The following is a 144,179-nucleotide window of genomic DNA, read 5'->3' as shown; positions in this document are numbered from 1 at the left end:
AACTGACACACACACGTCTGATCATCTCTACAGAACAGCTCCAGAGCTCTCTCATGTTTCTGGCATATGTAGTCCTCCAGGTTCTCCACCGGGTTTATTAGCTTGTGTTTCTTAAATTTGGAAACATGATTATGAGGCTCTAGATGAATTTTACAGAAAGTTGCACAACAATCCAGACAGGATTTCAGGGCCTTCAGCTTCTCTCCACTGCAGGCATCACAAAGAACCTCAGGTTTGTCAGAACCACTTTTCTTCTTGAAGTGATCTGCAACCTCTCTCAGTGTTATATTAATTTTCAGTTCAGGTCTCTTGGTGAATTTCTCTTTACATAATGGACAGTGACAGTGTTGACTCTTGTACCAGCACTGTGTAAGGCAGCTGTTACAGAAGTTGTGTCCACATGGAGTGGTGACTGGATCAGTGAACACATCCAGACAGATTGAACACAGCAGCTGATCTTCAGACAAGAGACTGCTGGAGCCATGAGAAACTAGAAAAGAAAATGTTAAACATTGTTGATAAATGGTGTAAAAGGAGTAAACTGCATCTGTAGTTTAGGTGTGAAAATCACAAACCAGAATGTAGGCACTACATTCCAGGCACTTGTTGGGGTGTCAGTTACTGTTAGTGTAAAAATGTTATTTTTGTAGAATAGATTCATGAATTTTTCAGTGAAAAATGGTTGGCATCTGACATCACTGATTGAACATCAGCTCTGTTTGGACGATGAGAGGATGCAGAGTGTATTTAAACAGCATTGTCCTGCTAGAAGTGTGTGTGTGGTTGGGTGGGTGCTGGTGTGGTTGTGTGAGAGAGTGAGCTGTTTATGGGAGGCTTTATAAATCTCGCCCAGAAGTTTGTATTTATTGTTTAGTGATTGTACTTTGATTGAGCTTTGTTTGATATTTTATCAAGTTTTTCTTTTAATTGTAATTTAATATTTGTTACACTTTTTCATTCTTTATTTGTTGAGTTCTATTGTTTATTTGGAAAGAGGTTACTAGGGAATGGGTGCCATTTCCTTTTGATCTTGTTTTCTCCTGTTTATGTTAGTAATGGAGTTAGTGTATTGTGTATTGTGTTGTAATCTTTGTTGTTTTTCTTTTGTAGCTTATTTAGTTTCTCCCTAAATTAGTTAGATGGGTTCTGTTTATTGTTTTGTCCTGATCCCCCTCTTGAAGTCTTCAAACCCTCCTGCACTTCATGTTTGTGAATAAATGAGCTTTGTTTATTTTGACTTGGTTGTATAGTGACATTCTTTTTTGTTTTGGGTTGAGTTGTTGATCCTCACAGTTGACACACACCACCTTTTATTCTGTTACTCATCCCTCCATCCCCAGACTCCTTTTGTTCCCTGGGAACCTAAGGAAGTATCACTGCCGAGCTCCAACAATTCCTAGATTATTAATCTTTTATAAGTATTATATTTTTTAGACATCAATGTGTATTAAATTGTTGTATTATATGTTGTTTGGTGTTAAATTATACATTTTGAAGTTATTTAGTTATGTATAAAGTTTAAGTCTTGCAAGGTTTTGTTAAATGAAGTTATATTCAATATTCAAGATAAATATTACGTATAACACATTATCGTTATATCGTACTATTTTACTAAGAATACTATCTGGCCTTCTATGCACGTGACTAGAAGTTATTTGTGACTAGAAATTGTTATTACCAGAAATAATTTTGGTAAGATCCTGATCAGGAGACGTTCAAGCATTGTGCATCTAGCCAATGATTGGTGATGTTTTCCTTTCTTCTGTTTTCTGCCTATAAATCATGCCTATATAACCTCAGTGTAATGAATGTTCTAGGCCCTTCCTCTCTCATTATACACGAGGAGCGCTGGGTCCTGCTGTGCAGCAGCACAAATACATTGTGAACCTTTTTACTCTTGCTCGTTCTGAACAGTGTGCTATTTTTATTTTCTCAAAAACTTCCACAACAATAATCAGTCACAGATTTTACTAAATATATTATTTGGTAACTATTTTACATCTTTCTTTAACAGTTTCTATGTATTTGTTATTATTTGTATATTTTTTTTTAGTTTCTACAGAAATTTAGCTCAGTTACATAGAGACAGTTTTAGGGAGTTTTTCATGATGCTTATTTTCAAGGTTTATTTTTTTAATCATTTAAATTTTAATCAATCACCCTGATTAACAACTCACCATATTTACATATTTACATATATTTACACCACATTTATACATATCCGTGTATGTTACACACACTACTGCTGCTGCGTATTGCACAAAAGCAAAATATTACACAATATTTTTAATAGCACTACCATGCACTTCTCACACTTTATGTACATAACTGACTAGTCATATATTCTGTATTCATATTTAATACTCACACTGTTTATACTGTCTCACATCGTCTGCATTTTCTTGTATAGTCTGTATTGTCTTGTCTTGTATAGTATAATGTTATTTATGTCTGTACTTTTGGGAGTCACAAACAGCTGGAACCAAATTAATAAATTTCATTACATATTTAATTATTGCATTATATATTGAAATATGTAACTAATAAAGTAATATAAATCCTCCATAGTTACAGGATCAGTGTAAATAAATGTCTTTCTAAGATGTTTGTGTATTATAACACAACTCTTATTCAAGTTACATAAGGCGGTTAAGACAATTAAGCCATTCACTGAGATCATTTTTATAATAATATAGATCATAATAGTGACAGTCCTTCATTAAAACATGTAGAATATCTATAATTACTAAACATACAGAAAGCTAATCATGCATAAACTGTATAACTTACATAATTCTGGTTCATCCATGCTGCTCCCTCTTCTGCCTTTTGTTTGTGATAAAGATTCAGCCATTTACTTCCTCTTGTGTTTTTAACCTTTACAGTAAGAAATCACATCATTCAGTCCACACATGTAACAGTATGAGGTTTTACTGATTAGTCTGTTTAACTCAGTTATGTCTGTCTGCAGTGTCAAACCTAATGAATGACACAAAAAGCATTTAGTCTGTGATTTAAAACACATGTAAACATTCTCATCATGATGAGATGATGTAATAAACACAGTATCATTAACTGTATCATTCACAGTTTCTCACATCCAGATAAGTTTGTAAGTGTTTGTTTCACCCAGTGCTCACTGCTGTACATCTACCACACACACACACACACACACACACACACACACACACACACACACACACACACACACACACACACACACACACACACACACACACACGCACGCACACACACACGCACACACACAAACAGTTAATTCAGAGTAGCTTACACATTTTGTCAAATTTAGTCTTTAGGCATAAGATATAATTGTAATTTAACTTTTATTTAAAAGTTCATGCTGTAATCAGTTCAAATCTCTGAACAGTTAATAAAATACTGCAACCTTTGGCCCTGTTTTTCAGTCTCAGTTGATCACTGATCAGTAAAGGCAAAGATTTTGTATTCTGTATTCATATTTAATACTCACACTGTCTTTGTTGTATCACATGGTCTTGTATAGTCTGTATTGTCCTGTCTTGTATAGTATAATGTTATTTATGTCTTTTGAGAGTCACAAACAGCTGGAACCAAATTCCTTGTGTGTGTCAACATCAACACACTTGGCCAATAAACCTGATTCTGTTTCTGATTCTGATTCATTTTTCTGCCATTCAGTGTCAGTGAAATAAATTAATATACAAATATTAAAATAGCAAACAAAACATTTGACTTTTATATATATATATATATATATATATATATATATATATATATATATATATATATATATATATATATATATATATATATGCAAATAAATACAGATTAAAAAGAAAGAAATAAAACAATAATAAATACTATAATTCTAATGAGGTATTATTTATTTCTTACATTTCATTACATATTTAATTATTGAATTATATATTGAAATATGTAACTAATAAAGTAATATAAATCCTCCATAGTTACAGAATCAGTGTAAATAAATGTCTTTCTATCATGATTGTGTATTATAACACAACTCTTATTCATACTGAACAGTTAATAAAATACTGCAACCTTTGGCCCTGTTTTTCAGTCTCAGTTTATCACTGATCAATTAAAGGCAAAGATTATTGTTATTTATTTTTTTTTTTAATAATCAGCTTCTATTTCAGTGTCACAGTGTGTTAGAGACTGACATTGTTAAGGTGTGCAGTTTATTCTGATAAATCACACACAGAAAAAACTTCTGAACTACATATACATATGTATATGTACATAACTTTATTTTACTTGCCTCTTTTCAGGGAGTCAGAATTCACTGCAATAATAATACTTTCAGATTCAGTGAATATCCCGTAGATAATTTTAGAAATTCATGAAAAATAAGATTACAAGATTTCTTCTTGACTAGAGAGCTAACTGCTTTTCACTTCAGTCACTTCCTTGTTCACTTCATAGTGGTTGATAAAGGGGCAGTTACACATATGATCACTAAGCAGTTAGTCTTCATCTCACTAGCTTCACTTCTACTCATGTGTATTATACAGTCATTCAAACTGCACATGTAATAAGAGTTATGTGGTTTATTTATCCTGCAGATTATCCTGATTACTGGATAAGATTTTTTCAACAAACCACATCATTTTAAATAATTTCATCTTTCTACCAACAGATTGCAGCATTTGGTGATCCAGGCAAACATGGCAGCGGGAGAAGGTGAACATTTATAAGCGGTTTTGAAGTTTACAGCTTTTACACTTCTAAAAAATATTGTTTAATATAATCTGACAACAACAATATTTTTATGTAGTTTGGTCAGAAGAATATTAAAGATAGAAGTCCATAAAGTAAAAAAAATAGCAGTTTCCTCTGATGGATCGGTTACTAAGAAGTCTGACAGAAGCTGTTTGAAAATATGGTGCTTGGTGCACATCTGAGAAGGAAAAAGGACTACGTTTACAATGATGTGTAAGACTACGTCTTACAATATAAGGTCTGAGAGCAAAGGATTGCAAATTTAGGAGAGAAGTTGTCTCACGAGCAGTGTTATGAAAAGAGGTGGAAGCCTTAACTTTATGGTCTGCTGAAGAGCAATAAAGATGATTTTTAGACCAGGTTGATTGAGGTGTGTCATCGTACCAAAATTCAACACAGGCGCTGATCATGTGGCTTATTCACTTGGCAGGCTCAACATTGGTAGCCAGCGAGCTAGATTCACCCAGTTTCATTTCACAAAAGCAAAAAGGTCAATCTTTGTGGAATCTCTGTGACCAAATCTCTGTAAAATGTACTAATTTAAAGCCAGAGGAGGTTGTTCTATATTGAGAAACTACATGCTGCTAGATTAGCCAAGCGGTCATCTGTCCTCATCCTCTTTCACCTTTCAGCAGCATTTGACACAGTCAACCACAAGACACTTTTATCAATCCTAAGGAGTCTTGAAGCTTGTGAAGAAACCTGGAAGGTTGCTTAAATCAGGTAACATGGGATTGAGATCTGCTCCATGCAGCTTTAGTGTACACTTAGCAATCAACTGAAGAAAGGCACTTGGACACTGGCTTATCATCTCAACTCACTCCTTCACTCTTCTTTTCATTTTTCTTATACACAACATCTGAACAGGGGGGCACGGTGGCTTAGTGGTTAGCACGTTCGCCTCACACCTCCAGGGTTGGGGGTTCGATTCCTGCCTCTGCCTTGTGTGTGTGGAGTTTGCATGTTCTCCCCATGCCTCGGGGGTTTCCTCCGGGTACTCCGGTTTCCTCCCCGGTCCAAAGACATGCATGGTAGGTTGATTGGCATCTCTGGAAAATTGTCCGTAGTTTGTGATTGTGTGAGTGAATGAGAGTGTGTGTGTGTGTGTGCCCTGCGATGGGTTGGCACTCCGTCCAGGGTGTATCCTGCCTTGATGCCCGATGACGCCTGACGTAGGCACAGGCTCCCCGTGACCCAAGGTAGTTCGGATAAGCGGTAGAAGATGAATGAATGAACATCTGAACAACCTACAATGCCATCTGGTGGACACAACATATTCCCCCCTTTGTATGAAAGAAATGTTATAACTTTAACTTTCCATTTTACATTAGCTACATAGTCCTTCATCCATGTCGGACACTTCTTCATCCTAACACTCCTTGGACGTTTAGATCTGATTGAATCCCCTTCATGTTCCCAGCACACTTGCAGAAACGGACTGCATCCAATAGTCTCCCATCACTGAGAAGGTAAGTACCTGCTCGTGGTTGTTTGTTTGTGAACTGTGAGAGGTTGTGAGAATCTTGAGTCTGTTTTCTGGACAAGGAATGGTTTTCTCACCCGCACTTCATCTCCTGGTCGAAAAAAAATGAATTCTTGCACTTCATTGGGCAGCCTGGTAAGCCTTAATTGGCTTTAACATAGTCCCTAATGGCAGAATCTTGTGAGATCTGTGCATGAAGGATGTGCAGATTTGTGTGCATTTGTTGCCCTCTCATCATTTAGAAAGTGTTTTGATAGTAGTTGCATGTGGTGTTGAACTTTAGACATGTAGAAATGCAGTCTGTTCCTAGTCTGTTCTAGTGCAGCTGCATAGCAGTTTGTATGAAGTTCCTGAGGATCCTGAGCAATTGAGGGTTAAGTGCCTTGCTCAGGGACCCTGCAGTGGCAACTTGGTGGACCTGGGATTCAAACCAGTGACCTTCCGATCAGTAGTCGAACACCTTAACCACTGAGCTACCACATCTCCTAACTCTTATATATGTCTCTGCCACACCTGACATCCTCATACAGTACCATAGCTCCTCTCTAGGCACCCTGTCGTACGCTTTCTCTAAATCCACAAAGACGCAGTGAAGCTCCTTCTGACTATCTCTGTACTTCTCCATTAACATTCTCAGAGCAAAACTTGCATCATTAATGCACTTTTTGGGTATGAAGCCATACTGCTGCTCACAAATATCCACTTCCTTTCTTAGCCTAGCTTCCACTACTCTTTCTGAGTTTTCTTTATACACTGCTCAAAAAAATAAAGGGAACAACCCAAATTCCGGAAATGTTGGGACATTTAAATTTTTGTAAACGTATTGTGTTCACTGTCTTATTAATTACTTTGTTCTTTACATAGTTGAATGTGCTGACAACAAAATCACACAAAAATTATCAATTAAAATCAAATTTATTAACCCATGGAGGTCTGGATTTGGACTCACACTCAAAATTGAAGTGTAAAAACACACTACAGGCTGATCCAACTTTGATATAATGTCCTTAAAACAAGTCAAAATGAGGCTCAGTAGAGTGTGTGGACTCCACGTGCCTGTATGACCTCCCTACAATGCCTGGGCATGCTCCTGATAAGGTGGCGGATGGTCTCCTGTGGGATCTCCTCCCAGACTTGGACTAAAGCATCCGCCAACTCCTGGACAGTCTGTGGTGCAACGTGGCGTTGGTGGATGGAGAGAGACATGATGTCCCAGATGTGCTCAATTGGATTCAGGTCTGGGGAATGGGGACGGGCCAGTCGATAGCATCAATGCCTTCATCTTGCAGGAACTGCTGACACACTCCAGACACATGAGGTCTAGCATTGTCTTGCATTAGGAGGAACCCAGGGCCAACCGCACCGGCATATGGTCTCACAAGGGGTCTGAGGATCTCATCTCGGGAACCGAATGGCAGTCAGGCTACCTCTGGCGAGCACGTGGAGGGCTGTGCGGCCCTCCAAAGAAATGCCACCCCACACCATTACTGACCCACTGCCAAACCGGTCATGCTGGAGGATGTTGCAGGCAGCAGAACCTTCTCCACGGCGTCTCCAGACTCTGTCACGTCTGTCACATGTGCTCAGTGTGAACCTGCTTTCACCTGTGAAGAGCACAGGGCGCCAGTGGTGAATTGTCCAATCTTGGTGTTCTCTGGCAAATGCCAACCTCCTGCCCGGTGTTGGAAATTTTGCAGGGCTCTGGCTGTGCTCCTCCTGTTCCTCCTTGCACAAAGGCGGAGGTAGTGGTCCTGCTGCTGGGTTGTTGCCCTCCTACGGCCTCCTCCACGTCTCCTGATGTACTGGCCTGTCTCCTGGTAGCGCCTCCATGCTCTGGACACTACGCTGACAGACACAGCAAACCTTCTTGCCACAGCTTGCATTGATTTGCCATCCTGGATGAGCTGCACTTCCTTGAGCCACTTGTGTGGGTTGTAGACTCCGTCTCATGCCACCACTAGAGTCAAAGCACCGGCGGTATTCAAAAGTGACCAAAACTTCAGCCAGACGTGGTCTGTGGTCACCACCTGCAGAACCACTCCTTTATTGGGGGTGTCTTGCTAATTGCCTATAATTTCCACCTGTTGTCTATTCCATTTGTACAACAGCATGTGAAATTGATTGTCAATCAGTGTTGCTTCCTAAGTGGGCAGTTTGATTTCACAGAAGTGTGATTGACTTGGAGTTACATTGTGTTGTTTTAGTGTTCCCTTTATTTTTTTGAGCAGTGTATATTACAGAATATTACACCTGATGTGGCTTTGAAGTACAACCGGATGATGGTAATTTTTATCCATATGCTTTGATGTTTAAGAATACAGGAAAAACAAATTTCACTGACAGTCCTGGAAAGTAGATCAGAATTAATATACAACAGCGATGCTAATGTATTTGTGTTTTATCAACTTATCTTATCACACTTCACGCAGTGGTAAAGCTGTGGGGAGACGAATGGGATCGTCACGACCCAGCTATTTGTTGGAATGACTCATGTAAAAATCCACAGTGAGTGATTGCCACTAGTGCACTTAATTCAGTATAATATTATGGAATGTATGATAAATACATAAGGATACAAATGCTTGGTGCAAAGCAAGAAATGTCTTGGTAGAATTTAGTAGTAGGCGTTGATTCCATGTTTGAATGCTCATCAGCACTGCATTTTATACTGCTGCATTTAATGCTGAGACTTCACCAGGAGTGACTGTGGTTATAAGAAATCTGATGGTGAATGAGCTACACCTTTACATTTACTGCTGAGCTACATGTACATGATGGTCTTCAGCAATATTTTTACCTAATATATTGTTGAGTGTAAACTGACTACAGTTTATGAGCATTGTTTTAGTTGATAGCTTACATTTGCTGTTTTGACTTACTTTCTTCAATTAAAGTACTCAATCTATGACATCTATGAAACAATCAACAAACTCCAACCTACAGACAGATAATTAAAATCTTATTTATCTTAAAATCTTAAAACAGTGAGAGTTCAGTGATGTGTTCACCCTGAATAAATGTAATCACAACAATATCTGGAGGTTTGTTAGGTTGTTTAGGCTGCTGTAGTGATTTGGGTTTTAAACCAAGTGTCTGAAAAAGGATTAAAAACTGTTATCTGTTTACTGAAATTGTCCATATTGGTGTGCGTGTGCGTTTGTGTGATAGAAGTAAATACAAATAAATGACTCAGATAGAATATCTTTACAGATGAACATATTGTTGAACTATCTATAATCTAGTGAACAGATTAATTCACCACATTAATAAATCTTTGAATCTAAATCTACAGACATTGTCATCATCCAAAAACACCAAATGCAGATATAATACTCCAATTGTAGTAGTAAATGGTAGTGAAAGCATAAATAAATGCTGCTACACGTAATTCACTACTGAAACAAATCAGATCTACTTGGAAAACAATAATTCACGCATCATTTTAACAACATTAGACAATACAGTAATGTCAGTGGGAGGGGTAATTGATTTAAAGGAGTAATAACTGTAATAAAGGTAAGCAATGTGTGAAACAGCACAATTGTACTGTGTTACTGTTTACATCAATGTAGGGAAGAAAAGTTAGATATACATAATACAAGTCAACAAACAATTTTTGAATAGAAAATAATTTATTAAACAGTTTCCTACAAGCAGAGTCTCTAAAATCAATATTTCTCTTTTCAGAACTGCAGAGATTGAGTGTGTATTATGGTCATTACACCTGTAAAGTTTCTGTGACTTTCTGTGATTTTAATATATACAGATTTTAATATAATACATATATACTCCAATACATCTCTCTGAATGTATTGTATTGTAAGGTCAATTCTATTTTGCTCTACTCTTTAGTTTGAGATCAAAAGATAAAGATGCAGCAACAGATCAGTCAGATTTTCAGCCTCCCTTAGTTGTTTGCCTAGTAGTCTCAAACGGTCCCATCTCCAACATCCAATATAACCGTCTCCCTCCTCTGTACATGTCCAAACATCTCCCACTATCCTCCCTGACCTTGTCCCCAAAACAGCCAACCCGAGCTGTCCCTCTGATGTGCTCCTTCCTAATCCTGTCCATCCTCGTCACTCCTAAAGTGAACCTTGACATCCTCATCTCTGCTACCTCCATGTCTGCCTCATGTCTTTTCCTCACTGCTACGTCTCTAACCCATACAGCATAGCTGCTCTCACTACTGTCTTGTACACCTTTTCTTTGATTCTTGCTGACACTCTTCTCACACACAACACTCTAAAAAATTAAAAAATTAATTAAAAAAATAAATAAATAAAACTTTGACACTTTTTCATTGTAACCCTGAACAATGTTTTAAACTCATGTTATCTTAAGTATGTAACCTAGTGAACCAGAATTAATGTATCCAATGTTAGAGATTTAGGCACTTACAGTACAGTATGTACGTCGCTCTGGATAAGGGCGTCTGCCAAATGCTGTAAATGTAAATGTAATGGATGGACAGCAGATGGAGCTTCATTAATATTCATAGTGTAAGTACTACCTGATTGGTCAGTGAAAATTTTCATCTGTATGTAACTGTGTTTTTAAATTCTTCTTTAACCGTATGATTATAAATCTCTCAGCCTTCTTTGTCCAGCAAAACAACAACATTCCCCTCTGATAGACAGAGTTTTATACTCATCACTTTTCCACATGCATGGTGTAACAAATCATTATTTCAGAATCATTCATTATTTCCACACAATGTTTTATTAACATCTAGAATCTTTCATTTCTACAAGTGAAGCTGAACTCAATCAAATCATAAAGCTGAACAGTGAAGGGGAAAGAACAGTGATTTACTCCAAGTCATGGAATTTAAACATTGTGGGGGTGTATTTAATGTCAGGAGACACAAAACGATAAAACATGCTTCAGGCTCAATTGTCTTTGCCTAGCAATAAGTAACATGAACAATAAACTTGACTTTTCTATGTTTAACTTGAGCACTTTTTTCTGAATATCTGAAAACTAAAATATTGAATCTGAATTTTTTTTTGAAAATCTTGATATGAATCTCTGAACATCTAGAAAATTTTAAATGTAAATTAAATCTTAAATCTAAATTTTAACTCCTGTACACAGATTTAAATAACTTCTCATTCCATATAAACATTTTGATATGAAAAGTAAAATTAAAAGTATGTAGTGTAACGTTTACTTACAGTTAGCTCTAATCAACAATAACGTCTCTGCACTAGAGCTTCTACCAGTTACTTTATAAAAAAAATAATTTCTCCTGTGTTTATGTTATTTACAATGTTGGGCAATAACGTGATACTGTAACGCAGTTACTTTTTCCAGTAAGTAATACTCTAATACATTACTTTTTAAATAAAGTAGCTCCGTTACCGTTACCATATGGTGCGTTTGTCCATTACTTTTTTAATTAATTCATTTTGGCTGAAGTGTAGCCTACTGCCTAACCTGTTAACAGCAGCGACGCATTGTAGGATTGGTGGATGCCAACCACTGTAAGCATGAAGACGCCGCACTGTTGGGCGTGTTTCCATTTATTCAAGTACGTGCGGCAGTAATGGCGAGTGGAGGCGAGAGCAAGATGAGTTTCTAAGTGGAAATATGCTCATTATTTTACTTTAGTTGAGCATAAAGACAAAAACCTTTTAGTCAAATGTAAGCTGTGTCTTTCTGGTTCAAAGGTCCTATCCATTAATGGGAACATTTAAAGAACAGTTTTTGAAAAAAGTAACTAAAAAGTTACTTTTAACAGTAACATGTTACTTTTTGGTGTAAGTAATCAACCAAGTAATTGAGTTACTTTTTGAATGAAATAACTAGTAACTGTAACTAGTTACTATTTCTTAGTAACTAGCAAAACCCTGGTTATTTATTTGTTTCCTCTCAAGTTTTTTAGTTGTTTTTTTACTTGTTTGTTTTGTAATATATTAGATGTAGTCTAGTCAAAGAATACTAAATATGGATGAGTAGACCATAAAGTAAATTAAAGCAGTTTTCTGTGATGGACTTGTATCACTTTATTGTGAAGTCTTACAAGTTTCTGAATACAAGCTGATAATTTATTTCACAACAGCCAAAAGGACAAAAATGTGCTAATTTAAAGCCAGGCTGGTTTGGATCTTGGAGGTTGTTCTTTACTGGGAAACTACATGCTGCTGGATCGACCACGCTGTCATCTGTCCTCATCCCTCTTGACCTTTCAGCAGCATTTGTCACAGTCAACAAGACTCTCTTATCAACCCTCAGGAGTCTTGAAATTTGTGCAGCAGCATGACAATGGTTTGCTTCCTACATGGAAGGCTTCTTATATCGGGTAACATGGAGGGGATTGACATCTGCTCCATGCAACTTTAGTGTACACTTAGCAATCAACTGAAGAATAGCACTTTCTACAGGTTTATCTAATCTCAACAAAATTTACTGCCATTGTCAGTGACAATGCATTCAGGGTTGCCTTCATGAGCAAACACTGTAGTTAGAAATATCGATAATATATCAGTGGTGACAGATGAGGTGAAAGCCACCTCAGGACATTTAACGTAGTAGTCTAGTAGTGTAATGGCATAGTGACAGTAATGCATAGCAGTCTCGAATGGTCCCATGACATCGACATTGTCATTGACGCAGCATCAATACAGTGTCAGTAATGTCACTGATCTTAGCTACACTCTAGGATTTACTCTGAGAATTAGTGAAACTTGAAAAGTGGTTTTGTGGAGTATTTTGAACTACATTACATGTATATTTTACTGTTATGTTACAGATGTTTGATTCAGTAGTTTGATTCAGTAAGTTTCATATGTAACTCATTTTTCAACACTAGAATGGGTTACCTGATACTGGTGGAAAGGGAGTTTTCTCCATACATTACAGTACATTATACCTGATATGGCACTTTAATGTTTAAAAATACAGGAAAGACAAATTTCACTGACAATCCTGGAAAGTTATTTGCGAAAGAACTGTCAGCCCTCCAAGCTAACCAAGCCCTCTCCAAAAGTAGTCACTCAGTCCAATCATAGAGAGCAATTTCATTTGTGTTGGAGGATGACTAAAGTACTCTGAGCTTGCAATTGCAGAAAAGAAACCAACAATTCTCCCCAAAGATAGCCACATACCCCTACTGCTCAATCGACATCACCATGAGCAAGTGAGACATCTAGGCCGTCACCTGACAGAAGAAGCTATCAGGGCAGCAGGACTGTGGATCCTGGGAGGCAAGTGAATAATCAATTCAGTACTTCACAAATGCATAACCTGTCGCAAGCTGCGTGGAAAGTTTTAAGAACAACACGTCAAACCTGCCATGTAAACATCTAAATGTCTGCCCTCCTTTTACTAACCTAACACTTTCCTGTTAATGGACTGTGATGCAAGTATGCAGGTAAATCCAAGTAAAACCAATTAATCACCACAAGAGAGGATTTTTTTTTAAATTAGGATAAAACAGAAATAACACCCTATTTTAATTATAATTTGAGAAATAACTCATGTACACACTAATGCAAAGAGCTTGTCAAAAAATTAAAGATTATTTAATCATGCTGACATTTCACAAGGAACTAACAAATGTTATTTATCAGGTTAAAATCAAGAGCTAAAAATCACAGAATGATCAACATATACAGTATACTCTATCAGATGAACATAAAACTAATCAAATCATGGTTTATTATTTATTATCCAGGGAACTGTCAGTTTTAATCACTCCTGTGCTGATGCCCCTTCTGCTTTAGAGATGCGCAGACACTGCAGCTCCTGCCCAAACTTTTTCTCCATCAGAAGTTGTCTGCGCTGCTTCTGTAGGAGATGATGGTGGCGGCACAGAATTTGAGCTCTTTGCTTAAGCTGCTGCAGTTCCTCATCTAGACGAAGGTTCTCTTCAGACTCCTGCTGCATGTGAGACAGCAGAGAGACAGATGCTTCCTGAAAGAGAGAGAGAGAGAGAGAGAGAGAGATGCATTAAGCAGTTAATCTATCTATCTATCTATCTATCTATCTATCTATCTATCTATCTATCTATCTATCTATCTATCTATCTATCTATCTACTGTATGCACTCTTTCACAGATTTCACTATCTTTTTGCCTCTCTAAGACATCCCTTTTATAGCTAATCATGTTATAGACCTGATATCAATGAACCTAATTAGTTGCTAGATGTTCTCCCAGCTAAATCTTTTCAAAATTAATTGCTTTTGCAGCCATATATATATATATATATATATATATATATATATATATATATATATATATATATATATATATATATACGTATATACATATACGTATATGTATATACGTATATATATACATATACGTATATATATATATATATATATATATATATATATATATATATATATATATATATATATATATATATTAGTCTGAGACTATATATATATACAGTGCTTAGCGTGAATGAGTACACCCCCTTTAAAAAGTAACATTTTAAACAATATCTCAATGAACACAAAACAATTGTTCAAAATGTTGACAAGACTAAGTTTAATATAACATCTTTTTAACTTATAACATGAAAGTAAAGTTAATAATTAAATTTAAAATACACATTTTTCAATTTAACTCAAATTAGGGTGATGCAAAAATGAGTACATCCCATTGAAAGTGTCTGGAGCAAAGCAAAATTTTAGAATACAAATGTCTAATTTAACAAGAATTCAACCACAGATGAGACTAATTATTTATTACACAGGTGTCCAGCAGACAGTTGACTATAAAAGGGTGTTAGGCTACATCCCATTTTTATGCTGTCAGCAATGGCACCACATGGAAGAGAAATGTCACAAGACCTGAGAAAGAAAAAATATTTCTCTACACCAGAAAGGTGAAGGTGTCAGGCCCCCGGATACGGAAGGATGGAGACAGACCCGTAGGCAGGATAGCTTCAAATGACAGGGGTTTAATACATGAGGGAAACAAACAAACATATCCACATGACACGGGGAACTAACGTAACTAAACTAATGAATCCGCGCTGCCATCGGCAACGCGGCTCACATATATACATACACACGTCAATCACCCGATGGGGAACAGGTGAGGAGACAGGGAGGAGCAGACGAAGGCGGGGCAGACACGTGACAATAACAAAAACATTCGCAAGTGTCCAAAGGTCCGCGCTGATCCCTGACAGAAGGCTACAAGAAGATCAGCAAAGCTTTACTTATCAGTCAGAATACTGTAGCAAAAGTGGTACAAAAATTTTAAAAAGATGGAACTGCAACCATCTCACAGAGACGTCCAGGTCGCCCACGGAAGTTAACACTTCGAGAGGAGCGTCTTCTGATGAGAAGGGTTGAAGAAAATCGGCATGCAAGTTCACTGCAGTTGTCTAAAGAAGTAGAAAGCCAAACTGGGTGATTTGCCGTCACAAAATTTCCCGTGACACAATACGGCGTACACTGCACAGGAATGCCATGCATGGGTTCCGTCCACGAAAGAAACCTCTCCTAAAGGCCAGGCACAAAATAGCCCGCCTACAGTTTGCCAAGGCCCATGCTGACAAAGATGAAGACTACTGGGACTCTATGCTCTGGAGTGATGAGACCAAGATAAATGTTTTTTGGAACTGATGGCTTGAAAACTGTATGGCGTCGCAAAGGTGAGGAATACAAAGAAAAATGCATGGTGCCTACAGTGAAACATGGTGGTGGCAGTATCCTTATGTGGGGCTGCATGAGTGCTGCTGGTGTCAGGGAGCTGCATTTCATTGATGGCATCATGAATTCACAGATGTACTGCTCTATACTGAAAAAGAAGATGCTACCATCAATCCGTGCCCTTGGTCGTCATACACTTTTCCAGCATGACAATGATACTAAACACACATCTAAGGCCACTGTTGGATTTCTGAAGAAGAACAGGGTAAAAGTGATTCAGTGGCCAAGTATGTCTCCTGATCTAAACCCAATTGAACACCTATGGGGAATTCTGAAGAGAAAAGTTGAGCATCACTCTCCACCCAGCATCCAATCTCTATAAGAGGTCATTCTTGAAGAATGGAAAAAGATGGATGTTGCAAAATGTCGCCAGCTTGTCCATCCCATGCCTATAAGACTTGGTGCTGTCATTAACAATCATGGAGGCCATACAAAGTACTAGATGTAGTCTACTTGTTGTGGGGTGTACTCATTTTTGCATCACCCTAATTTGAGTTAAACTGAAAAATGTGTATTTTAAATTAAATTATTAACTTTACTTTCATGTTATAAGTTAAAAAGATGTTATATTAAACTGTCTTGTCAACATTTTGGACAATTGTTTTGTGTTCATTGAGATATTGTTTAAAATGTTACTTTTTAAAGGGGGTGTACTCATTTACGCTAAGCACTGTATATATATATATATATATATATATATATATATATATATATATATATATATATATATATATATATTTTTTTTTTTTTCACCCACCCTTGTAGCTTTGAGTGCGAATTCCCGCACTGTAACTTTGGACGCTGCCTTGTGCTGCTCCTTCTTTCTGAAGCTGTTCGCTTTCAAAGCATTAAGAATTTCAGAGTAACGACAGTGTTCAGATACCATCTCCTGCTTCAACTCAGCTATACGATCCAACAGACTCTACAACACACACACACACACACACACACACACACACAATAGCCTTTGAATAAACAAAAAAAAGTTTTTTGCAATAGAAATTTCTGTAAAATCATAAAATTTGTTATGTTCACTAGTAACTGTGAGAAGTTTATTTACATTTATTTATTTATTACATTTTACAGTGACACACAACCTACAAAAATAAATCATAAAATCATATGAAGTTAAACAGACACAAAGTTAACTATTAATGGCCAACACAGTTTTTTAAAAGTAACTTTTAAATGTCACACAAAAGGGATTTCATAGCTACTTTAATATCTCCAAGCTCAGCTGATTCAAGTTTCAGCTGACCCAACTCATTCTCCTTCTCCAAAATCTTCTTCTTCAGGGCTTAATACAGACAAACACAGACACGTAAACAATATTTAAATACACTTGTTTTTCTTTTTGAAGAAAATATATATTACATGTTAACTGAAATTAGTTAAATATAACATCAAAATAAAAACATACAATTCATTCCTTGTGTTCTTTTCAAAAGCATGTCACTAAAATGTTAGATGTGGGCTTGAATGTCTGAAAGTTGGTATTAGACAGTGAGGAGTTCTCATATGGCAACAAGATTGGTAGTCATGTAAAGATCCCTCATTAACTGGATGTTGGTGATTCATATCATATTGTACTATAGCAATAGGATATTTATTCTGAAAGCTGCCAGGCTAAAACCACAACATTATAACAAAACTCCAAATTTCATAAATGGTCTGAATTCTTCAGAAATGTGCAGAGTAAGCCCTCAATAAACTGTTTATGATCTCAGAAGAGATTGGTTTGACATCAACTTTATAAATTACTTCATTTGCTCATGCTTGTGTGAGAGGGTGGAGGGGTGAGAGTTTTACAGTTTTACTGTGTTTGTGAAATCTTATCACTCTGTATGTTGCCACTATATGCTCTAGCACTAGAAGTAGATAGCACATCTATCTATCTATCTATCTATCTATCTATCTATCTATCTATCTATCTATCTATCTATCTATCTATCTATCTATCTATGATTAATGATCCATTTTAGAATGTAATCTTCCTCCTTATTACACACACATGCATACACCTATGACCACACACACACAAACTAATACACACCATTGACCTGCTCGTTATGTTTCTCCACCATCTCCTCTCTCCTTTTATTGAGCTCATCCAGCTTCTGCTGCCTCAGATCACTCAGAGCAACACTCTTATTGTGGCGCTTCTGCATTAGCTTTGACATATATGTTTTGAACTCTTCCTGCAGAGAAGAGACAGGGAGGAGAGAGAGAGAGAGAGAGAGAGAGAGAGAGAGAGAGAGAGAGAGAGAGAGAGAGAGAGGTGTCAATAGTTGCACGATTACAATACTATAATTACTAAACACAGTGACATGGGTCTTTCTCAATGGATTTGATCTAACACAGATTTGATCTAACACACATTTCTTAAATAAAACAGAATCTTTACAAATCCTGTTTATGTGGTGTAGCCTGCTGAAACATATAATATTTAATACTAAAACATATAATATTTAATAAACTACATTAAATCAGTGTTGTACTGCCTTAAGAATATATTCAGATTTTCATCTTAAAAGCACATATCAAAAAGCTGGTCCACCTGTAAACTTTTAAAGTTTTTTTTTTTTTTTTTTTAACATTTTACATTCAAAGACTTGTAAACTTTTTTTTAGTAAACTTTTACTTCTTTGTATTCCTGTCTGCCTTCTTTCTTTAAAAATGTGACATTAAGTGTTATATTTATATACTTAAACACTGCGATTAATCTTTTATTTTCAAGTACTCACACTTTGTTTTTTTTTCCTCTTAAATAAAATAGTCTGAAATAGAATTTTCGATAAAAATGCCAACAGAAATATTATCTTACCAACTAATACATTCAACATGGATCCCAGGTCATGAAAAGCAATTTTGTTTGTGACTCTGATGCTTTTTCAGTGAAGAAAACAAACAAACAAAACACCAAACAAACTAAACAACAACAAAAAATACACTATTTAGTAGAACAAACTATTCCAGCTGGTCAGATGGACAGTAATTATATTTGCTGTAAGCTCTCTGCTTCCCTCTAGCGCACAAGTAGTGAACACGTGAACGTGCTGATCTCAAAATACACTTTTTTATTAGAAAGTCTTTCAAAATTGAGTTTATATTCATTTAGTTTATATAAAAAATTTAAATTGCATTTGACAAAAGAAAAACGTATTAAACTCATTCTCATGTGTGTATCATGATCCAGCAGTCACTGTTACCAGGGTGTGATGGACTTTAACAGGAAACATGGCATCCACATCTCATAAGACACTGATGCCAAATACCATATTATCCAATATATCCAGTATTTATAGACACTTTTGGGACACCCTGTAAACCGTGAACAGGTGTTAGTTTTTCTTTTAGTATTTTACTGAAACGACAATCTACATGCGCTTCACACATTCCCTTCAAGATGGTCACACTTTCCCTCTGACCCCTGAAATTTCTTCAATCAACAACAATAGCACGTTTCATTTTCAAAGCAGTTGCTGATCCTTTACTGCTCTAAGCAACAACCTCATGTGATCCTCTTCATTTCAACTTCCCTATAATTACTTTACCACACTGTTCCTCAATATACTCTACACCATTCCCTACAACACACACTCAATCATACACTAAAGTATGTGAATACATGTTACATGCTACATGCTACATGTGACACTATAGCAGCATGCCTTACTTGCATTTTGGCCAGTCCTGTAGATGTAAGCTTGTGTCCTGTGTTCTGCACTACAAAATATCTTACTTTCATATTAATACCACAGCCAGAAAAAGTTTCATTTTCATCAACTTGAAATTAAAAGCAACAAAAAAATTTTACAATTATCTGTAATAAATTGTAATACAAATTGATATAAGAACCTTTTTTGTGGTCCTCAAAGGTCCGTGTGTCACCAAACCATTAAAGTACCACTCTGTATTTATTTGGTAGCAACAAAGTGCTTATTATGTTGGCTTTGTAGAAGCCAACATTCTGTTTTCCTATTTAAGCTTAGACAAAAATTTATCAAGAGTAACTCCTCCTAGGGCTTTCAAGCCACATGCACCAAATTCAGATATGTTGTAGACCCTGGTCTGAGGTTTGTTGCTATTACTTTTCTAAGCAATCCGAGTACCGGTACTTCCGGTACCGGGTCTCAAATTGGCCTTTTTTCCCCATAGACTCCCATTATAAACTTTGGAGGTTTATAACTCGGCAAGCTTTCTGACTGTCTACACCAAACTCGGCCAGCTCCTTTAGGGTGATACTCTGAACAAAGTTTTAAATTGGTGTATCAACTGGCCTTTTGGTTGTGCCGCAGCCCTGTCCCCAAAATATGCAAAATCAAAAAACTTTTACAACATGGTCATGTGACATATCAAAACACTCAGAACAATGAGGGGAACTTCCTCACGTGTATTCTGATGACGTCACGTGAAAATAAAAGATTTTGCGCAACATGGGCATGTGATATATCAAAACACTCAGCACAATGAGGGGAACTGTCTCGCGGGTATTCTGATGACGTCACGTGCTTGTCTCCACTTACCTCCAAATGTTTTGGCACCCTAGCTTTCTGTCCACTTGCCTCCAAAAGTAACACTAACCCTTATGTCCACTTGCCTCCAAAAAGCACCGGCCTTTGCAAACACTTGCATCGTCAAAGCCAACATCAAAGTTTGTTGCGACGAACTTTACAAATCTAGTTAAGGTTTTATTTTTGTAACACAAGATGCATTTTGTGTGTCACATGAATTTTTTTTAACATGAATTTTGCTTTCTTTTCTTTTTTTTTTTTTGAAATGTGTTAAGTAACACAAACATTACTTACAATTCAATTCTGCATGTACTATAAGGTAGAGTGTGTGTGTGTGTGTGTGTGTGTGTGTGTGTGTGTGCGTGTGCGTGCGTGCGTGCGTGTGCTCACAGTCTCCATGCGTATCTGGTCGACTTCAATTCGAAGTAGCACATTATCACTTCGTCTGGAGTTGACTTGAGTTAAATTTCCAAAAACCCCATAAAGCATTATTTAATTTGTAGGGAGAGAGAGAGAGAGAGAGAGAGAGAGAGAGAGAGAGAGAGAGAGAGAGAGAGAGAGTTTTCAGTAAGGATACAGTTGTTGTACCGTCCTCCTTAGATTATTGCGTGTTTCGGTCAGAGAATCTAACCTGGGAATCACAAAACAAACCAGATGCTGTTAGACATATAAAAACATATATGTTTAACAATATATGGGACGCGACACTCCTCTTACTGTGTCTGTAACTGCGCTTCTCTTTCTGCTCTCTTTTCCATGTCTTTTTCTTTCTCAGAGCCTCCCGGCTCTTTGCTTTGTTTCTTCTTTTTCGGAGCCATTTTGGACAAGTAGTTACGAGATCAGGACAATTCATGTACAGAACAGAACAAGCTCTCGTTCTCCTCTGATACTTTGTTGCCTAGCAACACATGGCTCGGGGAAACACAGGGCTCGTGAGTAAATATTCATATCTGTGGATATCAAACTTGTAGCAAACTTTCTTTGCTGCAAATTATTCATAAAAAGCTGCAATTTATTTTCCTTTCTCCTCTCTACCTCTTTTTTTGTTTACTTTTCTACCAGATTTCGCTAAATTTGTATTTGTAGGACAATTCGTGCATGGTATTTTACTCCATCATATAAGTTTTAATACGGAAAACAGCATTATTGTATATTTACTGAATAAGGAAGGATACTGTACTTCGTCTAAAAGATCCGAGTCATTTGAATCGATTCCTTAGTGTTTCATAAGGAAATGTACCACAACAGCTACAGTGAGCTTCATAAACTCATAAAACTGAACCTTTCTACTATATTTAGTATGGCCATCTTCCCAAAACACAAACAACACTTGTGATAAATAGAATTTATGATATGAATGAAGCATTTGGCTTATAAACAACAGTAAAACCATAACTTATATTTAAGCCGCCATGTATAGTTTTACCTTTCATGCTATATATCTTTCTGCTCTTATGAAATTAGGCTATTTTCAAAGTTTAATACAACTAGCCCAGTCATGTTAACAGTAGTAGAAATACTTCAAGTATTTACACTCTATAAAAATCTGTTTTTATGTTTCACAAAAAAAAAAAACATAAAGAAGGAAAAAGAGAAGGAAGAGAAACGAGAAGAGAAACGAACCGAATCTTTTTTTTTCACGTGGAAGAGTCGATTCGATTCGTTTAACCAAAAGATTTGTTTGTAAGAATGATTCGCAAGCGACACATACAGTAGTTACAGTCAGAGAAATCTTCACTTTACTCACATTGTAGGAGCTATTTGTCTATATTTGTTTGTGTAATGTTGACTTTTACTTTATTTGTTAAGTAGTTTTTTTTTGTTCTTGTGTGTCAATTTATGTTAATTAGAATGTGTTTACTTTTCTTAGTATTCTTCTAATTGGATTGGTTAGTATTTATTTTCTATTGGGTTAGGCCATGTGCACCTAGGGGATAAAAGGGGTTCGGTTGTGGCAGCACAGAATGCACCTGGATGCTGTTTTTTTACGTTTGTCAAGCTATTTGGGCACAAGGAGCAGGAGATGCAAAATTGCTTGTTTGCCTGCAAACCCTTTAATAAAGCTCACCATTCCTAGTGTATCGTAGTGATTGTTTGAGTTATTTTGGGGTTATGTTTGATTCATTTTTTTTTTTATTTCATTTAATTTGAAATGGCCACTACACACATCTTTTCCCCCAGTGATCTATATATGAAGACTCAGGAACAGAGTTCAGTATTTCTCAGACTCTTTGGACACTGAGAGTTTAAACTGGGCTTCACTACTTTATTCTAAAATAATTTATACAAAGAGAGTAATTTATTCTACAAAAAGAATAATGTATTTAATGTATAATAAATTATTGATTTATTATAACATAAATGAAATAATGTATTCTTTTTGCAAGGGAGATATGCAAAGTAAGAATTTCAAGCCATTGTGTTTTCACTGTGCACAGGAAAATAAACCTCTTGAATCTTAATGCTTTTGTAAAATAAAGTGGCCGTGTTGTAATATTGTAATTTCCCAGTAGGTGTCACCAGTAGCTTAACCACAATTAACAGTTGTAACATGAAGGATTGTACTGATGTGGAAGTAAAACACATCATATACTAGAGAGAAAAATTCATTTGGCTTTTTAGGATCATGTATAAACAGCTTTCAAGCTCTTCATATTAAAACAATCTTTACAAACATTAGGTGGAAGATCTCATTACTTTCTTAAAGTACTTGGAAATTAACACTGATCATAGGGACAAGTTTAGCTTTTTTGCAGAACACAGGGATCAGCACAAACTTACACTGATTCTCATTTCTCAGAGCAACAATCCAGAATCCATTGTGAGAAATCTGTGTAATTAACACTTTCCTGTAAATGGACTGTGATGTAAATTCAAGTGAAACCATTGTTTATTAAGGTCTGATCCATATTTACTAGCAGTTGTAAGATGATTTATGAAATATTAATTGTTTTTAGACAAAGTAACTAATTCTTACAAAAATTCTGATCAAAAGTCAGATTTAACACATGAAGTGCATCTCACTTTATTCTGAAATGTGTGATCCTTGAACTAGGACTGAATTTTGTACTGAATTAAATGAGCTGATCATTTCTCAATCACCATTCTACTGCAACTGACCACATGGTTATCCTTCCCGAATAACATCAACTCTGTGTCCCACGTACCTGTTAACATGACCAATCAATGTGTGGGATTTTGATTTCAGAAATTATACATACCTGCAAACTCTCAAGAGGTGAAAAAGGAGACAAGGTTCGAAATCCCCCCCCCCCCCCCCGAAGAAAAATTGAGAACTTAAAATGAAGCACTCTGACAAGAACATAAAGGGAAAAGACAACATTTGCTTCAAGTGAAAAAAGCACTTTTATTAATCCTATTTCTACCAAAATGTCTTGGAAATAATTTTTCTCTGTACAATTTGAGTGCCTTGGAACCTTAATAAATTGATGAACACAAATATTGCTATTTCTTTTGTTTTTTGGCCGCCACAAGCCTTTCAAGTGCCCGTTTTCATTGTTTAGCAATGTGTCTATTGCTTTTTGTTCGTCCTCAGCGGCTTGAAGTCGTTTTTCTGCAGCACTTGTGGTTGGCTGGCAGTCAAACTCCAACCTTCTCTCTTTGACTCCCATCAAATTCCTTTCTCGCTGGGCCTTGTCTCTTCCACCCGCAGAACAGATGTTCATGCATAGCTTCTTATCCACTAGCCCAAACTTGACATCATCCCTCCTGAACATCTCTATGGCACTCTGATTCCTAGACATCAAACTGTACTTCACAGTCTGGATGGAACTGAAGGTAGTGATGCTCATGCTGGTGCGTCTATGATGTCACCCATCAGATTGAAGGACGATTCCACCAAGGGACCATGGAAAATGGACAAGGCAGCTTTTACAGCTTGGCTCAGGCCTGGATATTTGCCTGTTTCAAAGACTGAGGCCCACCATGACACAATATCATCTCCGTCTGTAAAAGTGGGCAGGGCCTGGTCCACACTATAATGAAGAATCTCCTGGTGAGTGTCAGCATCAAGTGGCAGCATGTGACTCAACATTTGAGTGAGCTTCTTTAATTCAAACCCAGTTTGAGAGTGCCCTCTCACAACTGGATCAATGGCAGACAAACACTGCAGGGTCTTGCTCTGCAGAGGCAGCTTTTTCTGAAGGTACAGTATTTGGCACTTGTAATGTATGCCCTGGAGACTTGGTGAAGGAATGGCCTCAGCAACTGAAATGGATCAACAACAAGCACACATACATTAGTGTACATATAATCATACAAATGCAGCAGAGGCTCTAAATGATTAATTCCAGTTACTTACAGGGTGTTGTGGATGAGCCACTCTGAATCGATCCGCGTCCCGACCAACATACATCTCTCTCACAGGTAGCAGTTTACTATCAAAGTCCAGAGTAGTCAGAAGATTTAGGGATTGGGTTCAGGTGTTCAGACTGAACAAAGCAGGCAAGAAAGTTTGTGAAAACTTGCAGCTGTTTGTCATGGAGTTTATGGACAAGTGTCTGACTGCCCTGTGAGGAAAATAAAGTGTGGTTATGAAAGAAATGCATAGAAGCAAATGCAGAAAATAACATGTCAAAGGACCTACAAAGAAAGTGTTCTCAGTAATTATTAAACATTGCTACAATTTATTTTTTGAAACGAGCCACAACAGAATTCAGTTACATTTTTATTATTATAATGCAAATGTCATAATTTGGGATTGTAAAACTTTTTCTCATTCTGAATAGATAAAAAAACTTCATGGGAAATGTAAAATTAATTTGAGTAACACTGTCAGTGAAGGACTAAATCTTTAACTCACCTGAAAGACCATGACATATTCTTTAAGGATTGGCAACACTCCTGTATAAACACTGAGGTGCAGCTCAGTTGTGGTGGCTTCAAACCACACCTTCTGAACCACCCTCTTCTTCCGCTCTTTTCCCAGCTGCGTCATTCCTGAAGAAGAATTTGAAAAAATTATAACAAAAAAGTGTCTCTTTAACAAAATATACAATAGAGCAGTTACTGATCAAATGAAATCAACAAAATGAATCTTTGCAATGCAGTGGAAACACAGAAACTGCATCTAAACTTTACACACACTGTTTGATGTACTTCAGAGCTGACAAGTGCATTCACACTGCAGTTACAAATGCATAAATAATATTTTAAACATAAAACACTGAATATTAATATTTTAAAATAAAAAAAAATTTAGAAGATACTTTAAATGTGAAATTAAAGCAAGTCAATGTCATTGGCAAAAGAGCGAAAAAAGGCAATATTGTATCTAAAATGTAAGTCACTAAATATTAAATTCTTTTTTTTTTAACTGTTGTATAAAATTTGTAATCATTAAGCCTGGTGCGATAGTCGGTGTTAACGGTGATACACGGTGGTCAGCTGATACACTGTAGTCAGCTGCTTACCTAATAAATCACGTGTCCGCCTCACAACCGTTGTTTTTATTTTTTTTAATTACGGACAGCACCTTTAACAAAACAAAATCAGAACCAAAGAGAAACAACTGTGAGTTACCTTTTTTGCTCAGGTCTTCGTGAAAGAACCGAATCCGTGCCTGTGCCTTTTTGCTTACGTTTTAATCAGCAAACAGTTGCTGCAGGGAGTCCTTGTAGAGACCCTTGTCCTCCCTGTTTATGAAGCCATAGTAAAGGATCTTGTAGGCAGGAAGTAGCCTCTGGGTGCTAATGGCAACATCATAAGCCGATAGCCAGCGGTGCTGAACAAACCTTTTGGGAGCTGAACCAGGAATGCTCATGAACTCACATATCTCTCTTAGGTATGTCAGCTGATAAAAAGAGACAATGGAACACATTGTCTCCCAACTAAAAACTCTTCGGATCTAAACGATTCACACAAATAGCATATTTTGCCGAAAAGCGACTAGTTTGCAGGTATGATTATATATGGTATATGGGATGGATTTTTTTGTTTATTTTATATATTTATTTACATAGCTAATGGTTTATTTATACAAGATGGCCATCATTAGATATGACAGAGCCATGCTGGCCGAGCGAGATCCTGAGGAAGAACAAAGGACGTGACCCACACCAGCATCCGTGAGAGAAACAAGCTGGCTTCAGGAACAGGCTGAGGGCACGTGCACATCGCGCTTCCTTACCTAGTATCCTGTTAGCCAATGTCCAGTCTCTGGAAAACAAGCCCGATGACCTCAGGGCAAGGGTCAAGCTCCAGAGGGTCATTCGGGACTGCAACCTTCTGTGCTTCACCGAAACATGGCTGAATCCACCGTTTGGGAAATTGGACCATGCCGCCATCTTCCTCATGCCTGTATACAAACAAAGTCTAAAACAGGAAGCTCCAGTTCAGAGGGAGGTTGGGCACTGGAATGACCAATCGGTGGCCACTCTTCAGGATGCTTTAGATGACGCAGACTGGGACATGTTCGGGTGCAGCTCTGATGACGTCAACATGTTTAGCGGTTGTGGGATTCATCGGGAAACTAGTGAATGATACGGTGCAGAAAACCACCATCAGAACATTTCCCAATCAGAAGCCGTGGGTGGATAAAAGCATCCGCGATTCTCTGAGATCCTGCTCTGCTGCCTACAACACGGGGCTTACCACCAGGGACATGGACGAGGCTGTGTGTTACAGTGTACGCAGAGCGGTGAAGAAAGCAAAGCAACGCTACGGAAGGAAACTAGAGTCACAGTTCAACATGGTGGCTCTAGGAGCCTGTGGCAGGGACTAAGGAACATCACGGACTATAGAACACCAGCGTCTAGAACGGGGAATGCAGACGCTTCTCTGGCAGATGAGCTAAACATCTTTTACGCTCGTTCGAGGCTGCAGCTAACCACGCTAGTGGCACAGACAGCATGCACGCTGAGAGAGCTGGTGAGGTAAACACGTTCACCATCTCGGAGCTTGACGTGAAGAGGGCATTCAAGGGAGTAAATACCAGGAAGGCAGCAGGACCAGATGGCATCACAGATTGGGTTCTGAAAGCCTGTGCTGACCAGCTAGCACCGGTGTTCACTGAGATATTCAACCTGTCACTGGAACCTGTCACCATTGTTCCCGTCCTGAAGAAACCCCAGCCCGCCTGCCTCAACGATTATTGCCCTGTAGCCCTGACCTCAGTACTGATGAAGTTCAACTTCAAAAGACTGGTCAGAAACGTCATCACTGCATCACTATCAGACAAACTGGATCCACTACAGTTCGCGTCCCAACAGAACCGCTCTACTGAGTACGCCAGTGTTCAACACCATAATTCCCTCCACGTTCACCTCTAAGTTGGAGGTCCTGGGACTCCAGCCTGCCGCTGTGTCAATGGGTCTCCAGCTTCCTGACAGATAGACCACAAGCCGTACGGGTGGGCAAACACACCTCATCCACCCTCACCCTCAGCACTGGAGCTCCCCAGGGTTGTGTTCTGAGCCCCCTGCTTTCTTTGTTGCGTTCAGGGAAACGCTTCCGCTTCTTGAAAGCAAACACGGAGAGAATGAGGAGAAGCTTCTTCCTGCAGGCCATTCTGAGTTTAAACCAGGAAACACCCAGGATCTAGTACTGGACCTCTCCCTCCATCTTCACTTTTTTCTGCACAACCTTTTTTTGCACTATGACACTTTAACTCTGGACTGTCACTTTAACTCTGGACTGTCACTTTAACTCTGGACTTGCACAGCACAGTGACACTTTATACCACACCATATTGCACATGGACACTTTAAGGACAATCACAAAATCATTTTAATTTGTACTGCCAATACAATGCATTTATGTATATACATATATTTTCACATATATTTTCATATATTTTATATAGTTTATACTTTTTATTTATCTACCTCCTTTTGGTTATATTTTTATCCTTAATTCCATTCCTTTTTATGCTAGAATAATATCGGACAGACATAAAAAGCATTTCACTGCATGTCGTACTCTGTATGTATGTGTATGTGACAAATTAAAATTTGATTTGATTTGGACTGTATGTATGATTGGTTCTAGCTATGATTTGTTGCATTGTAAAATTGCAACACAGATTGGGAACATACAGACCCTTCTGTCCAATTCTGTCCTTTTTTTTTTTGCCTAAATCACCACAAGAGAGGAATATTTTTTTTTTTGCCATAGGATGAAATAATTTGAGAAATAACACCCTATTTTAATTATGATTTCTGATATAACTCCTTATGTACACACTAATGAAAAGAGCTTGTCAAAAAAAATTTACGATGATGTAATTTATGCTGAAATTTGAAATGGAACAAACATATGTTATTTATCAGGTTAAAATCAAGAGCTAAAATTACAGCATGATCAACATATACAGTATACTCTATCTGATGAACATAAAATTAATCAAATCATGGTTTATTATTTATTATCCAGGGAACTGTCAGTTTTAATCAGCGACTCCTGTGCTGATGCCCCCTTGTGCTTTAGAGATGCGTAGACACTGTAGCTCCTGCCCAAACTTTTTCTCTATTAGAAGTTGTCTGCGCTGCTTCTGCAGGAGCTGATCGTGGTGGCGCAGAGTTTGAGCTCTTTGGATGAGCTGCTGCAGTTCCTCATGCAGACGATGGTTTTCCACAAACACCTGCTGTATGTAAGACAGCAGAGAGACAGATGCTTCCTGAAAGAGAGAGAGATTTATTATCTATCTATCTATCTATCTATCTATCTATCTATCTATCTATCTATCTATCTATCTATCTATCTCAAGTCAAGTCAAGTCAAGTAACTTTTATTGTCATTTCAACCATATATAGCTGTTGCAGTACACAGTGAAATGTGAAAACGTTTCTTCAGGATGATGGTGCTACTTAAAAAAAAAGACAGAGCTAAGGACTTAGTAAGTAATCCTAGCCACGTAAAGTGCATCTGTGCAACCTGGTGCAAACAGTGCAAGACAAAGAAAAAAAAGTCAGTACAGGACAAAAGACAATGCAAACAAAAAATACAAGCAAATACACAAAAGACAATACACAAAAACAGCGCCCACCGGTGTATATACTGTATATTTAATCAATATTATGTGTGCAGAAATACTAGAATGAACACATTAGTATTATAGCAGCAGTTACATGAGGTATTGTAAAATATTTTGCAAAACAGTAATCGACTGCAAAGGACTGCTCAGAATGCTCTCAATGGTCCCTCTGTAGAGTGTAGTCAGGATGGGGGGAGGACTGTAAAGGGCTTTTCTCAGCCTTCATAAGAAGTAGAGACACTACTGAGCTTTCTTGCTGATGGAGCTGGTGTTGAGTGACCAGGTGAAGTTCTCTGCTAGATGAACACCAAGAAATTTGGTGCTAAGCATGATCTCTACAGATGATCCATTGATGTTCAGCGGAGAGTGGTCACTCTAAAGTCAACAAATATCTCTTTAGTTTTATCAACATTTAGAGACAGGTTGTTGGCTCTACACCAGGCAGCTAGCTGTTGCACCTCCTCTCTGTATGCTGACTCATCGTTCCTGCTGATGAGACCCACCACGGTCGTGTCATCGGCAAACTTGATATGATTTGATGATTGTTTTGAACTAAAGTCTATGAACAGCATTCGTACAGTACATAAGTGTCTTTATTGTCCGGGTGCTAGGGCTAAATGAAGGGCCGTGGCAATGGTATCATCTGTGGAGCGATTTGGACGATACACAAACTGCAGGGGGTCCAGTGAGGGTGGTAACTAGGTTTTGCTGTGCCTCATGACAAACTTCTCGAAGCACTTTATTACAATGGATGTGAGTCCAACGGGACAATAGTCATTGAGGCAGGACACTGTACGCTTCTTTGGGATGGGGATGATGGTGGTTGTCTTGAGGCGCATAGGATCAACAGCACTGCTCAGGGAAATGTTGAAGATGACCGTGAAGACATCCGCTAGCTGTTCTGCGCATTCTCTGAGCACCCTGCCGGAATGTTGTCTGGTCCAGCAGCCTTCTGTAGGTTAACTCTGCATATAGTTCTCCTCACATCGGCCGTGGATAGACAGAGTACCTGATCATTGGGGGGAGGGATGGTCTTCCTTTCCACTACATTGTTTTGCACCTCAAACCGAGCATAGAAGTCATTCAGCGCATCTGGGATGGAGGCATCACTATCACAGGCAGGTGAAGCTGTCTTGTAGCCTGTATTCCCTGCCACATGTGCCGGGTATCTCCACTGTACTGGAAGTGGCTGTGGATTGCCTGGGCATGTGCATGCTTTGCTTCTCTGATGGTTCGGGCAGTTTTGACCTTCCTCTTCTTAGGGATGCCCTGTCCCCAGTGCTCACACTTTAGCAGTCATCCACAGCTTCTGGTTGGAGCGTGTGGTAATGGTCTTGTAGGTGGTAACATCATCAATGCACTTGCTGATGTAGCTGGTCACTGATGCCGTGTAGTCACCTTTGGTTGCAGCCTCTCTGAAGATGTTCCAGTCTAGTGCACTCAAAGCAGTCCTTAAGAGCAGAGGTGGCTCCTGTTGGCCAGGTTTTCACCTGCCTCAGAACCGGTTTAGAGCGTCTGATGAGTGGTCTGAATTAGCATAACAGAGATGTGGTCTGAGTAGCCGAGGTGGGGACTCCACACGATACGCCCCAGGAATGTTTTTGTAAACAAGATCCAGCTTGTTTTCCCCTCTTGTTGCAAAGTCCACATACTGATGGAATTTAGGCAGCACTGATTTGAGATTTGCATGATAGAAATCTCTTCCAATTATAAACAGTCCGTCGGGGTAAACATTCTGCAGATCGCTAATAGCCCCATGGAGTTCACCTAGAGCCTCTTTAGCATTAGCGCTGGGGGAAGGTACAATCCAGCAATGAAAATCATGGTAAATTCCTGTGGTAAATGAAATGACCTGCCTTTAACAGTCACAAACTCCACTAACGATGAGCAGTAGCTAGAAACAAGCACAGAGTTCTTGCAGCATTTCGTGTTGATGCAAACACACACCATCTAGGTGAATGGCGGGCATCCAGAGCTCTGCACTGAGCCACGTCTCCGTGAAAACAAAGAAGCAGCAGTTTCTAAACTCTCGCTGTGTAGTGCAATCGAGTCGGATGTATTGAAGATCATTTTCTGTATATATTTATTACTATACATATTGTACACACTAAGGGTGTCCCTGCCATTTCTTCTTTCTGGGGGTTGGTTCTTTGGTTCTGGTTCTGTTTTGTGTGTTATTCAAGTGTGACTGTTTTTTTTTTTTTTTGTTGTTGATTTTCCAAAAATATTAACTTGTTTTATTATTTTGTCCTTGGTCTGCCCTGATGTCACCCTGTTGTACAGTTGTGTATATTGCTTGTTTTACAATATACCAATACTTTTTTGTGGTAACACTTGTGTGCCTGACCCTAGACTGGCTCTTAAAAATATATAGGTTTACACCCACCTTGTTAGCTTTGAGTGTGAACTCCCGCACTTTAACTTTAGACACTGCCTTGTGCTGCTCCTTCTCTATGAAGCTGTTCGCTTTCAGAGTATTAAGTGTTTCAGAGTAACGGCAGTGTGTAGATACCACCTCCTGCTCCAACTCAGCTATACGATCCAACTGCTGCTGCTGCAGACTCTACAACACACACACATACACACACACACACACACACACACACAAAATAGTGTTTGCATAGACAAAAAAAATATTCGTTTTTTTGCAACAGACTTTTCTATAAAATTTGTCAGTAAAATCATAAAATCAGTTATGTTCACTAGTAACTGTGAGAAGTTTATTTACATTTATTTATTTATTACATTTTACAATAACACAAGAAGTGTGTGAAGTTAATCAGACACAAAGTTAACTATTAATGGCTAACACATTTTTTAAAAGTAACTTTTAAATGTCACACAAAAGGGATTTCATAGCTACCTTAATATCCCCAAGCTCAGCTGATTCAAGTTTCAGCTGAGACAACTAATTCTCCTTACCCTTTTTCTTTAGGGCTTAATACAGACAAACACACACGTAAACATTATATCAATACTATTGTTTTCCTTTTTGAAGCAAAATATATATTACATGTTAACTGAAATTAGTTAAATATAACATCAAAATAAAAACATACAATTCATTCCTTGTGTTCTTTTCAAAAGCATGTCACTAAAATTTTAGATGTGGGCTTGAATGTCTGAAAGTTGGTATTAGATAGTGAGGAGTTCTCATATGGCAACAAGATTGGTAGTCATGTAAAGATCCCTCATTAACTGGATGTTGGTGATTCATATCATACTGTACTATAGCAATAGGATATTTATTCTGAAAGCTGCCAGGCTAAAACCACAACATTATAACAAAACTCCAAATTTCATAAATGGTCTGAATTCTTCAGAAATGTGCAGAGTAAGCCCTCAATAAACTGTTTATGATCTCAGAAGAGATTGGTTTGACATCAACTTTATAAATTACTTCATTTGCTCATGCTTGTGTGAGAGGGTGGAGGGGTGAGAGTTTTACAGTTTTACTGTGTTTGTGAAATCTTATCACTCTGTATATCTATCTATCTATGATTAGTATGGTATCATCCTTGCAGTCATTTTAGAATGTAATGTTCCTCCTTATTATACACACATGCATACACCTATGACCACACACACACAAACTAATACACACCATTGACCTGCTCGTTATGTTTCTCCACCATCTCCTCTCTCTTTTTATTGAGCTCTTCCAGCTTCTCTTGCCTCAGATCACTCAGAGCAACACTCCCATCTTGGTGCTTCTGTGTTAGCTTTGACATATATGATAAGAACTCTTGCTTCAGTGAAGAGGCGGGGGTGAGAGAGAGGGGAAGAGAGAGAGGTCAATCGTTGCACTAATACAATACTATAATAACTAAACACAGTGACATGGATCTTTCTCAATGGATTTGATCTAACACAGCAAAGATTCAAGTTTCTTTAACAATAAGTAAAACAATCTTACCAAATCCTGTGGTTTAGCTTTCTAAAGAAAATATATTTATGGAATATTTATTGAATACTGAAATTAATATTTAATAAAGCTTAATACCTCAAAGCATTGTGTTGTACTGCCTTAAAAATATATTCAGATGATTTTTCCAAACACATCTTAAAATCACATGTTAAAAAGCTGTTCCACCTGTAAAATCTTTAAAAGCTTTCAAAGTTTGTTTTGAAACATTTTAGATTTAGACTTACAGGCAAAATGAAAACAAAAAAAAACAAAACCTGTCTTTTTAGGCCTGTCTGCCTTCTTTCTTTAATATTCTGATATTAAATATTATATTATATACTTAAACTTTGTCTTTTACTTTCGAGTTTTCCCATTAGGGGAAATCTCTGTTTCTGTTTCCACCTAGCTCTATTCTCAGCATCCTCTACTCTCGCACCAATTAACTTCATGTCCTCTTTCAACACATCCATATATCTCCTCTTTGGCCTTCCTTTTGACCTCTTACCTGGCAGCTCCATCTCCAACATCTTTCTAGCAATATAACCATCTCCCTCCTCTGTACATGTCCAAACCATCTCAATCCAGCCTCTCTGACCTTGTCCTCAAAACAGCCAACCTGAGCTGTCCCTCTGATGTGCTCATTCCTAATCCTGTCCATCCTCTTCACTCCTAAAGAGAACCTCAACATCCTCATCTCTGCTACTTCCATCTCTGCCTCTAGTCTTTTCCTCACTGCTAAAGTCTCTAACCCACACAACATAGCTGGCCTCACTACTGTCTTGTACACCTTTTCTTTGATTCTTGCTGACACTCTTCTGTCACACAACACTCCTGACATTTTTCTCCACTCACTCCAACCTGCCTGTACTCCCCTCTTCAACTCTTGTCCACACTCCCGATCACACTGGATGGTTAACCCCAAATACTTAAACTCATGCATGTCTTGACCTCAGCCACTGTAACCTCACTGTTCTACGTCCCTTCCTCTCATTCTACAACTGATATTCATTCCTCTTCTTTCCAAAGCAGGCCTCCACCTTTCCAGGTGTTCCTCCACCTGCTCCCTACAGATCACATTGTCCACAGCTATTCCTGATTTATATACTTAATCACTGGTATTAAACTCACTCACTCACTCACGCACTCATTTTCTACCGCTTATCCGAACTACCTCGGGTCACAGGGAGCCTGTGCCTATCTCAGGCATCATCGGGCATCAAGGCAGGATACACCCTGGACAGAGTGCCAAGCCATTGCAGGGCACACACACACTCTCATTCCATCACACACTACGGACAATTTTCCAGAGATGCCAATCAGCCTACCCTGCATGTCTTTGGACCGGGGGAGGAAACCGGAGTACCCGGAGGAAACCCCCGAGGCACGGGGAGAACATGCAAACTCCACACACACAAGGCGGAGGTGGGAATCGAACCCCCACAACCCTGGAGGTGTGAGGCGAACGTGCTAACCACTAAGCCACTGTGCCCCTCTGGTATTAAACTTTTATTTTTAAACATTTTTAAACTTCCACATTTTTAAACTTTGTCTCTTAAACCTTATGTCTGAAATAGAATTTCAAGTTTTAATAATTGTGTATACAAGAATACAGTGGTGTGAAAAAGTCTTGGCCCGCTTCCTGATTTTATTTTTTTTGCATGTTTGTCACACTTTAAAGTTTCAGATCATCAAACAAATTTAAATATTAGTCAAAGATAACATGTAAACACATCATGCAATGAAGTTTTTTTATTATTAAGGGAAAACAAAATCCAAACCCACATGGCCCTGTGTGAAAACGTGCTTGCCCCCTAAACCTAATAACTGGTTGGGCCACCATTTGCAGCAAGAACTGCAATCAAGCCTTTGCGATAACTTGCAATGAGTTTGTTACAGCACTGCGGAGGAACTTTGGTTCACTCATCTTTGCAGAATTGTTGTTATTCAGCCACATTGGAAGGTTTTCGAACATGAGTCACCTTTTTAAGGTCATGCCACAGCATCTCAATAGGATTCAGGTCAGGACATTGACTAGGCCATTCCAAAAAGTCTTCATTTTGTTTTTCTTCAGCCATTCAGAGGTGGACTTGCTGGTGTATTTTGGATCATTGTCCTGCTGCAGAACAAGTTTGCTTCAGCCTGAGGTCAGGAACAGATGGCTGAACATTGTCCGCATATTTTTTGGCAGGCCTCAGAATTCATGGTTCCATTTATCACAGCAAGTCTTTCAGGTACTGAAGCAGGGACGGTTCACCACTGTTCCATGTTTTCAACATTTGGGATAATGGCTCTCACTGTGGTTCACTGGAGTCCCAAAGCTTTAAAAATGGCATTATAACCTTTTCCAGACTAGTAGATCTCAATTACTTTCTTTCTCATTTGTTCCTGAATTTCTATGGATCTTGGCATGATGTGTAGCCTTTGAGGATATTCTGGTCTACTTCACTTCTTCTTCTTCTTCTTGTGGTGTTTTATGGCGGTTTGGCAGCCCAACGAAAAGGTGCATTACCACCACCTACTGATCTGGAGTGTGGAGCGAACACAGAAAGGAAAAAAAAAAAAAATTAAACCTAAATCCTATCTATCGTTCCTGTATCTTTTAGATATTTAAGTAACAATTCTTGAGTTCTCGATTGCCCATACTCACTTCCCAGCAGTACCTTTAGAGAAATATTGTCCACTCCTATCCACCCTAATTGCTGAAATAACTGAAATATGTCCCTTTCATATGCAGGACACTTATCTAGTATGTGCCTCACTGTTTCCAATTCCCCACACTTCTCACATTCACCCGATTCAGGCTTTCCTATTCTAAAGAGATTATGGTTTAGTGCATTATGTCCAATTCTTAATCTCGTGATGACAACATCCTTCTTTCTATTTCCCTTTTCTTTTCCTCTTTATTCCAACATTCTCCTGTATCTGGAAGAGATGTCTTCCTTTAGTCCCACTATTCCACACTTTCTGCCATCTTTTACATACTTCTGATGAAATCACTTCCTTGAATTCAGCTCTACTCAAAGCTACCTTAATGTCTATCTGAGAATGATTCAAAGCTTTCTTCGCTAGCAGGTCCACCGTTTCATTTCCATCCACACCACTATGAGCAGGTACCCAAAGAAAGTTTACCCCCACCTTCAGCTGCCTAGTTCTAAACAGACTCTGAAAGATTTCTAATATTAAGTCTTGCCTTGATTCGGACTAGTGAGGGCTTCCCTTGAGTCTTAGACTACTTCTTAGACTAGTGAGGGCTGCCATTGAGTCACTACTAATCATCGTTCTTTTTGGTTGGACTTCTATCCACTGTAGGGCTAGTATGATAGCTAAGAGTTTGGAGGCAAAAACTGACACTTGATCTGAAAGTTGTTTTGCAATCTTTGTCTCAAGAGCAGGGATATATACTGCTGCTGCAGTCCTTCCAGATTCTGGATCCTTAGAACCGTCAGTAAATACCTGTGGCGCATCGTAATACTCTCGTTTAATGTACTGTTGAACTACTATCTCAATTGGCATATTCATCCCCGGATTACTCAATATTTTCGTAACTTGTAAATCTATTACAGGGTTATGAAACAACCATGGTGGGATTGCTTGTAAAGCAACAGAAGGGGCAATTTCACGATTTTTTTTTTGCTCCAACTTGTTCATCTCCTTCCTTACTATCCAACCAAGGCGTGTTATTTCCCTGTACTCATGTTCCCAACTTTCTTTCAAAATCAATCTGAAACCATGTGAAAGCAGCGTCCTTGTATAGTGCCTAACACCTAAAATGGCCGCTGCTCTGGAAGTGAAAATCCAAGATGGCTGCCGAAATAGAAGTAGTGTAGCAAACCAGGAAGTGTGGATAGAGTGCTGACAAACAGATACAATTGCATTAGTATTGTTGTTAAGACAATTTTAGATTATGTGCCAGCCCAAAGAGATACAGTAATAGGCAATTTCAAAAGTGCAGCAATAACTTTATCCCTAACGTCCAGAGTTGGGCTTTGTGCTTTATGGATGACAGCCAATGATATACATTTACATTTAAAGCATTTGGCAGACGCCCTTATCCAGAACAATGTACATAAATGCTTAAATCTCTATCATTGGATACATCAATGCTGGTTCACTAGGTTACATACTTAAGATACCATGAGTTTAAAACATTGTTCAAAGTTACAATGAAAAAATTTCAAAGATTTTTTTTAATTATTATAAATGCAAAAGATAGGGAAAGAAGTGCTAATCGAAGTGTTTCCTGAATAAGTAGTTCTTCAATCGCTATATAACCGAAAATAGCCAGTGACTCAGCTGTCCGGACCCCTAGGAGAAGTTCATTCCACCACCTTGGTGCCAGAACAGAGAAGAGTCTTGTAGTATACTTGTCTCTTACCCTGAGAGATGGTGGAACCAGTCGAGCAGTGCTTGTAGATCAGAGGGTGCGGGGTGCAGTGCGAGAAGTGATAAGGGCTTTGAGGTAAGAGGTAAGAACTTTGACAGGTTGAACACAAGCTGTGCAGCTGCATTTTGGATCATTTGCAGAGGACGGATAGCGTTCATAGGTAGACCTGCCAGCAGTGCGTTGCAGTAATCCAGTCTTGAAATGACAAGCGACTGAACAAGTACCTGAGCAGCCTGTGTGGACAAAAATGGCCGAATGCTTCTAATGTTGTAGAGAAAAAAGCGACATGAGCAAGTCACATTAGCAACATGAGAGGAAAAGGACAGTTGATTGTCCATGGTTACCCCAAGGTTGCAAGCTGTGGCTGAAGGGGAGATCAGATCATTGTGCAGGGATATAACAAGATCATGACCTGGGGATGAATCACCTGGGATGAACAGCAGTGCAGTTTTGCTAGGATTGAGCTTTAACTGATTAGCAGTCATCCATGATGATATTTCTGCCAGACATGCTGAGATCCGATCAGAAGCTGTGGTATCTGAGGGTGGGAAAGAGAAGATATGTTGTGTATCATCAGCATAGCAGTGGTAAGAGTTCCATGTGAGGAAATAACTTCACCAAGAGAGTGACTATACAGGGAGAAAAGAAAAGGACCAAGTACAGAGCCCTGTGGGACACCAGTGGAGAGTCTGCGTGGAGCAGATGTCACTCCCCTCCTTGTTACCTGATATGAGCGTCCTTCCAGGTAGGAAGCGAACCATTCCCAAGCTGATCCGCAAATCCCAAGACTCCTGAGGGTGGACAAGAGAGTCTTGTGGTTGACCGTTTCAAACGCTGCAGAAAGGTCAAGGAGGATAAGGACAGATGACAGTTTGGCTGATCTAGCAGCATGTAGTTTCTCAGAGACATCCAAAAGGGCTGTCTCTGTGGAGTGAGCTGCTTTGAAGCCAGACTGGTTGGGATCTTGTAGGTTGTTCTGTGAGAGATAGACAGAAAGTTGATTAACTTAATTTTAGCAGCTAGAAGCCTGCTTAAACTTTCACTTTGACAATGGTAAGTCACTCTAGTACAGTAAATTGAAAATTCTTCTTTACATTTTAATAGGTTGTTTAATTCAATGCTAAGAGAGATGCCGGTTTTTAATCAGAGAACCGATGCTTTTAATTTGATTCCAATACCTGAACAGTAAGATGGTGGCGTGTGCACACGCAGCGGCTTCTCTCGCTCCCGTGTTTTCATGTTTTTCACCTTGTGAGTCGCAGTGTTTTTGGACGTCTACATCACGTCCACCTGTCCTTAAGCACGCATACAGCCGTGAGTTTCTGCTGCATGTCGGCAGAACCACATTTTTGGAGTTAAACTCCGTGCACGCAGAAGAGCTGCGGGACATTGGTCTGCTCCGGAGGCCTACACCATCACCGACCCCCACTACTCACCTGCAGTGGAAGCACCACAAGAGGCATGAGAGAAAGCAGAAGAGGGGTAAGGGCGGAGGTATCCAGGCCAGGCTAACGGCTAACCCACACAAGCCAGCTATCCCCACCATCGTACTGGCTAACATACGCTCTTTGGACAATAAAATGGATTACATCTGACTACTACGCTCGGCTCGGAGGACTGTAAGAGACTGTTATGTTTTTGTGTTCACGGAAACATGGCTTAGCAACAGCATTCCAGGATGACGCTATTCAGCTCGATCAGCTTACATGCTATGGAGCGGACAGAGCTGAAAAACTTGCGGCGGCGGGCTTTGTGTTTACATCAATGATGCGTGGTGCAGCAATGCTGTTGTGGTCTGCAAACACTGCTCAGCCCTGGTGGAGTTTATGAGTATTAAGTGCTGGCTGTTCTATCTGCCGAGGGAATATACAGCCATTCTGCTCATTACTGTATACATTCGCCCAAACTTCAACAACAGCAACAGGAATGATGCACTACATGAACTGTACCAGCACATCAGTGAGCAGCATACAGCACACCCTGATGCTTTTCTCATCATAGCTGGGGATTTCAATCATGCAGACTTAAAGAGTGTGTTTCCAAAAATACACCAACACATTAACTTTCCAACACGTGGTAATAACATTTTGGACTTTGTTTACACCACAGAGAGAGGAGCCTACAAAGCCCTCCCCCTCCTCCATCTTGGCGCATCAGACCACATCACAGTCATGCTCATGCCTGCATACAGACCACTCATTAAAGTCACCAAACCGGTTCAGAAACAAATCCGAGTGTGGCCTAAGGGGTAGTCGGAGGCTCTTCAAGACTGTTTTGACACCACCGACTGGAATATGTTTAAGCAGGCTGCCACATACAATAACACCACAGACCTCCAAGAGTACTCAGAAACTGTCACTGCCTACATCACCAAGTGCATTGATGATGTAACAGTCACAAAGACCATCACTGTCCGGACCAACCAGAAGCCGTGGATTACAGGGGAGGTCTACAGACTCCTGAAGATGCGGAACGCCGCCTTCAGAGCTGGAGACGAGGTGGGCCTGAGGACAGCCAGGGCCAACCTATCCCGCAGCATCAGAAAGGCTAAGAGGCAGTACTCCAGGAGGATAGCTCATCAATTCAGTGACAGCAGAGACACGGAGCCTGTGGCAGGGGATACAGACCATTACGGACTACAAGCCCCCACCACGGACCTGTGACAGCAACATCTCTCTGCTGACCGAGCTGAACGCCTTCTTTGCTCGCTTTGAGAAGCAAAACAGCACCACTGCTCAGAAAACTCCACCTCCTCCCAGTGACCAGGTGATGATGCTGACCCCGGATAGCGTGAGGAGATCCTTCAGCAGGATCAATGTACGCAAAGCTCCGGGTCCTGACAACATTCCTGGGCGTGTACAGAGAGACTGTGCAGTGGAACTCACTGATGTCTTCACAGACATTTTTAACATCTCACTCAGTCAAGTTGTTGTCCCCACATGCTTCAAAGCTACCACCATCATTTCAGTCCCGAAAAAGCCGTCTCCATCATGCTTCAATGACTACCATCCTGTTGCACTTACTCCTATCATCATGAAGTGCTTTGAACGGCTAGTCATGCACCATATCAAGTCTGCCCTACCCCCCTCTCTGGACCCGTTCCAGTTTGCATATCGGCCCAACCGCTCGACTGATGATGCCATCTCAACTGCCCTCCATTCAGCACTCACTCCTGTGGACAAAAAGGACTCATATGTTAGAATGCTTTTCATAGACTTTAGTTCAGCATTCAACAATATCATCCCTCAACAGCTCAGTAACAAACTGCTTCAGCTAGGGCTCAGCACTTCACTGTGCAACTGGCTATTGGACTTTCTGACTGGAAGACCTCAGGCAGTACGGACCGGCAGCAACACATCCAGCACCATCACACTGAACACTGGGGACCCCAAGGATATGTGCTGAGCTCCCTTCTCTTCACCCTGCTGACCAATGACTGCACACCATCACACAACTCCAACCTCTTTATCAAGTTTGCGGATGACATGACTGTAGTGGGTCTCATTAAAAACAAAGATGAGACAAACTACAGGAACGAGGTGAGACGCCTGGCCGGGTGGTGCAGTGACAACAATCTCTCTCTGAACGTAGAGAAGACGAAGGAGATTGTTGTCAACTTCAGGAGAGTGCACACTCAGCATGCTCCTCTGACCATCAACGGTGCCACTGTGGAGAGAGTGAGTAGCACCAAGTTCTTGGGTGTGCACATCACAGAGGACCTCTCCTGGACTGAAAACGCAGCAGCACTGGCCAAGAAATCACAGCAGCGTCTCTACTTCCTACGCAAACTCAGAAGAGCCAGAGCCACGCCACCCATCATGCACACCTTCTACAGGGGCACCTTCGAGAGCATACTATCGAGCTGCATCACTGTGTGGTACGGTGCTTGCAACGCATCCTGCCGGAAGACGCTACGGCGCATAGTGAGAGCAGCTGAGAAGATTATTGGTGTCTCTCTCCCCTCCCTCCAGGACATTTACGAGACAAGTCTCACCTGCAAAACCCTCTGCATTGCAGGTGATCCCACCCACCCATTACACAGCTTCTTCAGTCTGCTGCCATCAGGGAGGAGACTGCGGAGTCTCCGGGCCAGGACCAACAGATTGAAGGACGGCTTCATTCATCAGGCTGTCAGGAAGCTGAACTCGCTCTCGAACTTGCCTCCACTTCCCTTTTCTGCCCCAGGCACCACAGATCTATGAACCCAAGACACCCCTCCAGATCCCACATCCCCAGGTCCTTCCACTCCCCCCTCCCACTAACATACGACAACATGCACCAGTCACTTTGTGCAGCATTGGTCTGCTCATTTTTCACTTTATCTGCATATGCCTTTCACTACTTTATTTAAATTCCATTGTTAATATTATACACCTTGGGACTGAGAGAAATACAATTTCAATTCTCTATGTATGTACTGTACATGTGGAAGAGTTGACAATAAAGAAAACTTGAACTTCACTTTCTAATTGTGTAATTCTCTAGTTTTTTTTTTTCATATGAGAAGCAAATAAAATAGATTCCTCCATAATAAAGCATTTGGTTGTTTCCCAAAGCATTTAGGGGGAAGATGATAACTCTAAATTAATTTCTAGAAAAGATTTGAGATTGCGATTCAATTGCTTCAGGAACTCTGAGTTCTGAAGTAACTTTGTATTAAAGCGCCATCTATGTGTGCGTTTGCCAGTATTCTGTGCAATCTCAAAAGTGTACATCAAAGGAGCATGATTTGAAATAATAATAGGACGAATGTCTACAAATGTGATTAAATAATTTATTTAAGGCTGGAATATGTCTCGTGTAAAAAAAAATCCAGTTCACTAATTCACTTAAAAATAAGTCATTTTTTGTGTATTTTATGCAAATTAGTGATGTCACTAAATAAATTGGTAATTAAAATTAAATTGGTAATTACATTTTTATTAGTAACAAAATTTTTAAAGTAACTAATATTTAGTTTTCATTAGAACCGAGGTTGATTAACAGATTTATGCAAAAAAAAAAAAAAATCTGATATTTTTATATAAAATTTATTTAATTAAAGTAATGGACATTTTGGGTCTTGTGGTGCACGTGAGGGTGTAAAATTTGAATTGAAAAAAATTATACACCTGGTCAAAAATTTTTAAGGTTTGTCCCAAAAAATAATTTCTTTTGCTGAAATACAGAAAAAGATCGCCAAAAAATGGGGAAACTAAGCCAGCCAGAGCTGATCGGCCATATACACTCACTACACAAGTTGCGTAAGGCCCCGCAAATTACGCAAAGCCCTGCCTCCCCCTGTCTCATTTTACAGCGCGTGTTAATGTTTACTGTGTAGATGACAATATGAAGCAGAGCTATCCATCTGGCCATGAAAAGAGAAAAAAGAAACAAAATGAGAGTGAAATGCAAGAAGAGCAATCAGGTAAACTTGTGTTCTCTTCAAGGTTGATGTCAGCAAGAGCAAATAACAGTAAAGTTAAGTTTATGTGATTCTGTCTCTAGTCTCTATCTGACTAGCTAAATTAGCTGTGCAGTGCTGCCAGACACGAAAAGGACTGACACAAAGACTTACAGCAAGATTACAGATTCCAAAATGGTCGAATACCGAGTATATATTATAAAATATTCCATTCAATAAAGATTTGTTCATACCTCATTCAATTCTGTATTGTTTTACTCTTTGACCAAGAGATGGAGCAAACCTTTTTTGAAAGGAGGGAGGTTTGTAGTGGGAGCAATGGGGTGTCAAGTGTGAATGTGTGGCAAATGGATTACATTGCTCACGGGTCAGGTAGGATGGCCCCTTATCAGAATTTTGCTTAGGGCCCCAGGGAGGTCAGGATCGGCTCTGAAGCCAGCTAATGGATGAAAACATCCCGTAGTGTCCAGAAGTGTTAAAATGGCAGACTTTGCTGAGTGGTCAATTCTGGGATAATATGCTTACATTCGGAAATTAATCTATAATATCTTTCACTAAAGTATCCCTGAAAATGTCTGAATCCCTGAAAACCGCCCAAACTAAACAAACACTATTTAGTAGAACAAACTTTTCCAGCTGGTCAGATGGACGGTAATGATATTTGCTGTAAGCTCTCTGCTTCCCTCTAGCGCACAAGTAGTGAATACGTGAACGTTTTGATATTTAAATACACTTTTTTATCAAAATGTCTTTCAAGATTTAGTTGTTTTTTTTTTAAATATTGATTTAGTTTACATTTAAAAAATATTGATCATGATCCAGCAGTCACTGTTACCAGGGTATGATGGACTTTAACAGGAAACATGGCATCCACATCTCATAAGACACTGATGCCAAATACCATATTATCCAATATATCCAGTATTTATAGACACTTTTGGGAAACCCTGTAAACCGTGAACAGGTGTTAGTTTTTCAGTATTTTACTGAAACGACAATTTACATGCGCTTCACACATTCCCTTCAAGATGGTCACACTTTCCCTTTGACCCCTGCAATTTCTTGAGTCAAAAACAATAGCACGTCTCATAATCGAAGCAGATGCTGATCCTTTACTGCTCTAAGCAACAACCTCATGTGATCCTTTTCATTTCTACTTCCCTATAATTACTTTACCACACTGTTCCTACTCAATATACTCTACACCATTCCCTACAACACACACCCCAATCATACACTAAAGCAGATAATTATTTGTGATCATGTGACACTATGGCAGCATGCCTTACTTGCAAAGTGCTTATTTTGTTTTTGTAATATATATATATATATATATATATATATATATATATATATATATATATATATATATATATATATATATATTTATTTATTTATAATGATTCTCAACATGCATTTTTTGTATCACAAAACGAAATCGTCATGAAGTGTTACCTCATACACTGATGCCGTTTGTAATCTACAGTACATTGTAACCAAACCTGAATATCTTTCAACCACAAAAGCAGATTTTTTTCACCTTTACTTCCACAAATAATTTGTCCATTCAGCATACAAACAACCACAACATATTAGTGCATTAAACAACATTCATTTGAAAATAACATGATCTTTGCTTTCTTTTTTGTAGACAAAATGCTTGTTTTTTGTTATTAAGTAACACATTCATTACTTACAATTCAATTCTGCATGTACTATAAGGCAGTGTGTGTGTGTGTGTGTGTGTGTGTGTGTGTGTGTGTGTGTGTGTGTGTGTGTGTGTGTGCGTGTTTGCGTGTGTGTGTGTGTGTGTGTGTGTGTGAGTGCTCACAGTCTCCATGCGTATCTGGTCGACCTCATTTTGAAGAAGCACATTATCACCTCGTCTGGATTTGACGAGTTAAATTTTCAAAACCCAATAAAGCATTATTTAATTTGGAGAGAGAGAGAGAGAGAGAGAGAGAGAGAGAGAGAGAGTGTGTGTGCGTGTTCAGTAAGGATACAGTTGTTCTACCGTCCTCCTTAGATTATTGCGTGTTTCGGTCAGAGAATCTAGCCTGGGAAAGGCACAAAACAAACCAGATGCTGTTAGACATATAAAACATATATGTTTAACAATATATGGGACGCGACACTCCTCTTACTGTGTCTGTAACTGCGCTTCTCTTTCTGCTCTCTTTTCCATGTCTTTTTCTTTCTCAGAGCCTCCTGTAACTTTGCTTTGTTTCTTCTTTTTCGGAGCCATTTTGGACAAGTAGTTACGAGATCAGGACAACAATCCCAGAACAGAGCAGTTTTTCTGGAGCAGTGATGTTAAACACGGAAAATTTACTTGTTATTGTTTGGTGACTTTGCACGTTCTCCTCTGACACTTTGTTACCAAGCAACACATATCTCATGGAAACACAGCTCGTGAGTAAACACTGGGCAAGCAACAATACTTTGTAGTGGACAAATATCTTATTTCCTATCTGTGGGTATCAAACTTGTATAAAACTTTCTTTGCTGTAATGTACTCTTAATAAGCTGCAATTTATTTCTGTTTTTTTTTTTTTTTTTTTTTTGTTTACTTAAGGTACTGTTTTCTACCAGATTCCTTTAAATTAGTAGTATTAGTACAATTCCTGCATTATAATTTTCATCATTATATATTAGTATGATGGAAAAAAAAGCAGCATTTATTGAACATTGACTGAATAAGGAAGGATACACACAAACTGGACCTTAGCCTATCATAGTTCGTCTAAAAGATCCGAGTCATTTGAATCGATTCCTTAATGTTTCATAAGGAAATGGACCACAACAGCTACAGTGAGCTTCATAAACTCATAAAACTGAACCTTTCTACTATATTTAGTATGACCATCTTCCCAAAACACTAACAACACTTGTGATAAATAGAATTTATGATACGAATGAGGCATTTGGCTTATAAACAACAGTAAAACCATGACTTATATTTAAGCCTCCATGTATGGCTTAGCTTTAAAATGAAACAAACAAACGCTAGACATATACAAAAAGAGAACGGAAAAAAACGATTAGAGAAACGAACCGAATCTTTTTTTTTTGTTTTGTTTGTTTTACGTGGATAAGTCGACTCGATTCGTTTAACCAAAAGATTCATTCGTAAGAATGAATCATTCGCAAGCGACACATAGTTACAGTCAGAGAAACAGACGAGCACTATCGGGAATATAATCTTCACTTTAATCACATCTTTTCCAACACAGTGATCTATATCTGAAGAATTCGGGATAGAGTTCAGTATTTCAGGACATTGAGAGGTTAAACTGGGCTCCACTGAACTGAAGCATCCATCGGCTGTTTAGCTGCTACCTGACAAGAGGATGGAGAGATGGAGGCAACACAAGAGCCGTAGTGTTCGCTGATCACACTAGCTTTTCCTTTCGTTTTCCAGCCACAGTCACTGCGATGGAGGGGAAAGACGAGTTTTTGTGTGGGGTTGTTGAAGGTAAGCAGCGCGTCCTTCACATCCCTTAAACCGGGTGTATTTAGGTAGTGGATGAAATCCTATCTAACGCTGCACGGATCATCACTTTTGCACGATAGGCTAGTCTGTTGTGTGATTTACCGTTCAGACAAAAGAAATATAGCAGAGTGCATTGGTTTTGGTCAGGTTTCGCCCATCATATTAAATCAGGTTTCTTTTATAGAGTAGTAGAACAGCTGATTCATTTCATGCAGCCTTATAAATAGCCACATTCAGAGTGAGAGTGAATAGAGGGTTTTCAAATAGACACACACACACACACACACACACACACACACACACACACACACACACACACACACACAGGGAAGAACCTTTTCTTTCACCTTCTTTCATTCAGAACATGTATCCTTAACATTTACCAAAAATAAACATTTCCATTTGCTTATTTAGCATATGCCTTTTTTATTTTTTATTCATTGATTTACAATTTAAACAGGATGCAACTACACAGTTGAGGGTTACCACCTTTTTAGGTCTTTTAATTATTTAAATAAAAGCTGCAGTTTTTGCTTAAAAAAAGTTGTCCTCATAGGGGCCACTTAAATATCACCCCAAGGTCAAAGCTTTCAGATATTTCTTTGTTCCCCACCAAGTTATAGAAACATGCCCACACAGCCACCACCTCTCCTTCTCTCATACACACACACACACACACACACACACACACACACACACACACACACACACACACACACACACACACACACACACACACACAAACACCCTCTAATTGGTTCAGCTTGTGTCTGTAAGTCCATGTCATATTGTTGGCCAGTTTAATCTCTTGCCCAGCAGGGAAAATGTCAGTCTGGAGGTGTATACTGTATGTGTGTCTCCTCTGTTTGCTGACCCACTTCTGTCTTGCAGCAGCACACAACCCATTACACTTTGCTTATGGCTAAACAGACATCTGAACAGCAGGCAATGAACATGCATACCAAACAAGCATGCTACGTACAGACATACAGTAGATATTAATGGAGACAGTCGCTATGACATGCTTACTGCACATTCATACTAGAGCCCTGTTTAAGTTTCTCAAGTTAACATGCGATGAACAAATTTGCAGTAGTTTTGCTATGAATGTGCCTTTATAATGATGATTTGATTACTCTTCAGGGCTATACATTTTTACTTCAAAATTAAGCTTAATTCCCTGGGCATGGTGGCCTTATTGGTTAGCAATTTAGGCTTTCACCTCCTGGGTTGTTTCCATTCTTGTCTCCACCCTAAGTACCTGGAATTTGCATGTTCAGCCCATGCCCCAGTCTAAAGACATGCATTTTAGGCTGATTGGCATCTCTAAATTGTCTGCTGTGTGTGTTGTTGTAACATATATTCTGGCTTATAAGGGATGGAAGGAGTAAAACACTGACATTGTGAGTTTAGATGTAAACAAAACATCTGAATTATACCTGAGAGCGAAGGTACCTAATGTGTACCACCCTCTTTCAGGTTTCTATGGGCGGCCCTGGTCCATGGAGCAGAGAAAAGTGTTGTTTCAGTGGTGAGTATGCTGGTCACACACTCAAAACATAACAAAGCCAGATACAGTTAAAGGGCAATTGCTGATGAAAACATCTGATCTCTATTCAGAAATCCTATTTCTTGTATAAGCTGTGACTGAATTGCAAATTTTTTTGGCCGAATGGCCTTTGCGGTAGGAGCAGCTGAGCACAGACTGGTGCTGGCAAGGCTCCACTGAGTTGCAGTTTCACAGGCCCGAGTGCCTTTACCATCATCCCTCAGAGAAAAAGAGTGACGCAGACTGGCTCCATTATCCCTGGGCGAAGTGGGAATCGATAAAGTGATGATTACTGTAGTGATGTAAGGCGTTAGATGAGAACTAGAGTGACTGGAGAGAAAGGGAGGGAAAGAGAGAGAGAGAGAGAGGAAGTGAGAATGAATTATATAGATGAATGAGAGCCTGAGAGAGTAATGAAAAACAAGTCAGAGCTAGTGAGAAAGACAGACATGTCTGTGTGTGTCTTTTTCTGTATGGGTCAAAGTTAAAGTGTAACAGTAGAAAAGATTGGTTAGAACTTCTGTCTCTCTATACATTACATGAAAGACTATTTCCAAAGATTTTTTAATGCAACACCACTGTTTTGTTGGTAGTTTGCTAGAAAACCTGTATACTAGAAAAACTGTATATTTAATGCAATGTATATTACCGTATTTTCTGGACTATAAGCCGCAACTTTTTTCCCACGCCTTGGACCTTGCGGCTAAAACAATGATGCGGCTAATAAATGGCTAAAATATAAAATATTTTTCCAGCTTTCAATTTTTTATTTTTTTTTCCCCAAAAAAACACATTCTGTGACGTGTTCAGTTTTTTGGCAGCATGAAGCTTTCATTAGACCAATGAAATTGCCGAACGGGTAAAAGGTAGATTCTCCGATGTTTGAGAAATGCTTTCAGAAAACTGAGTCGGGACCACAAACTACAAATCAAAACAAAAATCAAAACAAACATGTAGCCAATGAGCAGAAAGGGCCGGGTCTTTTCAATATGCGGCGGAGAGAGTGTTCAGTGCGCATGTGTGACATTAGCAGGAAGCGGTTTTAACATTGACTTGGAGGATAAAAACAAAGAAAGAAAGCGAAGAGAGGCTTACGATAAGGCAAAAGTAGGACCCGTGTTAATATAGGATCAGCTTTCCAGCACTGGAGAGAACTGAAGGAGCAGGAAGTTGGCCGCATTTTCACAGATTCGAGGTTCCCGAGTCAATAACTCCTGAGCTAAACGCTGTTACTAGCAAAACACGGTTGTAGCTGTCTCTCTACATTACTACGATAGAAAAGAGGTAGTAGTAGGTAGTGTAGTAACAGCGTTTAGCTCAGGAGTTATTGACTCGGGAAACTCCAATCTGTGAATATGTAGCCAACTTCCCGCTCCTTCTGTTCTCTCCAGTGCTGGAAAGCTGATCCTATATTAACACAGTCCTACTCATTTTTCTGAAGCATTTCTTAAACATCGGAGACCCTACCTTTAACTCCGACACCGAAGGAGATGACTTCAGTGGTTTCAGTGCACAGGAGGAGGAAGATTGTGACCAATGACTTTCTTGGTAGGCTACTGTTTACTGCTAATTTTTCATTTTTTGTTACAAGCCGTGTTTCGTTAAAGCCTATTTATTTTTGTTACAAGCCGTGTTTTGTTAAAGCCTGTGTAAAGTTAATTTGTTTCAATGTACCTGTAGGCACCTGCGGCTTATAGACATGTGCGGCTTATTTATGTTCAAAATAATAATTTTTTAAAAATTCAGTGAGTGCGGCTTATATTCAGGTGCAACTTAATAGTACGGAAATTACTGTATATATAACATAACAATGTCTTGAAGCATCATGATTTTAAAAGTATTCACTGCAGTCTTCATAATCCAAACTGAGTTAAATATAACTCAGATTAGAAAAGTAATTTCTAGTTTCTCTGTAGCTTAGCAAATTTCTAGTTATGGATCTCCTTCATACTCAAAATAATGTATCATCAAAAAAACTATTCCTTATTAAACCCTATTGTCTCCTTTTTGCCACATATACAATACAAGCAGCAGTGCAAATGAGAACTGTGTCCATAAAGTTCTGTTACTACTCTAATTAGTTTTCAACTTCCATTGTGCATTTTTTCATGTCTCTGCAATGTTTCTGTTTCATGTTTCACTCTGTCTGTAACATTATGGTAGCAGTGGGATAAGTGTGTGTTTGTAGTTTGTGATAAAAGAGCACAAATGAGCAGGACACCATCTGGACAGGAAGAGAGGAGAAGAGAGAACATTCTACCCACACAGAAAAAAACAGAGAGAAACAGTGAGGATGAGAGAAAGGGAACTGGTCCATGTTCAGTGCTGGAAGAAAGGATTAATAGTAAATGAGTGAGAGAGACAGAGAAAGATATTGAAGCAGGCAGGTGACAAGACGTACCCAGTTGAGCCTAGTGAGTTCCTGCTGGGTCGGGCCAGAGAGTGATAGTACTGACAGGTGGAGAAATCCAAATGAGTGAGTGAGAGAAAGGCAGGAAAGGCTTTGTTTTTAAACCTGACCCAGTGGTAGGTGTTATGTGCAATAGCAAAGAGCTGCAGGCTTCACATATCTGGCTCAAGGGCAACCCTCGGGGGGTGCTTTAATATTTTAGATATCCAACTCCAGCTCAACTTCAATATATGTGGGGCATCTGCCTTTTTGCTTCTTATTATAGTCACACACATACTCACACAGACTTACACACACACACACACACACACACACACACACACACACAAAAGATCTCTTATAAGATCTCTTATAATACATCATGTGATATGTTTTGTTCACTTATTCATGATGTTATATATCCACATGTTCACCCTGTGTCTGCATGGGTAATCGCCAGAAACATTCCAGCCGGTGGCCTTGCTAATCAGCCCAGGTGTGTGTGTGTGCTGCTCTGTGATAAGCCTGATTCCCAGTCAGCACACCCAGTGTTCCTGTAATAGACTAGGATTCTGAAGCTGAATGAGTGAATGCATATTTCCGGAGACAGAACTTACTAACCCAGAGATATTTGTCTCTATTTGTCTCTCAGTAGATATCAGTATCTACTGTAACAAAAAATCTTTGAAACTGACCCTTGGTGGATCCATTTAATGCATTAAATATCATTCCAGGGCTATAAATACGAAATCTGAACTTGTATTGACCTGCAGAGTGTCTCTTTGCCTGGACAAGATCAGCCTCAATGAAATAGTGTGATTAATTGGTCATGTGACCTGCCAGACAAAAAGGCAAGCAAAGAGTCACAGGTAAAATATTTCCCTTATATATCATACCTGTAAAAATGTAGCAGTAGTGTTATGGATGTTTCAGCACACAGACAAACTGTGATAATGATTCAGACTCAATCTGCTCAATTATTGATAATGAAGTAAAAGTGTTGCATCTCGCCCACGGCCTCTCATGCTGTTTGTGGCATATCCGTTTTATGTTCTTTAAGTGCCCCATTCTTAATGCACACTCAGTTCAAGGGTTTTGACTGGGGAGGTTCTTTATAGAACCAGAATGAAAGCGGCTTTAAACTATTCAAACTGTGCATGAAGGAAGTGAGATGCACCCCTCCTTTAAGGTTTGCTTTTGATCTGAAGCCTGATATAAACAAATTATCCTGATCCATTTAATGATAATATTACAAAGCTAAGTTTTTTTAAGTATCTTTTTTCCAGAATTGACGAAAAACATAGAAACATAATGTTGTATACACAAAGCTTTAAAATATATCAAGCAGCTTTTTTTCTGTAGTATGTACTTGTGGTTCTTATACTTTCTTTTTAAAAACATGTTGCTAAATTATATACACCATTATGGTCCATGTTAAAAAAAAGAAAAAACAGCACTGAATTAGAATCAGCATTTTTAAAATAAATGTTTTATTACAAATGACTTAATCAATAAGTAGAAGAAGATCTACACATTATAACAACCGCTAAATTGGGCATCTTGAAAATATAGTAGTAATAATTTGTCCTTTGTTCTTCTTTGTATTAGGCTGTATGTATCATTAAAGACAGATTTTTCTTTCTATACACTAAGGATGCAAAGATGGGGTTTGAACACCTATTTGTATGGTCCTAAAGATGACCTGAAACATCGGTTGCTGTGGAGAGAGGTGTACTCCACAGAGGAGGAAGGTATAGGACTGTTTTACATGTGGCATTTATTTATTTACTCTTGGCCTCCTTTCGTTTTTAACTCTCGCTCTCTCTCTACGTCTCTGCAGCCCAACTGAAAGCACTGGTGCATGAAGCTGAGTCGAGTGGGTTGAAGTTTGTGTACGCGCTGTCTCCTGGTCAGGACATCGTCTTCTCTAGCTCCTCTGACCTCACACTGCTCAAGCGTAAACTTCGACAGGTATTTGGAATTCATGCATAAACATACACAGTTTCATGACTGCAAACCAGTCTATTTTGCATGGGAGAAATGTCTGCAGGAAATGGCAATTATTATTAGCTTCCACCTCCTTAACACATAACCACACTCCTCCATACACCCACATAGCCCTACTTTATCGTTTAGCTTACCACTGGCCTATTGGGGTTAAAAAAATCTCCAATTTAGCTCAGTCCCTTAAGTGATACAAAAGCCTGCTCTACTTTCTCTTCTTTTTTTTTTTTTTTTTTTGTCCTCATTACTAGGTGGCAGATCTGGGCTGCCAGGCGTTTGCTATTCTGTTTGATGACATCGACCACTCTATGTGTCAAGCTGATACTGAGGCTTTCTCCTCATTCGCTCATGCTCAGGTTTCTGTGACCAATGAGATCTTCCGTTTCCTGGGAAAGCCACCTGTCTTCCTGTTCTGCCCCACTGGTAGGTCATTGTCCATGTTTATTATTAGCAGGTCATACTATGCTTAATATGTACAGTTAGGGGTTGCAAACCATAAATGTTAGTAGCCCGATTGAATTCTTGTGTCTCTTTAGCATTGCATATAATTTCTCAAAATGAATGAGTTCACTAACATCATGGGCATAATTTTCCACACACCACTAGTGTTAACAGTAAATGATATGAATAGTAGCAACAATGTTGTGGTATATCTGAGGTCTGATTTATACTACATGCCTTTCCCATATTCTCTATGGGAATAGAGACAGAGACAGCAAGTACCATTGTACTCATGGGGATGTGCTAGACTAATGGTTAAGGTGTTGGACTACCAATCAGAAGGTTGTGAGTTTGATTCCCGTGTCCAACAGGCTTCCACTGCTGGGCCCCGGAGCAAGGCCATTAAAGCTCAGCTGTATAAAGTGAGATAAAATGTAAGTTGTGCTGCATAAGGGTGTCTGCTAATGCTGGAAATGGAAATGTACTCTACTGCCAATGGTAGACTTTTGTACTCTTTAAGAGAAAAGCAAATATATCCAGCTAGGATCTCTCTCTCTCCCCTTTACTCTCTGTGTAGAATACTGCAGCTCGCTCTGCTCTCCCACCGTTTCCAAGTCTCCATATCTGCTGACAGTGGGAGAAGATCTGTTGCCTGGCATCTCAGTCATTTGGACTGGTGAGCATGCTAATATATTTCGCTATAAATATCAATTTATAAACTATAAACAATGTTCCATTTCCAAATTGACCATTTTCTGTGAATGCATTACAGTTTTATTACAGAGTTACAGAGTTATTGCAGTGCACTTAAATCTTAAAATAATAAAATAAAAAAGTGATAAAAAAAGAAAAATGTTTATAAATGGCAATCATTTGTTTATAAATCATAGTGTTTGCTTATTGCATTGATTGTCTCATATTGTATTCCATGCAGTATTTGTTATCATTTGCCAGTAGTGCATGCAGAAGTGTTATTTCATTCCAAATAGATAGATATATATATTCTATCCAATAGGAAGCAAGGTGATCTCTCGAGAGCTAAGTGTTGATTCGCTGAAGGAGGTGCAGTCAGTGTTACAGCGCCCTCCCCTGGTGTGGGACAATCTGCACGCTAATGATTACGATTCACGTCGTGTCTTCCTGGGGCCTTTCAAGGGTCGTCCACCTGGCCTCCAAGCTCATCTCAGGGGTCTGCTGCTAAACCCTAACTGTGAATTTGAAGCAAACTATATCCCTCTACACACACTTGGGACATGGCACAAAGCAGGGAAGGAGAAGAGAGAAGGTGAGAGGAAGGGTCTGCATATTACAATTATGGATTGAAAATAACAATAAGAATGATAAGGAAAGAAACGAAAGATAGAGAGGAAAATATGAGCGACAGAAGGAAGGGTGGTGAAAAAATTGTGTGGGAGATGGAGCATCCGATTTTATGGAAGAAGTGATGGTGGGTTAAGTGGGCCACAGCACCCAATGAATCACTGAGGGATGATGAGAAATGGTGAGAAATGTGTGTGGTTGGCTGTTTGCTCAAAGAAAGAGAGTATGGGAGAAAGGGAAAGAGTTGGACTGGACCAAAGGCTCGGTCATACAATATGATGAACTCAAAGACATTAATGCACATTCATTCACACACTGTATTTCTACTCACTACCTCTGTTGCTCTGATTAAATAGCATAAATGTGGGATGTAAAGGATAATGACTATTGGAGACTATCAGCTTCAGTGTCAGAGATGCTAGACCTTATTGGATTTGATTAAATTGCATTGTACAGTCATCTATTGATCTGTTTCTGTTTCCTATTGAACAAATAAATGGCATGCCATAGACAAAAGAAATGAAAGAAAGAGCACTGCTATGAAAACCAATATAGATAAGAATTAAATAAATCTAGGGTTAGATTTGTATAATAAACTAAGCTGTGTATGTGTGTGTAGGTAAAGAGTATCAGTACTGCCCGGAGCGAGCTCTTTCTGCTGCTCTGAAAGACTGGATGAGTGAACTGAACCAACCACTACAGCCTGGTATTTTATACACACCACTTATCCATTAGATACAAACACACAGCTCATTTATGTGTTACATATTACAGATTTAACTTCTTTTACTTATTTAGGCAAAACACACATATTACATGATAGATGCCATTTTTATACCAGTATTTGTAATAAGACAGGTTTTTAACATAACCGATTTAATTCTTAGATTACTTAATTTAAAATGTAAGAAATTCCAAACAGAGTTTATAAAAAAATCTATACTTTAAGCAATTTCTGTCATAAATTAAATGTGATGTGCCAAAGGGCAACATTTTGCAGCATGCTAAACACCTAATTAAACACATGTAAACCTTTTAAAATGGTAAAAGCATATTATAATTGCCTGTAATAAATGGTTATCAATGTAATAACATAATTAAAAATATAATTTTATGTCTAATGAAATGTAAAAAAAATTGCATAATTCAAAATCTATGAAAATACAGCGAAGAATCATTTTATCCATAATGTTTAGGATACACCTGCTTCAATAGGCAATTCAAGAGATGCTTGTATTTGTATTATTTCTGTGAATTCAATTGTAAAATCAATGGAGACAGTCACATCTCTTTTGAATTTTATTCTGTTAGTATACAATTTAATGGCTAAAAATGAATGAAATTAAAAAAAAAAATTCCACATCCAGGAAAGTATCATGGGTAAAGTGTGTAAAATTAGACATTTAAGCAATTCTGATTTCTTCATTTGTGACAACCTTTCTCCTCAGGACGGCAGAACAGGCCTACAGAGCATAAACCATCTTCTCTCTCCTCCAAACCTAAACCTCCTGAAAGCTTAGACAATCTGCATGGAGCCAAGTCTAAATCTCCATCTTCTGCTGGGGCTCAGGTTTCTTTTTCCACCTCTGTGCTGAAGGTCTCAGCTGAGAGTGAGAGTGAGGAGCGGGTCCCTGGAGGCCAAGGATGGGAAAAGGCCTCAGGAAAAGGCCTGTGTGCTGGGAAGTCTCCACTTAGTGAGGCTCAAGTGCGACTGCTGGTGGGATTATACTACCTGCCACATGAGCATGGACCGCCTGCCCAGAGCCTGCTGCAGGCACTCACCTGGCTTAAAAACCACTGCCATTATGTCAGTGTCAACGGCAGCAGCAAGAAGATGCAACCACAGAAGGTCTCTATCTGTGATACAGAATGCTCTGTGTGTGTGCAGGATACACTAGATGAGCCAAATATGTGTGTAAATGTTTGTGACTTCTGCATGTCCTTTGTACGTTTTCTTCTGTTAAAAGGCATCATATGAAGAGCGCAATATTTTCCTCCATTGGTGTCTCAATATTCATAGGATAGTTTCTATATACCCAGATGCCCTGACAAGGATAAACAGTTGCTGAAAATGAGTATATAAATAAATAATTTAGTAATAAATAAGTAATTTAGTGACAGTACTATAAAATAGCATTGGAAGACATTAAAACACACAAAGGTGATGAAAGGTTTAACCTTCTCCACTTTGCAGTCATTACTCACTCACTCACTCACTCACTCACTCACTGACTCATTGTCTGTCAGACTTTCAGTAACAGATTGATAATGGTCAGGACCATGATGGATTTGGAGCGTATCTTGAGAAAGTTGGGGAAAAGCCCCAAATCCCAGCCCCCAATACCAGCCTTCTTCTGACAGACTGGTGAATAAGGATTTGTATAATCTCCTATAGTTTTCTTGGCCTTCATTTGCATATTGGAGCTATTATATTTTAGATGCTTATAATTTATTATACGTTGCAACTGTGTTCAAAAAATAATAAAAACAGATTTTCAAAGAGTATAAAAGAAAACAATATTGGATAGATACCAATATCAGCTGAGACTCATTGTTTCAGTAGCTGTGTTGGTATTAAAATTGGGAAAAGTGGTATTCTTCGATATCCTCTCTGGCTCTGTGCTCTGTCCCATTAACATTTAAATAATTTCAGGATTTTTAAGAAAATATACTAAGTATATTTTGATTTATTTCTTTCTTATTTAAATTGTGTTTTGTGCTCAGATGGAGGAGTGGCGAGTGCGAGCTGGGCAGTTTCAGGTTGCATGTGATGAGATTGCGGTTCTGCATGGCAGCGTGGTGAACAGCGTCAACAGAGCTGTGCTCTATGACCTTTATCCCTATGTCTGGGACCTGAGAAACACATTGCTTGTAGCCAAGGCCTTCATCAGCTGGCTGGGTAAGTTGAGACAATCTATATGGAAGTGTTGGTTTATATCTGCAGTGTTTTGAACTGTACTGATACATCTGTCTATCTTTTTTCTTTTCTTTTCAGAGGGTCGGGTAATAAGTGAAAGTTCTCCACTGGGTTCCTGGAAGAACTGTTTTCATTGTGAGTATCTCGTTCCAGTCTATGCCATAGTGTGCATGCATGTGATTGTATGTGCTGTGAGACTGAGTGGCTTCTACCCAACAGGGTGCGGAGCCTCATCAGGGGCAGAGCTTCTCGGTATGGAGGCGGAGCCCTGGGTTATTAAAGGTGGGCTGTCAGGGGAAGTGCAGGTATGGATGACAATGAGAATTTAACAGAGTAATATATCATGACTCATGCAATATATTCCTTTTCATTTCTCACACTTCCTCTCTCCATCTGGTGTGTGCTGAAGATGCTTCTTCCTGTAGGCACCAGCAGTGAGTTGTTCAGTCACCCCCCTCCTCTCTTCCCCACCTCTCGTCTCTATAACATACGGCCCTTCCAGCACAAAGACAAGGTGAGATATACACTGTACAGCCAAGGCCGGTTGGTGCCTTGTTGTTTTTTTTGGCGATTCAAAATTGTGCCGTAAATTTACAAATTCTTAGCCCATAACACACTCAATATCCCTCATTCACAGCCTGCTCAGCCTCACATTTCTAAACTTAAAAAACCAAACACAGTAGTTTGTATTTTAGTGGTTAATAGTATTGCCACTTCTATTTCAGTAAACACTGACATTTTTGAATGATCTTATACCAACTACACTGTGCTCTGCTTCCTTATCTGTATTAACATTTGTGAGTATGTTTGTGCACTTTTATCCTGGGTGCTGTTAGGTGGAGCTGTACCATATGGTGTGTCAGCTTTATCAGAAAACCAGAGGTGCTCAGGATGTGACTGTGCTTCATCCAGACTTCATCGGTGACAGGTTACATTTGTATGCAAACTTCACAGATGTAGCTTCATAGAATTTTCACAGAATTGTCTCTTTCCTTATACTGCCATAACAATAATTCATAACACAGGTACATCTTAGACTAAAGGACTATTTATGTATGTGTTTGTGCTTGTGTATGTGTTTAGGTGTTTGGGTGCATCTCTGGCCCTGTGTCCAGAGTACGGCTTTGTTCTGGAGGACGAACTTGGTGTGTGTGGGTGTGTTGCTGGCATTCTTGATGTACGCTCATTTGTGAAGAGGTGCCAGGCCACCTGGCTGCCTGCTATGAGAGACAAATACCCCACACGTACATATCTCGCAAATGGACACGCTGCTCAAAAGGTCAGAGTTCAAACTAGAAGAGATAAACCTCACAGTATAATAGTGTGATCAGTTTTTCTTCAAGTAAATTTACTATTTTAAGATCTCAAACATATTTGCAAGTTATTAGTGGTATTCATGGCTGTATTTCTGGTTAAACATTCAGAGTACAATCACGGTTAAGACATGTCCTGTCACACAAACAAAATGAATAGCGACAGAATACAAGAATTTGCACACTAAAAATACACAAAATTAATTTCTCCCTGCAATCACAGGAGGCACTGTTGAGCATGCATGAGGAGCAGGATTACCCGGACTCCCTGCTTTACCACTTCCCATCTCAGGTCCGGCTTGATGCTCTGCCTGAACTGGTGGACTGCAGTGTCAGCAGAAGCCTTCTCACGGCCCTGCTCACAGCACTCAAAGCTAACGGTAGGAAACAGGTGTTGTTTGTTCTTGGGCAAGTGACTACATGTTAATTAATGTGTGTTTTCCTTGCAAAGGAACTGGCCAAAATAATACTTTCCTGCATCAGACAGGTCTGAGGCTTGATCAGTGGGAAAGAACCATTCTATTTTTAAACAACACAAATAAACAGGAGCAATATGGCTAATGGTAATAGTAATAAAACTTCCTCTAGCATGTTACACAGCCGTCTAGCATTTGATTGTCATCTACTATATACTGTATGAAGTCACAGAGCTAAAGGACTTAATATTTTTTCTAAACTCCCAAATCCAAATATAGCTATTTAAAATCAGCTTGATGATTAAAAACCCAACAAAGTAGAAGATTGAGGTTTGAGAAAGAAAAAAACACTCTTGCTAGATGATGATGTGTTGTGTCCTTGTCTTTGCCCACCCCCACCCACGCTTCTCTCTCTCTCTCTCTCTCTCTCTCTCTCTCTCTCTCTCTCTCTCTCTCTCTCTCTCTCTCTCTCTCTCTCTCTCTGCAGGTTCCCAGGGTGTGTTTTGTGAAGTGCAGCCCACAGACCGGCTAAGGCAGGAGTTCCTCACTAAGCTGGGTTTTCTGGAGATTGTGAGGGGAGAAGCTTGCTCCACAGAAGGACTAATCCTAGGCAGGCTGCTCTAAAGCCTTAACTATCTTACAAACAATAACTGATTATATAATTGATGGATTTTTTTTTGGGCACAGATACACGTTAAACAGCCCTTTGGTTTAAGTAAAGGCGTCAAGTTCAAGGATTGTAATACATCTTTCAACAAGTCCTCATCCACGTTCCCTTTGACGCTTCATATAGATATAACACATCACATACACATCAAGGGCCATTATAATACTTTGTTATCTCAAGAGCTGTTAGTAAAATGACCCTTTGTGGAGAGCTAGATATTACCCAGAATGCATTGCAACCTAACATAAAGCAATAAAATAATATTTCCCAGAGATAAAATTTACTACATTGAAATTGGCTTTTTGATGAAGCTACTACTTTATCTATAGTTGACAGCTGATTGAACTGTATTACTGCACTCAGCTGGCTGTCTAGTAAATCTGTTCTCCACTATGCCCTCATTCCCTCCTTCTGCAAGTGGCCACTTGTGTCATGTAGATGATACACACTTCCCTGTAATGGGGGAAAGTCGATGAGGGCCTGTTGAAAGTACCATTTGAATACAGGGCTATTTTGGGGCTGATGAAGCACGTTGCCCAAAAACATGCTATTGACAGTCAACTGGCCACTGTGGCCTGGTTAGCATGATGCTAACTACTCTATAATAGCCTTTAAATGATTAGCACTATTAGTGTTATGACTGGTGCATTCCTTAAAAGCGATGAATAAAACTTATTCGCAAATGATTACCATTTAACATCTTTACAAGAGCTTTTCGTTTAAAACCTCACCATAGCACATAGCAGGAGAGTTCATTCAAAGAGGGTTTAGATCTAAGATATTTGTGTCAAGTATGAGGTCCATCATTGGCCTTTCATTTTAGATCCATGTTCGTAAAGACCCTACTAGAAGAGAGGTGTGCAGTGGTCTGTACTATTTTTTCTTATGTGGCCTGATGTCCATGTTTTGGTTTCTGCTAATGAGTAATGCTGACAATGACCTGTGTCTTGTGGTGTAGTCCAGTCTACTGTCTAAAGTATTTTTTTTTTAATCATGACTAATCTCAATAATACATATATTAGTAGCAATCCAACATTCCTTATCTGTAACTGTAGAAAATGAAGAATTCACTAAGCAAAACAGGTTTTGTCTGCCTCTGTCCTGCCAGTGAAGTCCACTCCATGTGAAGATAATCATTCATGGTGATTTTTTCCTGTAATACTACAAAATATACTTAAGTCTACTATCATTAGATATATACATACAGGAACAGACTGGGGAAAATGCTCATGTATTCACTGACTATATTCTTGACTACACCACAGACTGGGTATGGGTTTATTCCCTCCTTCCCTGATGGGAGGACTGATTCTATTTCTGTGCCTCTTCTCGTTCAGCAAACATGACCTGGAAACTCAGGCTACATTTTTTTTTATGTATTTTTTAATATATGATAGTTTTTTGATCCGCTGTGTAACTTGGTCTGCACACCTGCATAAAGATTGTTCATGAATACTGCCATATAACTGCCATTGCCAACACTATATCACACCTGATCAGCTTAATTCAATACAGCACATTTCTTTCTGTTGTTTTATTCACTAAACCTGCACTCTACATGTCTTATAGCTTTAGTATTAATGCTCTGTAACTTGTTATGAGTGATAAGCTTCTGTAATTGCGTTTAGGAGCATAACGCACAGTGACTAGGCTACTGTAGATGGCGTTTGAAGGATAGCACTATTCTCACTATCATTCACTGTATACGCACACAATACACACAAACATGTTTGCTTAGCACTTAATTCTTATTCTGGAAACAGGTAGATGCTCAACTTCTTTCAGGCACACAAATACACACACACACACTGCTTGCACAAGAATAGTCTCGGCTTCCTTTCCTACAGGAATTAGCATGAAAAATTACTGAATTACATTGTAGGCTTTTTTAATACCTCCCCTTTTCTGTGCAGTATTCATCACTACACACACACACACACACACACACACACACACACACACACACACAATTCAGCATATAAATATCTCTGTGAAGGAGAACTTTTATCGCCTTCAACCCCCTTAACTGCATGCAGCAATACACACCCTCTCATACACTACTTTACATTATTTCACTCCTTTTGGTTCTAGGTTGGCAGAAACAGTCAGGAAAATTGATTTTTTTGTCTGACAATAGGTAATGTTTTGTTGGATATTTGCCCTTTATCATTACATCTCATATTAAGTCAGTTATTATTTGCATGTCTGTATTTTTAAAATTGTGTTTTCTGCTAACTTTTGCACTACTCTGGCTGATTGGAATATAGGTTTGTTTAATAAAAAGCCCAGACTGGGCTGCTAAGAATATTTAATGTAGAATCTTTTATGTTGGATGTTTTTAAAGACTATGTTTGATTTTATTTTGTATTGGAATGAAGTCTGTTTACAGCACCATTAAAAGCTTCTTGTTCGAACTCAGCTGTCATGGTTTCAGATTTTCTATGCCAGAGATCATGGTATCAACTCAAAATCTGAATAAGACGATAAGAACATAGGAGAAAACAAAAGGGCTAACATTAACTATTTACTGTATGCACTATAAAATATTATATATATATATATATATATATATATATATATATATATATATATATATATATATATATAATATTATATATATATATTATATATAGCCTTAACTATGGGAAAGACTGTTGAGGACTGTTTCTTTATTCATCTTTGTAAATCCTAATGGGTTGATAAAAAGTAGGCAGCAGCCTGGCCTAAGTGCCTTATGTTTAAACATGTAGTATAGATGTTATACACCTTCTTGGCATTTTGCAAATCATACATTTTATAATGAAATTCATAATAAATGTTAATGAAAAATGCATCTTAGATTTGAATGATTCAATTGTTTTCTTCTACTTTCATAGACGCTATACAATTTTGCCGGTTTAACATTTCTGCTGTTCTTATACTTTGTGTGCAATTTAAACAATGTCTGGAGGAAAAGTAAAACATTTCTCATTAGCAATAGAGCCAGTGTAATGCTGGACAGTTTGGGGCAGAGGGTGTGGCTTTAAAGCCTCATTTGACTTACAATAAAGTGATTCAGTTGTACAATAAAAGTGTTAGCAGTTTTTCATCAAACAAGGAAAAGAACAATATAGAAGATCTACATAATTTCATTGTTTAATTATTATATAATATTATATTGCCGTTTGCATTTAGTATTTATTTATAGAATTTTCAAAAATATTACAGGTAATTAGAATCATATTTTGTTTTTGTCTTGCTTAAATTTAACTTGAACTAGTCTGCATTTGGATATTGCTACTCACTTGAGACCTTTGGGCCTTTAGATATATTTGAGCTTAATATTTAACTTTCACACATTCTATCCATTTAGTTGAGATGACTTTTTTGCCTTGATCTGTTATGACCTGCAGAAATTCAATCTGAAGATCAGTGTTCACATTGGACCAGCTGGTCTACGCTTAATGCGATTGGGTGGATTCGAGTGGGAAATCACACAGAGAGAAGAGAACCAGACTCAGTCTGTCCAAGTCATATTTCCGGACAATATTAGCAACAGCAAAATTGATGAATCATGCTACCCACTCATGTTTCTATCTTAAGAAGTTATTTTTATTGCAAACGACTTTACTCCCTCTGGGATGCATTCATCAGAAGTTTCCGGAAGAGCAAGCACATTAATTAGCAGAGAAAATATATGGACTGGACACCATTAATAAACATGGTTCACTGCAAGTGTGTTTGTGTGTGTGTGTGTGTGTGTGTGTGTCACACAGAACTACTGTCTGTGTTAGCCACAGCACATTGGCTGGGAGTGTGTAAGGGCCCTTCAGGTGAGCTGTTACGGCCAATAGCAATGCTGTATGTGGAGATGCTCCGCTCATTTACTAAAATCATAAGGCTTATAGTTAATGTGGAGGCCCAGCTGCTGGCAGGGAGCTCCACCTACACACACAACACAAACAGAGATAAATCATGCACCGTGTACGACTGCTCAGGTTTATCTCTAACTAATAAATACATAAGGTGTACTCACATGTGCCAGCAGATTGCTTAAGGCGATGTTTGCATAGGAAGAGAGGAAGGCTGTAGAGAACAGACAGAAGCTATATCCACAAACATCAATAAATAAAAACTAATGCCACAGAATATTTGTAAGATATTCTACATTATCAACAGCAAGGGAAACATTTGAAACTAATCAGCATAAACAAGACTAATTACAGGAAAACAAAAACAGGAAGGATTCATTATATAAGGAAAATAGAAAAACAATGAGACTAAATGGGACAGACGGTGTACAGAGTATTGAATGTAAACAGAGCAGAATTTGTCCTGACTGAGTAATGTCTGAACATTATAACAGAAGGAGTGTCTCACCACAAATAATGGAGAAGACATGGGTTCTCCAGCTTAATGTGAATAAAAACTGTCCAACAGCCATGCAGCCAAGAGCACCATTAAAACCAGCCAGCCCTGTGTATAAAACATCCTGCTGCACTGCAACAGAGAGACCTGCAGAGAGACAGATAGAGAGAGACTTACAGAGTAAAAGCCTCATATTACCAAACAATATTACAATCATTTAAATGTTTTTCATAATCTCAGCTATTTTACTTCTTTTTTTTTTTTTTTTAAATCCTGCAATAAAATGGCTGCATGGAAACGTGGATCATTGTTTGCTAATTTTACAACAGAAAGAAGAAACATTTTTCATGTACGATTAAACAATATACAGTATGTATTTTAAATGTTGACTCTCAATAGCTACTTATCTTAATTTTGGTATACAGTATAAGCACACTTTTGTACACTTGACTGCTATTGTGCCTACTGCCTGGAGGAGGCACTGCAGACTTAAGTGTGATTTTCTCTTTCTTTACTATTTATCCTTGCACTTTCTCAGTGTCCAAAATGGTTCCCTATTCCCTACAGAGAGCAAATCGTTGGTATTCTTAACTCACAAGAGTATAATTTTTGGATTCCAACCTGTGTGGGATTTCACAAGTGCACCGAATAGTCTCCACTCTGCCTTTTCTATGTGACTTAAATACCAAAACTCTTAAAATAGTAAACTATGCTGAGATTAAGGTGTGGTTTCATACACCTAGAAAATTCTGTAGATACAGTAGCTTGTAAAATATTTGTACATTACAAATTATCCCCAAATAATATGGTCGAAGCAAACCTATGCATTCCACTGCTTCTCTCTCTCTCTCTCTCTCTCTCTCTCTCTCTCTCTCTCTCTCTCTCTCTCTCCCTATACCACACCCATTTTTGTCCTTTTCTTCTTTACTTACTTTTAAGGTAATGTTTTTCCTGAACTGAAAGTGTTAATGCTGAGAGTCTGCCTTCAGTGGCTTGTGAACATTCACACTGCATTAGCTCTTATAGCCAGACATTAATCCTTGGGGTTTTGTCTCCTCACTGTCAGTTGGGAGAGTGTGAGTGTGAATGTGCACTTTGCTCATCCAGACAAGAGGAAGAGGATATGCCACCTTCACCCCCAACACACACACAGCAGAACATTAACTCACATCTCAAGAAGTCTTGATGACATTTTCCTCTGACACAGTTAAATGAATCTTATATGTTTGAATTACAATCTTCCGGCTTTTCTTCTCTGCATAAGTGCATCTTGCAAACACTGGCATGATTATGTTTTTGTTTCATTTTTCATGGAGGAGTACTATGTAGGCCTTAGGCCTCTCTGACACCTTAGCCTTGAAGACTAGTTACTATGGAAACAAAAATATGAAAACAGGGTTCATGAAACACAATAAGTTAAAGAGGTTGGTGTAAATTTTCAGCAAAAATATCACAATTTACTCCGGATGTGGTTGGATTTAAAAATGCAAAATGACATGCAATAATCAGGTGACTTTCTGATCTGAGATGATTGGATGATTGGAGATTATTATATGATGGGAAAGGGACGACACAACCAATCCGCCCTTTGTCTTTATAGCTCATTATTCCTCTCTTTTATGCCCTCTACCTCCATAATCTTCTCTCTCTCTCTCTCTCTCTCTCTCTCTCTCTCTCTCTCTCTCTCTCTTTCTCTCTCTCTGTCTCTCTCTTTCTCTCTTTCTCATTCTCTCTCTTTCTCTACTGCATTTTTGCCACACCTGACCACTGCTGCAGCAACACAAAGATTTTCTTTTCTTTTCTTTTCTTTTCTTTTCTTTTCTTTTCTTTTCTTTTCTTTTCTTTTCTTTTCTTTTCTTTTCTTTTCTGTCCAGTGGTTATATGGTAATGTGGTTATACTCTATTGTTTATTCATATTCTTTTGTTCTGTTGCAATCAGTGCTGCATTGTTACTGCCAAGACAATCTGCATCGTCTCTACACATAATTTATGTATCTTTGTAAATGAAGCTGAAACTTTAATGGCTAGACAGACTGATTAAACCCCTTCCATTAACGGTCAGTAAAAACATGTATTTAAAGCAATTTATCATAAAAGTAACTGTTTATTTACTTGAAACAATGTGATATTTCATTATGCTAGGAAATAAACATAAAAAATAAAAACATTTCTTTCATTTTAAATATGCAATCTTTGTTAGGAAGCACAGCTAAAGCAGAGCTCTGATAAATTCAGCCATGCTTTGAAAAAGCATTGACTTACTCCCCTGTCCATACAGATTAAATTATGTTGATATGAGAGGTTGAGGTGACTGATTTAATACTCTACGCCTCGCCCCAGCTCACTAAACCCCCTCCCAACCCCTGTTTTTACCGCACAGCCATTTTACCAAGGATACTGCACGAAAAAATCAGTTTATATTCTTGATGATTTATCATTCATTTGGTTTTTGCCCAGATGCTTTAAATCATTGCCCCAAAATGAAGAGAAACGTTTGTGATTCATAGGTGAAACTTTAACTTTGGGGACAAATGATCTGTCAGATACTAAGCAACAATGTCAGTGAATTTCTTACTGTCCCTTAAAGAAATTACCTTTAAGAAGCTGTTTCTTAAATGACATTTAAAAAGACAGTTGTTTGGATTTCTAAAAAATATTTTTTCCACCTACAGATTATTTTTTGAGAGTTTGAACATGAACATTCTAATGCTTAGAAAGATTAATTTTGTGTTATGACACATCTGCATCTATCTATCTATCTATCTATCTATCTATCTATCTATCTATCTATCTATCTGCAGGTGACAAATTAAAAGAAAAAACAACATAAGGGTGGTTAGTAATTTTTTTTGTTACCATGAGTCAGCAGAGTCTGAGGTTGTGATCCAATGACAATAATGACCATCAAATATTCATTCATCTTCTACCGCTTATCCGAACTACCTCGGGTCACGGGGAGCCTGTGCCTATCTCAGGCGTCATCGGGCATCAAGGCAGGATACACCCTGGACGGAGTGCCAACCCATCACAGGGCACACACACACACTCTCATTCACTCACGCAATCACACGCTAGGGACAATTTTCCAGAGATGCCAATCAACCTACCATGCATGTCTTTGGACCAGGGGAGGAAACCGGAGTACCCGGAGGAAACCCCCGAGGCACGGGGAGAACATGCAAACTCCACACACAAGGTGGAGGCGGGAATCGAACCCCGACCCTGGAGGTGTGAGGCGGACGTGCTAACCAGTAAGCCACCGTGCCCCCCACCATCAAATATGATTTACATTATAACATCCTGATCAAACCATTCAGTGAGCCCTCGGTTACTGGGGAAGAGAACACTCCTTTCAGGACAAAAATGTTTTATCTTTAGATATAAGTGATCAACTAGAAGAACTGTCTGAAGGAATAAGTGGCTCCAAAATATATCAGCAAATATAAATGTCACTATTTTTCCCCTTTATTTGTGACCCATATTTACACACACACCCACCCACACCCACACCCACCCACCCACACCCACACACACAACGCCGGTAAACAGTAATGACTCAGTGTGTACCTACATCAATTCCCATGCAAATGCTATGATTCATTCATCTCTTATTCTATTAGACTTAATGCCCTCTTCTGCATTTTTTCTTGTTTCACTCTTTAGCTCCCTTTCTCTCTCTAACCAAACCACTTAACTGTGCACTGCAATATTTGATGGAGTAAAACACTATAGGAATCATCGCATTAGAAAAAGCATCCACATATGTCAGATGAAGTCAGTAAACCAAATTATGCATCTATGCCCTTATACAGATTTATCTCTTTCCTATTTTCAGCATCACCATGGTGACAGTGCGTATGTGTGACTTCATCTCTTTGCCCTGAAACTGCTCCTAGCACTGTTAGTGTGATGTATAAATTCAATGCTTATCACCTGCCAAACTATCCTGCATGAATTTCATAGTAAATCTCTTGCATTTCTCTGTTCAGGATATTAGACAATTATAGATTACTAGTGTTTTTTATCTTTAAGGTGACTGTTTGTTGTTTTAAATATAACCTCTGTGAAGTTAAACAGAATGTGCTGTATTGTAATCCTGAATGTGTTCTTCTCAGAGAGGATGATGAGAAGGTGATATTAATATATTTACCTCTATTCATTGTTTTTATATTCAAATGCCAATCCAGATGTTTATGATAAAGGACATCCATGTCTTTGCAAATCAAAAGAAAAAAGCTCATTTATGGCACTTGACCGACGCACTTATCCAGAGCTTTAATTTCATTTTATACAACTGTGCAATTGAGGGTAAGGGCCTTGCTCAGGAGCCCAGCAGTGGCTGCTTGAGCTAGACTTAAGATTCACAGTAGTGCTTAAAACAAGCAGTAGTCCAGCACCTTAACCAGTAAGCTACCGCATCCCCATTTATCAGCTCACATAATCAAATTCAAAACAAATCCAAACTGTTATTATTTACTGTTACTGTTATTATTATTATTATTATTTTTTATTAAAATATTCTTCTACTTCTTCTTGTCTTGGTAGTGTTATAAGACTAAAAGGATAGAGTGATGCTAACCTACTACACCATTGCTAACCAACCTCCCCAGTCACCCCAACCCCTTTCCCACTGCCCCCCACCCCACAGGTCTTATTAACTATCTCTGTTAATGGGATGGAAATAAAACAGAAGCATGTTGCCAGCACCACAGGGGATAGAAATATATCATTATATGCAATATGTGTGAATGCCATAATGATTGTTGTTAAAGTGTCCAGTATCATCTAGCAAACAGTGATCCTCAGTGATTATTAGTAATCACATTTTTCTTCAATGTTTCACGTGCACATCTATATGTTAAATGATCTGTTTTGAAAGGGCTAAATGGTAACTTGTTTTTCACATTTTTTACACATTCATTCACATTATTAAGTTTAGGAAAGCGTCCACTCCCCTGATAAAACGTATCGGCTATCCTCTGTCAAAGGTGCCTATACTGTATATAGTTACGTTTGCTGAGCTATGACTGATCAATCAATGCTTAGAGAAGGCCTGTCACCAATTTAATCATTATTTAATTAAATTCTTTAATTTTGCATTGGTTTGCATATAGGTTTATTTATTTGTTTTTTTAGAAGAAGACAAGAGGTGTCTGGTCTGAATGGCATTGTTCTGCTTTAGACTTCACTCTGTGTAATGTTCACTGAGCTTTACTTACGGGAAATGAAACTGAATATCAGAAGGGAGAAGAGGGAGATAGAGTGCAGGATGGAAAATGATACAGTCTGCTTCTCTTTTTAGGGATGAAATCCTTCTGCTTAGAGCTCTCAGCCTATTGATCCAAAAGACATTTAGTAGAGGCTGAGGCTAATGATAATCTGTGAGTATAATTATAGTCTTAAGGATACAAAATGCTGGTCTTAGGTCAGTACTGTGCTGTCTGTTTAAATCATTATATGTTAGCACAGAGAAGCATCAATGTGGCAAAGTGATAAATGTTAAATGTTACTGAGCAGAGACTCTGTAGCTCACACTCTGAAGGCTGTGCAATACTCTGTAGCTGGTTTTAGAGGAAAACAGTTTGAATATTTCTGATTTTGCTAAATTGGCTTTCTAACTGGCTTCAGACACCAACGCCTACTAGACCAGGCATGCATGGCTGTTTCTTGATGATTAGGCACAGCTTGAAGCTGTGCTTTCTGCATCAGATATGCTTTATCAAGCCGTTAGAGTGTGTATGAATGACTCTCTTATGCAGCTACACAACCATAAACAATATCTTTACACACACACACACACACACACAGCCCACACACACACAACCCATTACTGTCTAGCTAGTATGGTACAGTACCAGGCAGAGATGTGCTACCATGAGTTATACAACAATCTCATTTCTGGTGTAAATGTGAGTGATTTGATAGTGTGTGTGTGTGTGTGTGTGTGTGTGTGTGTGTGTGTGTGTGTGTGCATACAAAAACACATTGATTGAGTATTGACCTCTGAGTGTTTCCCCTAAACGCATCACATATATCAGCTTGATTCATATTTAAGGTGTTTATATACAGTAAAATGTTATAAAGAAATTTTTCATGAGACATCAGACCAACTCGTACAACTCATGGAACAGAGAATAAGTAAAAGTGAACACCGACAGAACTCCCTTGGTGAAGGAAATAATCAATAATACTAAAGCCAATTACCAGCAATTAAAAATGAGATGCTTTGTATATGCATTGTATATGCTGTTGCTACTGTATGTCTATAGGCTAAAATGACACTCTTATTTTTACCTCCGAGGGGGATTATCTCATGCTGTCTCTTTTAATGGAACAATTTCCATGCATACATCAATCTTTTTTTTAAATTTTATTTAACAAAACAATGGTGAAAGCGAGAGAGATGTGTGTGTAAGATTAGTCAAAGGTCAAAGCTATTATTTATGCCTAATGAGTAGCTTCCAGTAGGGACACATATCAGGAATATGGTCAAGATGATTTTAATCTGTTTTTTTTTGTACTGCCACACATCAACAATTTATGATATAATAAAGAAAGTCTATTGGTGTTGCTGCATGAACGATGAAAAATGTTACACAACATACTGTAATATGGAAAAATGAACATTAAACAGGAGTCACTATTTGTGCCCCCTGTCCACTTCTCTCTCACCTGCAAGTACTCCAAGACTTGACCCAAGCAGTGAGTGAAAGGCTAAGACTGGAGAAAAAAGCAGCACAGCAGCAAGAATGATTAGGGTGGACCCCAGATCATCACAAGCGTAGATCTGCCCCACTCCCAACACTGCACCCTGCACAAGCTAACAGAAAAGAGAGACAAAATCAAACTCAGCAAAATAAAACAAAAAATGAAAAAATATATTATTTAGTGACCTTTCAACAGCAGTTTTATTACAGAAAGAGAGCTGCATGATGTTTTACTAAATTATTGAGTGTGACATCAGTGTTTACTAGTCTATGAACACAGCAGACATATAAAATATCTGAAAGGTTTAATAAAACTGAACCACATATTGCATCACTTGCAGACTTGTAATATTTAGATTTGTATTAAAACCCTAATTCATATGTATATTTACACATATATTTAATAAGTGTTCCCTAGTTTACTGTCACCCAGTATTTGAGCTGACACTCTGATTTGCCTGTTTGTAAGAACATGTGTGTGGATGATGCCCTGTGATGAACTGGTGTACCATCCGGGGTATGTTCACACCCTATACCCAGTGTTTCTGAAATATGCCTCTGATCCACCAGGACCTTTACCAGGATAAAGCATGTTACTAAACATGATGATGAAGTTGATATTGTTTTATTGGGAACCATATAAAACTCTTACAGTATGTTCTTATGTTTGGTACTCATTATTCAAGTATGCATTACACAAAGCAGAGATAAAATCATTTCATTTTTTTGTCTGATTGAGGAATCATTCTATAAAATACTGGACATGTAAATATCCTGTTTGCATGACATTAATTCAAAATGTTTTCATGCCATACTGAATATTTAACTGGTAACACATACAGGTGCATCTCAATAAATTAGAATGTCGTGAAAAAGTTATTTTACTTTAGTAATTCAACTCAAATAGTAACACTTATATAATATAAATTCAGTACACACAGACTGAAGTAGTTTAAGTCTTTGGTATTTTTAATTGTGATGATTTTGGCTCACATTTAACAAAAACCGACCAATTCATGATCTCAAACAATTAGAATATGGTGACATGACAGTCAACTAATCAACACAAAACATCTGCAAAGGTTTCCTGAGGCATCAAAATGGTCTCTCAATTTGGTTCACTAAGCTACACAATCATGGGGAAGACTGCTGATCTGACAGATTGTCCAGAAGACAATCATTGATGCCCTTCACAAGGAGGGTAAGCCACAAACATTCATCGCATTCACAACAGAAGCTGGCTGTTCACAGAGTGCTGAATCCAAGCATGTTAACAGAAAGTTGAGTGGAAGAAGAAAAGGGTGGAGAAAATGATGCTTCATGCTTCTATCTGCTGACCAGCATTTTAAATATATATACAAGACACAATGTGTGGCCACAGTTGGATTTACATTATTTATAATGAATAATGCATTTCCCTTCCAGTAAGAGTTATAGAGGTGTGGGGGATGGCACTGAAATTTTCTATTCACCCAATAAGCTATTCATGACACAGGGCAGTAAATGAGCTATTGAAGTTACCACTCTTTCTTGCTCCGTCTTTCCTCAGACACATCCAGCATTGCACAATCTCTCTTAGCAGAAGTTGTCTCCATGGAGACCTACCGGATGCACTGGATACTGTTGTTGTATATTGATGAGGCCTGAAAGGCCCAACATGGGGTGCAACTACACTGAGGAAGCAACAAACAATTCTAGACTAGCATGGAGGAGGTAGTAGACTGAAACACTATGAATTATAAATAGGCTCTTTTTAAAAGTCCCATACAACAAGAAGTAGATTGAAGGACTAGAAAAGTAAAAAGGGCACACACACACCCACCCACACACCCACACACACACACACACAAACTTGGAAATGTCCTTGATTAGAAGTCCACAGCATGGTAAGTTCTTAGCATTAAAAGAAAGAAATGTCTTTTTTTTTCTGGCCATTTTGAGCCTGTAATGCAATAAATGTTGTATATTGTATAGTTTAATGTTTAATGTATACAATAAACTAACCTAAAGAATGTCACATTTAATGCTCCCTTAAACAGTTTTCAGCTGTTTTGCAAAACAGTTTTAAAAATATTTTCTAACATTTGATATGGATTCAAAAGCAGCACTGAAACAAATATCTTACTGCAATCACCAATAGCCATTTTGTTTAAGTTTGTTATCTTCTAAAAGCTGTTCATGGACAGTTTAGTAATAAAAGAGTCCATCACTCTATACTTCTTTTTTTTGGCAAATCCCCAAATAGTGAGTCATCCAAGTCTGCACTACATTTCACAGCATGAACACATACTCAAACATGTCTGGAATACTGAGGAAGCAAGCACAGCTCTGGTTTCCCCTGATGAACACATTGATGTCCTAACCTGAGGTATGTTGAGTTGTGTGCTGTTGACGCTCAGTGTTTCCCCCTGTGGCAGGGCTGGATGGCTGGGGTAGTATGGGTTCTCAGTACCGATGCAGGCCAAATACAGGAGCAGAACAGTGTTGAAGGGGAAAACACTTACAGGCAAATCACATTTGTTTAACACAGCTGCTATGCCACTATGTACAAATGTACTGAGAGAGAGAGAGATAGAGAGAGAGAGAGAGAGGAAGTAATGTATAGGACCATAATATCTATCACAGTCCAAAATCTGTGTATGTGTGGACATATATGTATATGTAAGGGCCTTACGTTGCAGCTCCAGCAAGACATACAGGCAGCAGTAGCCACCAGTACCAGTCTCCTGCATTGCTGAACACACCGATCAATAATGCCACCAACATCCCATTATAACCGTGTTCTCCCCTGGAAACCTCAGCTCTGTGGCACACAAACACACCACAAAAATGTCTCTCTATTTCATCAAGCGGTGTGTGTGTGAGTGTGCCTGTGTGTGTGTGAGTGATTTTCCCTCACTGTGGCTCTCTGATTAGGATAGCCATGACTGTAGATGAGAGGAGTCCCAGGCTTCCCAGCAGGGCCTGCCAGGGACTGGCAATTGACAGAGCAGTAAGAATCAGAGCTCCACTCAAAGGGTTATTCACCATGATCACACCAGAGACACCTCTCAATAACCACTCTAACAGCTGCATGAGGAAAGTCTGATCTGAGAGAATAAAAGAGCAAGCGAGAAAGAGAGAGAGAGAGAGAGAGAGAGAGAGAGAGAGAGAGAGAGAGAGAGAGAGAGAGAGAGAAGCAGTGGAATGCATAGGTTTGCTTCGACCATATTATTTGGGTAATGTAATGTACAAATATTTTACAAGCTACTGTATCTGTCACTTTATATTATTCTGAATGATGAATTATGATGTTAGAAAAATACTCGTACTTAAAAACTCAATGTTTTGCTATGACCTTCTCTATCTCCAAATCTTATATAAAGTATTGGGTGTGGACATAGTGAAGAATATTTGCATTACAGACTTTTATAGAGTAATATCACACTATAGCCCTATTCGGACGGGATTAGTTTTATGTGGGGACGTGGAGTAATGCAATTTTACATCAGGACGTCTGTAATATTAATTGGCCAATTCGCACGGGACAAGACATCTCAGTAAAACTAGCAGAAGTGGGAGGGGTAACTCGCTTTACGCACCACAGTAACCTCCTTGTCGTCGTGTGCGTATGACGTTGCTTCCTGTTATCACGTGCGCAAACAGACAACATGGCGCCTCCATGCTTGCAAAACGCGCCAAAAACTACTTTTAAACAGGAAATGACGGAATTTTACCGTACATATTTACAGTGGGTCTATTCGGACGGGATTAGTATTACCTGAGGTAATTTTTCTGGACCTTTTTACAGAAGGTAAAAGTCGCCGTAATCTTTACTGACATTGTCCGTAATGATTACCGAGATGGCACATTCGGACAGGACTAAAATCACAGAGAAGCTCTGGTAATAATTACTTTACCCACACGTCCCCACGTAAAACTAATCCCGTCCGAATAGGGCTTATGACACACCAAATGCCTGAGTACCCTACATTGTGGATGGGAAATCACTAGTTCATCTGCTCTAAGCAACGCAGAATAGAAAAGTGAGGTAGAGACTGAGAGACAGTGGAGACAGACTCTCTCATCTGGCCCATTCATCACTATCAAGTGCTTTCTCATCATAATTCTTTCTATTAATAATATCTTTGTGGCATGCAATCTGACATCCTGTAATTGTTATTGCATTCACCTTTATTGTTTTTGCTTGTTGTTCTTACTGCTCATATTTTCCATAGATGTAGTCATCTTTTATAGTAATTTCCCTCTCACAGTTCTGCCAGTAAAGCTCTCTTTGGAAATTGAAAGAGAAAGACTGATATAATGTGTTTACTACACCAACAATTCCTCAAAGACATACAGTATTGGCAAGTCTAAAGCAAACAGATGAATAACCAGACCAGAAAGCTGGGTTTCTATCATATCAGTGAAACCGCATAATTGCATTTTTCAACTTTCTGGAAATTCTCATTGCAATGATGCTAACAATTATAGCTAACAACAAAATCTGTCCATTATACCTTATATTTTAGATAAATGCAAAATAAATTATAATTTTTTAGCAAAGATTTACTGTTGCATTTTTTCTCACAGTAAACCCACTTTTGTGTCTGTGCTAGTCGTAGCTTAGAGTTTTATCAACACAAAAGAGCTGGCTCACTAACTTCTCACAGAAATAAGGAAAATGCAAATTTAGCCAACAAATTAGTCGCAGTTAATGCATCAAGAATAATGCAATATAAACATATTTAATAAGTTTTCTCTTTGTGAACATTTCCATTAAACTTACAGTGTGTTACAGAACATTTGGTAAGTAGGGGCTTACCCTTCATGTACATGTGAAAGTGCTCCATTTCTCCTGTGCAGTACAGCAGCTTCTGGATCAGGTGCTGTTTGTGGCTTTTTGGCTGCTCACATGATTTTTTAGTCTTAAACATCACTTTCAAAGACTTACAAAAATCAAGCAGCTGAGTGTTTTTCTCTCTCACGCTTTCCCTCTGTTGTGGGCAGGTTTGCTGTTGTGTCTCTCACTCTCTGACCCTCTCTCGCTCTGACATTCCCCTCACCACTATGATTGTTATTGGTTAAAGAAACACTAGTTAATCTGTGAAGTACAGCATAATAATTAACATCAGGAAAAAAAAATATTTAACAATAGAATTGCATGTTATTGTTCAATTTTTTTCTGCTGTGCAAATTCTTGTTAAAACTTCTGGCCTCAGCTCATACTCCTACTAGTCTGATACACACAATTGTAGAAGCCACATAAGCAAGCCGGTTCTTATATCTTGACAAAAAACAAATGTCAATAAGTCAATATAAACATTTTAAATAAATATACAATCAGCCTTGTAGCCTGAAGAAGCAAACTTTAGTGATCTTCTGCCTGAACTGAAACAGATTTGCTTTCTGTGTAAATACATGTCACCTGTGGTGAACCATGTTGAACTGTGAATACTACATGCTGGGGTTTTGAAGTGATGGCTCACTGTGGTACTGTTAATATTATGCACAGTTTGGGGTAGACTTTCTTATATAATGACAAATGGCTGGTGTTAGGTCAGAACACACCATGTGCTTTTAAATAGCGAGAGATCCAATGAATCATTAACCATTAGTATTCCCTTGAAGTCACTACTACTTACACCAACCAAAGAGCAAATATGTTGTGTTTTTGTATTATCTCTCTTATGAACATTCTGATACGAAATTCATATGACAGACACTATAGATGAACAAAACAGTGGCTGGAAAATGTTTTGCTCTTCTTTAATTTGGGGAACGAATCTCTCTCTCTCTATCACCCCCCTGTGTGTGTGTGTGTGTGTGTGTGTGTGTGTGTATGTGTGTGTGGACAGTGTCAGATGTCAGATGAGTCTGCCTGGTGAAAGCCAGTTCATCTGCTCTCTGTGCCTGACTAATGATGCTTTTATAATCAGGTGGTCTGGCAGACACATCAGCCTTTAGCATTCTTTTTATTCCCTCCCTCTCTCTCCTATATCTATCTCTCTCTATCTGTAATTTTGTGTGTGTGTGTGAGAGAGAGAGAAAGAGAGAGAGATGGAGAGAGAGAGAGAGAGAGAGAGAGAGAGAGAGAGTGAGAGAGATGGAGAGAGAGAAAGAGAGAGAGAGATGGAGGGAGAGAGAGGGGTGATATATGAGTATTGGACATGTTAGGACAGAGCCCACATTCATATTCCGCTCGCACCTTGACCTTAATCTGTAGCAACTTGTGTTCTTGATTACTTTGGAGCACAAGGCCACTAACATTTAAGGACATGAGCATGAATAAATGCATACAAAGAAGTTTGAAACAGAGTAAGAAAGAGTTAATGAGAAGGTGATTGCTGCAGGTGATTAGTCAAAAGCCACAACTAAAGATTTTTGGAACACCTTTACACAGGTTTATACAACTTTTACATGGTACCACACTGTATCAGATGTCTGGTATGTGAGTAAAAGACTAAGAAAACTGAAGATCTTTTGTATATGTATCCATTTATATATTTGATTACGTCTGTGTTAATACTGTGGGAAAGCATGTATACACAGATATTCCCACTAAATGTGTGTGTGTGTGTGTGTGTGTGTGTGTATTTTGGCATGCTGAACAGAAGCATTTTCTCTGAAACACCACCTGGTACTAGATTCCCTGGCACACACACACACACACACACACACACACACACACACACACACACACACACACACACACACACACACACACACACACACACACACACACTGAAATCCAGACCCACCACTGATCTGGCTTAGACATCAAAACAAACACACACACACAATCTCATTTCTGACACCTGTTTCCTGTTTTTCCCTAATAACTATCTACTTAAAAAGCTCAGTATGAACATTATTTGGGAGATTCTGTAGTTTTCCAGAATGATTTAAAAGTCTCTGGCTTTTAATCATTTTTGGCCCGTATTGCGCTGCTTGTCTGATTATTTGACCATTGCCATGTAATTGTCAACTGACTTGGACTTTAATAAATTAAAGCTCATTCACTTACCTATAATTTGTGATAAGCATGTTTTAGCCTAGATGTGATATTATGTAGTTATAGTACCTTAACTTCAAACAGTTATTGAAAGATTGTGCTATAACAACCAATAATGGACCTGCACCCTGAATATAACAAGACGGTATCGTGGGCAGTTATAGCTAAGGGATTAAGCTGTTAGTATACTTTTTGGAAGATTATGTCAAATCCTACCACTGCCAAGTTGCCTTTGATGGGCCCTTCTGCAAAGCCCTAAACATTCAACAGCTCAGTTGTCTAAATGATATGCAATATAAGTTGATCTGGTTAATACATTAATGATCATATCTTTATTTGAATAGTTTACAAGTGGATTTTTATAGACAATGAGAACTGGTAGAAAAAAAGATGGTAGATAAAATGTTAGAATTCTTAATTCAAGTAATGATACAGTATTTGATACTGTGTTTTGTACAAGCTGGAGCAAATTTACAAACCTTAATCTTCTTTATTTTAGTTCTTAGACAAACACAATTACTCTGCCGGTAGATTATTCAGAGATGAATAATCCTTTTCTGTACAGAACTGGCCGAGAGCTGCTCAATTACTACACCTACACAAATCCACATATACATACAAGCATCCATGTACACACTCATTAAGGATGCACAGACACCATGGCTGGATGAGAATCATTATCTCTGCATGTGTCAGGATGTAATTACTTGCCTGTTTATTGCTTTTGCTGAAAATACCTTTCTGCACTTAGATGCATGCAGTGTATAATGCATAAATGTGTGTGTGTGTGTGTGTGTGTGTGTGTGTGTGTGAGAGAGAGAGAGAGAGAGAGAGAGAGAGAGAGAGAGAGAGAGAGAGAGAGAGAGAGAGAGAGAAAGAGAGGTGGGGTGGGCATGGGGTAAAGTGTAGGAAATATACATGTGAGAGCTTGTGCACATGTTGGCACTGACAGATGACTCACCATAAAAGTTCATCAGTTTCTCATTGCTTTCACTTTGCACTTTGCTCTGCTCTTCTTGGTGCCACTGATAGAAAAACTAAAATGTGTGTGTGAGTGTGAGTGTGTGTGTGTATCTGTCTTTAAAGGTTATTCAGATAAATGAGCCAGGAAGCAGTCTGCAGTTTGATTACTGCTTCACTTTTACTGCTTTTCCAGTTGAAACATTTCCTCTGCTTCACAGACATTTGCCTTTAAATCTTCTTCCAGCATCATACCAGACACAACATTGCCCTGCTCTCATGTGATATGTTTGGAAGAGGATTATATTATGTTTTTGCATTAAATTGTGCGTTTGTCTTTGATAATTAAGGAAGAACAAATAACAAGTTGTTCAAGTTTGATAATGAGTTTTTTGGTATAGTTTGGTTAAATAGTAAATAGAAATACAGATGTTTTTGTTAGGTTGTAGTGGAAGAACTTGTGAGTCCTGAGCTCAATCAACCCCACTGAACACATATGGGATAAACTATCATTCTAGTAATTCTATTCTGTCATTCTCATTCTAGTACTGTACACAAGGCTGCAAAGGGGCAGGGGTCAAGTCTGGACTGGAATATAAGAATATAGTGAAAATAAATGTTGATTGTTTGTAGAAAGAAACTGGGTGACTTGCTATAGATACTAAGGATAAGTTTGGGATAAGACTGGATGATTTGGATGATTTGGAATGAAGATAAATTTGTTAGGTGGTGTGTGTGTGTGTGTGTGTGTGTTAGACGGGGGAGGGAGAGAGGGTGCAAATGCATCTCTCTCAGTGGTTGACTAATGATTTTTTGATAAGATCCTTAGATGACCACAGAGAACAGAAGTGTTTAGCTCAGGTGATTGAGGGGGAAGAAGAAGAGGAAAATAAATTGATGTGGAGAGAGAGAGAGAGAGAGAGAGAGAGAGAGAGAGAGAGAGAAGAAGACAATTAATTTTAGAAGCTAGATGTGTCACCAAGCAAGGACTTTTTGAATACAGCTCTCTCTCTCTCTCTCTCTCTCTCTCTCTCTCTGTCTCTCTCTGTGTGCAGGCCCTCTTAGTCATGCCGAGAGGAGGCATCTGCCATGCTATACACTGCTAATGGCTCTCCTGGGCAATGGCAAAATTCACAGCAATGTTTGTGCCTGCCCATGTGTGTGTTTGTGTGGGTGTGTTCTTCACTCCTGAGAGATCACATAGCAGAACAGAATTGAATCTTCACCATGGAGCACCGGGTACCAGTCAAGTGAAGTATAAGAAATAAACTTTCAATCTGTTGCAATCTCCCTCCATCTTCATCTTTCCTCTTTCACTCACTTCCCTCCACCCATCACCATGACAACCAGGATCATTTGAAGGTTGAGCAGGATCTTTTGTAAGATTCAACATAAATTCTTGCGTATTTCCTTTCTTTAATTCTTCTTCGTTTTATATAGTTTTTTTCTTTTCTTTAGAACAAACAAACTACTACATCAGCAGTAAACCAGTCCAGATTGGATCAGGCTCTGATGTATAAAGTACTATGGATACCAGAGTATCAATTGCCTCAACCGCAATGTGATAAACTAAGTGCAGTTAAAAATAACCATGAGCAATAGACATCTGAAATGATTTTTTTAAACATTGAAGCTAATATGAATATTGATGATCAATTAGAAAATCAGGGTTGAACATGAAAACATAGTTATCATAGTCACAGAAGGAAAACTGAACAGATTTCATTCTCTGTACTGTTTTATTTGTATGATACATTGTACTCAAATATGTACAGAGAAATGTAAGAAAACTGCTTGCATTTTGCAAGAAAGCATCATTATAAGTAGGAAAATGATATTATGTTGATATATGTAACAGCAGATATGCATGTATACGAGTGAAGTGCAAGGTGAAATCTTGTGTTTTGTATTTGATGCACCACAACTGATAGGAAACACAGTCAGGGTAACTAGAGAACAGTGATAAACAGCTTATAAACAGAAGTGATGAACAACTTATACTTGTGATAAATATGCATGAAACATGTCACCAGTCAAACAGGAACACAAAGTGATTATAAATATACACACTAATATGGACTAATAAGAAAATGTGGAATCCATTTAACAACCTTAGCAACAGAAAAACAAGAACAGGAAGCAGTGACCATAAAAGGACAATGAAGATTAAAACATTGCAGCGATGGAGTACATTGTATGGATCAATACGGACAGAATTGGAATGGATGTGTCAATATGAAAGTGTCTGCAAAACGGATGTTCATTGTTTAATTTAAGCCATAACGTGCCAAATAGTCTCACTTGTTCTTTTGATTGTTGCTCTTCAGAAAGAACATTATCCTGTTCACTGTTTCACTTATCCCAGGAACACTGGGCAAGAGGCAGAGATACAATCTGAATGGAATTTTCAGTCCACTGCATGCATTCATACCTCCATACCTACCAGATACTGCCATGTTTTTGGTTGGTGGGAGGAAACCACATAAACCTGATAACCTTATAACCTGAGAGCTCAGAATCTAAAGGGAAGCAGCATGCTACCCACTGTGTGATCATTTCCCGCTACCAATTCTATAAGTATCAGTGATAACCATTCAAAGAATTGAAAAGTGTTTTGCTTGAAAACTCACTTGAAATTCTACAACCTGTGAATTCTGTCAACACATTTAAAATATATTACATACACAGATAATGTAGATTTAAAACTACAATTTAGGATATAGAACAAGAGAGGAGAAGAAAACATTAGAAAGTGTTGTCAAAGTATTTCTTGTTATTATATATTTATATAATTTTACATTAATGAAATATAGTAAGGGGGCACGGTGGTTTAGTGGTTAGCACGTTCGCCTCACACCTCCAGGGTCGGGGTTCGATTCCCGCCTCCACTTTGTGTGTGTGGAGTTTGCATGTTCTCCCCGTGCCTCGGGGGTTTCCTCCAGGTACTCCGGTTTCCTCCCCCGGTCCAAAGACATGCATGGTAGGTTGATTGGCATCTCTGGAAAAATTGTCCGTAGTGTGTGAGTGAATGAGTGTGTGTGTGTGTGTGCCCTGTGATGGGTTGGCACTCCGTCCAGGGTGTATCCTGCCTTGATGCCCGATGACGCCTGAGATAGGCACAGGCTCCCCGTGACCCGAGGTAGTTCGGATAAGCGGTAGAAGATGAATGAATGAATGAAATATAGTAATAAGTACATTCATTTTGATGGTGTCCATGTCTGAACAGACTCACACATACAGTACTCTTCTCTGTGAAAATACATTCCAGTCTCTGAAAGCATGAATTGTATATATTAAAAGTTTGATGTGCAAATTTCTTAGAGTGTGGAGTTTTACAAAAGTGCATGCACTGGAAAAACATTAGCTATGACTTCCATTATAACATAATGTGACATCCTTTACCTCAGAGAGACAGTGAACAACAACGCCATAGGAGCTGAGAATATGGCCTCTTGACACACAGCTAAGACACACAGTGTAATAAAGTCTTATTACAGCTCTGCATTAATGGTTCTCAGTCCTTGGGGAGCTCTTCTTGGCATCCTGTAGTGCATTTCCTTGTTTAACACAACTGATTCATCTCAACATTTCCGTTTAAAGACCTTGTGTTGAGAGGCAGCCATAGTAGAATTATACAGTGCAGAGACATTACTATAGCTTTACTATTTCTACTCTTTTTTTGTTATGACAAATCACATTCAGTGGTCAAAATGCTGTAAAAAATATATAAAAAAGTTTTGAACTTATTCCTTTTTGCCTCTCCTAATATGCATTATCAGTTTACTGTATGTTATTAAAGTAAAACCATAAACAGTACTGTATATCTATACTGTAGTAGGCACTTTATGTGGATAGGGTAATGTACTTTTCAGTCCTGAGATCTGTTTTTGTCTTATGTAGCTCTGTGTCTTTATGTAGCACCAGCATTGCTTTATTTCACTATGTATCAGCTATATGTGGTCGAATTGACAATAAAAACTTCTTGACTAGTATATACTACACACTATATTATGGCAATTTGACAAAAATATACGAAGGCAAAGACAAAGGGAACTTTATGATTCACATTTGTGTTATAGGTTTGCAACAAACTTTAATGAAACCAGCAATGTTGATAGCAACTTTTTTTTTTTATACAAAAAAAAATTATTTGATACAATAAAAAAAAGTAACATTATCAAAAAAATTGTAACATTAAATGAACACCTTACACCAATATACAATTGTTACAATTAGTGAAAAAAAATTACAAAATATCTAACAATATCTACAATGTTTTATGCAATCTACAGTCCTATGCAAAAGTTTAGGAACCCCTGACAATTTCCATCTATAAATATTTGAGTGTTTGGATCAGCAATTTCATTTTGATTTATCAAATAACTGAAGGTTTGTTGGATTAACAGAAAATGTGCAATATGCATCAAAACTAAATTAGACAGGTGCATAAATTTGGGCACCCTTGCCATTTTGTTGATTTGTATACCTGTAACTACTTAGCACTGATTAATTGGAGCACCAGACAGGTTCAATCATGAGAAAAGGTACAGTATTTAAGGCAAGTTGTTGTTCTCTTTGACTCTCCTCTGAAGTGTGGCAACATGGAGGCCTCAAAACAACTCTCACATGACCTGAAAACAAAGATTGTTCAACATCATGGTTTAGGGGAAGGATAGAAAAAGTTATCGCAGAGATATAAGCTGTCAGTGTCCACTGTGAGCAACATAGTGAGGAAATGGAAGACCACAGGCATAGTTCTTGTTAAGGCCAGAAGTGTCCGGCTACATAAAATATTGGAGAAGCAAAGGCAAAGGATGGTGAGAACATCAAAAACAGCCCACAGATGTTTTTTGATAGATCAAAATGAAATTGCTGATCCAAACACCCAAATATTTATAAATAAAAATCATGGAAACTATCAGGGGTTCCTAAACTTTTGCATACGACTGTATCATCACAAGGTCATTCCATAATATCATGGCATTAACATTATTTTTTAAGTTGCTCACCCGTACAATTTATGTAGCATATTTTTTGTTTGTCTTGGTCCTTATCAGCCTATTCTGAATATCAAGTAGTCAAACATCTCTCTGTCTTTCTTCACCATTTTTATTCTTTCTTTCTATTCTTTTTCTCATCTTTTCCTTCAGTACCTTTTTACCTTTTTCTGTCTAATCCCAGCTTCCCGATGTAATCCTTGCTGATATTTTCTCTTTCCTTCATCTCTCTGTACATTCTTCTGCATTTTTCCTTTCATTTACTCCTAATCTCCAGGCCAGATGTTTCCACCATCTGCTCAGGAATCATCCATTGTTTTGATTAGATGTTTCCCCTCCTCTTTTTCTTTCTCAGCTCAGCTCTGGTCTCATAGACTGTGATTTGATTTGTCTCCACACACAATCTTTCTACTCTCTCTAATCACCTTTTTTGTTTCCTCTTGTGCCACACCCTAGTCCTTCATCATTTTTAAAGCTAGCCCCATCTCTCTCTCTCTCTCTCTCTCTCTCTCTCGTCACTGTGTACTGAGTTAGCCCCAGGAGAATGTTCCAGGCTCCACCGGCCATGCTGTAAAATATGTCTTCCTCTAAATTGCATTTGGATGCTCAAGCCATAAAAATCTTTCTTGCTTCTACTCTCCCCCTCCTCTCTTTTGCCCAATAGGTTATTCTCCATGGCCTTTGTCTGCAGCACAATTGAGTCCTTGACTAGAGCACTTCTGAGAACTCAGGAGCACTGCTAAAATACAATTCTAATAGACACATAAACGCGTCAGAGACAAGGTTGATGCATCTCTACCCTTGAAGTGAGCATTTAATAATGGTTTATTAAACACTGTAACTGTTCATTTTTTTTTCTAAAAGTATTTCACTTTGAAACAGGATGCATGCACTCATATTAAATGGTTGCAAACCTATTGGTTTCTGGTTCAAAAAATCCAAGCTGATTCCCCTTCCTATTAAATTGTTGTTAATATATTTTACTGTAAAGTTTCCATTTAAGCTGTCTATTGACAAAAAAGGCCGTAACTCTCTACTATGTTTTAACCAAATAAGGTATTTTGATGCCAAAAGGACATGGTGGTTTGAGTTTGGAATGTGCACACAAACCCAAACAGAACTGCATATTTTCTCTGAGACCTACACAATTGTCACAGGCCCACATCCCACACAGTCACTGCACGAAGGGATAACGAATCGCCAGTGGCACGCTATAAGGTATGAAAAATGGTTGACACTCTACATAAGTCATGTGGAGAAGTCCATTCTCCACTGTATTCTCCCCTCCCCTCATCTTTACCTTGCAAAATATGCCAAAAGCACAACTCCGCTCACAACCTCCTCAAAGTAGTCCTATACTCACTAAGTTAAACCTAGAAAGGCATTTTAAGCAATTCTTTGAACGACTTTGTGATAAAAAAATCACTTTTTTAGTTGTTCTTTCATTGATATGTGCACACTGCTGCCTTTAAACTCAACCATAGAGCCGTGTAAGGCTGCTTTTTTACTCTCTGGTGAATGCTCATGAATAGTTCATGTGCTGGTGTGGAACTTTAAATAAAACAGACTGGGGATAAATCTGGTTATGTGGCTGTACACGAGTTTGTGTGCTAGGATTCATAATTAATATAAAAATGACTTAGGATGTACATTCACAACATCACACATTAAGCGAGGATTTGATGAGTTGGAATTTAGCTTCTCTTGGTCAGCAGAACACAATGTGCTAAAAGGACCTTACCTTCTCAGATAAATCAACTTGGCTACAGAGTGTAAAGTAAGAAATATAAAAGAGAGACAGAGATTGACATAGATAGATAGATCGATAGATAGATCGATAGATAGATAGATAGATAGATAGATAGATAGATAGATAGTGTGTGTGTGTGTGTGTGTGTGTGAGAGAGAGAGAGAGAGAGAGAGAGAGAGAGAGAGAGAGAGAGAGAGAGAGAGAGCTGGCAGCCAAATCACATCATCCTTTGGTAGCACTCTCTGCCCCTCTATATATATATATATATATATATATATATATATATATATATATATATATATATATATTTTTTTTTTTTTTTTAATCTTGGCTCATCACTGTTAAAATCTGATGCAAAAATTACAACAGTGTTTCAAACCTTATTATTATGATATTGATATTTAATGGGTAGTCAGTGATTTAAAGTCAGAACACTTCATTTGTTATTTGAAAGCTTTATCAACCTTTCCAGTATTATGTGTGCTCAGAGGAGAATCTCTGGTCTATGACAGGTTTATGAAGCTTCCTCTCTTGCTCTAGCATTGTATTAATTTCCAGCTTAGGCAATGGATGGGTTTTGGAGCTAAACAGTAAACAAATGGTCTGCATGTGTTTAGAACCTCTGACATAAAATGGCTACATGTTTGCCTTAACATTATCATGTAAACATTAGGAACAAAAGATTAGGAGGCATACTGTCTTTCTCTGAGCTTAACATTTTATATTAAGGTAAATGTACATTACATTCTTCCATTGTGCTCACTGTAAAGAGAGCCCTCTCTCTGATCAGAATTGAACACACACACCTAGATAGAAGGCTCCCATACAAACAGCTCATTTCTTTAGCTCATGCAGTCCATCGTTCATAAAGGTGAGCCTAATTTAGGCTACCCCCACATAGCTGAAATATGAGATATGACCGGCCACTTTAACTTACAAAAAACAGGCAAAGTACCCTAAACCAAAATCAATAAATGAAGTACAAAAAAGAGAATAGATCTGTTAAAAGATAATGAAATGTGATCAAATTAAAGGCCTTTACAAAATATAAGGTTCATCCACGTATATTTACATCTATATTCAGAGTAACTGTATGTATCTTTTTTCACATTTTTCCACACACTGATATTGATATTTCGTAGCGAACAGCGATAGACACATGACATTTGAAACTGCACAATGTGGTGACCAATTATATGAAGTATGAAGAGAATCATCACTGGGTGTCACAGATTGTCTTTGGAATCATTGATTGGCTGGATACAATTGACTCTCCCCCATTGGAAGAAGCCCCACCTTAATTACATAGCCAAAAGGTGACATTGCTCGTAATAAGTCCCCTACACAAGAAGTCCCGATTAATTTTCTTTTGTATTCTGACAGTTCTTGAGCATTTTTCACATGTCATGAGCTAGTCTTCGGCCAGCGCATGCCACTTTGCAATCTGCCGCCGTGGATGATCACATATCTCGCGCCAGTGCTCGCCAGCAGTGCCTGGGGTGGATGTGCCCAGTAGGAGGCGGCCGATGACAGGAGTGCGTGCGGTCCTATCAGAATCCAACAGCAGAAGCTCCACACTGGTATCACGCAGGCCCTCCTCTGAAGGCACGTCGAAGACAAATAGCTCATTGAAGACAGGGTTTGGTGTGCACTTTTTTACATGAGTCTTCTTCTTGCAAACACGCTTCTTGCCCTGGTACAGGTTTACTTTCACATAGGGATCTAGAAAGACACAAAGGGAAATAGAAAAAAGAGGGAGAAAGTCTAAGTTGGATCTTACAAGACAGAGCCCTATAACTTGGTTGATGAAGAAAAGATACTGAATGTTGTTAAGACGCACTGATTGCTTTGAGGTCATGACAATATCTTTATGAGTTATTCTGGCCTAAAGCAGAAACAAGAGCACAAAGATTTACTCAATAAACAAATGCAGTCTGGATTTGAGATACACAAGACATTTATCTTATTTGCTCTTCAGATTTAACTGTCTTCTAGATAATCAATATTGGTGTTAGAATGTTAAGTATTATATTCCTCTCTCCCATGAGGTTACTGAAGGTAATAATGGTAATAAAGAAGGGCTTCTCATATACTCACCAGAGGGGCAATTGTGGTCCATCTTAGGCAGATGACGAGCCTTAAGAACCACCACAGTGAGGGTGCTGGTGGTCGACTGATAACATAGAGACAGTAGCAGCTCTCCCCTTCCTGCACTCCTCTACATAGAAAAGAGGTGGATAGAAAAAGTACACATTCATATTCAAGTCACAACACTTTTCCAGACATATTTCCTTTCTTCTTTCTGCATTTGCAGACATTTTATGCTATTTGATGCTGTGCACGGATATCATAGTTTCTATCAGTACAACTCATGGCACCTAAATCTACAACTGTTCCAAACACAACATGTTAATTTTTCTCTACACAGTCTACCCAATACATTAAATGCTGGCTCTATTCAACACATTCAAGTGTGAATCTGGTGATATACTACTATGGCAACCAACAACAGGGGTTCTTTTTCCTCCTGTGGCAATGACTCAGATGTGTCTCGACCTCTTTGTGTGATTAAAGTCGAGCAGAGTGGCCACCAATTACTGCTGTGAGCTGTTTTTACCAGAAGAGAATAATCACTTCTCATACCACTCCAAATAAACTTCATTATACATGCATGATGGTGAAATCATGACATATCTCTAGCAGTGGCAATTGTTCTATGTTTTGACAGTGTCACAGGCATTACTTTGTGAGTCAACCAGCCATGAAAATCAGCAGGATCTAAGTCAATAGCCACCTGGGCGATATGACAGCTCATCAGTCCATAAATCATCCACCAATGAAAATGAAATTATTTAGCCTTCCCCTCGGAAAGAAACGTTCACAGACCGTTTATATATTGAGAAGAGATGGTATAGTACATTCCATTGAGCTATCAATAACAAATGATTTAAAATTCAAACAGTAAGACTCTGAATATGTTATGGATTATTATTTCCAAAATGAACTTATTCATGCAAATATTTCATGTTACACCCTTTAATATACAAGTTATGTAGTTTGATCTATTAGAGATATGATTAAATATTTAGAGCTTTTGCTTCAGTGGTTCAGCTTTTCCTCAGCCTAGGGGACATTTAAACCTCTTTATTGATCCCTCCATACACAGGCATAAAGCATTAAGTGTCTTTGGGCTCATGGGTGTGTCTATAGTAGCTCATGTCATGTAGACTTAGTATTGAGCAATTCTAACGGTGCCTTATTGAATTGCAGAAATTGGAGATCCATTTTGAACCTTATCAGGCACCACACACACACACACACACACACACACACACACACACACACACACACACACACACACACACACACTATCAAATCACTCACATTTACACCAGAAATGAGTTTGTTGTATAAATGTACTTGCTTTTCTTTTTTACCATTAGTAATAAGATAATAGACCAATTTTACAAGCTGATACACTTTTTCAAACATTTGAATATTTTAAAATAGGTAAGAACTCTGATATTTAGTTATTAAGTGTTCTTTTTCAATAATAATTACCTCTTGTTATTTTTAATTAATAATAATTATTAATAATTATGAATAAGAACTTTACCTAGAACCTTAGAAGACCCTAGGCCTTACCCTTACATTCCTCTTGATGATGTCACGGCTCATCAGGACCCTCCCCTCAGCCAGGTCAACATCAGCCAGTGGAACGAGCGTTTCTCCAATGATCTCATCACGAGAAAACCGATCAAAACTCAGCACCATGAAGTGCAAAGCCAGCTGAGGGACACGAGCATATGGAATGCCGTAAAAACTGAAAGTCTCATCAAAAGCTGGATCTAGAGTCTTCCTGAGCACCCGTGTCTTCACCTTGTGCTTCTTCTCAGGGAGCAAAGTGAGCTTAATGTAAGGGTCAGAGGTCAGGGACTGCTCATCAGTGGCAGACAAGCCATGCGCCTCCTTAATATGAACAATAAAGGCCTTCTTCTCAAAGTTGTACTCAAGTGAGAAGGAGAGTGTGCCTACGCCACTATCCTTGTCCTGGGCCTTTTCCAGAGCTGGTGTGGGCGTCTGGCTGGAAACATTGCTCTCTGAAGTTTCCTCCTCCTGGTATCCCCCCTGTCTGCAGCCAGGGTGTGGGGATGGGATGTCCAAGTCTGGGGAGCTTCGCACTTTGGGTTGGGCAACAGGTGGTACAAATGTGAAATTACCATTCAGGTCTCGTTTTTCCAGGTCGAGGTGAAGTGCTGGGCGCGTGCTGCTGGGACTTGGGCTTGACTTTCCTTGCACTGGGTCTGGCATCTTCTCTCCAGCAAATTTTTTCTTGCCATTTAAGCTCTCTGGATAGATGTCTACACCCTTGAGCATATGGACAAATTTGTATGGAGGAGTCTTGGTGTTGCTCTTGTTGGTCTTGCGCTGGCAGCAAATCCAGGCAAAGGCAGAAACACTGAAGACAAGACCAAAGACGCTGACTACAGCCACACTCACTGGGACCTCTGCTGTGGAAGACAAGACAACACACATATTAATGTCAGCTAGTTTATCTTTAGAAACGCCAGCTTAAATAATATGGGACAGAAGCATGTTTAATGAAGTTCCAATATTGTAACTTTAGTTGCCACTTTTATTTAGTCAATATGGTTTGCTATATGCCAGAGTGCATCCAAAACATACAGATGATATGATTTAGGCGTGACCATTTATAATAAGTCTAATAAGTACAACAGGTCACTATTATAATTGCATGCAAGACATTAAACTTACTATAACCTGATTAATGTGGGCCAGAATGTACTAATATTAACTTGTCTTTATTCAACAAATTAAGTCAGACTTGCTAACTTGAAGATTTATATGTATGCTCTTGATTTTATCTTTCGTCATATATGAGCAGATTGAGTACAAACTATTGTATTGCACCAAAGTCAGCAGATAAATACAGACATCGTGACTGACGTAGTTGAGGATGACTCAGAAAAACCAACACTTGCTGCACACCTAGGCAAAAGCCTCTCAAGAGATTTATCCTGGTTGTATATTATAGACTCTATATGAAATATTTCGACTCTGGTGATAATTTTGTAGTGTAGGGATCATCAGAATTAATTACACATATAGGTGAGTTCATAATAATAATGGTGTGGAAATTTCCTACTGCATTGTGGGTGTTTCTCCCAGTGGAAACACACACACGCACGCACGCACACACACACACACACACACACACACACACACACACACACAAATATAAGTCCAAATTCACCACACTGTACACTCAATAAGGTAAGCCACGACAACTACGTCATTACCTACTTATAGCCATCTCGCGCGTCACAGAAAAACAGCGTTTTCATCGGCACATAACAATCACGCACATTAAACAGCGCCCCGCACCATGTAATTAACTTACAGTTACATAAAATTAAGTAGGGGGTGATCTCTAATTTCTCAGCATATAGCTTGCGCTTTATATTTACCCAGCATCTATAATCAACATATATACAGTATAGGCTGCCTTCAGGCTACTCACCGACATGCCCGTCTTCCGCGTTTACAGGAGCCATTGTGTGCGCTGTTCGAGGTGCTGAAACGGCCGGTTAAACGTCTAACACGGCGAGATCGGGAACGACTTCTTTGGTTTCTTATTTTTCAAAAAGCACTTCTGAGATTGTTCTCTTTCACTACAGGTTTTGTAGCAGACGCTCTGTGGAGCTGCTTTCCGAGCTGAGACTGAGGAACAATGCAAACACCCCGACTCTCTCTCTCTCTCTCTCTCTCTCTCTCTCTCTCTCTCTCTCTCTCTCTCTCTCTCTCGCTCTCTCTCCCCCTCAGTGTTTGTGTGCGTGTCTGTGTGTGTGTCTCAGCTGAATTGGGCTCTGACGCAGTTCTGACGAACGCTGGTACTGAAATCACCGCCCTGTGCACAACAAGGCCAGTCAATCATTAAGATTTGACAAGGATTTAAAGGTGCGTACATGTGTGAGTGTGTGCTTTTGTCTGAGTGATTAAGACACAGTTTTAAGCTGTAGGTTTACCATTATACTAAAATAAATAACTGAAGGATCGAACAATATCCCCCAATTAACATTCCTGAAAAAAAGTCCTGCATGAAATGATGCTAATGTGCATATGAATCAGTCCACTCTTGTTTCTTTTATACTTCTAAGATAAAAAAAAAGTATATTAAGGAAGAAAACAATATACCAGATGGCATTTGTCAATAGTTCCAGTCTGCTGTAAAATTCAAACACAAACATACAGCAGGGTTCTAAGATCTGAGACACTGAAAATCTTGGATTTTTATTTAATTAAAACTGCAAACAAACAGAAATGTTACATTCAAAAACAGAACCTAATCTAATCTATCTAATGAATGTAATCTGCACTTGCTTAACAAAAAATGGTGGATGATGATTTTTCTTTTTTTTAAAGACACTTGAACTAAAATGTAAAAAAAAAAAAATATATTGATTCATCTGTTAACATGCTTTTGTGTTATTCTATTTCACAAGTCAATAATCTGAATAAAAAGTGTTGGCTACTTACATGCCATGAGCTCACTGAGTCTTGATGTGTTTATTTGGCCAGAGCTGGAAATTGTTTCATTATGTATGTCAGTGGTGCTGGCTGTGATCCAGCTTTAACTATGTTTGGGTTAGGTATTCAAGTAGCTGTCTCAAGTAGAAAATCCATGCACAATGCATACACAAACACACTTATCTTCAGATTGCACCACACAGACCCTTCTGAATACCACTATGATTATCAGATTCTCTGCTCGTGGGTTATAAGCGTTATTCACCAAAGTAGGTGTCAAGCTGAGATAATAAAACACAGCCTCGATCTGTCCAGTAAGGTGACAGTAAGCTACTAGTCTGCCTGAACTCAGCAGTTCATTGTTCTATTGTACTACCACTAAAAGTGCATACACTGGGCCCATGTGTGGTCCATGTTCCAACATGGTAATGGCACCTACTTTTCTTGCACAAGATCAATCAAGAGATATTCTGCCTGCTTCTTTTCCTGTCACTTATGCAACGGAGGGTTAAAGGCCTTGCTCAGGGTGGTGGTACTTAGTGGACCTTGGATTTGAACTCTCAACCTGCCAGTTGGTAGACCAACACCTTAACCACTAGACTGCCACTTCCTTGTTATTCGGGTTATGTATGTTATGTTTCATGTAGTTAGTCTATGTTTTTTGTATAATAAAAGTACCAAGCGCACTGGAATCTTGCATTTGGATCTGGTCTCTCTTTTCCACAGGTGGACGAGCCACAGGCGGAGATCCGGGACTGATCTGTCATTGGCTGCATTTACCCGCCGAGCAGGTTACATACATTTAATATGTATGTAACCTAGTAATGTATATTACTAGATATTATTTTGTTTTTTACTGATATGATTTAACAATATTATACATTGTTTTTGGATGGGGAATTTTACTAAAATTGTTAAACTACTTGCCACAGGGACTGGTGAGGTGCAATGTTTATTTAATTTATTTAAAGAACCTTGTTTCCAAAAATGATCAAGAATTTGTTGATTAGAAGTGTGAAATGCATCAGATTATTAATGCAGATGAAAGAATTATGCGTATATGTGTTTTGCATGTTCTTCCAGTGTGTGTGTGAGGATTTTCTCCAGGTCCCTGGGATAGGCTCTGGATCCACTTGGACTCTATGAATGATAAAGCAATGGATAATAATAATTTTTTAAACATCAAAAGCACCGACCCTTTACAAGTGAATAATTAATACTAGGCCTGCATCATGTATCATACTCTATAGAAACATATCTTGCTTACCCTTCTGCTTAACTTACTCTAATAGAAGGTCACTGATGGGCTTTAGGCACCAGTAAATTTCAGTGACAAAATCATTAACTTATTGTAATAGTGTACAAGTACGGTATTCACTGCTTTATATCTATAAGTACTGCATTATCAGGACTGTCAGTCATCAAATCATCTGTATATATTACACACAGTAGCTACTGCTGCTATATATTGTAAAAACAGCATAATATTGCACACTACTGTTATTTGCACTCCCACACTTTATGTACATAAATGATCGTTCATATTCTATATTCATATTTAATACTCATTCTGTCTATATTGTATCTCATCGTCTGCATTGTCTTGTATAGTTTTTATAGTATAGTGTTATTTATGTCTGTACTTTTGAGAATCACAAAAGGCTGGAACCAAATTCCTTGTGTGTGTCAACACACTTGGCCAATAAACCTGATTCTAATTCTGATTGCTATGTATATTCTAATACATATTAAGGTGTTGGCCTATAATCTTTTAGAGCAATAACCTTTATATCAGGGTTTAGAATATTCAGCATCAACGAACTTATTAGTCAAACATATGCTATTTTAAGTTTTTTCAGTTCAAAATCCTATTTGACTCCATGCCCTCATACATGATGGATGAATTAGGTCAAGTCAATTTTATCGGTTAGTTCCACTGCAAGGACTTAATTGCATAACTTTTGATTTTGACTTATAATAATAATAATAATAATAATAATAATAATAATAATAATAATAATAATAATAATAATAATAATAATAATGTTGATAAGTTTAACTGTGCTAGTTAAACTGGATTTATTTTATTACTATGTCAGGCGGCAGTGAAATCTTTTACACCGAACTCATCCTCGGGATTTGACTGTCGGATTTCGCCCTCTAGTGGCCACCGTGTTCTATTTACGTTTTATTTATTTCATTTTTCTTAACATGCCAACATAAATAAAATTGGTCTACAGAGCCGCGTTGTCACAAAAGTACGTTTTTAATGAAACAGCAGATCATTTCCAGATCTAAAAATAACACATCACAGAACACAAAGAATTAATTATTAGTTGAATGAAACACACACACACACACACACACACACACACACACACACACACACACACACACACACACACACACACACACACACACATATAGTAAGCTGGACTTTTAGATTGTCCCTGTTCAGTTCTGAATACTGATCAACAATGTTACTTACTTCTCCAGTCAGTAGAGTTTCCTCTAACTTCTGCACAACATCAAGATCTGGTAGACTGAACCTGTCCCTAAGCTGAACATCAACACTATCTAGAATTTTATAGAACTCTATTCTGTAAATGAACCACCAGTGACAGGACAGTGTGCTGACTCGCCAAGTTATTATCGGTAACCTTTGAGAGCTTTGGCGCTTCATACAACCGAATGTAGCTGCAGCCTACAATAGACCTTAGCTAGAAATACAAAACTAATCATAAAGTGACATGGATTAGAGAGACGGAACACAAGCAATGCAAAGCCAATCCTCTTAGAGAAGTGAGTTATGGAGGTGGGACTGATTGCAGAGACCGAGATCTGTTAACTGTTTTTGTCCCCCAAATAGAGCTATTTTATTTACCATGGGAATTCACCACATTTTCATTGTTGGAGTGTACATTCCCCCCAGCACTAATGCTAAAGAGGCTCTACTGTATGTGAAATCTATGGGGCTATTATGCAGAATGTTCACCCTGGCGGACTGTTTTTTATCGCCGAAGATTTAAATCTGTGCTCCCTAAATTACATGAGTATGTGGACTTTGCAACAAGAGGGGAAAACATGCTTGATCTTGTTTACACAAACATTCCCAGCGCGTATTGGGTGGAGCTCTGTCTATCCACGGCTGACGTGAGGAGAACTCTATGCAGAGTTAAACCATGGAAGGCTGCTGGACCAGACAACATTCCTGGCAGGGTGGTCAGGGAATGTACAGAACAGCTAGTGGATGTCTTTATTGACATCTTCAAAATTTCCCTGACAGACAACTGTCCCCATGCCAAAGAAGTGTCCTGCCTCAATGACTATCATCCCATCGCACTCACACCCATTGTAATGAAGTGCTTTAATAACTTTAACAACACTTTAAAAAGCCCATCATGAGGCACAACAAAACCCAGTTACCACCCTCACTGGACACCCTACAGTTGGCGTATCGTCCAAACCACTCCACGGACAATGCCATTGCCACAACCTTTAAATTTGCCGTCACCCACCTGGAAAATAATGACACTTACATACAAATGCTGTTCATAGTCTTTAGTTCAGCATTCAACACAATCATCCCTCAGCACCTGATTGAGAAGATGAGCCTGCTGGGGCTGAACACCTCCTTCTGTAACTGGATCCTTCACTTCTTGACTGGGAGACCTCAGTCATTCTGGATCGGGAACAGCATCTCCAGCACCACCACACTGAGCACTGGAGCCCTCAGGACTGCTGCTCAGCCCACTGTTGTTCACCTTGCTGGCTGACACCTGTGTGGCAATGCACAGATCGAACCATATCATAAAGCTCGCTGATGACACGACCGTGGTGGGTCTCATCAGCAAGAACGATGAGTCAGCATACAGAGAGGAGGTGCAACTAACTGCCTGGTGTAGAGCCAACAACCGGTCTCTGAATGTTGATAAAACTAAAGAGATGGTCATTGACTTCAGGAGAGCACTGAGTGACTGCGCTCTGCTGAACATCAACGAATCATCTGTAGAGATCATCAAGAGCACCAAATTTCTTAGTGTTCATCTAGCGGAGACCTTCACCTGGTCACTCAACACCAGCTCAATCACCAAGAAAGCCCAGCAGTGTCTCTACTTACAAAGGCTTAGAAAAGCACATTTCCTCCGCATCCTGACTACGTTTTACAGAGGGACCGTTGAGAGCATTCTGAGCAGCTGCATCAATGTCTGGTTTGGAAACTGCACCATCTTGGATCGGACAGCAATGCAGCGGATAGTGAAGAGTTTGCAATCTGGAAAAAGGTACCAAAGCATTCAGGCCCTCACGACCAGACTGTGTAACAGTTTTTTCCACAAGCCATCAGACTACTCAATAACTGAACTGAACTGTACCAAGCAGAATACACAAACACGCACACTCAACTGTATGGACTGCACTGACCTATGTAGCACACTTTTATTGCTTTCAACACAAACAAGGATTCACCATGGTCCTGGAGAAACGTTGTATCATATCACTGTGTACAGTGATAGCTACAGTATATATGGTTGAAATGACAATTAAAGAAAATTGTGAAAACAAATTTGGGCCTACTGATGAACTTTCTATCTATTATGCTTATATAGACGTGTCTGATTTTTACAAAAAAATGAAACTGTTTTACACATACAGTATACACTATTATATTACTGTAACACTGTTTTACACTAGATATACCTTTGACAGTTTTTAAAAGGTGTTTTATTATGTGCAATCCAAAAAGTAAACAAACCACTGCATTAATTTAGACTAAGTATAAATGTGCTCTGCAGCAATAGACAATTAGATTATTGTAGCCTTATGCTTATTGAAACTCTAGCTTCATGCTGATTGGTTCCCTTGATATTGACACTGTGTTTCACTAATCACATATACCACAGCCCCAACTGTTTCCAAGGAACAAAGGTCAAAAACCTCAAGGAAGTTTTCATTATATGTATTACACTCTTTTTAAATAGTGCTTTATTGTGTAAATCTTGTCCCACTAAATACCTAAGAGACATTTGTGACGCACCTTTGTGTGTGAACCTCATGCTGGTTTAATTATTTACAGTTCTTACATCAAAGTCTGTCTTCCAGATAATCCACCAATCACAGAGTCTCTTCTCTCTGTGTGCTGTAATTCAGAGCAGCAGTAGAGTCCACTACTGAGAATAAACTTTAGTCAAGTTAGTAATTAGTGAAATTAAACCAAAGTTCAGCCATAAAAAATCACATCGAGGAGGAACCTTTCAGTTTACAGGATTTAACTACAAAATACTGTCATTCTTCGAGAAAAAAAAAAAACTCACTCTATAAAAAAGAAAAGGTATGTACTTTAGTGAATATTTTGTCGTTAGTTTGTGAATTATCAAGATATGAGTAATAACAGACAGAGTCAGTGACCAATAACATTGGGAAATGTTCACAGAAGTTAAAATATACGTAGATATTGAATTAGCAATGTTTGTAGCTATTTGTCTGAAAAACAAAAACTATTGTTCATGCTAAGCGATAATAATAGGAACTGACATTAAATCTATATACCAGCATTCATATTCAAGACTAGTATTCCAGTGCTATTGCTCATTAATGACTGATTCCATACTCAAGTATAACAAAATCTGCATTATTTACACTTATATTTACATTATTTTATGTAATCTGGCAGTAACACATGATTTTTTACATGAATGTTTAAACTGAATAGTGTGAGTTTTTTTTTTTTTGCTCTGAAAATAGATTAAGACAGAGAGTAAAGGCAATGGAAGAATTACCATCGTCAGAAGCAAGAGAAGACAGAAACAGTAGTAAGGATAATTTAGTAAAATGTTTTTAAAATTAAACCTTTATCTGAATTGCTCATAACAGTACTTTAGTACATGATTGTGAAAAATGTTAGTGTAAACGTGTTTTTAATTAAAAAAACATATCAAAAGAACAATTTTTACAGCTTCACTTAGGTGTTGAGGTGTATACAACCTCATCCACCATAAATCTGAAAATAAACTGACTGTGTGTGTGTGTGTGTGTGTGTGTGTGTGTGTGTGTGTGTGTGTGTGTGTGTTAGGGGATGCTCAGAGCTAGAAAATGGTATACAGAATTATTTTCTCATAAAATTAAGAACTACAGTACCTTATATATAAACATGGTCTTTTTTGTTTTGTTCCTTCACTACCTATCAAATCTAGTAAATGGTGACTATAGCAGTCCCATATATGAGCTGTGTTGTAAGGTCTGTGATGGTGTGTTCACTGACCCAGTCACCACTCCATGTGGACATAACTTCTGTAAGAGCTGCCTTACAAATTGCTGGGAGGAGCGTCATCACTGTCATTGTCCATTATGTAAAGAAAGATTCACCAGGAGACCTGAACTGAGAATTAATACAACACTGAGAGAGGTTGCAGATGACTTCAAGAAAAAAAATGGTCTTGAAAAAACTGAGATTCTTTGTGATGCCTGCACTGGAGAGAAATTTAAGGCCCTGAAATCCTGTCTGGATTGTGGACTGAGTTTCTGTGAAACTCATTTAGAACCTCATACTCATGTTCTAAGACTTAAGAAGCACAAACTAATAAACCCTGTGGAGAACCTGGAGGACTACATATGCCAGAAACATAATAAACTTCTAGAGCTGTTCTGTAAAGAGGATCAGATATGTGTCTGCCAGTTCTGCACTGAGACAGACCACAAGAATCACAACACTGTTTCTATAGAGGAGGAGTGCAGAGAGAGGAAGGTGAGAAACATTGGTTATCATCAAATTGTATTTTCATGAGAATAAATGAATTTATTTGAATTTTGTGAACACTGTTCTTAACCCTTTAAACTTCATAATTTAAGTACATTTGGCTTTACTTGTAAAAATATGTAAATGTTGTAAAATAATTCTAAAGACATAATTTATCATACTTAAATAAGGATTTGTTACACCACACATGGTAATATGATGACTAATCTGTTATGACTACTTAAGAACAAAGTATGCATTGCAGATTAAATTAACTGGAGCTCAGAAGCAGAAGAAAATGCTATCAGAATAAACACTAGAAAAACATGGCAAAAGCAGAAAATGCCACAAGACCTTAAAGGTTACCACACTGGAAGCCAGAATGAGCTGGTGATGACTGGCCAAATAACGCAAGGTGGAATGGGTTGCTGTCTATATTTTGAAGCCTCAACAGAGGTTGATCTATTTGAACATAATTCCTCTTGTATGGGAAACTAGGGAGGCTGTTAAGCCAGCACTCAAGTGGTACTGGGAAAAGAGTTGTGGGTGTATTCTAACCAAGGTTAAAGGGCTTGTGAGTCATGTGAGTTGCTTCCAAATCCTATTCACACACTGATGTGTCACACAATCAATCACTGGTCTGGGGCTGAAAATCTGAGACTAACAGTGGCCCAGACAGCATAGAAAAAGGATTTCGAAACAGCATATAAACTGTGGCTGATGGTCCAAAACAATGCCCATGAATCCTATGAAACCAGAAGGGCAGTTGGGAACATGCAGCAAGGGCAGCAGACTGTCCAGGAGGCAGTGCAAGGCTTTGCTTTGGATGCACTCTTGCGTGCACACTTAGCAGGCAGCAATGAAGGCCGAGCAGGCAGCAATGAAGGCCGTCCATGGTTGGCCACTAAAACATGTTGTTTAAGCAGCCTCAGAGTATCTGCCATCCAGCACTTTAACATTAATGGGGATCCAGTTGTTCAAAGGGGAGGCCAGATTAGAAAGCTAACTAGATGTCCAGGAAGCTATTATTGGCAACTGTGTCAATCAGAACCAGCAGGGGGATTGAGATTTGATTCTCATGCAGAGAGGTTTTTTCTGTTGGAGTCCATAATAGATGCACACACCTGCCTTGAATGTATGGCCACACTCAGCATGAACCTCTTCAGGCCAAGAACTGGATGGGGCTTGATGGCTGTGTGGAGGCTCAAGGACATTGGGGTCAGTTAAACAGGAGGCTGGCAAAGAGCTGCTTGCTTCCTCTTTGCTGTCCTCACAGGTTATCACACGTTTATCCAATTTGATGGCTAGGGGAATAGCATCCATGGAGTAGACTAATGCATGCTGAGAGAACATGAGGGAGCATTGAAGGAGAAAGGATTTGCATCTCCCCAGTTCACCCATATAGAGTTCAAGGTTGTGTGCTTCAAGTGATAGAGGGAAGACCCAGAGGCTGCTGTGGCAGGCTGACAGTCAGGAGGTATCTGGGCCAATTGAGGGAAGACATTGAGGAGTTGCTGATGAGGAGCTCAATTTGGGCCACAATGGTGAGTTTGCTCAAAAAAAGTGAGTTCCCAGAATTGTACATGCTGAGAGAGTTGCATGCAGGTATTCCAGTTCCAAAGATGGATAGGATTCTGCTGAGTCCATGGTGGTCAAAATGTTCTGTTATGACCACAGAAATAAAAGGTGCCAGACCCAGGTGTAGAGGGTTAAATGGGTTTTATTGAACACAATGTGGATAGTAGAGTGTAGGAAGGGAATGGTGAGGAGGAGTGGATTTGCGCAGTAGGTGGGTTTAAACTGGGGTCAATGGCATGGTATTCAAGTGCCCAATTGGAGAACCATGGGGAAAGTGAAGCATACACAATGAACACTAGGAAAAAATTGTTCAAAAGCAGAATGCAAACAAGTAAGCCTGACAAGTTACCATACTGAAAGTTGGTAGGATTTACCGGTGTGGCTGAAGGCCTGGTTGTTCATATAGGCTGTTGACTAGCAAGCTAATTGAGTCCAGGTGTGATTAATGACTCAATCAAGAAGCGTGAAGTGAAGTGATACACCATGACAGATGCAAAAAAATATATACATGCAGACATACACAATGCCATACAGAAGAGAACACATGAACATAAATGAGGGTAAAATGGGAAAACACAAGAGAAAATGGAAAGAACATTTCAGCCCAGTCCATCTAAAAACAACCAGACAAATCTTATGGACATAAAAGATTCTTATTTATATTTTGCTCCATCCTCAGACTCAGCTGGTAAAAACACAGACAGATTTGCTTCAGATGATTCAGGACAGATTCAAGAAGATTCAAGAAATCAAACACTCAGTAGAGCAAACCAAAGTATGTGAAAAATAGTTTATGTATTTGTTTGCTTTCAGTTGCTGAAATTAACAAACTGTATTAAACATTAGTCATTTAATGTTGTAATATAATGAAAGTGAACATGCGTTTCTCCTTTAGAGAAGCACAGAGAAAGAGAAAGCAGACAGTGTTGAAGTCTTCACTGCTCTGATTCACTCCATTGAGAGAAGTCAGGCTGAGCTGCTGGAGGTGATGGAGGAGAAGCAGAAAGCAGCAGAGACGCAGGCTGAAGGATTTATTAAAGAGCTGGAGCAGGAAATCAGTGTGCTAAAGAGGAGAAACACTAAGCTGGAGCAACTCTCACAAACTGAGGAGCATCTCCACCTTCTACAGGTCAGTGTTCCTCTCTCTGCTCACTGACAATGCAGAACATCACAGAACAACACTCACCATGCTGAGGGATTTCTCCTCTCTCCTGCTCTCCTGTAGATTTACTCCACCACGTGCAGCCCTATACACACCAAGAACTGGACTGAGATCAGTATTAACACTGATGAGAGTGGGGACACTGTGAGGACAGCTCTGTCTCAGCTTCAACAGACTCTGAATGAGAAATTCACTAAAACACTCGATGACAAGTTAAAGGAAAGAGGTAAGGAATATCCTTATATGTCTTTTCAAGACTGATCTATTTTTTTTTTAATATTAGTTGATAGTTGTTAGTATATATATATATATATATATATATATATATATATATATATATATATATATATATATATATATATATGTATACCCAATTAAAAATGAAGTTATTTATTAAAAAATCATGTCAATTTGTACCTGTAGTAATATAATTGCATGTAAATAACAACAACAACAAAAAATCACTTTGTTTTCAATTATTCAACAAAAATCAACAAAAAGGAGTATTTGATCAGAGGAAAAAAGTTAGGACACCCTATGCCTTAATAGCAAGTATTTAGCCCTTTGGCTGAAATAACCTCAATGAGATGTTTCTTTTAGCCATCTTCCAGTTTCTGACATCAACTGGAAGAAAGTTTCCCCCACTATTCAGTGCAGAATTCTTTCAATTGTGTGATGTTTGAAGTCTGTTTCAAATCATCCCACAGGATTACAATAGGACTTAGATCTGGGCTTTGACTTGACCATTCCAGAATTCTCCATTTTTTTATTTTTCAGCCAGTCCTTGGTGGATTTACTGGTATGTTTTGGGTCATTGTCAGGTTGCAAGGTCCAGGTCCGCTTCAGTTTGAATTTTTTGACAAATAGTCTCACACATTTCTCAAGCACCCTCTGATACAATGTAGAATTCATAGTGGATTCTATGACAGTGAGCCAGCCAGGTCCTGCTGAAATGCTGTATTTGGTTTACATGAAACATGCCCTCTATTATGGTGTCCCAAGAATTCAATTTCATTCTTCCAAAGCACATTATTGCAGAAGTATTGCAAAAATTATTGTTCTTTCTCTCTGTGTTCTTTGGCAAACTTCAGTCTTGCCTTCATGTTTTTCTTAGACAGCAAAGGTTTCCTCCTTGCACACCTCTTATGATAATTAATGTTGTGCACCTGACGTGATACACCTTTAGGTAATTTTATCAATAAAAGTAAAAATAAATATCAAATAAGTACAAATAAATGTGGAGGTGTCCTCACTTTTTCCTCACAAGAAATTGGACTTCTTTACTACTTTTTATAGATGTATAGTCTTTAACAAAAACCTTTCTGTCTTTATTTGTTTAGTTATATTACTTGAAACTTCCAATATTGTTAAAATGATATATAATGAATATAATATATTAATGGCTGTGTGTTGAGTTATTATGAGAGGACAGCAAACTTTACAATGTTATACAAGCTCTACAGTCACTACTTTACATTGTGTCATTTCTTCAGTGTTGTCACATGAAAAGATATAATAAAACATTTACAGAAATGTGAGGGGTCTCACTTCTGTGAGATACTGTATAATTAACACACTGAAATCTAATGACAGTAATGTTTTGTTGTAATTAGTTTCCACAGAACTGAAGAGGATTCAGCAGTATGCAGGTACAGTGAGCTTTCTGATTTCCTCATATTAAAATGTACATATCAGTATTACACCACTGCATCATCACACTTATTTTCATCTGTAGATCTCTCCAGATCTTTCATTAAAGTGTTTCATTATCCTCCTCACTATGGAACTTATTACTGCTATGCACTAAAATCCTTAAACCCTTTTCGATTTTAGAAAGCCTCATCGTGGTTCATTTTACTAATAAAATAATCGAAATAAAATAATTTATCAAAGGACAAAAATTACAAACACATAAATCTCTTATATAAACAAATACATAAAAACATATTTTTTATATTTTTTTAAGCTCCTACAATAAACTATAGATGCATTGGATTTACTGGATAATGTTTTTTTTTTTACTTGCATACTCATATTACATGCTGTGTGTTTTTCTCAGTGGATGTGACTCTGGATTCTGATACAGCTTATCCTAAACTCATGCTGTCTGCTGACGGAAAACAAGTGTCACTTGGAAATAAGCAACAGAAACTCCCCAATACACCACGGAGGTTTAAAAAATGCCCTAATGTTCTTGGAAAGCAGAGTTTCTCCTCAGGGAGAATTTATTATGAGGTGCAGGTCAGAGGGAAAATGGCATGGACATTAGGAGTTGCAAGACAGAATGTTGACATCAAAGGGAAGATTATGCTGAATCCTCAGAATGGATTCTGGACTGTGGGGCTGTGGAATGAGAATCAGTATAAGGCTTGTGCTGATCCCCCTGTCCCCCTCACACTGAGAGAGAAGGTGGAGGTGGTGGGGGTATTTGTGGATTTTAAGGAGGGTCTGGTCTCCTTTTATGATGTGAAATCAAGTTCTCATATCTACTCTTTCACTGGTCAGACTTTCACTGAGAATCTCTATCCATACTTCAGTCCTGGTTTAAATGAAGGAAATAAAAATTCAGCACCACTCATCATCTCTCCTATATTTTATAATTAAATAAATTAATTTTCTAATAATTATAATAATCTACTAATAAATAGAATGCAAATATTTATATTCTTGTAAATTTTAGTAAGGCATATTCTGTTTTAAAGTGTTGTACAGATTATTTTAATATCTGAGGTTTGTTGGACTACATAATTTACAGAGTGTGTGTGTGTGTGTGTGGGGGGGGGGTGCGTTTGCCATTGTGTGCGTGTGTGTGTGTTTTTTCTGAACTGAACCAAACCAACAGAAATGCTGCCAAGTTTCTGATGGGTTTCATTTTGTTTCAGTTCAGCAAGGTTCACTCTCTACAAAGTGATAACTTTAAATAAATACAAGTAAAAAACAAGTATACTACCTTTCACAGTATCTATATATGGCAAATCTTTTTATTTTTAATTTATACTTTTACACCACATACATTTAATTGTATATTAAATAGTGAAAATAAAAATTCATATTTGATCTTTTTGGATGAATTTCAGAAAAATTCCTACAAGTTTCCTCATAAAGTGCTGTACAGTCAATTTTAAATACCTTGTTTTGCCATGTTAGCTATCGAAACTTCCAGAAACTCCACTTCAGATAACACACTGTAACTTACAAACATGACCAACATGAACTACAATAAACTTAAACATTACACAAACATGTTCACAGTCACCAGAGTTCTATTATTTCAAACTTGTTTATTCACACAACATCATACATAGACTTGATTTGTTCAGCTAGCTCTGATGTAATGCTCAATGTGTCCTAACCTGCTATTCTGGTTTTTACATCTTGCCTTATTGTTTTGGATGGATTGAGGTTTTAGATTTGCCCACATTTTTACCATTTGCTGATTGCCTGACTTAAACAAAAGTATATCCAAAAGTTATGTTACAACCAAGTCTACTGTTAAGAAACACAGACTGATCGCTTAAGATTCAGTGAGTTGAAGCCTTTATAATTTGGATAAGGAGCAACAGACAAGAGAACTTCCACAATATATCTAATATATACAATGGCATCTCTTCAGGGTGGCCAAAACAATAAACAAAAGACTCTAATAGTTAAAACTTCCTTACCTGAAATTAAATAAAAATAATACAGTGGGCTTACCTAACTCCCTAACATAAATACAGAAGAAAAAAAAGAATCCACTCCCAAAGAAAAGACAGCCACACCCCTACTGCCATTGAAAAAAGTGAACAATATGTACAGTGATATATATTGATATATATATATATATATATATATATATATATATATATATATATATATATATATAAACACACAGCAACAACTATATATATATATATATATATATATATATATATATATATATATATATATATATATATATATATATAGTTGTTGCTGTGTGTTTATATATATATATATATATATATATATATATATATATATATATATATATATATATATATATATATATATATATATAAACACACAGCAACAACTTAAAAGGAAAACCAAGCTCAAAGTCAGGGAAAATAAACACCATAACAGAAACCATAACACAACAATCACTATTCCAACACATCACCTCTACCACCCTGTAGTTCCTCTTTAAATAGGAGACCAGTGATGTTGTCATGGAGAGAGAAGGGGGAAGGGGGTTGGGTGGGGTGTAGGCTAGGGCATGCTGGAAACTCTGGCTCGGAATTAAACCTGCACACAAACGTGTACAAAGAACACAATATAAAATCCCCAAAATCATGGGTTGTGGCAGATACAATTGACTCAAATATTCTTTTTGACAGTAAATCAATAAACATTTTTAATTTAAACAACAATACATTGATTAGATATTGATTAACAAGGAAGGAAATCCATGACATACCAAGAGAGCCAGTTTCAGACTACAAATGGATAATGACCTGAAGCCATGGTCCAAATTATGCAAGACTAATTTAGGAAATAAGCAATCGATGGAATTTTGTCTGTAAATTACCGGAAAGAGTAAGCTGCACCAACTGTCCCCTGCATGATTATTAATTTAATCTCTATTATTTTCTGAATGCAGAAAAACCCAAATATGCTGCCCACTAATTGATGCAACAAACAAAAATAGTAGCATTGTGTCTATAGCGACTTGTAATAGAGTCAAAATGGTGTATATACACAATTACAAATAAATACTGTGTGTAGAATATGACACACATAAAATATAGTTGCAATTAGAAATATTCAACTCCCATTGCAAACCAAGTTTATTGTCAAAATTTACAGATGATCAGCTGTTTGCAATAAACAAATAAAACAAAAGCAATTGAAATAGCTCAACACAACAAATGTTTAAGTGGTTCCCCAAATTCACCTGACAATGCAACTTTTAATGAATACTGCAGTCTCAAAATTATTCAGCCCTCTAAATAGAATTCCTCACAACAGCACAAACATGCAAAACAATTGGTTGTAATAAAGGATTCATTTGGTGCACAAGGTTTACTTGAGCTAGAAAACATAAACTACAGTACCTGAACTGGCTAGAGGGTTTATTGAGTGTCAAGTTTGACTGCATGTTAGAAATATGGTTAAGTCAAAAGAATTGTCCAAAAAGTTAAGAAAAGGGATCATCACCATTCACTAACAAGGATGTCTTGTTTTTACTGTAGCTGGTAAGTGGATATAAAGTGGATGCTCCTTTATTAAACACCAGAGGTGGGTAGTAACGAGTTACATTTACTCCGTTACATTTACTTGAGTAAGTTTTTGAAAAAATTATACTTCTAAGAGTAGTTTTAAATCACTATACTTTTTACTTTTACTTGAGTAGATTTGTGAAGAAGAAACTGTCCTCTTACTCCGCTACATTAGGCTACAATGAGCTCGTTACTTTTCTTTTTACCTCTTTGGTTTTCTACACATCAATTTTAATGTTTTATTTTGACAGATAGAGAAACTTCCGCTAAGGCTCTACCACGTGACTGTGTTTCACCAATCAAACGTAGTTGTACAGTCTCGTCACGTTACCATACTCAATCTCAGCGGCGGGACGCGTTAGTTAGTAACACAAACATGTCAGAATCAACCGTCGGCAATGCAGACACAAACGAGGAGGAAAACCCGCACCCCTGGCCTCATATTGAAAGCATGTTTACCTATTAGTAAAAGTGCGAGAGAGCAGCTACATTATGAGGTGTCTTCTGTGTCTGCCAAAGCAGATAGGCACATGTTTGTCTTTTAGGTTACATATGACAGAGCTCTCAAGTCTTCACCGTGAGACACGCATTTCAGTCAGTTCACACCTTGTATTTCTTACGCTGAGAAGTAAGGGAGAACTTTTTCTGTTATATACAATTGAATTAATGGACGAGGCGCAGACATACAGTACACAGAGCAGTTTTGTCGAGTTCAGCTGTTTCGGGTTTTTTTATGTGCTCAACTTTACTCAGCGCCGCAAGAGCCGACAAACAGATGACATCAGACGTGTCGTTTCTCACAACGCCGAACACACATATTTAAAGGGATAGTTCACTCAAAATGAAAATTCTGTCATCATTTACTCACTCTCATGTTGTTACAAACCTGTATAAATTTCTTTGTTCTGATGAACATGAAGGAAGATATTTTGAGAAACAAAAACAGCTTTGCAACCAGAAGCTTTAGCTTACCTGAAACTAAGGAAAGTACTAGAGGCTTCCTGAGATTAATTAAAGGAGTAGAGATGTATTTCATTATTATTGCCCTTTCATCAAGGCATCAAATGTGCAACAATCACAACACAAAAGAAATTAAATGTGTGTGTGTGTGTTTCCTTCTGACACACACACGCACAGTTTTTGAGAATTTATGGGCTGCCTCGTTCTAGTTCTGCCTGGTAAAAAAGTATAAAGGTTTGGAAATTTGTGTTACTTGTGCATATTTAATTTTTATTTATTATTATTTTATTTATTAAGTACTTGAATTTACCTGAATTATTTTAATTTAAGCTATTTTGTAATTAATTAATTTTAATTTATTTTATTGATTGGATGAGCCATAATTTGCCTAAAGATTATTTTGTATTTTTGTCTGTCTGATTGTTGTCTTGTGTTAAAAAATAAATCAGACGTTACTCAACAGTTACTCAGTACATGAGTAGTTTTTTCACCAAGTACTTTTTTACTCTTATTCAAGTAATTATTTGGATGTCTACGTTTTACTTTTACTTGAGTCATATTATTCTGAAGTAACAATACTTTTACTTGAGTACAATTTTTGGCTACTCTACCCACCTCTGTTAAACACTATGAAGTGAACAAGGTGACTGAAGTGACTGAAGTAAAAATGAAAACCAGTTCTACTGGTGAGAAATAAAATCTCAAATCAAAAACAACCCCTGACATTTACAGTAGTTTCTGAAATTAACTACAGGATATTCAGTAAGGCTGAAAGGAGTATAGCAGACCATTCTCACTTACTGAAAAGAAACAAGAAACAAAGGTATGTACTTTAGAGAATGTTTTACCAATCAGAAGTTTTGTCAGTGTGTGATTTATCAGAATAAACTGCACATGGTAACAATGTTAACATACAGCTGAAATACTGACACTGAAATACAATTATACTTTGTAAGGAACACAGAGATAAGCACTGGGTTTTAAAGCATGTCACTGCATGTTGTACTTTGAATGTATGTGTATGTAACAAATTGATTTGGGTGAAACATGTATATAAACATATCAGGAATTAATATTTCTGTGTGTTTTATATCACAATCTAAATGCTTCTAGTGTCATTGCTAAGGATTAACACTGCAGACAGATGTCCTGAGTTAAACAGACTAATCAGTAAAACCTCATACTGTTACAGGTTTGAACTAAATGATGTGATTTCTTACTGAAAAGGTTAAAAACACAGGAGGAAAATGGCTAAATCTTTATCACAAATAAAACACAGAAGAAGGAGCTATTCTTTTCTATTTCTATAAGAACAACATTGTTATAATGCACAAACAACATAGAAAACCATTTATTGACATTGATCGTGTAACTATAGAGGATTTTTATGATTGTTTCAGTATTTATATAACATATCTAAGTAAATAATTACGTAATTAGATATGTAGTCAAATAAATACAACCCCAAATCAGAAAAAGTTGGGACAGTATGGAAAACACAAATAAAAAAAAAAGTAGTGATTTCTAAATTTACTTTGACTTGTATTTCATTGCAGACAATACAACAGCACAATATTTATGTGTTCCTCATTATTTTAATTTATAATTTTTTTTTTTTCAAAAAAAACAAAATTCCTATTTTGGTTCTTGCAACACATTTTTAAAAAAAGTTGGAACAGTAACACATTTACCACTTTGTAATGTTGCCATTCGTTTTCACACACTTAAGACGTTTAGGGACTGAAGACACCAAGTGATGAAGTGTTTCAGGTGTAATTTTGTCACATTCTTGCTGCAAACAAGTCTTAAGGTGGGCAACAGTATGGGGTCTTCGTTGTTGCATTTTGCGCTTCAAAATGCGCCACACATTCTCTATTGGAGACACGTCGGGTCTGCAGGCAGGCCAGTCAAGTACCTGTATCCTCTTCCTCCACAGCCAGGACTTTGTAATGTGTGCAGAATGTGGTTTTGCATTATCTTGTTGAAATATGCATGGATGTCCCTGGAAAAGATGTCTTCTTGAAGGCAGCATATTGTGCTCCAAAATCTCTATGTACTTTTCAGCATTAATGGTGCCATCACAGAAGTGCAAGTTACCTTTTCCAAGGGCACTGACACAACCCCATACCGTCACAGACCCTGGCTTTTGGACTTGTTGCTGGTAAGAGTCTGGATGATCCTTTTCTTCTTTGGTCTGGAGCACACGGCGTCCATTTCTCCCCAAAAATACCTGAAATACTGATTCGTCTGACCACAGTACACGTTTCCACTGTGTGATGGCCCATCCCCGATGCCTCCGAGCCCAGAGAAGTCCACGGCGCTTCTGGACACTGTTAACATAGGGCTTGCTTTTGGCACAGTACAGTTTTAACTGGCATTTGTGGATGTAACTACGTATTGTGGTACTTGACAAAGTTTTGCCAAAGTAGTCCTGAGCCCATGTGGTGATATCGCTTATAGATGAATGACGATTCTTGATGCAGTGCCGCCTGAGGGATCGGAGATCATGGTTGTGCACTGAAATTCCTACACATTCCTTGGATCATTTAATTATGTTATGCACTGTTGAAGGTGAAATAAGCAAATGTCTTCCTATCTTTCTTTGAGGAACACTTTTTTAAACATTTCAATAATTTTCTCAGGGGGCACGGTGGCTTAGTGGTTAGCACATTCGCCTCACACCTCCAGGGTCGGGGTTCGATTCCCGCCTCCACCTTGTGTGTGTGGAGTTTGCATGTTCTCCCCGTGCCTCGGGGGTTTCCTCCGGGTACTCCGGTTTCCTCCCCTGGTCCAAAGACATGCATGGTAGGTTGATTGGCATCTCTGGAAAATTGTCCCTAGTGTGTGATTGCGTGAGTGAATGAGAGTGTGTGTGTGCCCTGCGATGGGTTGGCACTCCGTCCAGGGTGTATCCTGCTTTGATGCCCGATGACGCCTGAGATAGGCACAGGCTCCCCGTGACCCGAGGTAGTTCGGATAAGCGGTAGAAGATGAATGAATAATTTTCTCACGTATTTGTTGGCAAACTGGCGATCCGCTACCCATCTTTGCTCCAAAAGGACTAGACCTTTCTTGGATGCTGCTTTTGTACCAAATCATAATTACAATCACCTGATGACATCACCTTACTTCAAATCACATCATTATTTAACCAATTTACCTGATTACTAGCCCTAAATTGCTCCTGTCCCAACCTTTTTTGGAATGTGTTGCAGGTCTGAATGACAGGAAAGGATGTATATTTACAAATGAAATTAAGCTGACCAGACAAAACATGAAATATTTTGTGTTCACGTTGTCTGCAATGAAATACAAGTCAAAGTAAATTTAGAAATTACTACTTTCTTTTTTATTTTTGTTTTCCAAACTGCCCCAAATGTTTCTGATTTGGGCTTATAATACTGAATTGTATTTTTGAATGCTTTTTAGCATAAATAATTAAATTAAATAAACCTTGAAAATGAGCAATGAAGACTTTCATTATGGAACTAAACAAAATTACAATAGAAATTAAAAAAAAAAAACTTTACATATACTGTATAATACCATACATTGTAGTTACAATTACTTTTTTACAAATACTTTAACAAAAAATGTAAAGTTATTTAGAGCTTAAGTAAAACATACGATTTTGGAATGTAATTATTAATAATTATCAGCACAACTAGCCATTCTAAAGTGGTTGTGTTTAACCTTAATTTAATGATTATTAGAGACGTAATATAATAAAAGTTTACAGCACTTTTAAAATAATGAAATACTAATATATAAAATAATTTAATACTAACTATTTTTAATGCACATTGTTTGTACTTTTATTTCTTGTGTAAGAACATATTTTGCAAATAACACCGACTGTGAAAGTCATGAATGTGAATTTTCTACAAACATTAAAAGACAGAATCAGCATCAATTGAAGTGAGTTTAAAATTTAAAAAAAAAATTGTACCAGTTCAGAAAAAATTGCTCAATTGATCAAAAAAACAATTGATCTGTGATTTTCACACCTAAACTACAGATGCAGTTTACTGTATAGAGATGAGGTTGAAACAAATGACAGTATTTTACACTATTTATCAACAATGTGTAACATTTTCTTTTCTATCAAATCTAGTTTCTCATGACTCCAGCAGTCTCCTGTCTGAAGATCAGCTGCTGTGTTCGATCTGTCTGGATGTGTTCACTGATCCAGTCACCACTCCATGTGGACACAACTTCTGTAACAGCTGCCTTACACAGTACTGGGACAAGAGTAAACACTGTCTCTGTCCATTATGTAAAGAGAAATACACCAAGAGACCTGAACTGAAGATTAATACAACACTGAGAGAGGTTGCAGATCACTTCAGGAAGAAAAGTGGTTTTGACAAACCTGAGGTTCTTTGTGATGCCTGCAGTGGAGAGAAGCTGAAGGCCCTGAAATCCTGTCTGGATTGTGGACTGACTTTCTGTAAAACACATTTAGAGCCTCATAATCATGTTTCCAAACTTATGAAACACAAACTAATAACCCCTGTGGAGAACCCGGAGGACTACATATGCCAGAAACATGAGAGAGCTCTGGAGCTGTTCTGTAGAGATGATCAGACGTGTGTGTCAGTTCTGCACTGAAGGAGACCACAAGAATCACAACACTGTTCCTATAGAGGAGGAGAGCAGAGAGAGGAAGGTGAGAAACACTGATTAACATCAACTTTGGAAAATCTTACAAATCAGGCAAACTCAATTTATCCGGTAGTAGATTAGACTGTAGTTTAAATTCCAAAACTTTGAGTAAACCACTGTCCATCAGTTATATGGTTGAATCATATTCATCTTCATTTATAAAATGAGTAATTAATAAACATTAGTACATCTTTATGCAAAATGACAAACTGATGAGAAGTCATTTTTGTACAAAACTATTTGTCTTCTCTGTCCTAAGACTAAGCTGGGAAAAACACAGACAGATGTGCAGCAAATGATTCAGGACCGACTGAAGAAGATTCAAGAGATCAAACACTCCGTAGAGCTCAGAAAAGTGTGTACAAATGTGGAATGATTTTGTTTCTCTATCTTGAATGCTTTACATTGTTGCATCTTGAATGCATTCTCTTCTGGTAAGGCAGGATTCAGATTTTTGTGTAATTTTCAGTTGTGCACATTAATTGGTCTCCATTAAGGATGGACAGTTACCTCCATTACAATCACCAATGACTCCATAACATTTGGTAATGTAGCAGAGTGCACAGGTTATTCCCATTCTGAAGACACCTGCTCTGAATTCCTAATGCATCAGCAACTGCAGACTGGTATCACTTCTTTCTTTCTTCTAAAATTCTTGGACACACTGTTTAAAATCAACTGTCTTCCTAGCTCTCACAGAATGAGTCAAACAGAATGAGCCCAATCAGTCAAACTGGCACATTCCACAGAGACTGCCCTTTTGACAGCCAAACTGTCATTATTCCTCATCTTGCTAGACCTTTCAGTAGAGTTTGACACAGTCAACCATAAGACTCTCTTGTCCACCCTCAAGAGTCTTGGAATTTGTGGCAAAGCACATAGGTTTCTTCTTATCTTAAAGGCCATTTATAACAGGTGACATGGAGTAGACTGGCATCTGCCTCATGCAGATTCTCCACTGGTTGTTCCACAAGACTTTGTACTTGGGCCTCTTTTGTTTATTCCGATACTTCTCTTGGTGAAGTCACATCTTCACATGGGTTTTCATATCACTTCTATCCTGTCATACCACTTCATACTGTATCATACTTATATAAAAACCACACTATATATACCCTTATTCAGTTATATGTACATATTACTACACCTTCTGTATAACCTCATACCCTTATTTATTACACTGCCACTTGTAAATAAGCTATCTATGCACTTCTGGTTAGATGCTAACTGCATTTCATTGGCTCTGTACATGTACCTTGCACAATGACAATAAAGTTGAATCTAATCTAATCTAATCTAATCTAATCTATCCAGATGACACAAACTCCTCTTTTAGACACTGTTGTTTGTTCTCATAATGGAAAGTAGCTCATCAGCTGAACACTGATCCTAGAAAAACTAAACTGCAGTCAGTCCTAGGTGATTCATGCCATTGTCAGGATCTTGCAATCTCCCTTGACAACTCTCTGATCTCACATCAGGCAACTGTCCTTTTCCTCTAACATTGTTAATCTGACTTGCTCATTTTGATTTCACCTTTACAATATTTTTATTTGCACAAACCACTCAGGTACTTGTTTAGTCCCTTTTAATTTCAAGACTGTACTACTCCAACTGCATTGCTCATGGCAGATCGACCTCAGAATGCAATTTAACCTACACAAATGATCAAGAATGCAGCTGCATGACTTGTTTTCAACCGTCCTGTGTTCTCCCATACCACCATTGTTACTTCCACTACATCCACTTTATAGATGGATGGTATTAGTAGGCTATGACCTTGTAAAGCAGTACTGATGTGTTCATTAATGGAGACTTCTGTAAATGTTTTGAATGTTCTAAATAGCTGCTACAGTACATGTACACAAGCTCTGATTCGCTCCATTGAGAGAAGTCAGGCTGAGCTGCTGGAGTTGATGGAGAAGAAGCAGAAAGCAGCAGAGAGTCAAGCTGAAGGACTCATTAAAGAGCTGCAGCAAGAAATCACTGTGCTAAAGAGGAGAGACACTGAGCTGGAGCAGCTCTCACACACTGAGGAGCATCTCCACCTCCTACAGGTCAGTGTTCCTTTCTCTGCTCACTGACAATGCAGAACATCACAGAACAACACTCACCATGCTAAAAGATTTCTCCTCTCTTCTGCTCTACTTTAGAGTTACACCTGTACCTGCAGCCCTCCACACACCAAGAACTGGGCTGAAGTCAGAATTAACACTAATCTGAGTGAGGACACTCTGTCTCAGCTTCAAGTGAAGCTGAATGAGAAAATCACTAAAACCCTGTATGAAAAGTTAAAGGAAACAGGTAACAAAGATTCAATAATAATAATAATAATAATAATAATAATAATAATAATAATAATAATTGTGACATTGTTATAATGTTACAAATATTGCACTAAAATAATTGAAAATGTGATATTTTGTTGTAATTAGTTTCCACTGAACTGAAGAGGATTCAGCAGTATGCAGGTACAGTGAGCTTTCTGATTTCCTCTAATTAAAATGCACAGATCTATGTACACATACTGTTCTCATTAGTCTCATCGCTATAGCTCCCTTTTACCTCGCTAGTAGCTCGCATGTTTGATTTATTTATGTTCCGCATGTAACACCTTTGCTCTTTGTTTGTTTACATTGTCACGTGTGTTTGTTTTGATCCATGTGCTGTCTCAAGTTCTATGCTTCCCGTCTTGATTTGTTCCGGTATTTCAGCCCTCATATTCCCTTTTTCACGGGGAAGTATTATCATTGTATCCATGTGATCTTGCTGTACTAATCCTTCTTTCCCATTTCATGTTTCTTGCTGAGCCATAGTCTGAATGCATATAAACTCTCGTGATATTGATCATAGTTTTTGTTTCCTGTATTCGTGTGGGATGTGGTAGCTCAGTGGTTAAGGTGTTGGGCTACTGATCGGAAGGTCATGGGTTCGAACCCCAGGTCCACCAAGCTGCCACTGCTGGGCCCCTGAGCAAGGCCCTTAACCCTCAGTTGCTCAGTTGTAAGTCACTCTGGATAAGGGTGTCTGCTAAATGCCGTAAATGTAAATGTAAATGTATTCGTGTCGACACTAATCTGTTGCTGACAGCCCGATCTTTGCCTTCAGTTTTTCAGTTTGGAATTTGTGTTGTGTTTTAAACAAATTTAAATATTAGTCAAAAAGATCACAAGAAAACACAACAAGCAGTTTTTAAATGAGGGTTTCTATTATTAATGAAAACAAAATCCAAACCCACATGGCTGTGTGAAAAACTGTTTGCCCTTAAAGGCTCGTCTCAGTTTTGCAAGAAAACATCTTGAACAGCTTGAAAAGCTGAACGTTTTGGAAGGTGTGTGTCCCATTACATTTGGCATAAAGGTAACACTGCATTTCAGAAAAAAGAACATCATTCATTCATTTTCTACCGCTTATCCGAACTACCTCGGGTCACGGGGATCTCAGGCGTCATCGGGCATCAAGGCAGGATATACCCTGGACGGAGTGCCAACCCATCGCAGGGCACACACACATACTCTCATTCACTCACACAATCACACACTACGGACAATTTTCCAGAGATGCCAATCAACCTACCATGTCTTTGACCGGGGGAGGAAACCCCCAAGCACGGGGAGAACATGCAAACTCCACACACAAGGCGGAGGCGGGAATCAAACCCCCAACCCTGGAGGTGTGAGGCGAACGTGCTAACCACTAAGCCACCGTGCCCCCTAAAGAACATCATACCAACAGTAAAATATGGTGGTGGTAGTGTGATGGTCTGGGGCTATTTTGCTGCTTCAGGACCTGGAAGACTTGCTGTGATAAATGGAACCATGAATTCTGCTGTCTACCAAAAAAATCCTGAAGGACAATGTGCGGCTATCTGTTTGTGACCTCAAGCTGAAGCGAACTTGGGTTCTGCAGCTGGACAATGATCCAAAACACACCAGCAAGTCCACCTCTGAATGGCTGAACCATTGAAAAATAACTTTATAATTCTGGGAATTAAAATTTTTTACCAAGCCCAATCAGTTGTTTTCTTCGAATACCTTAAATGTACCACATATCAGAAATATTAGGCACTCATTAAACATTAACCGAGATTTCCTCTCATGTCATGTGTCTCTGAGGCCTTCAAGTGTCTAACTGCAGGACATATTTCACATATTAATTAATAATGTTCACCAAAATATTCACCAGAAATGTATTAAGCATCTGAATGTTTACCATGACAGGGTTTATATGTTAACCTAATAATAAAAATACAATACGATTACAATTAGGACACACACTGTAATGAGGAGGCGGCATACGGCTGTGGATCCATGTGCAGCAGAAAGTGTTTTAATAGAAAGCACTTGCAGGGTCGTACAGGCAGAGATCAGAACGGGCAAAACAGTAATCAGAGACAGAAGGCAGAATCGGAATCAGGGACAGGCAGTAAGGTCAGGGCAGGCGGCAAACAATCAGAAATATCGAGAGGCAAAAACAGAACAGAAAACCAAAGAATCGAACACGGGAAACGCTCAGAATCACTGTACAAAGACAAGTCGAGACCTCGCACAGGTAAGCACTTCTGGCGTGAATATATGTGAATGGGGAATGAGAAACAGCTGGTGCGGCAATCAGGAAGAACGGTGGCTGATGGGAAGTGTAGTCCGGAAGCGCGCTAGTACTCCGGGGACGCGTCTCTATGGCGACGCTCGTCCGGCGGCTCGTTATACATGACAGAGCCCCCCCCCTGCGAGCGGCTCCTGACGCGAGGACGGATTCTACGCCGGGGCCGGCCCCGAGGACGGGGTGCCGGCCTCCCTGGGTGCCGCTGGTGAAATTCGGTCGTGAGGGACGGATCCAGGATGTCCCCTGCCTTCACCCATGAGCGCTCCTCCGGACCGAAGCCCTCCCAGTCGACCAGGTATTCCAAGAGGCCCCGCCGACGTCTGGAGTCGAGCAGCTCGCGGACTAGGTAGGACTCCCCGCCGTCGATCATCAGCGGCGGTGGCGCGGGCAGATCCGCGGGAGGATCCGGACCTCCTCTCGGCTCGTCGGCCGGTTTCAGTAGCGAAATGTGGAAGGTCGGGGAAATGCGGTAGGCGGCCGGCAGTGAGAGGCGGTACGAGACGGAGTTAATGCGCCTGAGGATACGGAACGGACCCACGTACCGGGGACTGAGCTTGCGGCAGGGTAGGCGGAGACGGATGTCGCGAGTCGAAAGCCAAACCCACTGGCCGGGTTGGTACTCGGGATGTGCTCTGCGGTGTTTGTCCGCCTGGGTCTTCTGCACCCTGACGGCTCTCCGTAGCTGCCGGTGAGCCTTGGTCCACGTCTCTCCGCTCCGATGAAACCAGTCATCAACGGCCGGCAGGTCGGTGGGCGTGTCGGACCAGGGGAATAAGGGGGGCTGGAAGCCGAGGACGCACTGAAAGGGTGTCAGACCCGTGGCGGGTTTGATGAGAGAGTTCTGAGCGTATTCGGCCCACATCAGGTACCGGCTCCACTCGTCCTGGTTGTGGTGACAATAAGTGCGGAGGAAGCGGATGATTTCCTGGTTGAGGCGTTCCGTCTGACCATTGGACTGTGGGTGGTACCCCGAAGTGAGACTGATATTGACGTTTAACCGCCCGAAGAAGGCTTTCCAGACCCGTGAGGTAAACTGAGGGCCTCTGTCCGAGACGATGTCTTCTGGAAGACCATAAAAACGGAACACGTGGTTGCAAAGCAGCTCCGCAGTTTCGAAGGCGGAGGGAAGCTTGGTCAATGGGATCAGTCGGCAGGCTTTCGAGAATCGGTCGATCACGGTCAGAATGGTGGTGTAGTTGTCGGATCGAGGCAGATCTGTGATAAAGTCCACTGCAATGTGTGCCCAGGGACGTTGTGGGACTGGTAGAGGAAGTAGTAAGCCCGCGGGTAATTGGTGAGAGGTTTTGGTGGCGTGGCACACCGCGCAGCCGTGGACATGCTCGCGTGTGTCTGCGGCCAGAGACAGCCACCAGAACTCGTTCTGGACCAGATGGGTTGTCGCGGTTATGCCGGGGTGCCCGGAGGCTGGGCTCGCATGCAGCAGGTTGAGGAGCGGAGCGCGCAGGTGGTCCGGTACGAAAGTTTTCCCGGTGGGACACTCGCTCGGGGGCTGTGTTTCGGCGTTGGCGCTGGCGATCTCGGTCATGATGTCCCACTGGATGGGTGCTATGATGCGAGTCTCAGGAAGGATCGGCTCGGGGGGCGTGTGCGAGTCCGGTTCCCGGTGAAGGCGTGACAAGGCGTCGGCTTTGATGTTCTTGCTCCCTGGTCTGTACGTCACGGTGAATTGGAACCGAGTAAAGAACATGGTCCATCGAGCTTGGCGTGGGTTCATGCGTTTGGCGGAACGTAGGTACTCCAGATTACGGTGATCGGTGAGAACGGTAAAAGGATGCCGTGCGCCCTCCAACCAATGCCGCCACTCCTCCAGTGCTGCTTTCATGGCTAGGAGTTCACGATCTCCTACGTCGTAGTTCCGCTCTGCCGGGGATAGTTTGCGGGAGAAATAGGCACATGGAAACATTTTATCGGCGAGTCCCTGTCGTTGAGAGAGAACAGCGCCGATTCCTGTGTTGGAGGCGTCCACCTCGACGATGAATGGTCGGTTCGGGTCAGGGTGGTGGAGGATCGGGGCTGTGGTGAAGCTTTCCTTTAGTCGGTTGAACGCCTTGTGTGCCTCTGGCGACCAGGTGAGCTGAGTAGAAGCCTGTCGTGTCATCGAGGTGAGGGGCGCAGCGATGATGCTGAAGCCACGAATAAAGCGACGATAGAAGTTCGCGAACCCCAGGAAGCGTTGTAGCTCTTTGACGGTCCGTGGTTTGGGCCATCGTAGCACTGCTTGCATCTTCGTGTCATCCATAGCGACTCCGTCTGCTGAAATGACGTACCCAAGGAAAGATGTCGCGGTCTGATGAAACTCGCACTTCTCTGCTTTGGCGTACAAGCGATGCTGGATGAGGCGTTGCAGCACCGCCCTCACGTGTTGGATGTGTCCCTCTTTGCTCTCTGAATAGATGAGAATGTCGTCGATGTAGACGATCACGCAGCGGTCGAGCATATCCCGGAACACATCGTTTATGAAAGACTGAAAGACCGCTGGGCTGTTCGCTAGGCCGAACGGCATGACCGAATATTCGTAGTGGCCGGATTGAGTCGAGAAGGCAGTTTTCCACTCATCTCCTGGTCTGATGCGGATGAGGTTGTATGCGCAGCGGAGGTCAAGCTTAGTGAAGTACCGCGCGCAGCGGAGTTGCTCCAGAGCTGACGGCACGAGCGGCAGAGGGTACCGGAACTTCACCGTGAGGTCGTTGAGGGCTCGGTAGTCAATGCATGGGCGAAGCCCCCCGTCCTTCTTCTTGACGAAGAAGAACCCCGACGATGCTGGTGACACGGAAGGACGAATGAAACTTCTTGAGTTCTTCCTGGATGTAAACATTCATGGCCGTGGACTCCGTCTGTGAGAGTGGGAAGATTCTCCCTCTAGGCGGTGTTACCCCGGGTAGCAGGTCAATGGCGCAGTCACAGGCGCGATGAGGAGGTAGTTCCGTGGCCTTGGCTTTACTGAATGCCTCTGCGAGGTCCAGGTATTCGTCGGGGAGATTAGGGGTATCGGTGGAGATGGGTGTGGTGTCTGTGGTGTTGATTTGACATGGTTTCGCTGGGCTCCGGCGGTGTGCGGCACATGCTCTGCCCCATCTGGTTATGCGCAGCTCCGACCAGGAAATGGTTGGGTCGTGGAGTCGAAGCCATGGTAGGCCGAGGATGAGAGCGTGCCGTGGGGAGTGGATGACGTGGAAGGAGAGTCGCTCTTGGTGTTGGTCCCCCACCTGCATGCCGAGCCTCCTCGTGAGGTGTGTAACGCGCCCCTCTCCCAGCGGTCATCCGTCTATCGCCTCCACTGCTAAGGGAAACACAGAGGGGATCACAGGAACGTTATGGGCGTGAACGAAGTCCCAAGACATAAAATTACCGGCTGCGCCCGAGTCGATCAGAGCACCGATCTCCACATTCTCCCCCCGAATTCCGAGCCGTACACCGATTTTGGCGCAGCTCGGAGATAGCGGGGTGACAGAGTGTCGACTCACCGGGTAGGAACGTCCGCGCTGAGGTCTGGTTGGACAGGTCGGCAGTCGGTGCCCCGGTTCTCCACAGTAAAGGCAGAGACGGAGACGGAAGCGACGATCTCGTTCCTCCGGCGTGAGGTGCGTGTAGTCGACCTGCATGGGTTCAGTGTATTCGGCGCGTGCAGGACGTGTGACGGTGCGCGGAGCGGCTCGCGCCCGGCGAGAGCGCATCAGATTATCCAGTTGGATAGAGAGATCCACGAATTCCGACAGACTCCTTCCCTCATCCCGGCAGGCCAACTCAGCTTGGAGGTCAGGATGCAGACCCTTGCGATAGAGCAGTCGCAGGGGGCGTTCCCCCCAACCCGCTTCAGCGGCGAGAGTGCGGAATGTCAGGGCATACTCCGCCGCGGTGCCATCACCCTGGGACACGGCCAGCAGGCGCTCCTCCGCGCTCTCTCCAGATGCGGAGTGGTCGAAAACGGTCCGAAATCGGACGAGAAAAGCCTCGAACGTGGGGAAGACGTTCTCTCCCCACACGGCGGTGGCCCACTCCAATGCCCCTCCTGTAAGCAGAGAACAGATGCGGCTGTCCTCCGTGCTGTACAGGGACGGTTGCTGTGCCACGAACAGCGAGCACTGCATCAGGAAGCCCCGACATCTTCCTGGTTCGCCGTTAAATTTTTCCGGAAGGGCGAGACGGGGTCCGGCGGTCGTGGGTGCGTGGTACGCCGTGGCCTGGGGAGCCGGTGCCGGAGCTGGGGGGTTCGGCGGAGCGGCGGCTCCATGCAGCTCCTGCAATGCCGCGGCGAGCTCCTGTGTGAGTTGAGTGAGGCGTGTCAGCTGTTGGTGGTGGCCGGCGAGTTGCTGAGCCTGACTGGTGACCTGCGTGGTCAGCAGAGCGAAAGCTGCTGGATCCTCTGTTGGCGAGGTCTCCTGTAATGAGGAGGCGGCATACGGCTGTGGATCCATGTGCAGCAGAAAGTGTTTTAATAGAAAGCACTTGCAGGGTCGTACAGGCAGAGATCAGAACGGGCAAAACAGTAATCAGAGACAGAAGGCAGAATCGGAATCAGGGACAGGCAGTAAGGTCAGGGCAGGCGGCAAACAATCAGAAATATCGAGAGGCAAAAACAGAACAGAAAACCAAAGAATCGAACACGGGAAACGCTCAGAATCACTGTACAAAGACAAGTCGAGACCTCGCACAGGTAAGCACTTCTGGCGTGAATATATGTGAATGGGGAATGAGAAACAGCTGGTGCGGCAATCAGGAAGAACGGTGGCTGATGGGAAGTGTAGTCCGGAAGCGCGCTAGTACTCCGGGGACGCGTCTCTATGGCGACGCTCGTCCGGCGGCTCGTTACACATGACACACACAAGTGTATTGTCCAGACATGGCTGTATCATAAAAAAGTCAGAGCAGATGTTCCAGTGATTCAGTTGCCTTGTTTCTCTATCACTGTGCATGGGTCAATATTATGAAGTTTTTTCCTGTTTCTATGTTGAATATCTTGTTTCTGCTCAATGTGTGTTTTATTTTGTGTTCATTGGAGTAAAGTAAATTTTAGGTTGCTTGTAAAATCATTTCTAATAATAATTAGCTTTAAAGTACAGAATGTTTTGTTGTCAGAGTCCAGATACAGTAAGTGTTATTTAAGGTGTTATTTTATTTTGATTTAACAGAGTCCTGAGAAATGTGGTTCCCCCTGTACTACTGTATTATCAAAGAGAAACATTCAAAGTACAATAATTATGTTCTTTATTCAGCAATATTTACTCATCCCTACACACATTTAAAGTGAAATCACACACATAACAGATGTGATTGGTAATAAGTAAAGTAATTTAAAGTAGTTTAAAGTAATTTGCCACAACATCTTATAAATGGTGTCGACCCAAAGTACCATGAAACATGCTATCAGGCATTTCTGATTAATAATCTTAATAATAATAAGTTTTCTGTTTGATCACCCAGTGACTGGGACTCAGATTGCATGTTGTACTAGTGAGAATGCATAAGGGAAAACTTTTAACTGGCCTCCCCATGATTTTAAATATCAACTTAGGTGATAAAAGTCTTTTACTAGTACAGAATATCTGTTTTCAATATAAATGTAATATTAAATTGATTTCTTTCTACATGCTGTTCTACTAAAGCTCTGTCTTTACTGCTGGATTGTTGCACAAATGGTAATGCAGTTACCCAGTGTACGTTTTTTTTCATATGCTAAAACAGGATTTTTCTGTAAGAGCACTATCATATAATAATCATATTAATGTGTACAAATATTGTTTTATTCTATACATTTGAGATCCACTTCTATCCAGACTAACACTAAGTTTTTATTTTCTAATTTAAGAACATGATAGCCTGCTGTTTCAAGATTTTTTTTTTTTCCAAACACTTCAGAAGAAACTTTTGGATATTTGGACAAAAGCTATTTGTTTTTTTTTAACCACAGGACCTGAGCTACAGAAAAGGGTAGGCATATAAAGGCATATTTTGTCCTACACAATTCTGAATGGTGATTTATGTTTTGGGAAAAAATACTTTTAAATTCTAGACTTATTTATTTACTTACTTACTTACTTACTTAATTTACTTTGTCCTATAACAGTTCATAGGTTCATAAGGACTCTAGAGTTTTTTTTAGTTTTTTTTATTTTTTTTATTTATAAGGTCAAGTTTTTGGAATTTATGTATAAATACTTATGTATAAATAAATAATTATTTTACAAGAAACATAGTTCACAATAATTTGAAAAAATATTAAAATAAATTTTAATTTAAAATAAACTAATTATAAACCCAAATCATATCTGATAATGCAATAGTTTTTAAAAATAAAATAAGCCAAGAAAATAACAGATACATGATTGACATAATAGCACATTTCATTCAACTGCAGTACCGTACTTTAGAATAAAGCAGTTTTCCAGGGGGTTTGTACAGTATAGCACTAAGGATATAAACTGATATTTCTACAGTCCTTTTTTTTTTTTTTTAACACATTATGTTTGTGGAGCTTTGTCATTACAATTCAAATATTTTTTGAATTGCACTATTCACCCTCATATTAAAATGATCAATAAAACATTAAAAAAAAAAAACAGCTGCTGATGTCTGTATAGACACAACTAAAACAAAACTATCACAAAAAAGAGGGAAAAAAAGTGTTGCCAATAGTAAACAATTCCAGCATCTGTTAGGATAAATGTAAGAATGTTTGCTCCATTTGTACCGAAAACTGCCATCTGCTGGTTACTAGACTAAATTACATGGTTACACAAAAATCCGTTTTTACCTTAATGCACTGGGATAGTATGTGGAACTGCGCCTTTATCAAACACTATGAAGTAAACAAGGAAGTGACTAAAGTGAAAGTGAACAGAAGTTAGATCTCATCGGAATATCAATGCAGACACTTTAATTCCCAGAAAAAAAGACGAATAAAATAAAGGTATGAACTTCAGTGACTATTTTGTAGTTCATATGTTTTCTATGTTTATGATTTATCTGGATAAACGTCACGTTAAAAATGTCAGACAAAAACAGTGTGTCTAACTATTTGCTAAAATCCTGATGCTGATATACAAGCTGATTATAAAATGTATAAGTGTTTGTTTCACTGAAAAAAAGTTTCACTAGTTAAAGCAGCACAAACACTTAATACAACTTAAAATACAATTATCCTTTATGCTTAAAGAATAAATTTGCCTAGACATGTGAGCTAATCTAAATGAACTGGATAAGGGTGGGATTGTGTGGTTAGGAATACAGAGTTGAACACTGGTGAAACATAAACATTGATACAAACATAACAGGAAGTGAGTAATAATACAGTTACTAAGCTGAAAGCTGTGAGAAAGATCAGTGGAATTCTGCTTTTATTATCTCATGAAGATAAGAATGTTTATATGTGTTTTAAATCAAAGACTAAAAAAATTCAGTCATTCTTTAAGTTTAACACTGCAGACAGACATAACTGAGTTAAACAGACTAATCAGTAAAACCTCATACTGTTACATGTGTGGACTGAATGATGTGATTTCTTACTGTAAAGGTTAAAAACACAGGAGGAAGCAAATGGCTGAATCTTCATCACAAACAAAAGGCAGAAAAAGAAAGATCATGGATGAAACACATGCATGTAAGTTTTACTATTTATGCATAATTTGTTTTGATTTATTTCTATTTAGTAACCCTAGTGTAATACTGTTTTTATAAATATTAAAAATTAAGTAAAAATGAATTATACGTCATTATATATATATATATATATATATATATATATATATATATATATATATATATATATATATATGACGTATAATTCATTTTTACTTAATTTTTAATATTTATAAAAACAGTATAACATGGTGGTGGTAGTATCATGCTTTGGGACGGTATTTCTGCATTTGGGCCAGGACAGCTTGCCATCACTGATGGAATAATAAATTCAGAATTATGCTGGTGATATCTAAATGAAAATGGCAAGACATATGTCCATGACCTGAATCTCAAGTAAATGGGTCATACACCAAGACAATGAGCACAAGCACCCAAGTCTGCCTTCCAAAGAGGTCTAATCCAGAGAGGTCTGTCTAATTAAAGAGGAACAAAGATAAATGTTTTTGAATGGCCAAGTCAATGTCCTGACTTTAATTTAATCCAAAAGAAAAATTGTGGAAGGACCTGAAGCAAGTAATTCAAATGAGGACACCCACTAAAATCTGAGTGTTGAAGCTCTTCTGTATTGAGGAATGAGATAAAATTCTTCTAAGCTGTTGTGCAGGACTGATCAAAAGTTACTAGAAATCTTACCTGCAGTTATTGCTGCCCAAGGGCTTGCAACAGAGACAAGTTGCATATATGTAATGCTGGATCTTTTTTTTTTTCAATAATTAAATGAAGAAGTATAATATTGTTTGCTTTTTTGTTTGTTTACTTTTAGGACAGTCTGGTGATGTTTTGGGTCATATTTATGCAGAAATATAGGAATTTCTAAAGGTTTCACAAACTTAAAAGCAACATTGTATATAATTAAACCATGATTGTGGAATTTAATTATTAACTGTGGTCAGCACAAATAATTATGCTAAAATAATTCTGGGAGTCTGAAAAAATCTTTACTTTTTTTGTATATGGTCTACAGCGTTTAAGATAATAAGTACAGTGGTGCGAAAAAGTGTTTGCAAGTGTTTGAAAAAAGTTTCAGATCATAAAAAAATGTAAATATTAGTCAAAGATAACAACATGCAATGAAGGGTTTTATTATAAAGGAAGGGTTTTATTATAAAGGGAAAACAAAATCCAAGCTTACATGGCCCTGTGTGAAAAAGTGCTTGCCTCTAAACCTAATAACTGGTTGGGCCACCCTTAGCAGCAATAACTGCAATCAAGTGTTTGCGATAACTTGCAATGAGTCTGTTACAGCACTGTGGAGGAATTTTGGTCCACTGATCAGACATTACATTACCACCACAATATTTTACTGTGGGTATGATGTTCCTTTTCTGAAATGCAGTGTTACTTTTACGCCAGATGTAATGGGACACACACTTTCCAAAAAGCTCAACTTTAGTCTCATTTTGAGCTTTTTCTCCAAATTCCTGGGGATCATCAAGATGTTTTTTTTTTTTTTTTTGCAAATTAGAGGCGAGCCTTTATGTTCTTTTTGCTCAGCAGTGGTTTTCATCTTGGAAATCTGCCATGCAGACCATTTTTCTTATGGTGGAAAAGAAAATTCTCATGAACACTGACCTTAACTGAGTCAAGTGAGGCCTGCAGTTCTTTGGATGTTGTTGAGGGGTATTTTGTGAAATCGCGGATGAGTCGTCGCTGCACTCTTGGGGTAATTTTGGCCGGCCGGACCCTCCTGGGAAGGTTTACCACTGTTAAATGTTTTAGACATTTGGGATAATGGCTCTCACTGTGGTTTGCTGGAGTCCCAAAGCTTTAGAAATGGCTTTATAACCTTTTCCAGATTGATAGATCTCAGTTACTTTCTTTCTCATTTGTTCCTGAATTTCTTTGGATCTTGGCATGATGTGTAGCCTTTGAGAATATTCTGGTCTACTTCACTTTGTCAGTCAGGTCTTATTTAATTGATTTATTGATTGTGAACAGGTGTGGCAGTAATCAGACCTGGGTGTGGCTAGAGAAATTAAACTCAGGTGTGATAAACCACAGTTATGTTATGTTTTATCAGGGGGCAAACACTTTTTCACACAGGGCCATGTGGGTTTGGATTTTGTTTTCCCTTAATAATAAAAACATCATTTAAAAAGTGCATGTTGTGTTTACTTGTGTTATCTTTGACTAATATTTAAATTTGTTTGATGATCTGAAACAGTAAAGTGTGAAAAAACATGCAAAGATAAAAAGAAAATCAGGATTTGGCAAATGCTTTTTCACACCACTGTATGACTGAAATAGTGTTAATGAAAAATGTAATGTTGTAATGTAAAAGTATTGTGATGTAAAAATAATCAGCTGTTATAATGACTTTGCATCATCATACCATCATGAATGTATGTGTGTATTTATCATGAATGAATTACACAATAATGTTTTTCAACAAACATTAGCTGACACCTCAAAGTGTTTTTAAACTTTAGTTAAAGTGAGTTTAGAATAACAAGCCTTTGTTGTATCAGTGCAGGAAAACCAAGAAATTTGTGTGTCATTTTTACACCTAAAGATTAATTTCACTTAATCTGTAGATAAGACTGAAACAAATTACAGTATTTCTACACTATTTATAAACAATTTGTAACATTTTGCTATCAGTTTCTCATGGCTCCAGCAGTCTCCTGTCTGAAGATCAGCTGCTGTGTTCCATCTGTCTGGATGTGTTCACTGATCCAGTCACCACTCCATGTGGACACAACTTCTGTAAGAGCTGCCTTACACAGTACTGGGACAAGAGTCAACATCAGCATTGTCAATGTCCAGTATGTAAAGAGAAATTCACCAAGAGACCTAAACTGAAGATTAATACAACACTGAGAGAGGTTGCAGATCACTTCAAGAAGAAAAGAGGTTCTGACAAATCTGAGGTTCTTTGTGATGCCTGCAGTGGAGAGAAGCTGAAGGCACTGAAATCCTGTCTGGATTGTGGACTGAGTTTCTGTAAAACACATCTAGAGCCACATAAACATGTTCCAAAACTTAAAAAACACAAGCTAATAAACCCTGTGGAGAACCTGGAGGACTACATATGCCAGAAACATGAGAGAGCTCTGGAGCTGTTCTGTAGAGATGATCAGACGTATGTGTGTCAGTTCTGCACTGAAGGAGACCACAAGAATCACAACACTGTTCCTATAGAGGAGGAGAGCAGAGAGAGGAAGGTGAGAAACACTGATTTACACCAACTTTAATGTTATTCTCATTAAGTCATTAACATCAGATATGGACATTCAGTTTCCTGTACTAAAAACCTTTACTCAATACTAAAAGATTTTCATTTCTTTAACATAATTATTCTTCTTCTATTCTGTCCTCAGACTCAGCTGGTGAAAACACAGACTGATGTGCAGCAGATGATTCAGGACCGACTGAAGAAGTTAAAAGAGATCAAACACTCAGTGGCGCTCAGAAAGGTGTGTACACACTTGACATGAGTTATATTAGGCAATGAAAAAATTGCATTAAACATTAGTTCACTATTCAGTGTTATCTGATGGAAGTGAAAATGTTTTCCTCCTTTAGAGAAGCACAGAGAAAGAGAAAGCAGACAGTGTTGAAGTCTTCACTGCTCTGATTCGCTCCATTGAGAGAAGTCAGGCTGAGCTGCTCAAGGTGATGGAGGAGAAGCAGAAAGCAGCAGAGACGCAGGCTGAAGGACTTATTAAAGAGCTGGAGCAGGAAATCAGTGTGCTAAAGAGGAGAGACACTGAGCTGGAGCAGCTCTCACACACTGAGGAGCATCTCCACCTCCTACAGGTCAGTGTTCCTCTTTCTGCTCACTGACAATGCAGAACATCACAGAACAACACTCACCATGCTGAGGGATTTCTCCTCTCTCCTGCACTACTGTAGATTTACTCCTCCATGTGCAGCCCTCCACACACCAAGAACTGGACTGAGATCAGTATTAACACTGATGTGAGTGGGGACACTGTGAGGACAGCTCTGTCTCAGCTTCAGCAGACTCTGAATGAGAAACTCACTAAATCACTTCATGACATGTTAAAGGAAACAGGTGAGAAATTATTTTGTATTTTAAATTTGAGTCTCTAATAGACTTTTTTTAATACTTATTGATTAATCTGTAACAAAAATGCCTAAAAATGATCTTAAATCTAATGACAGTGATGTTTTGTTGTAATTAGTTTCCACAGAACTGAAGAGGATTCAGCAGTATGCAGGTACAGTGAGCTTTCTGATTTCCTCTCATATTAAAATGTACATATCAGCATTACACCACTGCATCATCAGACTTATTTTCATCTGTAGATCTCTCCAGATAAAAGGAGTATTAAAGTGCCTTTCATTAGATTATTAGATTCATTAGATTCATTACATTGTCTTTCTACTTAATATAGCTCCTTAATATATGCACTAAAAAACCTTTTTCTACTTTAATTTTTACAAAGATTCATTTTAATAATTCAATAATGCAAGAAACATGTATGCTTGGAATACAATTAACTTTTTTAACTTTAAATGCATAATATTTTTCACTTGCTGAATTTATTTTGTCCATCAGGATCAAGTTTTCCCTCAAATGTTTTTCTCTCATTTTCTCATTTCACTTTCTATATACTTCCTGAAAAACAAAAATTACTAACACAGATATAACACTAAAGTTTCAGAAGGAAAACATCTTATATTTCTTATATTTGACAGACTCCTACCATTAATTGTGCAAGTTTATGTTAAGTTTATTTAATCTTCTACAAATCTTATAAATTCTAATGAATATGATCCACTGAATGATGATTCTTTTTTTACCAGTTTAATATCACACACTGTGTATTTCTCTTAGTGGATGTGACTCTGGATCCTGATACAGCTCATCCATATCTCATAGTGTCTGCTGATGGAAAACATGTGACGTGTGGAGACAAACAACAGAATCTCCCTGATACACCACAGAGGTTTACCAGATATGTAACTGTTCTTGGAAAGCAGAGTTTCTCCTCAGGGAGAATTCTTTATGAGGTGCAGGTCAAAGGAAAAACTGACTGGACATTAGGAGTCGTGAGAGAGACCATTAACAGGAAGGAGGAGGTTAAACTGACTCCTCAGGATGGATTCTGGACTGTGATACTGAGGAATGAGAATCAGTATCAGGCTTGTGCTGATACCTCTGTCCCCCTCACACTGAGAGAGAAGCTGGAGGTTGTGGGGGTGTTTGTGGATTATGAGGAGGGTCTGGTCTCCTTTTATGATGTGAAGTCCAAATCTCATATCTACTCTTTCACTGGTCAGTTTTTCACGGAGAAACTCTATCCATACTTCAGTCCTGGTTTAAATGAAGGAGGTAAAAATTCGTCACCACTGATCATCTCTCCTGTATTTAAGGCTGAATGAATTTTCACCAAACAAATAATTTAAATGGTGAGAATAAAAAATTATTTTTTCTGTTATTTTTAGAAAAACGTTTTACCTTGTAAGTGCTGTACAGATTATTTTTATACCTGTTTTTTTTTCTCTAAAACATAAACAAATACTTTGTAATCCTGCATTCTTTTTTTAAAACAATGTAATTGTGGAACTTTGACATTACAAAGCAAATATTAATAAAATTATTCATATATAGAATGCTTTATGGTCAGTGTCCAGACACAATAAGTAGGTAATTTGTTTTATAATTTCATTTCTTTTTCATTTCAGCTACACTCCAGATTTTTCTCTGAGAATAGGTGAACCTAAAAAAAGTGGTTTCCTGTAGTACTATATATCTACATTACATTTATATTCTACCATAAAGATACTGATGTATCTGCTTCACAGTTACATTAAGCAAGTTTCATCTTCATTCTTTCACACTAGACCACAGAGAGAAGGTCTCATAAGTATGTAACCCTGTTCTCTGAAAAAGGGAATGAGATGCTGCATCATAACTTGACACTATAGGAAAGTGCTTTGTTTGAAGCATGTTGGAACATACACCAATGTTAATAGCTAAAAACAAGTTCAGGTGATGTAACAATGCACATCAGCAAGACCATAAAATGGCATCTATGTGACATAATACAGATTTTAACTGTCTGAAGGAAAACGCTGGGCAGACCCAATGTGTGGCAAGGCATGCAGTGTCTCATTCCCTTCTCAGGTAACTTGTTTACATATGTAAACTAAGTAAGAACTCAAAGCTGTGTAATTTCTTGATGTTATGGGAAAAATACCTACCACACAGGGAAATGTGAATTGGCACAGGTGACTGCTGAGAGCAACCAACTGAACAGAAGTGCCAGTTTGTAGTCAGACAAGTAAAATAAAGGTATGTACTTCAGTGACTGTTTAATAGTTTGTATGCTTTATAAGGATAAACGTCACGTCTAACTCACTGCTAAAAACCTGATGCTGAAATACAAGCTGATTATAAGCAAACAAACGTGTTTTATGAACTGAAAAAAAAAGCAGAATAGTTAAAATAGCATGAACACTTAAATACAAGTTAAAATACAATTAACTTAATTAATTAACTTTTATGCTTAAAGAATACATTTGCCTAGACATGTGAGCTATCTAAATGAAAAGGTGTAATTGTGTGGTGTGTTTAGGAATACAGAGTTGAGCGCTGGTGAAACATAAATACTTATACAAACATAACAGCTGAGAGCTGTGAGAAATATCAGAGAAATTATGTGTTTATTACAGTCTCATGAAGGTGAATGTTTACATGTGCTTTAAATCACAACTAAATCATTTCAGTGCCATTGCTTAGCTTTACCACTGCAGACAGACATAACTGAGTTAAACAGACTAATCAATAAAACCTCAAACTGTTACATCTGTAAACTGAATGATGTGATTTCTTAATGAAAAGGTTTAAAACACAGGAGGAAGCAAATGGCTGAATCTTTATTACCAACAAAAGGGAGGAAAAGAAAGATCATGGATGAAACACATACATGTATGTTCTACTAATTCATTTGTTTTTTTCTTCTTTTTTTTCATATTAAGTAACACAAGTATGTTACTATTTCTATGATAACAACTAATCGGCAAGGGCTTGTAACTGTATTTAGTGACATGATTTATTGAAGAATGTCTATTACTTATTGTATTCATTTTGGCTGACATTAATGTATCATTTCATGTATAAATAACACCTTTGTTATAATGCTCAAACATGTCAAAGATCTTAGAAATGTATTCACACTAATAGTCACGTCACGAGTGTAGCTACCTACTCCAATACCATCATATCTGCACTCCTACGTTGACTCAAATTTTGCATTTTGTCTCTAGCCTAGACTTTAATACTGTCTGTACCTGAATCCAACACAGCCTGGTTTTTGACCTTTGTGATTTGAATTTGTCTGTACTGCACTTTAATAACGGCTCAACTGCATTTGCACCTGCAAGCCTGTTTCTGTTAATAGCAGAATGCTTTGCCACCTTGTGAATGCCGCAGGTGCAGCTGACTGGCATCAGAACTATTTATGGAGCTCACATGCTAGGTTGAACACCTCACATTTGAATTCCCTGGTCAACCTAGCCATACGCTAAGACCAGCTACTGCACAACTGTAAGCCACTATGATCTGAGAGCTCCATGACTAATACCCACACTACTGGAAAGCCCATGTAGCTGGGGCACATTGAGCTCAGCAATGTAAAATGAGAAAGATGCCACTGAGAGTGTTGCTGCTCCTTATGTGGTAAAATGTCATTGAGAAGAGTCTCAGAAATCAGAGAGAGGAAGATGAGAAACACTAATTAACATCAACTTTGGACATTATGATAGAAAATGCCACTTATTTTTTCAGTAGTAGTTCAGATTGTAAGGTTTAGAGTTCAAATTTCAAGACCCATTCCAAAGAAATAATTTGTTTTCTAATCTTTTATTAATTAAAAAATTGTTCCACCACATTTAGACAATTCACAAGACAAGATATTTTTTAACAAAAAAGAAGGGCAAATTTTATAATAAGTGTAATGACAATTATTTGTCTTCTTCTCTGCAGATGATTCAGGGCCGACTGAAGAAGATAAAAAAAAAAAAAAATCAAACACTCAGTAGAGCAAAGCAAAGTGTGTACAAACATGACATGAATTTATAACTGTTACATTTAGTTTTCTTTTTGCTGTACACATTAGTTCACTATTCAGTGTTGTCTGATGGAAGTGAAAATGTGTTCCTACTTTAGAGAAGCAAATTATTATTATTATTATTATTATTATTATTATTAGTAGTAGTAGTAGTAGTAGTAGTAGTAGTAGTAGTAGTAGTATTAGTATTACCTGTATGTTGCGGTCTGGCCTAGACCAGGAGCCTGTTTCAATAAGGAGGTTCAACCAACTCTGAGTTTTAACTTGAGACCTCCTTAATGAAACAGGCCCCAGAACATGAAACAAAAGCCAAAAGCAATGTGACACTAGTATGTTTTGGTGTTTTTATTGTCTATTGTGTTTTTTTTGTTACCAGAGGTTAGTTGTTTTTTTTTAAAGAAGTTGGAGAGAATGACACAATTGTTATTTAGACCCTGATATAGAACATGATGTTTTTATTGATGGAGGGTGTACTACTTTTCCCCTAAACATGACATAGGATTTAAGTAGCACTCAATAGACTCTGCAGGCATTTTCATCATTTTAGTTTTCATATGGTAACACTTTTGAAATTAATGTATAAATGCAGATTATTTTCCAAGAAACGTAGTTCACAATTATTCTTTAATACTTTTATTTATAAAAAGTATTTAGTCATATGACCTGTCTGAAGTAAAAACTGAATTTATAAACCCATCATATGGAACAATGCAATAGTTTTAAACATAACTATAATATTGAAGAGAAGACCTCGCCTTGATTTTATCAATTAACATAAAATGAAATGGCTTAGTGGTTAGCACGTTCGCCTCACACCTCCAGGGTCGGGGTTCGATTCCCGCCTCCACCTTGTGTGTGTGGAGTTTGCATGTTCTCCCCGTGCTTTGGGGGTTTCCTCTGGGTACTCCGGTTTCCTCCCCGGTCCAAAGACATGCATGGTAGGTTGATTGGCATCTCTGGAAAATTGTCCCTAGTGTGTGATTGTGTGAGTGAATGAGAGTGTGTGTGTGTGCCCTGTGATGGGTTGGCACTCCGTCCAGGGTGTATCCTGCCTTGATGCCCGATGATGCCTGAGATAGGCACAGGCTCCCCGTGACCCGAGGTAGTTCGGATAAGCGGTAGAAAATGAATGAATGAATGAATGAATGAACCTAAAACGTCACAGGTACATGACTGATATAATAGCACATTATTGTGGAAATGCTGCCATCAGCTGGTAAAAAGATGAAATAGCAGGGTCCACGAAACAAGGAAGTGACTGAAAGTGCAAGTGAACAGCAGTTAGAGCTCATCGAGAACAAACTCTTATTTTCACATTAATTCCAGAAATTATCTGCAGGATATTCACTGACTCTGAAAGGAGTATATCTGTAGACAATCCTCACCCCATGAAAACAGACGAATAAAATAAAGGTATGTACTTCCGTGTCTGTTTTGTAGTTCATATGTTTTGTCAGTGTGTGATTTATCAGGATGAACGTCACAAGTTAACAATGTCGGACAAAGAAATGGTCTCAAACACACTGCTGAAATACTGATTCTGAAATACAAGCTGATTATAAAACATTAGAAAAAAACAAACAAACTGTATTGAAAGATAATTGATCAATCGAGACTGCAAAGCTTAAATTGGGATCAGAGGCTGCTGTGTTTTATTAACCAAATAAATGTAGAATATTGATCTGATATCAGCATGAACACTTTAATACAAGTTAAAATACAATTATCCAATCCATACAATTGTATGCTTTATCAGGATAAACGTCACATGTTAAAAATGTGAGACAGACAGTGTGTCTAACTCACTGCTAAAAACCTGATGCTGATTATAAGCAAACAAACGTGTTTTATGAACTGAAAAAAAAGCAGAATCGTTAAAACAGCATGAACACTTAAATACAAGTTAAAATACAATGAACTTTTATGCTTAAAGAATACATTTGCCTAGACATGTGAGCTAATCTACAGTAAATGAACTGAATAAAGGTGTAATTGTGTGGTGTGTTTAGGAATACAGAGTTGAGCACTGGTGAAACATAAACACTTATACGATACAGTTAGTAAGAGGAGAGCCGTGAGAAATATCAGAGGAATTCTGTGTTTATTACAGTCTCATTAAGATGAATGTTTCTATGTGTTTTAAATCACGTACTAAATGATTTCAGTGTCATTGCTTAGGTCTAACACTGTAGACAGGCGTAACTGAGGTTCTGACTAATCAGTAACACCTCAAACTGTGTGAACTGAATAATGTAATTTCTTAACGAAAAGGTTAAAACACAAGAGGAAGCAAATGGCTGAATCTTCACAACCAACAAAAGGCAGAAAAAGGAAGATCATGAGTGAAACACATACATGTAAGTTATACGGCTTAATTTATATTTATATTTAAAAAATGATTAAAAAAAAAAGACTTAGACTTTAAAAAGATTTGGTAACAGGTATAACCGTCCTAAAATGATCTCAATGAATGGGTTTATTGTCTTTTTGTTTACTTTATGCCACTATTTTCATATATAAATAATAAAGGGCTGTCAAGTGTCAAGCACTTTTGTCATCTGTCTTTTGTCATTTAATAAGCCGCAGCGCCCAAAATGTATCAGTCCACACCGCTGTCTCTATGGAACCGGACAGGAATCAAACGCATCTCCCCTGGAGTTCTTAGTCCAGCCTGACACTTATCAGCCAATCAATAAAAGAGGCTACACAATAGCCAATCAGAAAATAGCACTATTTGGGTAAGATTTAACGCAACAACCAATGAAAAAAAAATAAAAATCATTCACTAGCGATGGTATTTTCGTTGGTCAGTTTGAAAAAACCTCAAAACGAAACAGATTGTCTCTGGACGGGACATTGTCCTCAATCGTGGCTGGGCTTGAGTCGAACTGTTTTAAATGGGAGCCAACTTTACAAATGATAAAGGAGTCCAAAAAGGCAACAAACACTTACAATAAACAACACCAGTCATAATCTCTCTCTCTCTCTCTCTCTCTCTCTCTCTCACTCTCACTCTCACTCTCACTCACTCACTCACACACACACACACACACACACACACACAGAGTTTGCTCAGGTGCGCAGCCCTAGCAGCTTTTAGAGCCTGTCTATAGCTGGGACCTACTGTACTGTCCTTATACACGATGTTAAAAACCTCTAATTTAGTTTTTCTCCACTTTTGCTCGAGGTTACGGGTTTCTCTCTTGAGAGTGTGAGTATGACTATTATACCACAGTGCTGGTGTTTTGTCTCTAACTTTCTTTAATTGGACGGGGCAACAGTGTGCTAGTGAATATAGCGCCTATGCTGTTAGTCATTACATTTAGCTCGTTTGTGTTTAATGGTACAGTAAGAAGTACAGATCAGGCAGGTTATTTGTGAATCTGTCTTTAGTGGTCGGAATAATAGTTCTACCTAGTCGATAACATGGTGAGACACAGTTAGTCTGTTCTATAGGTAATGTGTACATTATGAGGTAATGGTCTGTGATGTGATATCACTTTGAGGTATATCTATATCAGTGACATCCTTGATGATATTATTAAATCTAGTGTATGATCTTTTTCTGTTAGTAACGTAATACTTTGCCACCTCATGGATGCAGCAGGTGCGTCTGATTGGCACCAAGTCCTCTTGGTTCACAAACTGCTTTTATGTGACAATTTAAAATGCAGAGCATTTTTGATGCAATACTCTTGGCATTTTGCCGAGTAATGTCAATCCGTGTACTTGTCCTGTAATATGCTTTTACTGCCAGTGGTGATACAAGACCAAGGCACCATTTCTGTTTTTTTAACTCTGATCAACGCCAGGGCAACAGTTTGCTTGATAAGGATTCTGCACAGTCCAGACATTAAGGCAGCATCAACTACTGACCCCTTCTCCTTTGAGTTGGCACCCTGCATTATGAGCAGCCCTTCTGCAGGACACTTCCTCCGCTAAGCACTCTGTCATTCAGGGCCTACCACTGGCTGGATTGACTTATACTATATCTACTATGGCCTGAAAAGCAACTCACCTGCTGGTGGCCATTCTGCTTCCATCACTGTGTTCAACAGCCCAACTTCCTGCTTGCTTTATGAGTAGTGCGTTACGTTCTGGGCGGTCAAGAAACTTTTACTTCAGTTTCATCCATATCCTTCCAGGCCCTTTATTGTAGATTACTTTGAGACCTTTTGTGCAAGTTATCGGTGTCAGAGTGCCACTATGTGTCAAAAACCAAGAGCTGCTATTGCTGTCAAGTTGGCACTGGCTGGAAGGGGCCAAACACCCTATATATATATTCACCATATCTGAGAGTTTCAAAGCACCTGCAATTTCTTTCCATTTATCACGATTTCATTTTCCTCCGGCTCCAAAAATACCAAGGACTATGCCATATCACACATCCATTCCAATGAATTGCAAATCCAACATTGAATTGCAATCCCAAACTTATCATAAAGGCTTTCTAGTAGCTGCTCAACCAGGCCATCTAAAAAAAAACACAATCACCTAGTTCCTTCTTTCTTGTCCTCCAAACTGGCACGTTGAGTGAGCATTTTGAAAGCAAACCAAGAAATCAAATTCTTCCTCTTTATGTTCTGTGGTGCCAACCCTGCACTATAATGCTGTGTCACTCATGCCAATCCTGTACATGCTTGGCTATCAACCATCTTTGGAACATCAGCACCACTCATTTCCTGGAGGCAATTGGACAATTGGAGGCCACCTACCAGTAACTACTACAAGCCACTCAAACTCAGAAAATCCAGTCTGACTGCTGTGGGCTTTGGACTGGGCACTTTCACACATACACTCTAACATTCAGTCACCTTTGTTTTGATTACTTTCACCTGTTTTAATCATATCATAGCCAATGTTTTGACTATTATTTTGGGAAATATGTAGCTTTTTTTTTTTTTTTTTTAATTTTGCTTCAACATTTTGTTTTTAGCCTAGCCCTTTAAACTCTCTCTGTACCTCAATCGACCAATTCAATTCAATTCAAGTTTATTTGTATAGCGCTTTTAACAGTTGACATTGTCTCAAGTGGCTTTACAGAACATAAACATAGAACAAAGGTTAATATAAAGAATAATATGAAGATTAATAGAATACAAAATTCAAGATTAATATTAGATTTATTTAAATGTGTATGTATTTATCCCCAGTGAGCAAGTCTGAGGTGACTCAGTCAGCAGTGGCAAGGAAAAACTCCCTAGAATGGAAGGAAGAAACCTTGAGAGGAACCAGACTCAAAGGGGAACCCATCCTCATATGGGTGACACAGTGGAGGGTGTGATTATAAATATACAGTCAAACAAATGATGTATTGATGTAAAAGACCACATGGAGTTCACATCTCCTCTTTAGTATCGCAGAGTCTAACTGAAGCTGGTACATCTCTAGATGCCTCAGGATTCTCACAGAGTCAGCCTCATCTCAGTCTACATCGCACGGAAGACAATCGGAGCTGGTACAATTTTTGGATGCCTCGGGATGGGTAGAAAGAGAGAAGCAGTGGAGAGGGATTAACATATCTGCTGTTCATAATATTTGCGTCTGATATAATAGTGCATAGTATTATGGGATGTATTATGTGTAGGCTTGCCTAACGAGATGAGTTTTTTATCTACATTTGAACTGGGAAAGTGTGTCTGAACCCCGAACACTATCAGGAAGACTATTCCAAAGTTTGGGAGCTAAATACAAAAACGCTCTACCGCCTTTAGTAGACTTGGATATTCTGGGAAATACTAGGAGTCCTGAGTTTTTTGATCTCAGGGAGAGTGAAGGATTGTAACGTATTAAACTACAGTTGTTTTTTTTTAACCTATTTTTCACCTTGCTCACCTGCTTTTGTGTCTGCTATCCTGTTTCTGCTCAGGACAAAAAAATTCTGTTATTTTCAGACCTAATCTACAGATGCTGGTTATTGTATAGAGACATGCCTGAAAAAACTACAATATTTCTTCACTATTTATAAACTTATTTTATATCTGTAACATATTTCTATCAAATCTAGTTTCATGTGACTCCAGCAGTCTCCTGTCTGAAGATCAGCTGTTATGTTCAATCTGTCTGGATGTTTTTGCTTATCCAGTCACCACTCCATGTGGACACAACTTCTGTAAGAGCTGCCTTACACAGTACTGGGACAAGAGTCAACACTGTCTCTGTCCATTATGTAAAGAGGAATTCACCAAGAGACCTGAACTGAAGATTAATACAACACTGAGAGAGGTTGCAGATCACTTCAAGAAGAAAAGTGGTTCTGACAAACTTGAGGTTCTTTGTGATGCCTGCAGTGGAGATAAGCTGAAGGCCCTGAAATCCTGTCTGGATTGTGGACTGACTTTCTGTAAAACACATTTAGAGCCTCATAATCATGTTTCCAAACTTAAGAAACACAAGCTTATAACCCCTGTGGAGAACTTGGAGGACTACATATGCCAGAAACATGACAGAGCTCTGGAGCTGTTCTGTAGAGATGATCAGACGTGTGTGTGTCAGTTCTGCACTGAAGGAGACCACAAGAATCACAACACTGTTCCTATAGAGGAGGAGAGCAGAGAGAGGAAGGTGAGAAACACTGATTTACATCAACTTTGGAAAATCTTACAGAAAATGCCATTGAATTTATTCAGTAGTGGATCATATTGTAAGGTTTTGAGTTCAAATTCCAAGACCAATGCATTTACGGCATTTAGCAGACACCCTTATCCAGAGTAACTTACAACTGAGCAACTGAGGGTTAAGGGCCTTGCTCAGGGGTCCAGCAGTGGCAGCTTGGTGGACCTGGGGTTTGAACCCATGACCTTCCGATCAGTAGCCCAACACTTTAACCACTGAGCTACCACATCCCAAAGGACTCATTTGTTTAATAATCATTACTGAAAAAAATGTTTATTCCACCTATACATAGAAAATTATAAAGTCACTTTTTAACAAAACAAAAGGGCAAATTTAATAATAAGTGTAATCTCAATTGTTTGTCTTCTCTCTTTTTTCAGATTCAGATGGTGAAAACCAAAACAGATGTGCAGCAGATGATTCAGGACCGACTGAAGAAGATAAAAGAGATCAAACACTCAGCAGAGCAAAGCAAAGTGTGTACAAACATGACAAGTTCATAGCTTATAAATTCAGTAGTTTTATTTATTTTGTAAAAATGAACAAAGTTCAATATTCAGTGTTATCTGATAGAAGTGAAAATGTTTTCCTCCTTTAGAGAAGCACAGAGAAAGAGAAAGCAGACAGTGTTGAAGTCTTCACTGCTCTGATTCGCTCCATTGAGAGAAGTCAGGCTGAGCTGCTGGAGGTGATGGAGGAGAAGCAGAAAGCAGCAGAGACGCAGGCTGAAGGACTCATTAAAGAGCTGGAGCAGGAAATCAGTGTGTTAAAGAGGAGAGACACTGAGCTGGAGCAACTCTCACAAACTGAGGAGCATCTCCACCTCCTACAGGTCAGTGTTCCTCTTTCTGCTCACTGACAATGCAGAACATCACAGAACAACACACACCATGCTGAGGGATTTCTCCTCTCTCCTGCTCTACTGTAGATTTACTCCTCCATGTGCAGCCCTCCACACACCAAGAACTGGACTGAGATCAGTATTAACACTGATGTGAGTGGGGACACTGTGAGGACAGCTCTGTCTCAGCTTCAGCAGACTCTGAATGAGAAACTCACTAAATCACTCAATGACAAGTTAAAGGAAAGAGGTAGATTTCAGAAATATGTATGAAGTAATGGAATGTTTTATATAATATTTGATTAATCAAAATAGAAAATAACAATAACTGATCCGAAATCTAATGACAGTGATGTTTTGTTGTAATTAGTTTCCACAGAACTGAAGAGGATTCAGCAGTATGCAGGTACAGTGAGCTTTCTGATTTCCTCTCATATTAAAATGTACATATCAGCATTACACCACTGCATCATCACACTTATTTTCATCTGTAGCTCTTTCTAGCTCTCAAGTCTGAAATTGTCTCTACACACTATACACACGTGGACAAAATTGTTGGTACCCTTCGGTCAATGAAAGAAAAACTCACAATGGTCACAGAAAAAACTTTGACAAAAGTAATAATAAATAAAAATTCTATGAATGTTAACCAATGAAAGTCAGACATTGCTTTTCAACCATGCTTCAACGGAATTATTTAAAAAAAAAATAAATAAACTCATGGAAAAGGCCTAGACAAAAATGATGGTACCCCTACAGTAACTTAATATTTTGTTGCACAACCTTTTGAGGCATTCACTGCAATCAGACTATTCCTGTAACTGCCAATGAGACTTCTGCACCTCTCAGCAGGTATTTTGGCCCACTCCTCATGAGCAAACTGCTCCAGTTGTTTCCGGTTTCAAGGGTGTCTTTTCCAGACGGCATGTTTCAGCTCCTTCCAAAGATGCTCAATACGATTGAGGTCAGGGCTCATAGAAGGCCACTTTAGAATAATCAAATGTTTTCCTCTTAGCCATTCTTGGTTTTAGCTGTGTGTTTTGGGTCATTGTCCTGTTGCAAGACCCATGACCTGCAACTGAGACCAAGCTTTCTGACACTGACCAGCACATTTCTCTCTAGAATCCCTTGATAGTCTTCAGATTTCATTGTACCCTGCACAGATTCAAGACACCCTGTGCCAGATGCAGCAAAGCAGCCCCAGAACATAACAGAGCCTCTGCCGTGTTTTCACTTTCATAAATCAATATTATTTAACCTCCTAAGACCCGAGCTTTGGTTTGGCTTGCATTTTAGATGCAATATGATGTCCATGTATGTGGACACCAGGTTGTAGAAGGTTAATATTGTTTAACAGTTTACTCATATCACACATTGTGTGTTTCCTTCAGTGGATGTGACTCTGGATCCTGATACAGCAAATCCATATCTCATCCTGTCTGCTGATGGAAAACAAGTGAGGCTTGGGGACAAACCACAGAAACTTCGTGATTCACCACAGAGGTTTAATAAGTGTCCCTGTGTTCTGGGAAAGCAGAGTTTCTCCTCAGGGAGAATTTATTATGAGGTGCAGGTCAGAGGGAAGACTGACTGGGATTTTGGGGTGGCCACAGAGAACATTAACAGGAAGGGGAAAATTACTCCGAGTCCTCTGTATGGATTGTGGGCTGTGGCCCTGAGGAATGAGATTCAGTATAAGGCTTATGCTGGTCCTGCTGTCCCGCTCAGACTGAAAAAGAAACTGGAGGTGGTGGGAGTGTTTGTGGATTATGAGGAGGGCCTGGTCTCCTTTTATGATGTGAAGTCCAGATCTCATATCTACTCTTTCACTGGTCAGTCTTTCACTGAGAAACTCCATCCATACTTCAGTCCCGAATTAAATAAAGGAGGTAAAAATTTAGCACCACTGATAATCTCTCCTGTAATAAAGACAAGATGCGTTTTCACCTCACAAATGTAATAACCTATTAAGTGATTAGAATAAAAATGACTTGTTTAATTTTTCTTGTAAATTTTAGAAATCCAGGATTTCTTTAAAAGGGCTGTACAGTTTATCTTTATACTTGTTTCAAAATGTAATCACCCTGTCTGTTTTTACACATTATGATTGTGGAACTTACATTTCGTTACAAATCAAATGTTAATAAAAATTATTTACAGTTCATACTGCAAATTTGAATCTGATCAATGACCATGTTCAGCTGCTCATGTTTTTGTAGATACAACTGAACAGTTTCTCTTCGAAACTTCATCAAACACAACTGCAATTAAAGTAAATGTCAGGGTTGTTGTCTTTTTTGAAAAACAAAAAAGGGGGTACTTCAAGTTCAGTTCATCTGAATGCTTAATGCTCAGAGATAAAGCAAAGTTCAACAGTTAAGAATTGTGTACTACAGGCCTCTGTAAGCACATAAATGTTTATGTTCATATTTATAAGCTTTCCCAGGATCTAATGACAACTTCTCTCCAACATCAGGCCCAAATTGCCAAACATGCTGCCAAAAAGGATCAAAACCAATGGCAAGTTCTCACCCTTATAGTTGCAAACACAGCAGGATGAAGTAGAAACTGACAATTGATCAAAGCCATCAAAGTAATGTTTCAGGTAAACTCAAAAAATGGAGTCTTCTTGTTCTACCATGAAAGTGCAAATCTTTATGGGCCAGCTCTAGACATTCAGCAGGACCTCAGAACCACAAGTGTAACACCACCATCTACTAAAGCCACTCTTCTCTAAGACACACTTCTAATCACTGCAACAGTGCCTATCCTATCAAAAACGACCAAAATTTGTTAACAATTCCCACATTTGGAAGGCCATCAGACAACACTGACCCCTTACTGTGCTGGTGTCAGGACTGTTCGGCATTACACTTCTTTGCAGATGCTGAAATTTTGGCAACTTTCTGCATGGTACTACTGTATACAGTATGGCAATGTACGCAGCTGATGGGAAGTTGCTCCATACTCCATAAAAACAAAGGCCAGGTTTAAATACTCTGCCTTCCTCTCTGTGGTCTATGAAGACAAGCTGGCTGAGTGAGTGTAAACTAGAACACAAGGAGTGAAGGAAACCATTCAAGATTTTGCATTCACAAATAGTGCAGGCTTTATTATTTTCGTTTTTATAGTCTTACACTTTGTATGTATTAATTGTCATACATTCATGTATAAATGCTGATTATTTTATAAGAAATCCATTATAAACAATTCAATTTATTTGATGAAACGATTTTCCGTTGTTTCGTCAATAAGGCATAAAATAAGCTGAAAACATCACAGATACATGACTGACATAATCTGCCTCATGTCTATTCCGCACTGCTACAGTCTCTAACCCATACAGCATAGCTAGCCTCACTACTGTCTTGTACACCTTTCCTTTGATTCTTGAACAGTCCTGACACTTTTAACCACTCAGTAGTGCTCTTTCTGGGCATGAAGCCATACTGCTGCTCACATATCCGTTTTGTTCCAATAGCTTCCCGTAGCTTCATTGTGTGGCTCACCAACTTTATACCTCTGTAGGTGCTATACTGTAACTCTGCACATCACCCTTGTTATTAAAGATTGGCACTAGAACACTTCTCTTCCATTTCTCAGGCATCTTCTCACTCTCTAAAATTCTGTTGAACAATCTAGATAGTAACTCAACTGCTGTGTCTCTTAGACACTTCCACACCTCCACAGGTATGTCATCTGGACTAACAGCCTTTCCACTCGATTTGCCTCACAGCCTTCCTCACCTCATCCTTTCTAATCTTTGCTATTTCCTGCTCTACAATATTCACCTTTTATTCCTGTCTTTCCTTATTATTTTCCTCATTCATCAGGTCCTCAAAATATTCCTTCCATCTTCTCTGCACACTTGTCTCACCTGTTAGCACCTTTCTCTCTCTATCTTAAATGACCCATATCTATTGCACATCCTCCCCATCTCTATCTCTCCTTGATCTGTACAAGTCCTTCTTGCCTTACTTTGCGTGTAACCTGGCATACAACTCATCGTATGCATTCTATTTGGCCTTTGCCACGTCCGTCTTCACTCTGTGCTGCGATTCCTTGTAATCCTGTTTTCAATGTCCCACTTCTTTTTAGATAGCCTCTTCCTCTGAATGCTGTTCAGTACTTCCTCGTTCCACCACCTTGTTTCCTTACTTTCT

At 38.8% G+C, this 144,179-nt stretch overlaps 8 protein-coding genes across 13 annotated transcripts in view; 4 read left to right on the top strand and 4 right to left on the bottom strand.

The window, feature by feature from the left end:
• LOC132848827 (E3 ubiquitin-protein ligase TRIM21-like) overlaps window positions 1–2,854 on the bottom strand; it is a 6,671-nt gene extending 3,817 nt beyond the window's left edge. The window contains exons 1-2 of the mRNA XM_060874854.1: window positions 2,791–2,854; window positions 1–490 (exon numbers count right to left, since the gene is read on the bottom strand). The exon at window positions 1–490 is cut by the window's left edge and continues 67 nt beyond it. Of these exons, the coding sequence (XP_060730837.1) occupies window positions 1–490; window positions 2,791–2,854 (554 nt within the window). The remainder of the gene's footprint in view (window positions 491–2,790) is intronic.
• Window positions 2,855–17,064: 14,210 nt separating this feature from the next.
• On the bottom strand, window positions 17,065–21,237 carry LOC132847991 (coiled-coil domain-containing protein 121-like). Its single transcript, XM_060873494.1, has 5 exons — window positions 21,134–21,237; window positions 20,994–21,047; window positions 20,807–20,861; window positions 17,956–18,100; window positions 17,065–17,199 (listed from the first exon to the last, which is right to left on the bottom strand). Exons 1-5 carry the CDS (start codon window positions 21,232–21,234, stop codon window positions 17,087–17,089), a joined length of 468 nt encoding a protein of 155 aa, XP_060729477.1. The 5' UTR covers window positions 21,235–21,237; the 3' UTR covers window positions 17,065–17,086.
• A 25,018-nt stretch (window positions 21,238–46,255) lies between these two features.
• On the top strand, window positions 46,256–62,026 carry si:dkey-183c6.8 (protein O-GlcNAcase). The gene is made up of 17 exons (XM_060874852.1): window positions 46,256–46,578; window positions 48,076–48,127; window positions 52,188–52,285; window positions 52,375–52,505; window positions 52,790–52,961; window positions 53,557–53,655; window positions 53,995–54,264; window positions 54,919–55,005; window positions 55,748–56,148; window positions 57,024–57,198; window positions 57,295–57,351; window positions 57,436–57,521; window positions 57,626–57,730; window positions 58,053–58,144; window positions 58,300–58,495; window positions 58,753–58,909; window positions 59,433–62,026. The coding sequence occupies exons 1-17, from the start codon at window positions 46,539–46,541 to the stop codon at window positions 59,567–59,569; spliced, it is 2,355 nt and encodes a 784-aa protein (XP_060730835.1). The 5' UTR covers window positions 46,256–46,538; the 3' UTR covers window positions 59,570–62,026.
• Window positions 62,027–63,209: 1,183 nt separating this feature from the next.
• On the bottom strand, window positions 63,210–75,635 carry si:dkey-183c6.7 (urea transporter 1). The gene is made up of 8 exons (XM_060873493.1): window positions 75,471–75,635; window positions 73,566–73,755; window positions 73,341–73,469; window positions 73,030–73,222; window positions 70,632–70,779; window positions 63,972–64,106; window positions 63,628–63,677; window positions 63,210–63,536 (listed from the first exon to the last, which is right to left on the bottom strand). The coding sequence occupies exons 1-8, from the start codon at window positions 75,580–75,582 to the stop codon at window positions 63,360–63,362; spliced, it is 1,134 nt and encodes a 377-aa protein (XP_060729476.1). The 5' UTR covers window positions 75,583–75,635; the 3' UTR covers window positions 63,210–63,359.
• A 10,428-nt stretch (window positions 75,636–86,063) lies between these two features.
• Window positions 86,064–94,554, bottom strand: syt4 (synaptotagmin IV). Of its 5 annotated transcripts, XM_060874849.1 has the most exons (7): window positions 94,405–94,554; window positions 91,926–93,056; window positions 91,584–91,613; window positions 90,910–91,296; window positions 89,013–89,878; window positions 87,465–87,585; window positions 86,064–87,089 (listed from the first exon to the last, which is right to left on the bottom strand). In XM_060874849.1, exons 4-7 carry the CDS (start codon window positions 90,941–90,943, stop codon window positions 86,779–86,781), a joined length of 1,332 nt encoding a protein of 443 aa, XP_060730832.1. In that variant the 5' UTR covers window positions 90,944–91,296; window positions 91,584–91,613; window positions 91,926–93,056; window positions 94,405–94,554; the 3' UTR covers window positions 86,064–86,778. The 5 variants fall into 5 exon arrangements, with proteins under 5 accessions (XP_060730832.1, XP_060730831.1, XP_060730830.1 ...); XM_060874848.1 differs by having other exon boundaries at window positions 90,910–91,613; XM_060874847.1 differs by lacking the exon at window positions 91,584–91,613.
• Window positions 94,555–97,082: 2,528 nt separating this feature from the next.
• Window positions 97,083–104,630, top strand: LOC132848845 (E3 ubiquitin-protein ligase TRIM39-like). Its single transcript, XM_060874890.1, has 8 exons — window positions 97,083–97,245; window positions 97,659–97,726; window positions 98,108–98,658; window positions 100,907–101,002; window positions 101,123–101,356; window positions 101,453–101,615; window positions 103,003–103,038; window positions 103,449–104,630. Exons 2-8 carry the CDS (start codon window positions 97,681–97,683, stop codon window positions 103,991–103,993), a joined length of 1,671 nt encoding a protein of 556 aa, XP_060730873.1. The 5' UTR covers window positions 97,083–97,245; window positions 97,659–97,680; the 3' UTR covers window positions 103,994–104,630.
• A 19,021-nt stretch (window positions 104,631–123,651) lies between these two features.
• Window positions 123,652–130,023, top strand: LOC132848822 (E3 ubiquitin-protein ligase TRIM39-like). Its single transcript, XM_060874845.1, has 8 exons — window positions 123,652–123,787; window positions 124,391–124,477; window positions 127,120–127,682; window positions 127,839–127,934; window positions 128,044–128,277; window positions 128,374–128,536; window positions 128,667–128,702; window positions 129,323–130,023. Exons 2-8 carry the CDS (start codon window positions 124,414–124,416, stop codon window positions 129,868–129,870), a joined length of 1,704 nt encoding a protein of 567 aa, XP_060730828.1. The 5' UTR covers window positions 123,652–123,787; window positions 124,391–124,413; the 3' UTR covers window positions 129,871–130,023.
• A 3,739-nt stretch (window positions 130,024–133,762) lies between these two features.
• Window positions 133,763–142,153, top strand: LOC132848821 (E3 ubiquitin-protein ligase TRIM39-like). 2 transcript variants are annotated; one of them, XM_060874843.1, is made up of 9 exons: window positions 133,763–133,973; window positions 134,832–134,917; window positions 137,714–138,018; window positions 138,568–139,124; window positions 139,556–139,651; window positions 139,774–140,007; window positions 140,104–140,266; window positions 140,387–140,422; window positions 141,408–142,153. In XM_060874843.1, exons 3-9 carry the CDS (start codon window positions 137,952–137,954, stop codon window positions 141,974–141,976), a joined length of 1,722 nt encoding a protein of 573 aa, XP_060730826.1. In that variant the 5' UTR covers window positions 133,763–133,973; window positions 134,832–134,917; window positions 137,714–137,951; the 3' UTR covers window positions 141,977–142,153. The 2 variants fall into 2 exon arrangements, with proteins under 2 accessions (XP_060730826.1, XP_060730827.1); XM_060874844.1 differs by lacking the exon at window positions 137,714–138,018 and having other exon boundaries at window positions 133,768–133,973; window positions 141,408–142,151.
• Window positions 142,154–144,179: the final 2,026 nt, after the last annotated feature.

The sequence above is a fragment of the Tachysurus vachellii genome, chromosome 7, assembly GCF_030014155.1.
Source record: "Tachysurus vachellii isolate PV-2020 chromosome 7, HZAU_Pvac_v1, whole genome shotgun sequence".
Lineage (NCBI taxonomy): Eukaryota > Metazoa > Chordata > Actinopteri > Siluriformes > Bagridae > Tachysurus > Tachysurus vachellii.
This window is presented reverse-complemented; position numbering and strand designations above follow the sequence as displayed.

Bases quoted from the DNA above. Each gene is read 5' to 3' on its own strand.
- LOC132848821 (XM_060874843.1), top strand. From the start codon at position 137,952: ATGCCTCAGGATTCTCACAGAGTCAGCCTCATCTCAGTCTACATCGCA. The intron at 140,267-140,386 runs GTAGATTTCAGA...TGTTGTAATTAG, and splicing joins TGACAAGTTAAAGGAAAGAG to TTTCCACAGAACTGAAGAGG. The intron at 140,423-141,407 runs GTACAGTGAGCT...TGTTTCCTTCAG, and splicing joins GAGGATTCAGCAGTATGCAG to TGGATGTGACTCTGGATCCT.
- LOC132848822 (XM_060874845.1), top strand. From the start codon at position 124,414: ATGGCTGAATCTTCATCACAAACAAAAGGCAGAAAAAGAAAGATCATG. The intron at 127,935-128,043 runs GTGTGTACACAC...TTCCTCCTTTAG, and splicing joins ACTCAGTGGCGCTCAGAAAG to AGAAGCACAGAGAAAGAGAA. The intron at 128,278-128,373 runs GTCAGTGTTCCT...GCACTACTGTAG, and splicing joins AGCATCTCCACCTCCTACAG to ATTTACTCCTCCATGTGCAG.
- si:dkey-183c6.8 (XM_060874852.1), top strand. From the start codon at position 46,539: ATGGAGGGGAAAGACGAGTTTTTGTGTGGGGTTGTTGAAG. The intron at 52,506-52,789 runs GTATTTGGAATT...CCTCATTACTAG, and splicing joins TCAAGCGTAAACTTCGACAG to GTGGCAGATCTGGGCTGCCA. The intron at 58,496-58,752 runs GTCAGAGTTCAA...CTGCAATCACAG, and splicing joins ATGGACACGCTGCTCAAAAG to GAGGCACTGTTGAGCATGCA.
- syt4 (XM_060874848.1), bottom strand. From the start codon at position 90,943: ATGGCTCCTGTAAACGCGGAAGACGGGCATGTCG. The intron at 87,586-89,012 runs GTAAGGCCTAGG...TTTTCTATGTAG, and splicing joins TCATCAAGAGGAATGTAAGG to AGGAGTGCAGGAAGGGGAGA. The intron at 87,090-87,464 runs GTGAGTATATGA...GTGTCTTTCTAG, and splicing joins GGACCACAATTGCCCCTCTG to ATCCCTATGTGAAAGTAAAC.
- LOC132847991 (XM_060873494.1), bottom strand. From the start codon at position 21,234: ATGGCTCCGAAAAAGAAGAAACAAAGCAAAGAGCCGGGAGGCTCTGAG. The intron at 21,048-21,133 runs GTAAGAGGAGTG...TGTGATTCCCAG, and splicing joins GAAGCGCAGTTACAGACACA to GTTAGATTCTCTGACCGAAA. The intron at 20,862-20,993 runs GTATCCTTACTG...AGTCAACTCCAG, and splicing joins AGGAGGACGGTACAACAACT to ACGAAGTGATAATGTGCTAC.
- LOC132848845 (XM_060874890.1), top strand. From the start codon at position 97,681: ATGGAAGAATTACCATCGTCAGAAGCAAGAGAAGACAGAAACAGTA. The intron at 101,003-101,122 runs GTATGTGAAAAA...TTTCTCCTTTAG, and splicing joins ACTCAGTAGAGCAAACCAAA to AGAAGCACAGAGAAAGAGAA. The intron at 101,357-101,452 runs GTCAGTGTTCCT...GCTCTCCTGTAG, and splicing joins AGCATCTCCACCTTCTACAG to ATTTACTCCACCACGTGCAG.
- si:dkey-183c6.7 (XM_060873493.1), bottom strand. From the start codon at position 75,582: ATGTTTAAGACTAAAAAATCATGTGAGCAGCCAAAAAGCCACAAACAG. The intron at 73,756-75,470 runs GTAAGCCCCTAC...TTATTCTCTCAG, and splicing joins CTTTCACATGTACATGAAGG to ATCAGACTTTCCTCATGCAG. The intron at 63,678-63,971 runs GTGAGACACTCC...TGTTCTCTACAG, and splicing joins TGTCTTCTCCATTATTTGTG to CCTTCCTCTCTTCCTATGCA.